General features: G+C 49.2%; 3 protein-coding genes across 3 annotated transcripts; 1 reads left to right on the top strand and 2 right to left on the bottom strand.

Annotated features, from left to right (window-relative positions):
- Positions 1-31,735: 31,735 nt before the first annotated feature.
- Positions 31,736-91,559, bottom strand: LRRC74A (leucine rich repeat containing 74A; the record flags this gene model as incomplete). Its single annotated transcript, XM_079699192.1, is given in 17 exon segments — positions 31,736-31,933; positions 32,041-32,221; positions 45,562-45,644; positions 46,548-46,655; positions 50,835-50,981; positions 53,462-53,557; positions 56,717-56,911; positions 57,278-57,363; positions 62,043-62,124; positions 62,475-62,524; positions 67,075-67,171; positions 68,184-68,291; positions 70,548-70,720; positions 73,714-73,842; positions 75,684-75,735; positions 75,739-75,786; positions 91,419-91,559. Coding segments are annotated over 17 exon segments (1,974 nt in total).
- Positions 91,558-114,265, top strand: ANGEL1 (angel homolog 1; the record flags this gene model as incomplete). Its single annotated transcript, XM_079699512.1, has 10 exons — positions 91,558-91,621; positions 94,709-95,284; positions 96,417-96,643; positions 97,104-97,173; positions 97,779-98,212; positions 100,504-100,630; positions 100,939-101,049; positions 112,377-112,446; positions 112,972-113,135; positions 114,105-114,265. The coding sequence occupies 10 exons, from the start codon at positions 91,558-91,560 to the stop codon at positions 114,263-114,265; spliced, it is 2,004 nt and encodes a 667-aa protein (XP_079555638.1).
- A 9,373-nt stretch (positions 114,266-123,638) lies between these two features.
- Positions 123,639-140,600, bottom strand: VASH1 (vasohibin 1; the record flags this gene model as incomplete). Its single annotated transcript, XM_079701049.1, has 8 exons — positions 140,489-140,600; positions 138,686-139,072; positions 132,522-132,610; positions 131,239-131,295; positions 129,646-129,720; positions 126,566-126,947; positions 124,649-124,761; positions 123,639-123,711 (listed from the first exon to the last, which is right to left on the bottom strand). Exons 2-8 carry the CDS (start codon positions 138,986-138,988, stop codon positions 123,639-123,641), a joined length of 1,092 nt encoding a protein of 363 aa, XP_079557175.1. The 5' UTR covers positions 138,989-139,072; positions 140,489-140,600.
- Between the last annotated feature and the right edge of the window lie 2,680 nt (positions 140,601-143,280).

Genomic DNA, 143,280 nt, shown 5'->3' with positions numbered 1-143,280 from the left:
CGGCCAGTAACTCAGGCAGTGGGGAAGCCGCCAGTGTCTGGGCCAGCTTTCATCTGAAGGAGTTTTCAGGTTGCCTTGAACACATTCTTGGCCTCTGTCCCTCCTCCCCTCCCTGGGTTTCTTGGTTGCCTTCATTCTGCTGTAATGACCTAATCTTCCCTTCTCCCTCTGCCTGCCAGGATTTTGACGTCTGCTGTTCCAGGCACTCAGCTGGCAGCTGGAATGCTCCAGAGCTGGATTCCTGGCCTGGACCTTGATGCCCCAGGGAGCTCCTGGGGGTCCCCAGTGACTCTTTTACCCCAGGAGAGAGGGGACCACAGTGAGGACTGCTGGATGGAACGCGCTGGGTCTTTTCTCTGGGCTCTGCTGCTGACAGGAATCCAGGCAATGTTCTTTCCTGCTCTGTGCCAGGCCCAGAGCCTTGGCTGGAGTGGCCCCATGGCTCAGGGGTCAGCCTGAAGCCCTGGATGCCCTGCCTCTGGTTGCCAGCACTGTGTGTGAGCTTGGTCACATTGGGCTCTCGCTGCCTTGGTTTCCCCACCCGCTGGGCTGAAATTGGACTCCTTGCAGAGTCTGCCAGGGTTTTACTGCGACAGGGCTTGGCAGGCGCTCGGGCACCAGGCAAGGCTGTTTGTCACGGGTTCTTGCAGGGGTGGAGGGGCGGGCGGCCCCGTGCCAGCGCGGAGCCCACGCGCTTCCTCTCGCCAGCTCTGCCCGGCTCAGGCTCAAGTGTGGCTTCTTTACAGGGACCCACCCTGGGGGCCAGATCCCACGAGCGAGTGCTCTCTGCCGAGATTCAGGGGCGGTTGCTAAGGAAGGCCTGGTACCCGGCCTAGAGGGTTGAGCTGTGGCCAGCCTGGATTCGGCAGGCTTGGCGAGGCTCCCACCAGCCACAGGAAAAATATTCTCGTCTGAGCTCAGGGTCCTCTGTCCTAAAATGAAGACAAGGCCGGCTCCATGGTTCCTGCTGAGTTTGACATATGATGATGCAGGGCAGGGGTGGAAATGAAGAGAGTAAAGCAAATGATAAAAGTTAAAAGGAGCTGCATCAGTCTGTTGCCTAGTGCTGCTGGCCAGCAGGATTCCAGCAAGCCCACCTCGGCCGGAGACCGCTGCTGGGACCCAGAGTTTACCCTCTGAGCTTCCCAGCTCATGAGCTTCCTTTTTCATTGATTTACCCTGTAATTCCCAAACCTGACAACACAGATAGAAGCTCTAGCCTCCTCCTGGTGAAAGTAAGGCAGGTTGAAAGCAGGCAGGTTGAGGGGTGCCGGCTTTGTCCCATGGCTGGAGTCGGGGGCATGGGCGGGCTATTTTCCAGATAAGGAAACGGAGGTGCAGAGATGTTAAGAAGCATCTAGTAAGTAATAGGGCCAGGATTCCAGCCACAGAAGTTTGTCTCCAGAGCCTGGCCCTTAACCACGTTCCTTCATTGTCTCCCCATGACTGTCGTGTCCCAGGTTGGCACAGCGACACCACGTGTCCCCACCTTCCCCTCTGTCATAGGCCGTAGGGGAAACAAGTGTTCCCGTAGTCCACTTCCAACACCGCTTCCACCTCTGCCCTCCAGTGAGCCCACGTGTCAGCCTTACATGAGATAAGCTTCATGGCCAATTTTATTACCTTGTTCACTGCTGAGTGACCCGAGGCATATGATTTAGCCCCTTGGACTTTTCTCCTCCCCTTCTGTGTAGTGAGAGGCCTATGGGACCCCTGCGTTCCTTTGCTGCTCTGACATGCAACAATTCTTAGAAACTCCTTCATCTAGGACTCCCAAGCACAAAGCTACAGATGCTACTGATATGCCTGGTCTCACACATGCAAACACACATACACACACACACACATGCACAGACATATATAGGTGCAAAATCTTGAGCAGACGCTGGAAATCAGGCAGGGCTTCTGAGAGTCTTGTATGTTTGTTGTATTTTTTATGCTAGGAATGATCAGGGAGCAGCCATGAGCAAATATTTAATAGCTGGGGTCTCACACACTTGTACAGTTATCACGAGCTTTCTCAGCCAGTGTTGCATGCTATGCACACACACACAAGTGTTCTTGTTCTTAAGTCTTGTCTTCCTGCCTAGACCTAGACTGTAACGCATGTGGGAACAGGATGCTTCTGGTGTCTCCCTTATATTGCCTGGCACAGTGCAGCCTCCAGTGGGTGATCAGTTTGTATTTGTGCTTTGACGCATAAAGGAAGGACAGTGGGTGATTTATGCTAACAGAATTTTTTAGTTAGATGCACCCACCACCCCCGTGATACCTTCAGTAGCCATTACCCAGACCAAACCCCTCAACCCCCTATCTCAGGCGGGTCCTCACTTGGCTGTTCCACTGCTGCCTCCCAACACCTGCAGAGGGTGCATCCTGCATCCCCTGCTTTTCTTGGGCCTCTTCCCATCCCCTACCTTCCTTTTCCATCTCACCCGTGGGGCTCTGAGTCACTCACAGAGCTACTGCCTTCTTCCCCTCCTCAACCCCTTTGATTTTCCTTTCCAGGGAAGAGCTAGGTGGTGGCCTCTGCGTGGCTGTCAGAGACAGAAGGGCTTGGAGCTGGAGGGGCTGAGCCTCAGGCCTGTGGGGGACACCCACCCGTCTTCATTTTGACATTCCCTCCCTTGAGGCCCACCTGGGGAACCAGAAGTGCCAGAACTGTAACTCGACCTCTGGGAGCTGCAGAGTGAGCCCGCAGCTGTCCTCAGGTGGGTGGAGCCTGAGGAAATTAAAATGCTCCAAGTCCTTCCACTGCAATACCCAGGGCCTCCAGTGCGTGGAGCCTCAGGATTTAGAGGCTGGAATAGGTGAGGACATCTCCCTCCCCCGTCTCCCTCCATGACCGGAGGAGGATGGGACGGAAGCCAGTGTCGGGGCCTGCTGGCTTCTGGGTGACAAGCCTTTGGGGGTCTGAGTCTCCCAGCCCTGCCTGACTTCGAACCAGCTTTGCTTGGGGGTGAGATCAGGGGCTCTGCTCTCTGGCACCGAAGAGATGCATGCAGTCTACATGGCTCACTGGCCCCTGTGGGTGGGGGCTGGAGTAGCCCCAGGCAGGGCCCCAGGAAGCTGAGGGGAGCTCCTGGAGCGGGTGGGAGGGCACCTCCAGTCCCAGGGCGGGCTTGCTGGGATGGGGAAACGTGGCCTGGCAGACAGATCGGAAATTGCTCTCCCACCTCCGCCTTATCTCATTTCAGGCCTTGGACGGAGACCTCTGCTGTCCCCAGGCTCACGGATCACGACATGTGTCTTCGAAGGGGGTGCTTCCGCTGGCCTGCAGGCCGGAGGACAGGGCCACCGCTCTGCTCCACCCGGGCCTCCTGCCTTTGCTTCCCCAATCCCTAGTGTCGGTGGTGGAGAAAATCCTCCCGCCATCACCCTTCATCGCGCCGGCTACACAGCGACACCTGGTGGATCTTGGGCGCCATTACAGGGAGACCCCAGAGGTCCTTTATGGGCGAGTTCCTGGTTCCAGCATCCCACAGGGCATCTGAGCACGGGGGTGGCGTCTGAGTCCATTCCTACAAGGGGTTGCAACCCACCATTTTACACCATCCCAGGGTCCCAGGCACTGGGGACCACTGGAGACAAGGAGATGAGTCTTGGAAGGATTCCATGCCCCATCACACAAGGATTTTTGGGGGCCTGGCCAGGTCGTGATGTCGTGGCACTTGGCCACTAGGGTTGGATGAGGCTTCCAGAAAGGTCTCAGAGGGAGTGGGCCTGGGGTAAGCCCTCAGCTCCAGCGCTTGGGGATGTTTGGGGGCAAAGCAGATTCTGCTACCCTCAGGGGTGAGTTGGAATCCGTGCCAGGCCCTGAGCCAGAATTAACAGACCCCAGTGGGGACATGCTGGGTGATCTGATTCCATACAGTTTCTCTGGCAGCACCCCCCCATGCCAAGGGGCTGCGCCTGTGTGCTTTTAGAACCACAGAATGAATGGGAAGGGCTTTGAGCATCCTGTTGTCTACCTCCTATTTTTCACATGACTTAGGCTAGGTCACAGGGCTACTGAATGGAGAATGGACCTTATGGCACCTCCCTGGAGGGCACGCAGTGGCAGGTCACGTCCTGTGGACTATGCCAAGCTGGGAACCAAGTTTGTTCTCCCACCCACACAGCACTGTCCGGTGTCTGAATGCAGGGCCTTCCATTTCTGCTGATTCTCTCAGGTGGTCGTGGGCAGTCTTGCCTTTCTCTCCTTCCTCAGTTTCTCAGGGTTGAGGAGTGCTGGATTTAGATTGCCGGGTTAGAATCCAGTTTTACAGTATTACCTTGTGACCTTGTTTCCCAAACCTCTCTGTGCCTCAGTTGCCTCATCTGTATAATGGTTATACAGGTATCTCCCACTTTTTGAAAGTTTGCTTTATGCCACTTTGCGTTTACAAAAGACCTACATTAGTACCTGTTTTCGCTAACTGAAATCCAAAGAGGATTTTTGCTTTTATGAAGAAAAGGCGTAAAGTGAAGATAGAGTTCAGCGTTAGTGTTTTTGTTTGTTTGTTTGCAGTACATGGGTCTCTCACTGTTGTGGCCCCTCCCATTGTGGAGTACAGGCTCCAGACGCGCAGGCTCAGCGGCATGGCTCACAGACCCAGCCGCTCCACGGCATATGGGATCTTCCCGTACCGGGTCACGAACCCATGTCCCCTGCATCGGCCGGCGGACTCTCAACCACTGCACCACCAGGGAAGCCCTGAGCGTTAGTTTTGCAGCAAGCATTATAGAGGCAGCGTGCACCCCAAGCAGTGAGGGTGGCGCACCAAGCTCCTTCCCAGGAATTACAGTCAGCATCTCAGCATCAAGTTACCATAGCGTTGAACTGTGTCTGAGCATCTGTGCTTCATCTCCTAAGGTAAATCCTTTGCTTATGCCATTTCAGCTTACAAAAGCTTTCATAGGAACTCTCTGCTTTCAGATATCAGGGGAAACCTGTAATGTTGCCTATTTCACAGTATTGTTATGAGGACTCAGTGAGTTAAGGTATGAAAGCGCTTAGAACAGCCTGGCATGTGGTAACTGCTGAGAACACTTGGCTAAGAATTATGTCTTCATCACCGCATGGGGCCTTCTGGTGGGGGTGGGGAGGAGTGTGCCTCAGTCAGCTCTGGCTGTCATAACAAAATACCATAGACTGAGTGGCTTAAACAGCAGACATTTATTTTCTCACTGTTCTGGAGGCTGCAAGTCTGAGATTAGGGCTCCAGCATGGTCAGGTTCTGGTGAGGGCCCTCTTCCTTGTGAGCAGACGGCTGCCTGCTAGCTTTGTGCTCATGTGGCCTTTCCTTGGAGCCCGTGCTTGCAGAGAGATTTATCTTTTCCTCTTCTTAAAAGGACACCAAGTCTATTGGTCAGGACCCCACCTGTATCATCCCATTTAATCTTAATTGCTTCCTAAAAGCCTTGTCTCCAAATATAGTCATATTGGGGGTTAGGGCTTCAGCATACGAATTTTGAGAGGAAACAGTTCAGTCCATAGCAAAGCTGTGCATTACAGATTCCACTTGCCTGTCTTCCTGGGTGCTATGTGACTTGAGGTAAGGGCATCCTTTTTCAAAGCTGCTATCAAGCCTTGGGCTTGAAAAACATGCGTGATGGCACTGGGTCATGGGTTAGGTTAGAAGAATGCCCCTCCATAAGGCTGAAGCTAAGGGACTGTCAAAGCACATGGCAGGAGAGATTTGTGGGGTGGTTCTGAGGTGTGTTGCCTTGGGCTGGAGGTATAAGCTGGCAGATTCTACCCCTCCATATACTCAATACCCCCTCGCATAGCCCTACTGCTGAAGGGCTGTATTAGTTAGGACTGGTTCAGCTGTGAGTTACAGAAACCTAAATTAAACTAGCTTAAGCAAAAAGAGAATTAACTCACAACTGGGCATCACTGTCAGGCACAGTTTGATCCAGGGATTCAAACAATGTCATCAAGGCTTTATCTGTCTCTTGGGCTCTCAGCTTTGTTGTGCTCTGTATCCTGGCTTTATTCTATAGATGAGCTTTCTTCTTGTGTCAGGAAGATGACAGCTGGTAGCCTTAGACTCACACCTTTCTAGCCTATTAAGTCCCTTTAAACATTATTTCTGTCTTCCATATCCCAGGGAAGAGTCTTAAGTGGCTCACACAGGAGCATGTCCATTAATGAACCAATCAACACAGGGAGGGTCCTCTGCCTGGACACTCACCCACCCTTACACTCTTGGAATAAGGTAGGGCATCATATTGACAGCCGCATCAGTACCACCTGGGGAAGGAGCGAGGCTCTCAGGGAAACTAGAGGAAGAAGGAGGGGAAGTGAGTTGGGTATGCAAAGCCATGGCTGCCACACTCTTCCAAGGGGGACTTGCCTAGGCTTTCATCTTCAAAGCAGAATGTCAGTGCAAGAGTGTTAAAAATTACCAAGTCCACCCCAGTTCACTAGACAAAGAAGAGAGCTGAGGCCACAATGAGTGCCTCGCTCAAAGTCATCCTCTAGTCTCCCGCAGAGGCATGACATCATTCCTGGCTCCAGATCTAATTATTCCAGTCAAGAGCCAAGTGTAGTGGCCAAAGGGTTGTCTGAGAATCGCCTCTTCCCCCAGAGGGACTCAGCTGAGAGCCAAGAGGTGAAGGGGGTTTTGCAGGGGGGTCCTCACTGAGCAGCCCAAGGCGTTTGTCTCCCTTGCTCCTTGCCCTTCTCAGGGTTACAGGCCAGGAGCCCCCCGCACGCCCCCCCTTCTCAGCCTGCCTGCCAAGGAGACTGCAGATGGCTCTCAGGGCCCAAGAAGGTGTGGCTGGGATACTGGCTAAGAATGAGGGGAGGTTACAAAACAGGGAGATGGATCTCCACGTGTGGGAGTGATTCATCTGAGGGTCAGTAAGTCATGCAAACCTTTAGAGGGGGATGCGGTGGGCTTGGAAAAGCCAAGTAAATTCTGATCAATGTGGGATTCTCAACCAAAATTATTTTCCGGTGCTGTCTTCATCAGGGGTCCTCTCCCAGGGCAGGATGTGAAGTCAGGAGAGGACTGCCCCTCCTTCTGGCCACATGATCTCAATTTTTCTCTTTATCTCTGTGCACACGGCCACCCAGACTCGCTTTCCCATGTCCTCCATACAACCACCCACTCCTGCCATACCCGTGTCATTCCCATCCCTCCCCCAGGGCATTGCCCCGCTTTTCTCTAGTTCCAGAAATTCTCCCGTATCTGCAGACCTGGCTCAGGTTGTGCCTCCTCTAGACTCTGCCTTGATTCTCTAACCCAGTAGCTCTCTAACTATGTCTGGCGACATTTTGGTCATTGCCGATGCAGGGGGTGTAATGGCATCTGACGGGTGGAAGCCAGGGATGCTGCTAAACATCTCACTCTGCCCAGGACAGCCCCCGCGACAAAGAGTTATCTAGCCCGTAATATGAATTGTGCCGAGGTTGAGAAATACTGCAGCTCAAAGGGCCTGGGGCCATGCTCCTCAGATTTGACCCAGTTCCCTCAGGCTGAGCCTCCTCCCCCAGGAAAGCCAGTTTGCCTGGGTTCAAATCCCAGCTCCCCGGCTCGCTTGCTGTGCAACCTTGGGCAAGTAACTCAACCTCTCTGGGCCTCTGTTTCTCATCTGTAAAATGGGGCTTATAAGAGCATCTACCTCATAGTGTTGTGAAGATTAGATGACTTTATATATATATATATATATATATATATATATATATATATATATATATATATATAGAGAGAGAGAGAGAGAGAGAGAGAGAGAGAGAGAGAGAGAGAGAGAGAGAGCCTGGCTCTGAGAAAGCATTCACTATACACCAGGGATGATTACTCTAATCAGTGGTCCTCTGGCTTGAATCTCCCCCAGGGAGAGTTTTGGAAATCTGCGTGTGCCTTTGGTGGCGGTGGAGCTGAGGGGATGCTGTCTTGTACTGTATAGTCTTGCCTGAGCATTTACATATTGAAATACTTGTTGTTTTATGAGAAACTATTTCTTTCCTTTCTAATACAGTTTGGGCATCAGATTGACTGACAATATATATTATGCCTGTAGGTAGGTTATATTATCAACAAATTTACTTTCAGGTTATTAAAGTATTATAAAATATTTGTAAATGTTTTCAGGCTTGTCGTTGGGTCTCAGAAGTTTGAGAGCCACGGTTCCAGAGGACTGAGCTCACACGGCCACTCGTGACTTGTGAGCGAGCCCCCTGCCGCCCCTGAACTGAAGACTTGGCAAAAAGGCACGCATTTAAGCAAGTCTCCCCGGCTCTCCCCACGACGCACACCTAGGATAAACCCAGTCCAACGCTGCCCTCTCCTCACGCCCACCTGCCCTGAGAGTACAGGCCCAAAGGGGTGGAACTCAATCACGGGTGCACGCAGAGCCAGGCCGGGCTTCCCCTAGCAGAGGCAGGCACCCAACTCTGCCAGCTGCCTGACCCAGAAAAAGTCCAAGTGTTCTAAGGAGGGTGTTGCTTCCTACCACACCCTCCGGTCCATTCAGCCCTGGAATCCAGCCCCTCCCTTCACACCCCACAAAACACAACCTGGGCTCCTTCTGTCAGGTTTGTCCTTGTTACAAAATGATCCTTGTAAGAAAAAATGGATGAAGACATAGAGTAGAAATCACACCTACTCCTGTTATCCAGAGATAGTCTCTGCTAATATTTTGATTTTTTTAATTGGAAATCACACCTCTGTATTTTATTTTTTAACAACCCATTTGCACATGCTGTTTTGTAACCTGCTTTTTTCCCCACTCAACTGTATATCTTGAACATCTTTCCAGGTCATTAAATATTCTTCTACCAAGAAATGTCAATGGCTGCTTAGTATTCCATAAATAAACCATTATTTATTTAACGAGTCTATTGATTGCTGGACATTCTGTGCCTCATTCTTGACCTTGCTTGAATGCTGGCTCTGCTCTTAATGGCTGTGTGATATCAGGAAAATCATCTCTTTCTGAGCCTCGGTTTGCTCATCTGTCCATTGAATCGTCTAGCGCCCCAGTGCCCTTGGGCTTTGCTTTGAAGATCCCCGAGCTGGTATATGATGCAGCACTTGGCAAGGTGCCTGGGACACATCCCCCAAAGTGTGTCCTCAGTGTGAATCCTCATCCTTTTCTCTGCTGTACCTCCTGTTGCTTATTCTGGAACTCCCAGTTCATCTTGGCCACCCTGAAGGATTGTCCCAGGGTCTTCCTGCAACTGTCATTCTCAGTGTCTCTGGCTCCTGGCTGCAGGAACAAGAGTTTGTCACGGACCCTGCACTGGAAACTAGCACCCAGTGGGGACTGGACTCATGACCAGGCCAACTTCTTCCATGGCTAACCCTGGATTTCAGATCAGATCTCTTAGGACAGAGCCGTTGGGAACTCCCATGATGCAAATTTCCCTGCCCCTCGACCTCTTCCAAGGTGATTGTAAAGATCTGCTCAGGTCCTGGGGCCCATGCCAGGCTGTGTGCGTCAACCTTGACGTCCAGCAATGTGACCCTCCTGTCCAGTGGCTATGGTCCAGGAGCCTTGTATGCCTGCCATGGGCCATTCTTTCCTGGACTGTCCCTGACGAAAGTCTGACGGTGTGGCCCTGTACCAGCTCGGAGGGAGCCTTGGCTCTCCAGCCCGGCCTCCCCACTGTCCAGTCACTGGCATGACTAACAGTAGCACCCGTTTCTAGTGCAGAAGGAAACGCCCAGGCCCAGGCCGCTGGGATGAAAGAGGCCTCCAGCTGAGGTATTGGGCTGGCCAAAAAGTACCTTCGGTTTTTAAGTAAAAATAAAAGACACATTTTTCATTTTCACCAAGAACTTTATCGAACAATGTATTCAGCCTTTGGTTCCAATACCTTCTGCCATTTTTCAGGCAACTTCATAATTCCATCTTCCCAAAACTTATCTTTTTGAGCAAAGAACTGTTCCAGGTGCCTTTTACAGTCTTCCAGGGAATTGAAACTTTTTCCATTAAGAGAATTTTGTAAAAACCGAATTAAATGGAAATCCGAAGGTGCAATGTCTGGTGAATACAGCAGATGAATCAGAACTTCCCAGCCAAGCTCTAACAGCTTTTGCCTGGTCATCAAAGAAACATGCAGTCTTGCGTTATCCTGATGGAAGATTATGTGTTTTCTAACACATATGTGTTGACTAATTCCGGACGATTTTCGACGAGTGCTGCTTCCAGTGGGTCTAATTGGGAGCAGTGCTTGTTGGAATTAATCGTTTGGTTTTCCGGAAGGAGCTCATAATAGAGGACTCTCTTCCAATCCCACCATATACACAACATCACCTTCTTTGGATGAAGACCGGCCTTTGGGGTGGTTGGTGGTGCTTCATTTCTCTTGCCCCACGATCTCTTCCGTTCCATATTATTGTACAGTATCCACAATTTGTTTTAAAAACGGAATGTTTTCATTACGTTTAAGGAGAGAATCGCATGCGGAAATACGGTCAAGAAGGTTTTTTTCGCTTATGTGGAACCCAAACATCAAAGCGATTGACACATCCAAGCTGGTGCAAATGATTTTCAATGCTTGATTTGGATATTTTGAGTATGTTGGCTATCTCCCACGTGGTGTAACGTTGATTGTTCTCAATTAATGTCTCGATTTGATCGCTATCAACTTCAACTGGTCTACCCGACCATGGAGCATCGTCCAGTGAGAAATCTCCAGCACGAAACTTCGCAAACCCCTTTTGACATGTTCGCTCAGTCCCAGCACCTTCTCCATACGCTGCACAAATCTTTTTTTGCATTTTGGTCGCGTTTTTACCTTTCTTGAAACAATAAAGCATAATATGCCGAAAATGTTGCTTTTTTTCTTCCATATTAAAATGGCTACACAAAAATTCACCAATTTTGATGAGTCATTTTTTAAATGCAGGCTGATATGACAGCTGTCACATACAAACTAACAAAACTGTTTTGAATGAAGTTAAAGATAACTAAGTGCTACTAGAGTCATCTTACCGAAAAAACTGAAAGAACCTTTTGGCCAACCCGATACCTGCTTCCAGCAACCGAATCCAGGCCCTGAATAACCTGAAGCTGAAACCTTGTGTTCAGGCCCTGCAAGCGCATGCGCACACGTGAACATCATCCCACCTCCTCCCTCCCTCTCCCAAGCATGCCCACAGTCACCCACACATTTTCACACACATGTGTGCACACACAACCATCCTGTTCAGGGGCCAGACAGCAGTTAATCCGATTCAGCTCAGGTTTTTGACGTTCTGAAGGAAAAGAGGAGACTAGGATTTGAGAGACCCCAGATGTCGACCGCAGCACCTCTTTATACATCAAGACTCCGTGGGCCAGCTCTCAATGCTCCACACCCCTTGAGGGGAGGGAGAAGGGGCCTGCGCTGCCCACCTCGAACACCCCATGTATCTGACTGTCTGCACCACAGCAGGGCTCTGACTGGGCTAAGAGCCTCTTACCTCCTCTTGACTTACATGATAAGCATGGGGCAGGGTGGAGGTGGGGCTGGGGCGGTGGGGTGATGGCGGGGAGGTCAAGGTTCTGGGAGAGGTGGGAAGGGTCATGGGAGAGAGGCCCCAGGGCAGGGAGGCAGAATTGCAGATGGGCCTCCAAGTATTGAGAGGATCTCGGCCTCCAACGAGTCCCAAAACAATATGGAGTCAGTGTAGAAACCTTTAAAATTGCATTGAACTCAACTCAACTTAGTGAGGGTCTGCTACGTGCCAGCCACTGTCAAAGGATGCTAAAGAGAGGGAAAAAAAATTCCCATTGTTCCATCCTCCCCAGGGAAGTGCTGCCACCCTCAGGGAGCACATTTCTCCCCACTTCCTTTCTGAGAAGGGGCCTTCTTAAATGTGACGGCCAGCACAACTCTGCCACTTTGGCGGGATTTCCATCAGCCTGATAGAGGGGCAGGAGAGCCAGCCAGGGAAGCTCTGGGTCAGTGGAAAGCGTGGTGTGACTCTGCCATAAACGACTCAGCCGTGAGGGCCAGGGATTGATGCTGGGCTTTGCCCCTCTAACTAACTGGCCTGGGCTGTTGCAGTTTTGTTGCTGTTCTTGTGAATATTTTAAAACTGTTTGTCACTCTCTTCTTATAGCACAGTCGTTCTCCACCTGGCATGATTTTGTCCTTCAGGGACTTGTGGCAATGCTGGGGACATTTTTGTTTGACACGAATAGAGGGAGTGCTACTGGCATCTAGTGGGCAGGATGCTGGTAAACACTGTGCAGTGCACAGGACGGCTCCCTGCAGCAAAGAGTTAACTGACCCCAAATGTCATTTGTGCTGAGGTGGAGAAGCCCTGTGGTGGCTTATCAGTTCCCGCCACTATCCCTGTGATTCCTCTAATAGCACCTCTCCCCATTTCTAATGTGGGATTTCCAATCCATCGTGGGCTGGGAAACTGGTTAATCAAGCTTGCTAAGACTGCTTCCCAAATAAGAGTGAAGAAGTGTGGAATCCAGCTCCATGGACTCCTCATGGAACCAGTGCATGAGCTTTGTGAGCCTGACTTAAGCTTGACCGGGCCTCAGGAACTGGCCTCAGGACTCAGTGGCTCTAGCAAAGATGGGAGGTGCCAGTGACAATGGTCCTGGCCTTCAAGAGGGGTGTCCATTCACAGAGAACATTCATCAGGGGTCTCTGGTGCCCAAAGGGTGGCTTCCTCCCACCTGCTTGGACCCTGGCCCACTCCTCTTCGCTTTCTGTCTACTCTATTTGACCACTGGATCCTGGCATCTTTGGCTTCTGCTCCCAAAGCTCCAATCCATGTCCATCTCCTGATCTTCACTCTGCTCTATGATTTGTCTCCTCCTGGCCTTGCCCTGCAGTCAGGCAGATAGAACAAGAGGCACTCTTTCTTCCTTCTGGGTTTTCCATAGCGTTCTGCGCGGGCAAGGGGACACACTCATGACCTCTGGGTAAGTGAGGCTTTACCATATTTGGTTTGGGAATGTACCATATATATGACGCGCCAACACTCTGTTCACTCCATTCCAAATTTTTTAGGACTGCTTTCGTTGTGAGGGATGGAAATGAACTCTAGCTGAGCTAAGCAAAACAGGAAATCTATTGGAAAGACCCCAAAGGTATCTCAAGAATTCCCGGGTAGGCCTGCTGTTAGGCCTCAGGGATGCACTGAAACCAGGGATGGGGCAGTGTGGAAGCACAGAAGGTCTTTCCTCCCCTCTCTGCCCTCTGCTTCCTGCTTCTCCCTCCCCATCTGTACAGAACTTGGGAGGAGAAAATTTCCAATGAAAACAATGGCAGCTGGGTTAACAAGTCCTCTATTCAAAGGAGCAACCGGTCTGGTCTGGAACCTCTTGGTTCTGATTCAAAACTCCTGGGGAAGGACTTGGATTGTAGGTATGCAAATAAAACACTAGGTATCCATGGTAACGTTTATATTGATGCCAGGACAGGACACTGAAAGAGAGCTTGTCAAAGATGCAGAGGGAGTGCTCCTATTTGGGGTGATGAGCTGTGAATGGCTGGGTTGGGTCGAAATGAAAGCAGAGACACTCAATACTGCAAGTCTGGGTTGGGGAGGGCGTGGCTTAATTCTACTCAATCCAATATGCTTTTAGGAGAAATTACTATAGCTTCAATCCCCAAGGAGCTCCCCCTCTGATGAGAAAGTCAGACAGACACACAGACAGAAAACTACATACCGAGTTGCGATGTCCAGAACAGCGGTGAAGACAGAGTGCCCTGTGTGTGCTAGAGACCACCTGCATTCCTTGGCTGTGGCCCCTTCCTCCATCTTCAAATCACATCACTCCAACCCCTCCAGGTCAGGTTAGCCAGGAAAAGCTCCACAAGGGAACGACCTTTGAACCGAGGCTTGAAGGATGAAGGAAGCATCTGGTTGGCAGACGCAGTGAAGAAACCCATGACTGAGCTTGTGGAAAGCCTTGGAGTCCTGGGTGATTCCCAATGCTCCTTTTCTTACAGTCCTCTCTCTTTCAGTCCCCATATTACTGACCAGGGGTCTTGGCCTTCCCCAATCAATAGAAACTGATCAGAGGCCAGACAAGAAATTCAGGTAAGGCTTTATTGGGGCCCCTCCTGAAGCAGGGGGGAGCTAGAACAAAAAACAGGTTCCCTTGCTTGCTCGCTGAGGGGGGCAAGCTTGTTCCTTATATGGGGTGGGGGTAGGGGTGTGTCTAGAGGTCAGGCCGGAGGGGTAGCTTAGGGGTTTTGCCCACCCCTCTGTTGGTGTTGAGTGCAGGGGGCATACCCAGTACCCTGCTTTTGCTCCTGACACCCAGTTTTTGCTCCAGGCTCTTCAAAAGTGGCAGTTGGGTTTTTGGTCTCTTGGTATCTTTTGGGTCCAGAATTTGCCCCAACTGTGTGCAGGCACACGGTTATTTTTAGTCCCATACATTTTCTTTGTATTTTGTAGCTCGAGGAGAAGAGAGGTATGACCAGGTGCCAGCACTGCAGCAAAGGGTCCCAGGTCCCAGCCTGTCTCACCCATAGTAATTTTCTATCACTTCTGTAACAAATTACCACCGACTTCGTGGCTTAACACAACACAAACGTATTCTCTTAATTTTCTGGAGTCCAGCAGTCTGAAATGAGTTTTCAGAGGCTAAAGTCAAGAGGAAGAATCCATTTGGCCAAGGGAGAATCAGTGTCCTTGCCTTTTCCAGCTTCTAGAGACCACCTGCATTCCTTGGCTCACGGCCCCTTCCTCTGTCTTCAAGGTACATCCTTCCAACCTCTGCTTCCATCATCCCATCTCTGTCTTCAGCCTTTGACCTTCTTTTTTTTTTTTTTTTGCGGTACGCGGGCCTCTCACTGTTGTGGCCTCTCCCATTGCAGAGCACAGGCTCCGGACGCGCAGGCTTACCGGCCATGGCTCACGGGCCCAGCCGCTCCGCGGCATGTGGGATCTTCCCAGACCGGGTCACGAACCCGCGTCCCTTGAATTGGCAGGCGGACTCTCAACCACTGCGCCACCGGGGAAGCCCTGACCTTCTTGACTTCCTCTTAGAAGGACCCTTGTGATTACGTAGGGCCTGCTTGAATCATCCAGGATAATCTTCTCATCTCAAGATCCTTAATCACACCAGCAGAATCCCTTTTGCTACATAAGGTAACCTATTCACAGGTTCCAAGGATTAGGATATGGACACCTTTGGGGAGGCCATTACTTGGCCTACCACAGCTTCCTTCCCCACCCTTCTCACTCTCCTCCAATGTGATTGGGTAGTCTGGGGAGGGCATGACACTGCTGGGCTGGGCAGAGGTCAGCTGTGGTGCGGGAGCAGCTCTAGTTTGGGCTGCATTGGATTAAGCAGACCGAGCAGGCCTTCTTCCGTGGCCAGGCCCAGCCAGGCCCTTGCTCCCTGGGTTCCAGTTTCTCTGGCTGTGACTGGAGGTTTCATCAGGATTGTGTAGGGTCTAGATTTGAGGAGGGGAGTTGGAGGTCCTGCCGATTCTGCACCCAGCTGTGCATTAATAAAGCTGAGTGCAGGTCCCTGCTTAGCTCCTTCCAGTCTGTTCTTGATGGGCCAAGAGCCCAAGGGGAGGAGAAGTGAATGTAGAGCTCTCCAGGCCTGCTGTTATCATGTGCTCATGAGAACCCCAAAGACGCTGGGTGGTGTGAGAAAGAAGTATGATGCCCAGAGCAAGGAGGGTAAACGTCCCCATTGTCCTCCACGATGTGGGGACACAGTGGAGTTTTGTGTTCCATATGGGGACTGTATTTCGAAAAAGACATTAGAGCAGATCCTGGGAGCATGTCCAGGAGGAAAGGATTAGAAACATGTCACATGATGAGCAATTATAGGAAGTAGGAGAATTACCGTTTGTTGAGTGTCTCATTGTTAAGATATTTTGCATGGAGATGCTCTAATCACTCCAGAAACCCTTGAGAAAACACATTTATCCTCTTTAAGAAACAAGCAAACAGGAACTTAGATTATTTAAGAATATCCCCTAGAATCACACAGGAAAGGAAGGGGTGGGGTTGGACTTGGAGTTGGGGGTCTAACTGACCCCCCCTCCCTCAAGTCAGGGTGTCAGCCTTGCTCCATTGTTGCTTCTCTATAAAAGAATTTTGTCTGGAGAAAGCTTTTGAAGCAACTGCTAGTTGCCTATCCAATGCCCATTCTCGCTTTTTTTTTTTTTTTTTTTTACCAATAGCACCATCATTTTACCTGAGGCAGCAGCAAGTCCAGATTTCAACAGATAAACAAAAGATATCCTATACTTCTTCACAACTAGCGTAGTCCATGCAACACAATTTTGGCCGATGTGACAAAAGCAGAAGTCTGCTAGGTATTTCTGGGAAAGTTTTGTTTTCTTGTTGCTTTCCTTTTTTTTCCTTCCTGCTTGGAATGTGGATTGGGGTCTGGAGATGGAGCAGGCATCTTGCAACTCTGAGGCAACCGCGAAGATGAAAGCTACTTATTAGGGGTGGCGAGGTAGAGGGATAGAATGGGGACACGGAGAACCTCACAGAGTTGTTACACCAGCTCTGAGCTGCCCAGCCCTACTGTAATGTGAAGAAATATCTATCTCTGCATTTGGTTAAGCCGCTATAGTCTGGTTTCTGTTTCAGGCAGTTGAACTCAATCCCTGTTAGTAAAACGCTCACTGCAGCTCTCCTTACATGCCTGAAGGACTGCCTTTGGAAGTGGGTTTGGACTTTCCCTGCGTTGCTAGGGACTGTGGAAGGTTCAGAGAAACAGAAACTGGCTCAGTAAGATGGAGAAAGAATCTTCGAGCTATGCTGTTTGTTCTTGGCCTCAGTGGAAAAGTTGACAGGGAGACGGGGCAGTCCTCACCCTTGGGAGTTTCAGAAGAAACTGGATGGCCCTAAGCTGGGCCGACTGAAGGAACAATGTTTTGATCAGATAAGGTCTGAACTAGATGAGGTCTGCATATCTGAGCATGTGAGACGCTCAGATATACCATCACATGACCCTCCTAATTATGAGTCTTTGCAGGATTGTGTAGTGGGCCTTTTGCCACATGCACAGGTAAGGGAATAAGCCTCCCTTGATAAAACAACTCGCAGCACTGGGTTAGCCTTGGAAGGAGAATTACAGAGGTTGGCTGTGATTAGATGGCTGGATTAGATAATCTGGTTATGCTGACTTTGTGTTTTACCTTTCCCTCCAGGTCTCCCACTTCACATCATGTTGTCTCTGGAGAGGTGTATCACTCAGAAGTTTCTCAGTTGTAAGTGGCATAAAGTCCCAAAAAGGGAATTTCTTTTCTTTCTTTTTTTTTTTTTTTTTTTTTTGCGGTACTTGGGCCTCTCATTGTTGTGGCCTCTCCCGTTGCGGAGCACAGGCTCCGGACGCGCAGGCTCAGCGGCCATGGCTCACGGGCCTAGCCGCTCCGCGGCATGTGGGATCTTCCCGGACCGGGGCACGAACCCGTGTCCCCTGCATCGGCAGGCGGACTCCCAACCACTGCGCGACCAGGGAAGCCCAAGGGAATTTCTTGACTCAATTAACTAAAAGTCTTAGGGGTTGCTGTTTCAGGTGTGACTGGATCAGGCGCACAGATGATGATATCAGGAGCCTGTTCCTTCCTTCTCTCCCTGCTGCTTATCCCTGAGCAGGCTTCATTCTCAAGCAGTTTTTGCCTGGTGGTAGCCAGATAGTTATCAGCAACATCAGACTTATATCATAGCAACCCATGCAGTGAGATAGTACTATTTCTCCAGTCAGCAAAAATGCTGAGGAGGTCTGTCATTGGCCCAGCTTAGGTCACATGCCCACTTCTGACCAATCATGGTGGTCAAGGACACTCAGTGCCCTCATTGGTTAGCCCTGAGTCATGTGCTCCCCCATGGAGCCTGGCTGACCACTCAGTCTTTCATGAACTGAAAGAGGGGGTGCAGCTCCACCAGGAAGAATTAGATGCTGGACTGGCTAAAACAACAGACACTCTCTACTTTAGGGGTGCTGCTCCCCGTTTCACTCTCTGGCTGAAGAGAGTGCCCATTTACATGGCCAAAACCATCTAAGTCTTTCCAAGACTGTTCTATGTCTAAGGGAGAAAAGGGGGACCTTTTTAGGACTCCTGAGAAAGCATAAACTCAGTTTGGCTTACCAAGTAAAAGTTTATGACTTCAGTATTCAATTCAACTGGGATTGGCTACTGCTTTGCAAGATCCTTACCTGGCTTCCTTTGCTCTTATTCGTCACCTGCTGCTACCTAGAGGGCACTGATCCAAAATAAAGGGGCTAGAACTTGTGCCATCTGGATTTGTTGTGACTCAGCCAAGAAGGCTTCTAACACTGCCATCCACTTCAAGCCCACTCACCAGGCTCTGGAGACCACTACCTCTCTATTCCCTTCATGGAGAAGGACAGAGTTATCTATATATGCTAGCTCGACTTCCCTCACCAACTAGCCATTCTGTTTTTATTTACTAACTTTTATTGTTTTAATCAAACTAATAGGTGTATGTGTCTTAAAAAATCAAATATACTAGAAGGCTTATAATGTAACTTCTCTACCCCAATTTCTCTTCCCCAGAGGCAACTGCATTTAACTTTTTAAGCTAATTACCTCCAGATTTCTAAGTATTAGAAATTTTATCATACGTATATAATTTTAGATATTATCAAGTGGTTTCCTATTAGTGGAATCTTGGGATTTAGCTCTCTAACCACATCCCCTATTCCTCATCCAAACACATTTCCTATACACCTGTCCATTTTTGGTTAAACCATTATTTAGTGTTTAGATTATTATGTGTATGTAAAACTTGTTCCTAGATGAGCCCTATAGTGTACTATGGTTACATTTCCTCTCTTATACTACTTGGAGTTACTAATTTTCCCTCCCTCCCTCCCTCCCTCTTCCTTCCCTCCCTCCCTCCCTTCCTTCTTTCCTTCCTTCCTCCCTCTCCCTCCCTCCCTCCTTCTTTCTCCCTCTCTCTCTTTCCATCCTTCCTTCCATTCTTTCTCCCTGCCTTCCTTCCTTTCTTTCTTTCTTTGTTTGTTTCTATCTCTTTTTCTTTCTTTTTTTTAAACATCTTTATTAGAGTATAATTGCTTTACAATGGTGCATCAGTTTCTGCTTTATAACAAAGTGAATCCGTTATACATATACATATGTCCCCATATCTCTTCCCTCTTGCATCTCCCTCCCTCCCACCCTCCCTATCCCACCCCTCTAGGTGGTCACAAAGCACCGAGCTGATCTCCCTGTGCTATGTGGCTGCTTCCCGCTAGCTATCTATTTTACGTTTGCTAGTGTATATATGTCCATGTCATTCTCTCACTTTGTCCCAGCTTACCCTTCCCCCTCCCCGTATCCTCAAGTCCATTCTATAGTAGGTCTGCATCTTTATTTCCGTCTTGCCCCTAGGTTCTTCTGACCATTTTCTTTTTCTTTTTCTTTTTTTAGATTCCATATATATGTGTTAGCATATGGTATTTGTTTTTCTCTTTCTAACTTACTTCACTCTGTATGACAGTCTCTAGGTCCATCCACCTCACTACAAATAACTCAGTTTCATTCCTTTTTATGGCTGAGTAATGTTGCATTGTATGTATGTGCCACATCTTCTTTATCCACTCATCTGTTGACGGACGCTTAGGTCGCTTCCATGTCCTGGCTATTGTAAATAGAGCTGCAATGAACATTTTGGTACATGTCTCTTTTTGAATTATGGTTTTCTCAGGGTATATGCCCAGTAGTGGTATTGCTGGATCATATGGTAGTTCTATTTTTAATTTTCTAAGGAACCTCCATACTGTTCTCCATAGTGGCTGTATCAATCCATATTCCCACCAACAGTGCAAGAGGTTTCCCTTTTTTCCACACCCTCACCAGCATTTATTGTTTGTAGATTTTTTGATGTTGGCCATTCTGACCAGTGTGAGGTGATACCTCATTGTGGTTTTGATTTGCATTTCTCTAATGATTAATGATGTTGAACATTCTTTCATGTGTTTGTTGGCAATCTGTATATCTTCTTTGGAGAAATGTCTGTTTAGGTCTTCTGCCCATTTTTGGATTGGGTTGTTTGTTTTTTTAATATTGAGCTGCATGAGTTGCTTGTATGTTTTGGAGATTAATCCTTTGTCAGTTGTTTCATTTGCAAATATTTCCTCCCATTCTGAGGGTTGTCTTTTCATCTTGTTTATGGTTTCCTTTGCTGTGCAAAAGCTTTGAAGTTTCATTAGGTCCCATTTGTTTATTTTTGTTTTTATTTCCCTTACTCTAGGAGGTGGGTCAAAAAGGATCTTGCTGTGATTTATGTCATAGAGTGTTCTGCCTATGTTTTCCTCTAAGAGTTTGATGGTGTTTGGCCTTACATTTAAGTCTTTAATCCATTTTGAGCTTATTTTTGTGTATGGTGTTAGGGAGTGTTCTAATTTCATTCTTTTACATGTAGCTGTCCAGTTTTCCAAGCACCACTTATTGAAGAGGCTGTCTTTTCTCCACTGTATATTCTTGCCTCATTTATCAAAAATAAGGTGACTGGGGCTTCCCTCGTGGTGCAGTGGTTGAGAGTCCGCCTGCCAATGCAGGGGGGCAGGGGTTCGTGCCCCGGTCCGGGAAGATCCCACATGCTGCAGAGCGGCTGGGCCCGTGAGCCACGGCCGCTGAGTCTGCATGTCTGGAACCTGTGCTCCACAACAGGAGAGGCCACCACAGTGAGAGGCCCGTGTACCGCAAAAAAAAAAAAAAAAAAAAAAAAAAATTAAAAAAATAAGGTGACCATATGTGTGTGGGTTTATCTCTGGGCTTTCTATCCTGTTCCATTGATCTATATTTCTGTTTTTGTGCCAGTACCATACTGTCTTGATTACTGTAGCTTTGTAGTATAGTCTGAAGCCAGGGAGCCTGATTCTTCAAGCTCTGTTTTTCTTTCTCAAGATTTCTTTTGCTATTCAGGGTCTTTTGTGTTTCCATACAAATTGTGAAATTTTTTGTTCTAGTTCTGTGAAAAATGCCAGTGGTAGTCTTCCTTCCTTCCTTCCTTTCTTTCTATCTTTCTTTCTTTCTTTCTTTCTTTCTCTCTTTCTCTCTCTCTTTCTCTCTTTCCCTCTTTCTCTCTCTCTCTTTCTTCTTTCCTTTCCTTTCTTGCCTGTCTCCTGGAGCCCTGTCCTGCTTCTGCTTCAAAGTGAACTTGTGTCTCCAGTGTCATCTTGGAGTCTTACTTCCCTCCACTATCCTGGGAATTCTTTCTTTCTTTCTCTCTCTCTTTTTGGTGGCACAAACCTTCCATATCTTCCTGAGAAAGTGTGCATTAGAAATAAAGATTTTTGAGGCCTTGCTTGTCTGAAACATTTGCATTCTCTCCACATACTGATTGATAGTTTGGCTGGATATAGAATTCAGGTTGGACATAATTTTCTTTCAGAACTTTGAAAGCATTGCTTCTTTGTCTTCTAGCTTCCAGAAGACACTGTGTCACTGTTGAGAAGTCTGATGCCATTTAAATTCCTCATATTTCTCTGCAGGGCCTAGCAGAATGCCTGGGACATGGTGACATTCAGCAAACTTTGTTGAATGAACACATGTTTGTCACATCCAAGATGGTTGGTAAAGTTGTAGTACTTGACATACTGACTCAGAGCCTGTTGCTCTGCCATTATCATTGTCCACCTATGGTTTCTATCTTCTATAAGGGGTGGGGGTGCTCTCATCCTAATCTTATTCTGGAGGGATAGATTCAAAAGACTCTCACCACCGGGCTCCAGGAAGCTATCAGCCTGGTTAGTGCTGATTCCATCCCTCAAGCTGCTACAGAAAACTACTACCATCCAAACACTCTTGGAGGTTGTTAGTTCCCGCCACTCTTCCTATTTGCAGGTGGAGGCCATTCAAGCTGTCCAGGGCTCTGGTGTTCAAGGGGCTGTGCTCCACAGGCTGGCTCCTCACCCATCACGGTTCCCCACGCTACATAAGCTATCTCTGTAAGTTGCCCCCTCCTCTCCATCCCTGCTGCTTCTGCCTCGGTTCAGACCTTGATGTTTCTCTCCTGGAATACTCTTGTAGTCTCCTAACTTGTCTCTCTCCCTATAGGCTAACCAACCACGTACGGCAGTTTTAAAACATGTCCACAAATCTTTGACGTTCCTCCTTCCAAAAGGTGGAGGCTAATTGTTCCACCCCCACCCCCACCCCTTGAGTGTAGGCTGGCCTTTACTGACTCACTTCTAACAAATAGAATATGGTGGAAGTGACTCATGGGATTAAGTCCCTGTGGCTTCCTTTTCATCGTCTCTTGGGTGTCTGGCTCTGATGTTGGCTGCCACGTTGTGAGTAGCCCCAAGGAGAGGCCCGTGTGGGGAGGAACTGAGGCCTTCTGCCAAAAGCATGTGAGTGAGCCATCTTGAAGCAAATCTTCCAGCCCCAGTCAAGCCTTCAGACAGCTTGACTATAACCTCAGGAGAGACCCTGATCCAAGAACTGCCACTTAGGCTGCTCCCAGATTCCTGACCCTCAGAAACCATGTCAGATAATAAATGTTCTTTGTTTTAAGCTGCTAAGTTTTACAGTAACATATTATGCGGCAGTAAATAACTAATACACCACTTCCCAAATTACCCTCTAAACCACTGTCAAAGTAATCTTTCAAAAATGAAAATCTGATCAAATAATTTTCCTTTTAAAATCCTTCTGTGGCTACCCACAACTTTCAAGGTGAAGCCCTAACTCCTGTGCTTAGTGCTCAAGGCCCTCCACATCACTGTGGTCTCTCTGCCCAGCTCCCGGGCTTCATTGCCAACAATCCTCCTCACCCTCCTGCATATAGCACTCCTCCTCATACAGTACTCCCTTAACCAGGCCATGTTCTCTTTAGCCGTAGTCCATGTTGTTCTCTCTGCCTGGGTTGCCCCCAATTTTTCTCTTTCTTTATCTAGCTAACTAACTAACCAACCAACCAATTAACTAGCAAGAATGGCTTAGGCACTTGTGGATCCTGAGTCCTGCCAGCCCTTTGGGTCTGTGGCAGATGGACTCTAGTTGGCCCTGTTGACCTTCACCTCCCAGTATTTTAGCCAAGAGAATATGGCCAAGTCGGGGGTTGGGGGTAGTGAGGGTACCTAGAAATGAATTCCTGCTCAGAAACCATTTATGACTTGTTCCCCAGATAACCAAGAGCTTCCGGCTGGTTTTGGCATGCTGACACATCCCTCTGCAATTGCTCTCAAGTCAGCTCATGACTGTGCATCTTATTTCCATAATACAAGCTCCATGGAGATACCTATTTATTTTATCTCTTCCTCCTCCGCATGCCCACTCCACCCCTTCCTCCCTGAGGGTGCCTGGTGCCCACTGTGTGCTCACCCAATGAATGACAGGGAGGGCTGAGTGAGCGGGAGGGCTGGGTGGTTTGCTGGCTCAGGCAGGAGAGCCCTTGTGTCTGTTCCCCCACCTGTTACACACAGCCTTGCTCCCCCACTATTTTAGGTCAGATTGCCTAGAAGCAGAGCCTGAGGCAGGGATTCCTGTGCAAGTGAGGTTTCGAAGGAGGGCTGTCAGGTGAAATTGTAAGGGAATGAGAGAAGCAGGAGGGGGCAGGGAGGATGCTTGGCAAACAGGTGGGTTCAGCAGAGGTCTCGCTTCAGCTGGTCCCATGAGGAGCTCTGGAATATGAATGGTACTGCAAAGTTTGTCCCTTCCTGAAACACGGAGATTGGCTTATTGTACCCCAGTATCATTTGATTGTTGCTTCTGTCTGGAAACAACCAGCATTTCCAGCCAGGCATCTCCAATAGGCTGGGGCAATTCTCAGAGAAGGAGTCAGCTGAGAGCAACTCACACTAACAGCAGCTAGGGGTGGGTACCTGGCACAGGGAAGCTGGGGCACTATGCCCAGCAACTTGGATGTGCAGCTCCTGGCCTGAAGCTGCCCCTCTGGGTCCACTGGCCCCAAGGTTTAAGGCTGCCTGAAACCTCTGAGGCTGGGGCTTGGGAGCCCAAAGCAGCCCTCCAGTCCGCCTATGGAGCTGTTTATGAGGAAGGTTTGTAGTGGGTTGAATAACCACCTGCCCCACTCATGTCCATCTGGAACCTGAGAATGTGACCTTATTTGGAAATAAGGTCTTTGCAGATGCAGTAAGTTGAGGATCTCAAGGTATAATTATCCTAGATTTAGGGTGGACCCTAAATCCAATGATTAGTGTCCTTATAAGAGGAGGACAGGACACAGAGACACACAGAGCAGAAGGCCATGTGTTGACAGAGGCAGAGATAGGAGGGATGTGTCTACAAGGCAAGGAACACCAGGAGCCTCCAGCAGCTGGAAGAGGCAAGGAAAGATTCTCCCCTGGAGGCTTTGGAAGGAGTGGGGCCCTGTGGGCACCTTGATTACAGACTTCTGGCTTCCTGCACTTGGGGAGAATAAATTTCTGTTGTCTTAAGCCACCCAGTTTGTGGTAATTAGTTAGGGTAGTCCTTGGAAACTAAGATCTGGTGCAGTGGGAAATGCACCACCCTGCCAACCTCAGGCTAGGAGTTTCCCTGACACTCACTTCTTGTGCGACCTTGGCAATTGTTTTCCCTCCCTGAGCCTCAGTTTCCTCACTTGTAACTAGAGAGCAGTAAACAACCTGCCAGGGCACAAGGCTCACCTGAGATTACCAAGCTGAATTTATTCAATTTATTTAAAGAAATACGGATTCCCAGGTGCCCTCCCACGGACTCCTGCCAAGGTGTGGTCACATGTCAGGTAACTCTGACCCAGCAGGCAGGCACCCGCACCTGAGTCCCCATTTGGGCATCCCTGGAAGAGCAGGTTTCCGAGGAAACTTCCAGCTCTGGATCTTTGAGAAAGAAGAATCTGAGAGAAGTCCATGAGGGTGGGTGGCTGCCTGCAGATCTGCTGTTGAAACAGAAGAGGCTAAGTGCCAAAGGGGTTTGTGATGCGTTCTCACAGACGTGAAAACGATGGCAGAGAGGGACACAAAATACCCGCAGATGCACAGACATCTTCAAAGGGAGGGGAGGAGTGGTTGTCTCCAAAGTGGAGTGGGGGTGGGGTTTCCTAGGGGTCTGGTGGGTGGCACACACCCTATCTGATGTCTACTGTCTGTAGGTTTCACATTTTTTTTACCTTGTGAACGTATGACTTAAAAAAGAATCAAGTATGTTTTAAAACAAAAAGAAAAAAACCCTGGTGCTTGGAAATAAATGTTGAAGAAAGAGAAAGGCGTTCCTTTGCTCCTCCCTTTCCCCACTCACTGCCAGCTCCCCGGCAGCAGTTCTGCCACTGGGTCTATTTGTGTATTTGTCTATTTGTGTATTTGTCTGTTTGTTTGTCTGCCGCCTCGGTGCCCTGTGTCCAGCGGGGCCGGGGGTGTCCCAGGAGGTTGGGCTTGCTGCCCGGGATCCTCAAAGCTAGGAGTGGAGGATTCCACACACAACGGTCAAGTGTCTGCAGCAGAGGCTGAAAAGTAGCCCCAAGAGACAACACAATGGAGGTGCACATTTAATGTGACAGCACAAAGCCTTGCACGCAATTAGTATTATTATTTTTATTAGCTAAAGTGCCAAATGAGTGGTGGAGACAGAAAGTTCTATGGATTCCAGGAGAGGAGAGAGAGCTGTGAACTGGATGGCAGGGAGGGCTTGATGGAGGAGGGAGTTTCCAAGCTGGACCGCTAAGGTCGGGGAGCTGACCAGGGAAGGGGGCGTTTGGCGCCTCCTGTGCATGGTCTTTCTAAGCGGCACATTTTAATGTAATATGTTGATGTGATGGTTGCGAAGACCAAGATGAAAAGACATCTGGAGCAAAGCTTCTCCAGCTCTTTGTGGTCAAGAGCCAATCGTTTTCTTTGTAATTTCTAATCAACGATGGGCCCCTATCAGAATGGCCATCCTTTAAAAGTCTACATATAATAAATGCTGGAGAGGGTGTGGAGAAAAGGGAACCCTCCTACACTGCTGGTGGGAATGTAAATTGGTGCAGCCACTGTGGAAAACAGTATGGGGGTTCCTCAAAAAACTAAAAATAGAGTTCCCATAGGATCCAGCAATTGTACTCCTGTGCATATACCCAGACAAAACTATAATTCAAAAAGATACAGGCACCCCTATGTCCATAGCAGCACTATTTATAATAGCCAAGACGTGGAAACAACCTAAATGTCCATCGACAGATGAATGCATAAAGATGTGGTATATATACACAGTGGAATAATACTTAGCCGTAAAAAAGAATGAAATAATGCCATTTGCAGAAACATGGATGGACCTGGAGATTATGATGCTAAGTGAAGTAAGAAAGAGAAAGACAAATATCATGTGATATCACTTATATGTGGAATCTAAAATATGACACAAATGAACATATCTACGAAACAAAAACAGACACCGATATAGAGAACAGACTAGTGGTTGCCAAGGGGGAGAGGGTGGGGGAGGGAAGGACTGGGAGTGTGGGATTAGCAGATGCAAACTAGTATATATAGGATGGATAAACAACAAGATCCTACTGTATAGCTCAGGGAACTATGTTCAGTATCCTGTGATAAACCATAATGGAAAGAATATGAAAAAGAATATATATGTGTATAACTGTGTCATTTTGCTGTACAGCAGAAATTAACACAACATTGTAAATCAACTATACTTCAATAAAAGTTTTTAAAAATGACGGCTGTCTTCTTTGTAAAATATAACACGAAAGAATTGCTGAAAAAAATGAAATGAACAAGAAATACAATTTTTAAAAATTGGATTCAACTGACATAAATTGACAGTCGACTTGCTAGGAAAGTATCTAAATGCTTGCAGACACTTTCTGTACTTGTCCCTGGATCTGAGCAAGCGGTTTGCAGAAGGGCCCCCGACGGCACTTTGAGCAGCCCTGCTCCAGAGAGGGTCTCACAGGGTAAGAGGGGGAAACCTGCAGAGAAGATGGCCACAGGGTGGGACCCGGAAGACATGGCTTCCCAGCCCCCATCCTGCCCCTCCCACTTCCGGGCTTCTCCCCCAACATTTTGTTTTTTATTTTTGCGGTACGCGGGCCTCTCACTGCCGTGGCCCCTCCCGTTGCGGAGCACAGGCTCCGGACGCGCAGGCCCAGCGGCCATGGCTCACGGACCCAGCCGCTCCGCGGCATGTGTGATCCTCCCGGACCGGGGCATGAACCCGCGTCCCACTGCGCCACCAGGGAAGCCCTCCCCCAACTGACTACACTTCTGCTGGAAGCAGCCCCTGGGGAGACAGGAGGCCCAGGCAGGGCTGTGTGGCATCCCGGCCTGTTAATAATTCAGAGTGCCTTCACACTGTGTTATTTAAATAGTTTTGACGTTAGTCTGAAGGAGAGGCGGAGCCCTGAGTGGCGGGTGCAGGGTAGAGGAGGGGAAGCTGGCGGCAGCCTGTTTCTCCTTTACTCTCCGGGGAAATTCAGCCCTGCCCCGAGTTGCTGACCCCTCTCCACCAACAAACATTCTGCCAGTCACCAGCCCGTCCTCTTTGGAAGGTGCTTTAGTAAACAGCTCTTGTATTGAGCATATTCCTTGGCGAGGGTCTCTCTCCAGCCCCCAAGCAGCTTGTCAAAGTGGGTCCTCTTACTGGGAAGTGCTGGAGAGCACAGCTATCCAGTCCAGTTATAGGACCAGTGATGTTATAACACCCAGCATTTGAGTCTCCTCCTGGGTTAGTACCTGGACAGCTGCCCAACAGGCCTCCCTTAACTGGCTCTGTTAGGGAACAGTTTATTACCTTGTTTCCCTGCTATGATGGGGACAATGACAGTAAGAATAAAAATAACTACCCTCTCTTGACTCTGAACCAGGCACTGAGCTCAGCACTCGACACCCATCCTCTTATCTAATTCTCACAACCCTTGGAAGGAAGAGTATTATTCCCATTGTACAGACAAGCAAGCTGAGGCCCAAAGTTTTAAGTGGCCTGCTGAAGTCACACAGGTGGTCCGCGGTAGAGGCAGGTAAAGCCAGTTCTACCCGACTCTAAGCTCCCCTTCTGGACCAGGGCGTGGAGGCCTGGAGTGAGCAGGGAGGAGGAAGAGCCAGAGCAGAGGCTGCATGTGAGCTTCTCTGAAAGGGGCTGGGCCAGGGACAGTGAAGAAAGCCAGGCTGCTGGGCAGCTGGGCAGCTCTTTCTGGTCTATGGGGAGAAGTTGGGGCTGAGAGCAATCAGCATCTGCTCTGTTTCCTTGGAAGAGGAAGGAGGCATCTCTCAGGCTCTCCCGTCCTCAGCTCTGGGCCCCAGCTCGCAGCAGAGGACACTGAAGGTTATGACCTCAGCACTGGCTCCTGGGGGAGGGTTTTACACTCCACTCTCTCCCTGGGGCCGTGAGACAACAGTCAAGCACTAGCTGACCAATGAGCCCTAGGACACTCCTCAGCATTCGAGCTGCAAGATGATGAATATCGACGCAGGCTTGAAGCTTTTACATTGTTCTAAAGGTTAAAGATGGGACATATGATCAGGTGAGACTAATTACCGCCTTCCTTTGCCCCCTTTTCCCATCAAACCCCAGGACAGAGAAGGTCACTGGGTCAGGGAGGAAGAAGGCTGGGTACGAGGTGGGGAACTTGGTGTGGATCTTCTCACCTCCCCGTTGGCTGGGCTGAATCATTGGGGGCCAGACACTAGAAGCCCCAGTTATGTTTGAACAACTAAGAGTATAGGGACCAACACCCTGCTTTCTGGCTGTAGCTCTGGGAAGGCAGACAGTGTCAGAAATTTAGAGATGGTTCCATGGGGTCCTGTGCAGCCCCACTGGGAGTCCCCAGACCCCTCCATGGGATGCACCCCTAGGTCTTTCTGCAGGAGCAAGGATGATGCACAGGTGAGGCTAAGGGCTGGTGGAGCCTGACATGGGAGGCAGGCCAAAGGACAGAGTGTGGACCGCACAGGGTAGATCAAAATTGATCCATGGACCCCAACACACCCATCCTGGGAAACTGCCTGGACCCCCAGCATTAGAACCAGCCCTGGAGAGGATAAGGATAAGGAGGGATATCCTGATTTAATGGAGTTTAAGCATGAAACAATTTGGAAACCACTGCAGTGACTGGAAGTTTATCTGGAAGTTACGGAATTAAATTCTACGTTATCTGAGATGATAGGTGAATGTGACTTATGATAAAAATGAAGCTTAGTAATAGGAAAAAGAAAATTTACATGTTTGTGTGTCAGAGTATAAGGAATGTGGAATAATGTTCTTGGAAAACTGAGTCCAGCCTTCCCCTGGAATTTCTGCGCTAAGGATCCCGGGAGGCTCAGCCTTCCTGCCCACCCCAGGATGACCACCCTGGGATCTTCACGGATCTCCTGAAGCAAAGGGACCTTACGGGGTGACAATCTAAGATTCACCTTCGTGGTTCTTCCCTGCTAAGTACAGGGTGTTCTTTCTGGCTCCTTCTGGGGGATGGAGAGAGAGACAAGCCCATGGGGGATGTATGTCCTCATGGCACCCGGTGCAGGGAAACCTAACACATATCGAACATCTGCTATGTTTCCGAACCTTGTTAGACACGCACCCGTCAGCTCAATTCCGCATGAAGAATAGATAGCACGTGCACATAAAAGTGATGAAGCGTAATTGACAACTGACCATGCTTGAACCCGCTGGCGCTCAAGGACTTCACACGGCACTCACTCCTTACCGCAGCCTGTGAGGTGTGATTGTTCCCAGTTTACAGAGGAAGAAACGAATGCCAGTGAGGTCAAGGTCATGGACCAGATGAGTTGAGATTTACCCTGTTGGTCTGACACCAAACACCCTGCCCTCTTTCCTCAGCTCTCATTCAGGGTCAGAGTTCCCCACCCAGTCAGTCCCCCTGTGCTCTCATCCTTAGGGCCGTAGACTCACCCCACTCCGAGGCGCCTGCACTCAGCTAATCACAGAGCCAGGAGGGACCCCGGAGCTCGGAGGCTGAGCTGGTCCCCCCTCCCCCCAGCCTCCGGGAGACCCTGCAGAGCCAGGGAAGCGAGGAACCAGCGCGGGGTCACTCTGTACCCTCCAGCAGCCAAGTGTGAATGCTGTGACCCCCGGGGGGGATGATGACCCCCATTTCTTAAATATTCTTTATTTATTTTCTTTATTTTTTCGTCTGCGTCGGGTCTTAGTTGCGCTATGCAGGGTCTTCCTTGAAGCCTGTGGGCTTCTCTCTAGTTGCGGCACGTGGGTTCCAGAGGGCGTGGGCTCTGTAGTTGCGGCACGCGGACTCTCTAGTTGAGGTGCGAGCTCAGTAGTTGTGACGCGTGGGCTTAGTTGCCCTGCGGCATGTGGGATCTTAGTTCCCCAACCAGGGATCGAACCTGGGTCCCCTGCATTGGGAGGTGGATTCTTTACCACCGGACCACTAGGGCAGTCCCGGCAACACCCATTTTCATCAGCTGTTTCTAAGCTTAACACACAAGGAGACTAGCACTGGCTGGTGTCAGGGAGACCAGGTGACAGGTGGGAGTGATCAGCAGTCAAAGGTGTAGAGCTCATAGCTGAAGGTCTGGGGCCAAGAGTCAGGCCTCAGGCAGGAACAGAGGTCAAGATAGGAGGGGAGTACAGTTGCGGGGAGGCTGTGCTCAGGGAAAACTGAGTCAGGAGTTTCTGAGAAGCAGGCAAGGGGGGGGCAGTGGGGGGCGGAGTGCCGTCTGGTCAGGCAGGAGTGGCTGGCAGAGTCGCCCTCCAGGGAAGGCAGAGAGGACTGTGCTTGGCTTTCAGACTTTAAAGGCCCTGTGGACGTAGAGGCCCTTCTGGGAGACCCTCTTAGTCTTCAAGGAGATGAGGAATGAAGACTGGTGTTCTGCAGGTTTGTACACTTGGTAAACCTGGAGGTGGGTCAGGGTATTCCTGGACTCTTTTGACAACGTTAGGCACCTGGAATCAGGGTCCTTCAGCGAAGGTTCACCTGGCCTCTGGGAATGTGGTGAAGACATGGTACCGAGAAAGCCGAGGGAAGAAGGCTGGTTCCACCGTGCTGGGGGCCTGGGGAGCTCTTCCCAGGACACGTCCACATGCAGCTTGCTAACACCCCGAGTCTGAGAACCAGGCCTGGAATTGCTGCTGGGCCGTGGGAACGTGGGGGAATGCAGCTCGGGCCAGGGGTGGGCAGAGTTACCGCCGTGGAAAAGGGCACAGTCGGCATCGGGAGTGCATCCTTGCAGCCAGGCGTGGCGCCAAGCCCCTCAGAGTCCCTGGGGACGACCGCGTTCACAGCGACCCTGGGAGGGGGCGATCAGCTCCCCGTTTACATGTCACGTTCTGACCAGGGTCCTGCAGCCAGTCAGGGGCAAGCTTTGCTCTTGCAAAGAGCAAGAGCAAGAGCAAGGGCTCTGACTCCGGACCCGCTTTGCGCCGTTGGCTCCCTGTCCGGGATGGGCCTCGCAGAGCTGGAGGCCCTGGTAGCAAAGCCCACCCGGGACGTGGTTTTGAAACTGTCCTGTGAGCAGAGTTCACCTACCCTTTTTGCCCCCTTCCTCCCTCCCCTGCAGGAGCGAGTCTTGCTGCCAGCAGTTTGACCGAATTCCCTCCCTCGCCCTTTTCTCTGGGTTTTACTTGAGGTCAGCTGGCCACAGCTTCCCACAGATGTGAAAAATGAAAGGCTGCCATGAGTCCCAGCCTCTCCCGGCCTCCGAGAAAATTTGCATCTTAATGGAGAGGGGATTAGCGGCCTGGGATCCTGGGAGGTGCCGGGGAAGGAGTCTCTGGTGGCCCAGTTCTCAGCCTCGGGGACAGAAGATGGGGGTGCTGGGGCAGGCCCTGCCCGGGGCTCCTGGCTCATGCCCGGCCGACTCTGCCAGGGAGGGCAGACTCCGCTGGGCTGGCTTCTGAGAACTGGGCCAGGCTCCAGGCTGGGCCTCAGCAGATCCCCAAGGCTCAAGCCTCGCCGCTTCCCCCATGACACACACAGGGCGGGGCCTCCTCTCCACCCTCTTCCGTGGAGCCTGGCCCTGGCCGGGGACCCACGGCCAGCTCCCCTCCTGCTAGCTCATTTCCCGGCACCATCTGCCCCTGGACCAGCTGGGAGCGAGGAGGCTCTGTGTGTGTGTGGGTGCAGGAGCGGCTGGCCAGCCTCTAGGAGGTGGAAACCAGGCGTCGGCGGCCCCGGCAGGCTGGCTCAGGCTGGGACAGAGAGGCAAGCAGGCGGGGCAGCATTCTGGAGGAATTTCTGAATTACCTACTGGCTGGAGCCCAGAGGCCAGAGCGGGCCTGGGCTGGCCCAGCTGGCCGAGGCCCCTGTAGAGTCTTCTTCCTGGCTCCGAGGCCTCACCGCCTCCCGCCAGCGTCTCTGCTCGCCTGCCTCCGAACCGCGGCGTGAGAACTCCAACCCGCAGGGGGGGTCCGTGCTCCCCCTCCCCTCTCCTGGGGAGACAACCAGGGCCTAAGGGGGAGGGACGTGTCCTTCCCTGACCCCTGCCCTCACCTGCAAGCTTTTGAGGTCAGGGCTGTTCTTCATCCCTCCTTTCTTCCAGAATCACAGATTCCATCTGGCCAAAGTCAAGAGGAGGCCTCTAGTCTCACCTCCACTGGAGCTGCTGCTGGGAGGTGATGGGTTGGCTGCTGCAGCTCCCCCCAGTTCTGTCCCCCAGACAGGAAGGCCCTTTGTGTGTAAATGTCCTCTCCCTCCGACAGGATGGGCCACACAGTCCGTGGGGTTTTTGTTAAAAAGTTGTTAAGAATTTTAAGAGAGTGACAGCAGAGCATGAAACCAAGCCCCAGGCCCTTCTAAGTCTGGCCCTGTGTGACTGCACAGGCTGCACCCCTAACACCAGCCCTGCCCCCAGAAAATCCTTGGCCCTCCTCAGCCCCACCCCATCTCTCTCCTGGACCACGTCTTTGAGAACTTGGCTGGAAGGCAGGTCTGAGCAGACATCCGCCAGTTCTGCTACTTCACGTCTGACACTGTCCTCAGTGGCCATGTCTGATGCCCCACCCTGACCTTCTTCCCAGGGAAACTGGGGCAGCAGGAAGGCCTGGGGACTCACCATCCTGTGTCCTGCCACCCATCCCAGACGACTGGGGAGGGACGGTGGTGGCGGCTGAGTCCGGGGCTCCCCTGAGCGGCCCATGGTGTGCCAACCCCAGGGCTCTGGGTGGGGCTCGAGAAGCTCCCCCCCTGGCCTTCTGTTCCCATCAGTGCCATCCTCCCCGAGGGGCGGGCGGGCGTGGGGACATTCAGGGCTGCTTTGCCGGCTCCAGACCAGGCGTCGGCACAGCCAAGCCCCGTTGCTTTGTCCTTTGTCTCCACCGCACAGCGGCTGGCTCAGCCATCACCTGGCAGGGTGACTGCCTTGGGGGACAGTGGGGCCTGGGTCCAGGAGTGTCCTGCTTGGGAACTGCGCTGGGCTCTGCTAGCAGCAGCCAGGCTGAGGTCAGGGAGAAGAGGCAGTCGCGGGGAAAGGCCAGGTCCAGAGGGACCACGGCTCTGCCCTGGCAGCCCCTCAGCCCACAGCCTGGGCGAGACACTCCTGCCTGCAGCCTCATCCCCAGGCTCCCACCAGTCTCAGGGACGAGAAAGCCCACCACCCTGCAGTTAGGGTGCACTTAGGGCTTGGCGAGGGGCCCAAGCAGTCGGTGTGCTGGTTCCCATGGATTCTCACAAAAGCCATAGGAGGTAGGTGCTATTATTATAAGTGAGAGTCGGATTAGCTGAGAAGCGGGTTCCCGGCCACAGGGCTGCCCCGTTTTCCCCCGCGCTGCCCTTCCTTTGCGGAAGTCATCGTGGTGGCAACGTCTGGGTGTCTGTCTGTTCAACGTGCGCCTCCCTGATCGGGCTTAAGCTCCACGTCACTGAGTAGCGCTGCCCTTTGAATTCACATGTGGCCCATGGCACACACAGGGCCTGGCACATAGTAAGACCCCCATAAAGAACAAGGGAAGGAAGGAAGCAGGGGGTTGAGTCAGGACTGCAACACAGGTTGGCCTGACGTCCAGCCCACACCCCTACCACGTGGCTGCACTGCCTCCGTCTAACCCGCTCTCCCTTGACATACTTCTGCTGGGCCAGAGTAGGGCCGGAAGGGGCCCTGCATCCTCCCAGGCTGGGAAGGGGGCGGGACTGAGTTTGGCTCCGTGAAAGGAGTCACCCTGTCCACGACCCATCAGGGGTCCTTACCACTGAGGCTCTGGGGAGGCTCTCCTTCATGGGAGACCCCACTGGGCTGGCTGGTTCCTGACAGATTTACTGCCTCCCCAGCCCTGTGAGGCTGGGTGGCAGGGAGTGTGTCACCAGGGAGGCCTCTTCTGGAAGAAACACCTGTGTTGATCTCCCAGTGAGCAATCCAGTCCTCAGCTTTCCCGGTGCCCTTGGAACACCATAGGGTTCTTTCTGATTCCAGAGTTTGGCTGGAGCCGCAGCCTCGGGGCCAGTACTCCTGCCGTCTGGAGCATCTATGGGTATTCACCGTAGACGTGTTTGCAGTGGGCGCTGCCAGGCTGCCGGGCGGTGTGTCTGCTGGAACCGTTCTCGGGAAACCCCACGGCTGGGCTGCTGAGAGCAAGGATCTGTTCACTCTTTCTCCCATCCTTTGACTGGATCCACTCAATATCTCTGAGGTCCCCCCCCAACTCTGCCCCAGGCACGGTGCTAAGCATGGAGAGCCATGCGTGGACAGCTCAGCCCAGACTCCAGGGGCTGACAGTCCAGTTGGGGAGGGCCATGTGTCACCAGTGGACCTGCAGAGTGATGGCGAGCGCAGGGAATCTGGGGAGGGTGGCCGGTACCTCCCAGGAGGCTTTGGGTTGCACGTACCTCAGAGGGTGGAGCCCTGCTGAGAGGTTGGATATTTAGTAGCCACGCCCCCATCCCTTTCTTCTGTCACCTTTGCCCTCAGCCCACCTGTGCTCCCCTGGTCCCGCCCACCTCCACACACTGTTCTCGGGAAAGGCTTGGGGGTGAGTCTTTTTGGCTTGGCCACTTTCCTCAACTGCCTTCCAGAAACCCCCATTCTGGGGCCCCCTCTTCCTCACCGGTCTCTCCCCCTTGGTCCCCTCTGCTGGCTCTTCTTCTCACAGACCTCGCTAAGGATTCTGGAGCCCCCCAGGACTCAGGCCTTTGTCCCTTCACTTCCCTCTGCACTCAGACCCTCAGGGACCTCATCTGGTCTTGTGACGTTCAATATTATCTATATAACGTCCAGGACCTGCAAACACACCCCCGTCCAGACCCCTCCTCCAAGTCCAGGCTTGGACTCCAACACCGGCTCCACTCCCCTCTGCAATGTCTAATAGACATCCCTAAACTAACTCCCAGTTTTCTCTCTCTCCACCCCCGACACCCAAATCTACTCCAGCAGAGTTCCCCTCGGCCAGCTCAGTGATGAGACTTCATTCCTCCAGCTGCTGGGGGCCTGAGCCTGGGGGCCACGTGATGCCTCTCTTTCTCGCACAGCCAGTGCCCCACCTGATGGGGAGCATGGTTGGTGCCACCTTTAGACACATCCAGGGTCCGCCCACACCCATCACCCCACCACTTCCTCCTTCAGCTCTTGCCTCCATCATTGCAATAGTCTCCCAGTGGATTTTCCTGATCCCGCCTTTCAATCCCTAAAGCCTATTCTTTTTTTTTTTTTTTTTTTCAATTTGTGGTGGTTTTTTTTGGTTTTTGTTTTAATTAATTATTTATTTATTTTTGGCTGCATTGGGTCTTTGCTGCTGTGCGCTGGGGGGGCTACTCTTCATTGTGGTGCTCTGGCTTCTCATTGTGGTGGCTTCTCTTGTTGCAGAACACAGGCTCTAGGCACACAGGCTTCAGTAGTCGTGGCATGCACACTCAGTAGTTGCGGCGCATGGGCTTAGCCGCTCCACGGCATGTGGGATCTTCCCAGACCAGGGATCGAACCTGTGTCCCCTGCATCGTCAGACGGATTCCCAACCACTGCGCCACCAGGGAAGTCCCACCTAAAGCCTATTCTTAACACAGCAGCCAGAACACCCTTTTCAAAGATGTCGGAGTCTGGCCCTCCTCTGCCCCAAACCCTGCAAGGGCCCATCTCACTCACACCCACGTTGCCCACAGGCCTCAAGGCCCCACTTGATCGGGCCCTGCTCCAACCTCACCTCCCGCCATGCTCTCCTTCCCTCTCTGTTCCAGCCTTGGGCTGCCTTACCGACCCTAAGATGCCCCAGGCTGGCTCCTGTCCTGGGGCCTGTGCTCAGCCTGAAGAGCTCTTCCCCCAGATCCACATGGCTCTCCCTCACTGCCTTCATGCTGTTGCTCAGATACCACCCCTCACCCGTTTAAAATCATAACTTCCCCCACCCCTAGCAATGACCCTCCTGAACCACCATACGCCGCTCTATTTTTTCGCCCATAGTACTATTATCTTCTAACACTGTATATGATTCACTTATTTATTATATTTATTACTTGTGGGCAGTCTCTTCCTGCTAGAATGTAAACGCTGTGTAAAGGATGGGTTTTATCGTTTTTATTCATTGATGTATCCCAAACATACCCACAACAGCACCAGACACATAGTAAGCCCTTAATAAATGTTTATTGAATTTAATTGAAGTCACTTACACTTTAGAGTAAATAAATGTACATGTTTTCCCTCCCCCTTACATTGTAAGTTTTCCCCCACTAATTCAAGAAGGGTTTTTCCCCTGCATCACAGTGCTCTTGGGAAAAGTATTTGTCGGGGGCAGGGGGGCTGTGAGTTTTATGGTCTTGAAATAACACTGAGTGGATGGAGGACCCACGGTGGAGCCAGGACTCATGGAAGGAGAAGCTGGGAGAGCTGCCTGCTACCTCCCAAAAGGCAGGGTGTGGAGGTGGCAGCCTCTTGGGTGTGACAGAGAAAAGCGACAGCGCCTCACACGTGTTCACGGTGTGACTACAAGTGATTGCTCCAAGGACAGCGGTGAGGAGGGAGGTGCAGAGAACCAGACAAGGGCGGGTCCTCGGGGTTGAGTCCTCCAGCCCGTTTTCATGGCCAGATGGGCCCAGGAAGCAAACTGGACTCTGCATCAGCAAGGTGTCTGTTCTCTGCGGGACGACCTGCAGAAGCTACTCAGCGGGGCCCCCTTGCAAGGCCACGGGGTGGATTTGATGTTTATGCCATTGTCAGCTTTTTAAAATGTATCATTTATTGTGATTTTTTCTTCATTCTAAATATACATCCACTTTCTATACCTAACATTATATTTGTAAATTTGTGTATATATATATATATATATATATATATATATATATATATATATATATATATATATATTTTTTTTTTTTTAAAGAGGGTCCCCAGATTGTATAAGCTCAGGCTCCAAGAACCTGCATCTTCCCCTGAGGGGGCAGATTGAGGGTTCTGGCCCGGGCTCCCCTGGTGTCGCTGAAGCCAGCTGCATTGCTGCCTTTTTCAGGTACCTAATAAGAGTTCGATTTCCCTGAGCCAGTTTGGAGTCCTGTTTTCTTAGAGCTGAAGCCGCTGTGCGGAGTCAGAGGACTTGTGGGATTGGAGCGCCCTCTGCTGGAAAAATCGAGGTACAGCCGGGAGAGCGGTACACGCCAGGAGTGGCTGTATTGAAACCCCACTGTTAGGATTCTGGCAAGAAAGCAGGCGAGTCTGGGGGTTAGTACGCAGGTAAGCCCCTCCTGTTGGGCATGGACACATTCAAGTACACACACCGTGTCCTGTAATTCAAATGTGAGCATACTTCTGTGTACACGTGTTCCATTTCCACACCTGGGCTAACACCACCTGGGATCGGCTGCAGTGCCATCCTGACCCTAACTTCCCGGAGGCAGCATCTGACTCCACAGGTTAAGGGCTCGGTCCCCCACAGACTGCTCCCACTTTGCTGCCAGCTACAAGTGGGGTTCCCCCAGGACACCTGCACTCCTGACTAGCCAGCTACAAAGTAGGGGGTTCCCATCAAACTCCTTAGGTTTGGTAATTCACTGCAATGACTCACAGATCTCACTGAAAGTGCTATACTGCTGCTGGCAGTTTTATTATAAAGGTTATGACTCAGGAGCAGCCACATGAAGAGACATACAGGGCAAGATCTGGGAGGGAGGCAGAGCTTCTGTGCCCTCTGCCTGTGGAGTCGAGGCAAGTCACCTCCCAGGAAGCTCCCCTGGGCCCTGGTGTCCAGCGTTTTCATTGGGGTTTCATTACTTTTCATTACGCAGGCATGACTGATTGAACACTGGCTAGGGAGTGAGCTCAATCTCCAGCTCCCTGTCCTTCTATTGGCTGAAAGTCCCAACATCTGCTTACATGGTTGGTGTTTCCAGGAAGCTGTCTAGGTAGGGGTCCACCCTGGGTCACCTCGTTAGCATCACGAAGACACTCCTGTCACTCAGGAAATCCTGAGGGTTTTGAGGCGCATGCCAGGAACTGGGAAAAAGACCTGTTATGCTCTTGATTATACGGTAGCACGTGGACGCAGGCACAAGGGCTAGTCTCATTCAGCCTGGGCACACAGAAACAAGTCAGTCCCACCCCAGCTCATCCATAGACCCCCTAAGAGGTGGCAAAACAACACAGCAGCCCCCCCCAGGGGTCACACCACTGTCCCTTCTTAAAAGGCCCTGCTGAGCCCCAGAGAAGCCCCCTCCATCCCACACCACCCTCGGTCTCCCTTCCCCTCCAGGATGTCTGCTTCCTGGAGGAGAGCTGTTCCTTTCCTCTAGTTCAAGGCCACTGGTTGGCAGCCAGTGTTTAGGACACGGGCTTGCCTCGCCAATCATTGTTTTCTTTTGTTTAGAACCAAACCAAGCGAAACCAATCCCAAGCCCCTGCTTGGCAAGGCAGCCTGGTCCCCTGAGGACACTGCAGCTGCCACTGCAGCCACATACCAGAGGCTGCAGCGTGCAATGATGACCTGCAGGCCTGGCAACCAGAACCACGCCCACCAACGTCACCGCTGCCACTGCTCAGGGACTCCATCCAGCTGCAAAGCCACAGCTGCTGGAGGGAGTTCTCCGTGGTCCTTGCTTCTTTGGAGGCTGGCTCCTGAACCGAGCCCAGAGACTGCGTGTCTGGTGTAGGCATGAGCCTACATCCCAGCTGCAAGTCCCAGCTGCCCCTCTCAGGACCTGTAAGCTGGGGCACTCCCAGCCCAGGAAGGGGATTCAGACCTCAGGAGCCAAGAAAAAGGCCAGATGTCCACTGCACCCCCGGCATTGCCCACACAGTGCTGCTGGACCCTGGCCCTCCCACCTCCCTCCGATTTTTAAGATTCTGGGCAAATTCTTTAGATTTCATGCAAGTTTTAAGCCAAAGCCCAAGGTTGGAATGCCTCCCACAGTGTTTCAAAGACCCAGTAGTTGGGTGTTTCAAAGATGGCTGCTCAGGGCTTCCCTGGTGGCGCAGTGGTTGAGAGTCCGCCTGCCGATGCAGGGGACACGGGTTCGTGCCCCGGTCCCGGAGGATCCCACATGCTGCGGAGCGGCTGGGCCCGTGAGCCATGGCCGCTGAGCCTGCGCGTCCGGAGCCTGTGCTCCGCAACGGGAGAGGCCACAGCAGTGAGAGGCCCGCGTACCGCAAAAAAAAAAAAAAAAAAAAAAAAGATGGCTGCTCAGTTTGGCCCCTAACGCCTTCCTGGACCTCAATCTCCCCGCACGTCTCCCTCACAGGAGAGGAACTCCACTGGCGTGAGGTCATGCTTACATTAAGCACTTACTGTGTGCCAGGCCTGGGGCTCAGTGTTTCACATGCAACTCTGCGGGGGCAGATAAGGAGATTCAGGGAGACTGAGTGACTAGCTCAAGGTCACAGAGCTGATCACTGGTGAAGCCAGACAGAATTCAAACCGAGAACTGTCGAATGACAGAATTTGCATGCTCAACCACTTTATGGTTCTGGCACACAGAGATATTCCACACTCTTCCTTCTCATCTCCCATCTCACCTCCCCTGGCTCAATTTCTGAGCAACATAGGGGGCAGGGAGGGCACACCAACCTGACCTTGAGAATTCAGTCACATAGAGCATCATCAAGTCTGCCTTCGCTTCCCTCCCCACTGGCCAGTCCAGCCTGGCCTGGAGCTCATGCTTGCTTATGAATTATTTTTCTGTTTCTTACAGAAACGATGTAAACAGAGAAAGTGCATTTAAACTTCTCCCTGTAGATACAAAACTGCGCAGAAGCCACAGAGGGGCAGGGGAGCACAGTGGTTAAGAGCTCAGGGAACCAGGGTCGTATTGCCTGGGTCTGCATCTCAGCCTTGCTGCTTACTAGCAGAAGACTTTGGGCGAGATGCTTAACTTCTCCATGCCTGCGTTTCCCCAGCTGTAAAATGGGGATGATTACATACCTCACTGTATAGGGTCCCTGTGAGGATGCATAGAGTTAGTGCACATATATCAGGAGAAAACCGTAATTTGAAAAGATACATGCACCCCAGTGTTCATTGCAGCACTATTTACAATAGTCAAGACATGGAAGCAACCTAAATATCCATTGACAGACACATGGAAGCAACCTAAATATCCATTGACAGAGGAATGGATAAAGAAGATGTGGTATATATATATACATAATGGAATATTACTCAGCCATAAAAAAGAATAAAATATTGCCATTTGCAGCAACTTGGATGGATCTAGAGATTGTCATACTAAGTGAAGTAAGTCAGACAAAGAAAAACAAATAACATATGATATCACTTGTGTGTGGAATCTTAAAAAAATGGTACAAATGAACTTATTTACAAAACAGAAATAGACTCACAGATGTAGAAAACCAGGGGAGAAAGGGAGGGGAGAGGGATAAGTTGGGAGATTGGGATTGACATATACACACTACTATATATAAAATAGGTAACTCATAAGGACCTACCGTATAGCACAGGGAACTCTACTCAGTACTCTGTAATGACCTGTATGGGAAAAGAATCTAAAAAAGAGTGGATATATGTATATGTGGATATGTATATGTATATATGTAACAGATACACTCTGCTGTACACCTGAAACTAACACAACACTGTAAATCAACTAAACTCCAATAAGAATTAAAACAAAACAAAGAGTTAGTGCACAAAGCCAAACTGAGCTGGGCATGGAAGGAGGGCATGCCCAGGGTACCATTCCCCTGCACTGCAGCTGACCCCCTTTGGTGCTGGGCTCATGGGCCAGCACCTCTGGGCCATCTTTGACCTGACAGCCCCTCCTACTCCTGCAAGGCCCCTCTCCCTCCGCCTTGGTCTTCAGCTCCTGCTGGGGTCCTCCTGCCTGCAGCCTCCTGACATGGCAAGCTGATAAAGCACGACTCAGCCCATTGTCAGGGGGCGTGTTCCTTGTGCAGTACCCTCACCCAATGGAGCAAGCCTCCTCTATAGTCTTGCCCAGCCCCAGGGTGGGCTGGCTGAGGGAGGGGACTGAATGTTTATGGAGCTTGTGCTAAGCACCGGAGTGCGGTGTAGCTGTGAGTAACTTTGATTCATAATGAGGACACCAAGCCTTGGACAGGTCTGCCCAGTTGTCAGGCTGCTAGACCCTTTGGGGCTCTGATTTCATGTCAGGCTCTGTGGGGGCAGAAGTTTGGGAGATCAGGGAAAGGGCACAGGAAGGACTGCAAAGCAGTCTGATGGGAGCACAACCTTCAGGTGGATTTTGGAGCTGATGTGACACCTAGTGGCCACAAGTAGAAACTACTCCACAGTTGGGCAGGTTCCAGGGCAACCCACAGACAGGCAGGGTTTTGGCTGGGCCTGTGTGATTGCGGGTGGGCCTGGAGGGTCGGGGATGGTGGCTTCCCCATATCTCCATCATTCCCCCAAAGCTACCCAAACAAAAAATAACATTTGATGAGAAAATGTGCTGCTTTTTCTATTTTCTATTAAAGATGAATAAAAGCATCTTGAGAAAACTGCTGTTTTTATTGATCCCTAATCTATAGTCCATAATAAATTTTGATACTTCATAGCCTAATAATCTTCAGGGTTCCACCCAGATACCAGTAATTATTGAATGCTCAGTTACAGGCATGGACTTGATGGAGAATTTTATAGATTATAATAAACTTAAAAGACAGGCTCCCTGACTTCAAGGGGATTTGATTTATTTGGGGAGTCAGAGCAAAGACATCTACATACCCTGATGAGTGGGGTGGGCGTGAGTTTCAGCTCACAAACTCTTTATTGCATTTCTTTATTTTTTTTTCATCATCCTAATTTTGACTGAGTCCATACAACCATCCAATGAAAATTCAACTTCAAGTTAAGACTTTGAATAAGGGAAGGGAGGGGAAATATGCTGTGGGGAGGGGGACACAGATTATTTCAAATAATGATTCTGCCAGGAGTGAGAAGTCTTAGCATCACCTCCACCCTCGATGAAGAAACAAAATGAAACCTGAGGGCTGGTGCCTTGATTCCCAGATGCCATTCCAGCACTTCACTGGTGTTCCAAAGTGTGGGTTCCTGGGCACCCCCCCAAACTCTCCCAGCTTTCCACTTGCCCAAGACAATTGCCAAGTGAATGAGGTTTTTCATTTCACAGGTATTTTTTATTGAGCACTTACTATGAGCAGGCACTGTGCAGGTGCAAAGGAGGCGCACAAGACCGTTCCTGCCCTTGTCCATCCCAAGGATGACTGGAGAGGTTAATCAAAATCCTTGAAGGTACCCATTCCCCCCACCTGCTCATCATATGCTGTTCTTGGCTAAACCTTCTCATCTTTTGCTAAGCTCCTCATGCCTCCCCAGTTTTCCAAGGAATTTTACAAAGAAATGCAGAATGGCAGATCCCTAGAACAGATGGGGATCCCTTTTTTCAGCTGTCCCACTATTCGGGTGGAACCATGAGGCTCCAAGTTCAGGTGGCCAGCTCATGCTGGGCCACAGCTAGATGCCAGTTCTCTCTTGCCCTGAGCTCTCTCCACGTGACCCCCTGGCATTTGCTTCTAAAGGCCCCTGTCCTCATTTCCTGAGCATCTGTTCCCTCTGCCACTGCCTCCTGAATCTCAGCAATCTCCGCTTGACACCGTTTACGAGCACTGTGATGACTGCTTTTGTGCACTGACCTTCTCCCCACTGATCTCTTCCACCACCTAGCAACCCCACGCTCTCCCAATTTGTTCTTTTGGCGCTTAACGAGGCCACCAAGGACGTGCCCCCTAAAACAGGAGGGTGCTCCCTGGGGGGAAGGGCATGCCACCAGCAGCCCGGAGACCCAAGCTAGACTTTATTGCCTCGCTCACAGCCTTGGTGTCTTTCCGCCGAGGTTTCAGCCAGCTCTCCGCCTCGTCCCAGCCACCAGCCAATGTGCCAGGAGTTCTCTGTCACTGAGACTTCTTTCCAGACCAGACGCGTTGCTATGGCTTCGTCATTTTCAAGAAACTGGTTTGAAAGGTAAGGGGATAATGCTGAGCACCAACGTAGCCTCGTGGCTCATCGACAAGAGTGTTTGGACAGGCTCGAGCCCAAGCGAGACCATGTGTAAACCCATCTCTCATCTCGGCAGAGTGTTGAACGTGGAGAGGTTCGGCGTGGGCACAGGGATGGGGATGGGTTTACGCTGTCGGCAGGGCTTCGGTAGCAGATTTAAGTTTAGAATGTGCACACGCTCATCCTGGGTCTGAGCCACCCAGCCCATGTTAGAGAAACACATGTGTGCAAACACAACATGCAAAAGAATGTTGGTGACTGATGATGATGTGTACTAGCAAAATACTGGCAATCACTTAAATGTCCATAAAAGGAGAGTCTCTTTCTGCACTATGAAGTACCATGTAGCAGTTAAAAAGGCTGAGATAGATCTAAACATGCCAACATGGACAGTTCACCAAGACACATTGTAAGGCAAAGCAAGTTCAGAGGAATGTGACAGTATGATTCTATTTCTGATAAATAAGAAGCTGTGTGTGTGTGTGCACACGTGTGTGTATGAGGGTAAAATGATATAATAGTAAAACACATGTGTACTCTGAGCCTACCACCTGCCAGGTAGTGTTCTAAGGGCATCATAGGCATTAACTCATTTAATCCTTAAAAGCTCCCAGCACCATAGGTACTATTATTAGCCCCATATACAGATGGGTAAACTGAGGCACAGGGAGGTTGGGTAAATTGCCCAAGGTTCCACAGGAGTGGAGCTGAGATTGGAACTCAGGTGGCCTGGTCCTAGAGTCCCTGTTTTTAACACTTAGAGAACACTCACTCATACACACACACACACACACACACACACACACACACACACACACACACACACTTGATTGCAAGTACGTGGGAAAAGCTATGGAAACGTGCACCTGGGATTGTTCACGAGCGCCCTCTGGGAGGCAGCAGGGGCTGTGGGGGCAGGTAAAAGAGGCCCTTCACTTTCTCCCTAGTATACTTCTGTGGATTTAGAATTTTTACAGGTAGATATTATTTGTACCAAAAAATGACAATGAAAAAATCATGCAACAGTAAAAATGACCACCCTGCTCTTCAACTGGAACCAACAGAGCTGCAGTGTGTGACCTGAGGGGAACTTGAGGTGCCCACAAGAGCTCCCCACTTGGGTCCTGAGACCCCAGTTCTGCCTCTCCATGGCCACGTGCCCTCATCTGCAAAGCTGGAGGGTTGCTGGACCTGGACCCGGTCTCCTGACCTCTGCCTTGTGCTCTTCCCCACCAGCGTCCCAAGGAACAGGAGGCCGTACTTCAGGGAGGGCAGGCGGGGAGGTCCAGGACACAGGCACAGAGTAGGGGGGCCTGGGGTGGAGTGCATGCCTGAGCCACCCTGCGGGTGTCCGGGGTGCTTGCCGGATGATGGTGTCGTTCCTGGATGACAGCATCATGTGCCAGCCCCTTATGTGCGTTGTCTCCACTTGATTCTTTTGAAACTCTCTCGGGTGCTGTGGTTATCACCCCATTCTAAAGACTTGGAGACTGAGAGCTCTGTGCACGGCCCCACTCTTACTAGCTAGAGCAGGGTTGCAGCTGGGTCAGTCTGTGTGGTGGCTTCTCCACACATGAGAGATGCTGATGGGGGCAAGGACGGAGGTAGTGGGAGAAGGCTGTGGGGCAGGACCAGATGGGGGCCTCCTCTGACAGACTCCTTAGGGATTCCATGAGACAACAAGCCGCAGGGCCTTATGGACCAACCTGCAGACCAGCAGGGTCCTGCAGCCTCGGCGAGGAGGAGTGGGTCCTGGGACCACTCAGACCGGGGTGTTAAGGTCACAGCTGCCCCTTTCTGGCCACAAGCACTGGCTCTGTGTTTTCCTTCTCTAAAGCTCCGATCCTTATTCACAGCATGGGCGTGATGCTAGTGCCCGTTGGGCGCTGTGAGAATTCAGGCACCCGTCTGGTGACCGGCGGAGCACTTGGCACATGGTAAGGGCTCATGGATGTTGGTTGCTGTTATGACCATTATCATGGTCCTTTCTGATCTCTTCAAGGAGTTCAGCCTAAGTCACAACCTGCCTGGTTGCCTAAACTCCAGCAGCGTTGAAAGACCTGCAGTTCCTCAGTGCACCCTGTTGGCCCACACTTCGAGCTTGGTACTTGCCGTCCTCTGTCCTCTTGTCTGTCTGTGTGACACCCCTTTCCCTCCAGTGATACCTCCTCTTTGGGCCACTGTGATACCTGTACACGCCCCCAACTGCCCCTCTCACCTCACCAGGGCCTAACCATTTGCTGCTTGTGTCACCTCCTATCTGCTCCAGGGCGGCCCCAGGAGCCAGGATGCCTTAGAGGGAACCGGGGGCCTGCCCAGGGCAGAAGGGTAGCCCAGATAGGGCCGGACGGCGGGGCTGGGCTGACCTGAAGTCCACCATATCTGTCTTCTCACCCAGCTTCTTTATCAGCTCCCTGACTTGGTACCGGTTTATGGGGACCTTGTTCTGCTGAGGAAGCAGATAGAACAAGCAAGGTCAGTGGAGTTCTCTGCTCCCCCCAGACCTCTCCCGTCACACACACACACACACACACACACACACCCCACAATGCCTCACTGCCCTTGGGACCACGGCTGGCAACAGTTTCCTCAGTTCAGAAGAAACTGAACCCACACCATGCAGGGCAGGAATAAGCATCCCCGCCCATGTCCGTGGGTCACTGCCCAGACTCCAGAGCCTCTCTTTTCTCTGGGGAGCCATAGGGGTGAAGGAGATGGGGATCCAGCTGGAGTAGGCGGCGACTTTGCAGCATGGGAAGTTCATCCTTATCTCCCTGCTACCGAGTCTGGCCGGCCCTCTTCACCACGGGCCTGGCACCGAGGGTCTTATCCCCCCACCTGGGCTCCCATGAAGTCCTATTCTTGCAGGGCCTGTCCTTCCTAGGGCTGCCCTGGTGACAGACCTTTTCATGCTTGCATTTCAGGGGGCCCTCAGCACCTCCATCATACCCCACAGGTGAAGGTGTGGGATTTCAGGCAAGATGATAGGGCCAAAGGCGAAATACTGCGGTTTCTGGTTGTGGTCTCTTCTCTCGCTCCCTTTTAAAATCTGCCCAGTAGCCACATGCAATGGGAGAAGGACCTAAAAGATAAAGAATGTGTGTCTTCAGGCAGCATCTTGGGTCACCAGTGGCACCCAGATGTGCAGTACAGAGACTGACTTCAGCAGGCAGTGGAAGGAGGCCTTAGGTGTCCCTCTGGGTCTAGATAAAGCAGTGGGTAAGTTGGCTTCTCACAGCCAATCCCAAATAGCTCTTTGAGGTGCTCATGCTGTGTCCTGTCTGTCTCTCTCTCACACACACACCCCTGCGCGTGCACACATAGTGCCTGCGCCCACTAGGAATCCACACACCTGTATCATAGCTTTCCGGAACTCGCCCACAGGCATCGTTGTCTCTCCACTAGGGTTCAAGCTCCTGAAGAAGTCCAGGACTGAGATTTTGTGTTGGTCTGCATAGCTCTGAGAGAAGCAGGAGACACCAGGAGCCTTGTAATATCTATACCAACTCCCCCCACCCCCACCCCCCACCCCTGCTTCCCACCCCTGCCCACCCAGACCGAGGTCTGAGGTCAGGCAGAGCCACACGCCATGATGCTTCTGTGTTGGCCCCACCTACACTGAGCAGGCTCTCCTGCCATTCCACGTTCCACAGGTGGAAGGACTGGAGTCGACACTGCTGAGCGAACTGTGGGAACGGTTTGAAGGGAATAGGGCGGTGATCATGTTTACATATATTATTTAGTTTTGAAGTTGTCCTGCTAAGACTAGCAAAGATGGTGCTCTATGTACGTGGGTGGGCTGTTGTTAACTCAGAGACCAAAAGACTGAACCGCAGCCAGGTAGTGGGACAGGCTCCTGGTGTTCACAGAATTCTCATCGTCTTATACAAATACTTATATGGAGACGTACTGTGTTAGAGTATTTAAAAATAATATTTCACTGTTTTCAGTTCAAAGGTATTACCTACTCACATTTTAAGGAAAGTATAGATTCATAGAAAGAAGAAAATTAAAAATAACCCATAAATCCAGTCCCACCATCCAGAGGTAACACCTTGATGTATATTTTTTCATCTACCTGTCTATCTATCTACCTACCTATCTATCTATGTATCTATCCATCTATCTACCTATCTACTAAACATACTGTTTTATAAAATGCACTGTATTAATATATTGTGAACTTTCCAATACCATTAAAATATTCTTTTGGGTCCTTTTTTAGTATCTTTTTGTTTCTTTTCCCCTCCGACTCTCAAAAGGCCATAGGCAAGGCCCAGCTTTCTCGATAGATATTTCTGCAGACACCCTGCTCACAGAGGAATTCCTTGGGGATCAGTCCCTGGTCCCTGCTCTCCTCTCCCCACACTTCCCTCTCTAGTGTGCGCTGCCTACACCAGCCCACCCCGGGGTGAATCCCACCTACGCTTCCAGTTCTGCGTCCCCAGCAGCTGCTCGCAAGTCCATGCTGAACCCCATCGACACCTCAATCCTACACGTCTAAAGCAAACCTCAGTTAGCTGAATTCTGCAATCTGTTACTGAGCGCTGCGGCAGATACCATGGGCGGGCTCTCAACACCCACTCCGCTTCCTTCACAGCCCGCCTCTCTATAACACAGAGGCTGGAAAACTAAAAACCAGCATTCCCCAAGCCCCCTTGAAGCTACGGGTCAGAATGGGATGGGTTTCGCCAAGCCCTTGGGTGATGCGTATGTGTGACCCATGTGATCTGGAGAGAGCAGGCTGCCGGCAGCCATGGGGGTGGCTTCCCAATTCAGTGGGCGATTCCTGATTGGGCGGCTTCCTGACCTAGGCAGAAGCAGCAGCCATCCTGGCTAGCCAGTTGGGGTGTCTGGCGAGCCATTTCTGGAATCTAAACGTAGAGTCTTTCTTCAGCCCTCCTAATGTCTCTGGGGTCTATCGCTGGTAATAGATCCCTCTTTGCTTAACCTAGCGGAGTGGATTCTGTGGTCAGCAACTAAGAGCCTTGATGGGCATAAGGGCCTGTACGTTGGTAGGTGCTTTTGATAAGACCCAACGTAGCTCCTGCCCTGGAGGAGTTCAGAGTCTTGCGGTGAAAGGGTGAAGGAGAGGGCTGCAGGAGTGTGTGGCAAGGGTATATACTCTGGACCAGGAAACCTGAGAAGGGTTGCCTGAGGACGTGACACTCCGGTACAGACCTAGAGAGTGAGGAGGAGTGAGTGAGACACAGAGGAAGGGTGTTTAGGCAGAGGGACTCAGAGTTAACGTCAAGAGAGAACTGATGCAAAAAGGAATGGGGAGGGACTTCCCCGGTGGCGCAGTGGTTAAGAATTCGCCTGCCGATGCAGGAGACACGGGTTCGAGCCCTGGCCTGGGAAGATCCCACATGCTGCGGAGCAACTAAGCCTGTGCACCACAACTACTGAGCCTGCACTCTAGAGCCCACGAGCCACAACTACTGAGCCCACGTCCCACAACTACTAAAGCCTGCACGCCTAGAGCCCGTGCTCCGCAACAAGAGAAGCCACCACAATGAGAAGCCCGCGCACCGCAAGGGAGAGTAGCCCCCGCTCGCCGCAACTAGAGAAAGCCTGTGCGCGGCAACGAAGACCCAATGCAGTCAAAAAAATAAAAAAATTAAAAAAAAAAAAAAGGAATGGGGAGAAATCCAGTGGGGCTGAAATGTAGAGGAGGCGGGGAGGATGGGAGGGATGAGGCCAGAGTGGGAGGCAGGGCCAGGGGGCGGTCCCTTTTCCCCACAGGACTTCCCTATTGCTGGCAATGTTACCATTGTTCTTTTAGTCCACTGGGCTTAAAAATTGGGGGTTATCTTTGGCTCTCTCCTCTCCCCACACACCTCCCTTCTCCCAACACACACACACACACACACACACACACACACACACACACACACACATACATACACACCACTCACCAAGTCCTGGAGATGCTCCATAAAGATATCTCCTACATCTGTACCTCCACTCTCACTGTCATTTTCAGCCAAGTTACCGTTCTAGATCTGGAATACTACACTAGTGCCCTCATTGGTTTTCCCAGTCTCATATTTACCCCCTCAGTTCATTTCCCTCCCCGTTGCCAGAAAAATTACCCCTCAGTCCTGCTGGATTTACATCACAGCCTCTGCTCAACAACTCGCACTGGCTCCCTGCTCCCTGTGGACTCAAACCTCCCCCTGAGCCTAAAATCTGAGGACTGCTGCATCCAGCTCTAGCCTCTCTTTGCAGCCTTGACTCCCAGGCTTCCCTGTGAGACCAGAGCCACACGGTCCAGTTCCCACGCCCCAGACACACTGCAAGCGACTCCCACTCTGCTCCTTTGCTGGTTGGCATCCTCTTCCCTCCCTCTCTCTGTTGCTCACCTGCATCTTTTCCGCTTGCCAAGGCCCTTGCCCAGCCCCACCTCTGCCAGGAAGCACCCTTTGCTGTTTGCCTGCAGTGAACTCTAGTTTGGATTGTATTTGCTACCTTTGTCACTTGTTCATTATTTATCATATGACACTTTCTATTAGAAACGACTGTATCTGTCCCATCTTCCCAACCCGATTGTCGGGCCCCGAGGGGAAGGACTGTGGTTTACATTGTATGTATTGAGGCTCTCCTCTGGGATCCCTTTTCTACACTGTTTTAAAACAAGGAGCAAGCTCCCACTTTGCATCGGATAACTCTATTCCCCCTCTTCTTGCAAAACAGGTTTCCCCTCAGTTACACCTGACATCATCTTACTTGAAAAGATATAAAGATACTTGATACCGCTTTGCCTTCTAGAACTTTTCATACAATGATAGTTTTCATGCCAGAGCTCTCCTCTTTGGTTCTGGAAACTAAGGCACAGAGCAGACCAACCAGGGGCAGGAAGCAGCCCCAGTGACAAACACCATGAAGAACCGTGTTTACAGGACACCTTCCAGCTCCTGCTGCCTCAGGTGGTAATGGCCCTGCACCCAGCAGCAGGTGAGAGCTGGTGGTAGAAACACCAGGCCTGGGCAGTCACTGCTCTGTGAGGCTGTCTGACCAGAGGAGCTATAACATCCCTTCCAGCTCTAACATTCTCTGAGTTTTTATTTCCACTGTTACATCTGCCTCCTGTGACTGCCAGACACAATCTAAGACTTGAGCCAGGGGCAAGGTGACCATTAGGTATAAAACACTTGAGGGTTCCTTGTTAGCTGAAGCCACCAAATAGCCATCCTGACCACAGGGTCAGGATGTCTTGGCATCCTTACCAGCTATTGGGAAGAGGCTGCATGAATTGTGGGCTTATTGCCTGCCAAGCATTGTTCTAGGTCATGTGTAGTGTAGAATTTAATCTTCACAGCAGCCCTGCTGGGGTGGGTGCTATAATCAGGCCCATTTTACAGGTGAAGAGACTGAAGTACAGAGCACCTCAGTCACTTGTCTTTGGTTGCAGTGGAGGAGCCTGGCTGGTAGAAACCATCCTATTGCAAGGCCCTCCCACTTCAGCCAGTTCTCAGTCCTTCCTCTGGGAGCCAAGAGGAATATTCCACAGCTGAGATGTTCCTTGTCAGCCAGGACTGTGCAGACGCTCTGCGGGAGGAGAAACTCTAGGAAGCTGAGCCAAAGGTCAGCTCTTTCCAGGGGTCCCTGGGGGCTCTTAGAGGAAAGCAGGGCTCACCTGGATCAGTTTCACAGGGCTCGTCCACGTGAAGAGGTTTTTCTTGTTAGAGTCGCCTTGCACTGCTTTGTACATCACGTCCAGCTGGGGGTGGACAGCACACACTCCATCCAATATTTTCACAAACTGCTCTGACACCAGCACATTCTGAAGCAGGGAGAGAGGGGACCCGTCAGGGGGAGGGCACTGCCATCGTGCCATCTCCCAGACCAGCGGACTCTCCCAAGCAAAGTCAGTGTGTTGTCTTTTCTAGTTGGTTCTGCAGTACTGCTCCTAGGCTGGGACGGTTCACCTTTTTAGAGCCTGTGGTTTGACTTGTAAGTTTCCCACGCGATTTTGATCAGATGTCCTAGTTGGGTGCTGGTGGCCTGTCACACTGTCAATTCACTCTGCTCTCAGAAGGTGAGCATTAGTGTCTGTGTGTGACAGATAAGACACAGCCGTGGGGTTACGAGACTGGTCCCCAAACAAAGGCCCTGAAAAGCCCATTTCTACACCAGTGTTGGCCTTCAGAGCAGGTGCCGTGGCAGAGAGCACCCCTCATTCCAACCATCCCGTCATGGCTCAAAACGCACTGGGAACGCCCCCCTGTGGAAGTGGCCTCTGAGCCGGGTCGGAGGCCGCAGGAGAACATGTGGTCTGTGAAACGGTGTTCGATCAAACCTGGCCTCCCTCAGTGTGACTGACCTGCTTCATTCCTCAGATGTGGTTCTCAGTATCTTTTGCCATTTCAAAGAATTAGATCCATGCTTAAGGGCTGAAGACTTACTCCCTCCCCTTTAGAGACATTCTAGAGAAAGTTCTAGAAGCATCTACAATGAAGGGATTCTAACACCACTTAGAGTTATGGCGTCATCATTGACAAAAGGGAAGGAAAAGTCCAATTGAAACCTATTTGTTCTGGAAGGCTGGTGGAGTGGCAGTGAGATCCCAGCTCATGGGTTTCTATGCCGTCTTGGGGCGTCAACAGCACCATTTCTAACGTTTCCGCAGACAGGCAGCGCTGGGGTTCATACCTTCCAACCTGCACTGCGGGGGGCGGGGGGGCGGGGCCAAATGCTAACAAACTGGGGACCTGTGGTTGAGATTCAGAGGCGGTTTCACGGGGTGCAGGTCACAGCTGTAGGATGAAGGTGGAGAGAACCTCTGAAGAGGAAGACCCTTGAGCGCAGGAAGGAGCCTGGGGTGGGGAGGAAGGGGCGAGGGAACAGCGTGAAAAGAAAAGCAGGTATGTTTTTGTAATGTTTTATAATCGGTGGCAAATTTTACTTATTATTCAGTTCCAAAACGCTTGGGTTTCAAATTCAAAACATCATCACTGATAGAATTGTAAGTTATTAAAATCTTAACAAAACATCACATTAGTGTGGCATTAAACAAATGTAAAAGGACTTTAACACTGTACCTTTACAGAACTCTAGAATAGGAGGCAGAAGCCCTGCGTTGACTCCTTGCTGTGTTTCTCACTTGCTGTGTGGTCCTGGGCAAGTTACCTAACCTCTCTGTTTCAGTTTCCTTACGTGTAAAATGGGAAATTGAGAAAATGTACTTGTTATGGGTTGAATTGTATCCCCCCACAAAAAAAATGTTGAAATTCTAACCTCCAGTACCTGTGAATGTGACCTTATTGGGAAATAGGGTCTTGGCAGGTGATCAAGTTAAAATGAGGTCATTAGGGTGCGCCCTAATCTGATATGACTGGTGTCCTTATAAAAAAGGGAACACTGGGATATGGAGACAGACACGCCTACAGGGAGAAGCCACTGAGGCTGAAGACAGAGATTAGGGTGATATTTTTACAAGCCAAGGGACAGCAAAGATTGCCAGTAAACTACCAGAAGCTAGGAGAGAAGCAGGAATAGATTCTTCCTCACAGCCCTCTGGAGGAACCAACCCTACCAACACCTTGATCTTGGACTCCTAGCCTCCAGAACTGTGAGACAATAAATTTCAGCCACTTGGTTTGTGTACTTTGCCATGGCGGCCTTAGGTCATGGATACACTCTACCTACCTCCCAGGGTAGGAGTAAATGAAAAAATGAAAATGAAAAAAAGAGTATAGAATGGTAGACAAGTATAGGATATTGTTGGCACCAGCTCCCACCTCTAGGATGATTCCGGCGAGAGTAGCTGGCAGAGTGGAGTCACCTCCTCAGGCTTCCCTCTTCCATCAAGGTTTTTTTACACTCAAATACTACTCTGGGTAGGTTGAGTCATGAAATGAAAACACAGGTCTGCACATGTTTTAATACTCAGAGTCTAAAAATCCTGTGATTCTGGAAGCATTCTAAGGCCCAAAGCCATCCATCGACAAAGCTGACGGTAGACAAGTCTGTTCTGGGGGTCCCCCTGCCTTTGCTTCTGGTGTTCCTCCTCTCTGCCCTCAGGCCCACTGTTGGGGGTGCAGGTCCTGGGTTCCCAGGATCTGGTAAATAATGTCACACCATGATGTTTTTGACCGGATGGCTACTCCTACGGAAAGGACCTCTGGAGGGGGCAGAGTTGTTCTCTAAAAGGAGTAGCCTTTTCATGGAGCAGTTCTCTGAGGGCCCTGAGGGCTAGAGCTGGCACAGTGGCCATGGTAACTGGCTTGCTCCCAAGTGCAAGCAAACAATTTGATCACTTACGGAAATGTCAATATCCTCCATCTTGGATTTGGGGTTCCTCTTGATGGACAGGATAAGTAAAACAGCCCCATCCATACTTAGAGGGTTCAGGTAAAGCTGTGGGAGGAAGGGCGAGGCAGAAGGAGGCAGAGATGAGGACAGGAGAGGCTGGCTCAGAGCACGGTTTCCATTTCCTCCCATCAAATCCCAATCTCTGTCTTCCTCCCAGACTTCTCTGTAAGCACCCATCTCCCTGTCTATTTGTCACCCATTCACTTGTCCATCTCACTGCTCATCCATCCATCCATCCATCCATCTATCCATCCATTCACCTGTCCATCTCACTGCTCATCCATCCATCCATCCATCCATCCATCCATCATCCATCCATCCATCCAAATATCCATCCAACAAACATCCACGTGCTAGTCACTGGGTTAAGTGCTGAGGGATGCACAGGCAAACATGACAAGATCTCTGCCCTCAGGTAGCTTACACTCTAGAGGGGGACACAGGCAAACAAGCAAATGACATCTGAAGTGCGATGATGGCAATGACAGAGGTACCCACTGGTACCGTAGAAAACGAGGAAAGGGGCATCCAGTATGGTGGAGGGGACACTTGAGCTAAGCCTTGCAGAGCTAATGGGGATTAGCTAGGGATGAAGAAGGCAGACAGGACCAGAGGAGGGAATAAGGTGCACCAAAGAAGACAAGGGAAGGCAAGTGCAAAGGTGCAGAGGTGTGTGGGGAAAAGTAAACGTTTCATGAGCAGGAGCAGAGAGCGTGAGGCCACAGAGCTGTGATGGGTCAGATTGCACAGGACCTTGGGGGCTTAGCTAAGTACTCAGGGCTTTATCTCCACAGTACTGTGAGCCACTGCAGTGTGGTATGGAGGTTAACAGCAGGGTGCACGGAGCCCATTGGCTCTGCTTACTAGTTTTCTGGTCTTGTGTTAGTTCCCTGACTACTGTGTACCTATGGCCTAGGGCTGCACAGAGGAGTCAATACATAACTTCAGGTAAAGCATTCAAAAGAGTGCATGGTACATAGTAAGCAGCCAATGAATGTTACTTATTATTATTGAAGGCTTTCAGCTGATGGTTTCCTGATGAGGCTGACCAAAACTCTATGTCAGGGGGTTCCCAGGCTCTTTCAGTACTCCAGTGAGAAAAGACAGCCTGGAGCCCTGCCCTCATAGGGCTTAGCATCCAGAATCTTTGGTTTGACTCACGTGCAGGGGGAATTCCTTATTCTTCCAAGATTAAGAAAAGGAGGGCTGGGGCTGGCTGTGGAGAGCAACAGATAATTCCTGTGGCAAAACTGATGTGGCCTCCACATACGACCAAACTAAAAGGTATATTTTAAGCTTTTTTTCTTTCGCTTTTAAAACAATTTAAAAAATTAAAATAAAATATTTGGTCACCGTAGAAAAAATTTAAAAAGCAGTAGAAAAAAAAGTTAAAATTGCCTATATCCCACTAACCAGAGAAAATCCCTGTTGTCATTTTGCTGAGGCAGCATTTTAGTCTTAAAATTCAGATTCTCTGCACGTTCCTTGGCTTCATTGGCCACCGACCGAGGCTCAGTCCTCTGCAGGCTGGGTCAGTCTCTCTTCTCTGAGTCACACTTGGTGCCCCTCCAGCCAGGCCAGCCTCTGAGCTCCCCCCGTCACTAGACGGCCACCTGGTCTGGTCTGCAGTCACCACGCTCCCTCCACAGGTTGGAATCTGACTCCCTGTTGTCACCTCAGCAGCTCTAAGGTGGCTGTCCTCTCAGATGGTGGCTCATCTTCACTGATTCCTAACTCCCATTCTTCTTCCACCAGCACCCCCATGTCTTTGGTCCCCCCGAGTCACCTCCACATCTTGCGGGAGTTGGAGCTGCAGTGGAAAGCCAGGTAGAGCTGACATCTCTCTGCCTCTTGCTAGCTGCACGGCCTGACAAGTCACACAGCCTCAGTCTTCTCATCTGACAAATGGGGCTACTGGAGCCTGCTTGGTACGGCTGGGCCATGAAGAAGGAGGCAAAGCACTTGATATAGAACCTGGCTTGTGGTAGGAGTCCCAGAAAGGGGACCTATTAATAGAAGTCCACATCTTACATCAGTTCCCAACTTCCCATGAGCTTCTATGTTATGAATTAGCATCTATGAGCAAATTGATTTAAAATGAAATATGTATTCATTCATTCACTTAATAAATATTCAATGGGTATCTACTCTATGCCCAGGACCCTGCTAGGTACGGGGGATATAGTAATGGGCAAAGCCAAACATGTCTTTGTCCTCAGGAAACTTTCGAACTAGTGGTGACAGTCAAATAGTCACTCAAATGAGAGTATAAGGAAAAACTCTGGTGAGTTCTGCGTGAAGGGGCAAACAGGATCTGAGTGTTCCTGCAGGGTCCCTGGGGGAATTGCTGCTTCAGCTGTGCTCTGAGGCAGACCAGCAATTGAGGCCAGTGGAGGGAGCACTACAGGCCCTGCAGGAAGGGAGATGAAAAAAGACCCTGAGGCCATGGCTGGAGTGCGGGGGAGAGTGGGGGGTAAACTGAGGCTGGAGAAGCACACAGGGTGAGAGAACGGGATTTGAGCAACGGAGGCCATGGTCGGGGGGGCCTAAGTGGGAGGAGAGTAGGTATGGGTGGGGATGGAAGTCAGATTTATGCTCAGAATGCACACTCTTGCCGCAGTGTAGAGAAAACCTGGAGGAGGGAATTCCCTGGTGGTCCAGTGGTTAGGACTCGGTGCTTTCACTGACAGGGCCGGGGTTCAATCCCTGGTCTGGGAACTAAGATCTCGCAGGCCTATCAGCAAAGAAAAACAAAGAAACTGGAGGAGACCCAGATGGGAGCAAGCAAGACCCAACCCTGTGCCAGGTGAGAGCAGAGGGTGACACTGGGTTTGCAGCAGAGAGACAGCCAAGAACGTACACACATATGAAGCACAGGGTAGATTTTCTCTCCAGCAACATCCAGCTCCATCATCCTGCTGCCCCCACGCCAATACACGCAGACACACACGTGCATGCACACACATGGACACACGGACACATACACAGATGCACACACATGGAAGCATGGACACACACATGAATGCACGGACACATACATACACGTGCACACATACATGGGTGCAGAGACACACAGATGCACAGGTATACGCACATGGATGCACACACATGGAAGCATGGACACACACATGAATGCACGGACACACACACACACACACAAGTGCAGGCACAAGATGTCAGGTTCCCAGCTCGGGTGAAGACTACCTTCAGAACTTTGAGGCTTTCGTTCAACTCCAATCCTTTGCTGATTTTGGACAGCCCTTCATTGCTGATGTTGTTGCTGCTGAGGTCTAGGTAGGCCAGGGAGTTGTTGACTCTGAGGACCTCCCCTAAGGCTGCAGCCCCCTTGTTCCCAAAGCTGTTCATGGAGAGATCCAGTTTCTTCAGGGACACATTAGCCTGCAGGGAGAAGGGAGAACAGCACCAGCATGAAGACTGCATGCAACTCATCCAGCCAACGGGCCCCGATTTTTGTCCCCTGCTGTCATCCAGACAGGGTGCTCAGTGGTCCCCAGGAGGGAGATCAGCCAGATCTTTCCAGATCCCTCCCAGCTGGGCTCAGAGTCTCAAGTACTCTTGAGGCTCATTCCCTTTGGGCTGAGGTCATTCCCTACCCCCTAGTTAAACTGCTGCCGTGAAGTACCCCCAAAGATGCCAGCTAGGTTTCAGCAGGATGGATTTACCCATGGGGAAGGGTTCAAGGTGGCTGACTCAGGGCTTGGCCGTCCTCACTGGGGCTTAACATACCACTCCTGGAGGGCTTACCCGGAGACCGCTGCACAAGGCCACCGCTCCCTGGATGTAGAGGTGGTTCCAGCTCAGGTCCAGCGACTGGAGCCCCACGTTGAGGGCTGTGGGAGGGAAGGAGTCATCTCAGCATCCACCACACCACAGAGAACCCAGTCTCAGGGTTGGCAGAGGTCCATCACATTGGGAATAAGGACCGCTCAATCCTCATGCAAAGCAAAACACGGAGGTAATAATTCGTCAGTTATTCATTTAAACACAAAATTCTAAGATGATTCCCAAGGCTGGCAACAACGTAGTAAAATACTCATACATTGCAGGTGGCAAGCAAATGGTATGCTCTATTTGGCAAATACTATCTGGTCACAGACATTTTCCTGTTAAAATCTGTTTACTCTATCTCACAGCAATATCACCCCTGAGACTCTTCCTAAGGAGACAGTACAGGATTTAAGAAGAGCAACATGCTTGTAGATGTTTTCCCTGGCATCACTTATAAAAGTAAGGTTTGTGACTCACAGGGGAAGGGTAAAGCATAACATAAATATCCATCTGGTGGAAAGTTACACAACCATTAAAACAGATGGAGAGAGCACGGCAAACCTTGTATTTACATAGGGACACTATGATGGGCATTGCGTGTGGTATCGTGTGATGGATGTCTTTTTCATGGAGACCTACGGGAGCAGTGGAGGCCCCAGAATTTCCATCCAGGAGAGCTTTAGGGATACAGCCAGGTGGAAGTGTGGGGGCATCAGGCTTGTCTAGAAGTTGGGTTTGCACAGAAATTGCACATTTTTTTAACTTAAAGTTGCTTTTGCTAATGTGCTACATAGGGCTGGGAAAGCATCCTATTTAAACACTTCATCATTGTTATTTTTATCTGGGGAGGGTGGATGTGCCGAGGACACCATTGGAAGGAGAGAATAAAGTGCTCTTGAAGGATTACTGAGTGGAAGGAATCGCCTTCAGGCCCAGGAAAAATGTGTTATTCTGTTTTATTTATTTTATTATATTTAAAAAAAATTTTTGGCTGCATTGGGTTTTCGTTGTTGAAAGCGGGCTTTTCTCTAGTTGCAGCGAGCGGGGGCTACTCTTCGTTGCTATGCGCGGGCTTCTCATTGCAGTGGCTTCTCTTGTTGCAGAGCACGGGCTCTAGGCACACGGGCTTCAGTAGTTGTGGCTTGCGGGCTCTAGAGCGCAGACTCAGTAGCTGTGGCGCACGGGCTTAGTTACTCCGCAGCATGTGGGATCTTCCCGGACCAGGGCTCGAACCTGTGTCCCCTGCATTGGCAGGCGGATTGTTAACCACTGCGCCACCAGGGAAGCCCCTGTTTTATTTTTTATGGACAGAGCACTCTGTACTGATCGCGTCTTTCTCTTGTGTCAACCACCAGGACAGACTTTCAGGAAGTGCACAATACCTTCTATTATATCGAGAACAAACTTTTGTCCTGCCTTCATTCTCTCTCCCTGCCTGTCTCCCTCATCCTAGTCTTATTTTTCTCTCCTCTTCTGTGCCAAGTCCCTCACTGAAGTTAAACCTTTTTTTTTTTTTTTTTTTTAAGATTTTGTTTTTGATGTGGACCATTTTTAAAGTCTTTATTGAATTTGTTACAATATTGCTTCTGTTTTGTGTTTTGCTTTTTTGGCCACGAGACATGTGGGATCCTAGCTCCCCGACCAGGGATCGAACCTGCCCCCCTTGCATTGGAAGGCAAAGTCTTAACCACGGGACCACCAGGGAAGTCCCTTAAGTTAAACTTTGCAAGCCTGCCTCTCTTAAATGGCCACAAAATTAAAATTTTAATTCTGTTCTCAACACTTACTAGCTTTGTGACCTTAAACAGGTTACTTATCCTTCCCATCCTTCTGTTTTCTTATCTATAAAATAGAGATGTTAACCTGTACAAGGTTTTTTTGTGAGGATTGATGTAAAAAGCCTAGTATGATGCCTGTCACATAGTAATCATCTTATATTTGGTAGCTTTAATAATAATAAAGATTCTTTTAAAAACTGCATATAGGGCTTCCCTGGTGGTGCAGTGGTTGAGAGTCCGCCTGCCGATGCAGGGGACACGGGTTCGTGCCCCGGTCTGGGAAGATCCCACATGCCACGGAGCGGCTGGGCCCGTGAGCCATGGCCGCTGAGCCTGCGCATCCGAAGCCTGTGCTCCGCAACGGGAGAGGCTACAACAGTGAGAGGCCCGCGTACCGCATAAAAAAAAAAAAAAAAAAACCTTCCTGGACTCTATGCCACCCATCCTTCTGTTCAAACCTTGTCTCAGTGGAACGTTGCTTATGTGGTCATTTCCACTTCTTTGCATCCCATTTTCAACTCAACCCACTCCAGCTGGGTTTCCATACTCACCCACTTCACGAACATGGCACCTGTCAAGGTCACCAATTATCTCCATGTTGCTAAGCCCTGTGGTCACTTTTCTGTTCTTATCTTATTTGACCTCTAAGCATTACTTGACCCAGCTGACCACTTACCCCTTCTTGAAAATACGCCCTCATATGGCTCCTTGGCTCCTGACTTTTCCTATTTGACTCGCGACTCCGTCTCCAGCTCCCCCTCCTCTGCAAACCCTAAAAATGGCGGAGCGGCCCAGGGGCCAGAGGGATGGCCACCTACTCAACTCTATCTGCACTCCTCGTCTGGAGGACCCCATCTTGACACATGGTTTTAAATACGTCCCTGTGCCTATGACTCACAAATATACGTTTCTAGTCCTGACCTGTTCACCAAGCTCTAAACTCACACAGCCTGATACCTCTGTGTAGGCGTCGAATGGGCATCAAAAGTCCTCCGCGGCCAAAACGGAAATCTCGACTCCTAACTCCTGCCGCCCGCCCCCATACTGTTACTCCCTGAGTTTTCCCCTCTAAGTAAATGACACCTGCCTCTAACCAGTAACTGAAACAAAAGAGTCGTGAGTTTATCTCTCCCTTCCCTCCTCCTTCACATCAGCAAGTCCTTTCGGCTTTACTTGCAAAGTATACTCTGAATCCATCCACTGCTCAGGCACTACCTCCTCCCTGAGCTCACGCTGTGGTCCTGTTTTGCCTGCACCCCCACACAAGCCTCCTGACCGGCCTCCCTCTTCCATTGCTGTCCTCGTCAGCTGCGGGCTTCACACGGCACATCTGCCCCTGCACGCCGCACCGTGTCGCCCCACGCTCACATCCTCCACGACTCCTGGTCGTGCGCCGCGTGGATCCCAGGCTCCTCGCGTCCCATGGCTCCCGCGGCCCGACGTCAGGGGCTGCAGGCAACAACCTCTTCTCCTTCCATCCTCCTCCCCTGTCCCCTCTGCTCCAGCCACACTGACCCCCCAGTTCCTCAAACAGGGGACATGCTCCATTCTTTCTGCCTGGAGCCCTGTGTGTCCAGACCCTAGCACGGCTCTTTCTTCTTTGATATTCAGGTTTCAACAAAGAGCCACCTTCCCTGTGGGGCTTCCCTCACCCCTCCATCTAGATGAGCGTCCCATCCCCACTGCTAGGAGTCCTTTCCTTTTCTACTCATTCCCCCAGGAATGAGCATTTAGGTTTTCTTTCCTTTATAACACTTTTGCAGTGAAACCTCCACAGACATCTCTCGCTGTGTATGTGTGAGAACATCTCTGAGACACATATAGAGGGGAACTGCGTCATAGAAAATATATATACTTTTGACGTTAGTAAACACTGTCAAATTGTTCTCCAAAGTGCCTTTACCTAGTAGACTTGTGAGTGTTTCTATTTCTTGCTTGTATTCGCCCTTGATATTCTCTGACGGGAATTTTTTACAGCTGTGCTAGATGACAAGGGAGATCTTTTTGTTGTTTTATTTTGCATGTTTCTAACTACTAAAGAGTGTGGGCACTTGGCTTTCTTTGGTCACTGTCCATATGCTTTGACCATTGTTTTATTGGGAGTATTTATCACTGCCTAATGGAGCTATAGGAACTTTTATCAATATTCTGAAGAGTACTCTTCTATATTATACAAATGCTGCACATTTCTACTCCTTAACTATTGCTTGTTTTCTATCATTGCCCCACAATGTCTTTTTTTTCTTTTTTTTTTTTTTGTGGTATGCGGGCCTCTTACTGTTGTGGCCTCTCCCGTTGCGGAGCACAGGCTCCGGATGTGCAGGCTCAGCGGCCATGGCTCATGGCATGCGGCAGAAGCGCCGGGATTTGAAATTAAACCCCTCCTGGAGGCACCATAGTTGTTTTTTTTTTTTTGGCCGTACGCGGGCCTCTCACCGTTGTGGCCTCTCCCGTTGCGGAGCACAGACTCCAGACGCGCAGGCTCAGCGGCCATGGCTCACGGGCCCAGCCGCTCCGCGGCATGTGGGATCTTCCCGGACCGGGGCACGAACCCGTGTCCCCTGCATCGGCAGGCGGACTCTCAACCACTGCGCCACCAGGGAAGCCCCCACAATGTCTTTTATCACAAGCAAGTTTTAAACTTACTGTTTTCAAATATATGAATCGTTTCTGTTACAGTTTCTGCCACTATTTTGTTACAGTTTCTGCCCATTTCTGTTTAATAATCCGTAGTCTCCCTGAAGTCAGCAAGTTACTTCTCTCTACGTTCTTCTAATCATTTTAAAGTTTACTTCCCACATTCAGGTGTCTGCACCATTCAAAGTGTACTTCGGGTGTGGTGTGCATCACTTTTTATAATCAGAACGTTCAATAACAATAAGAAACCAGAGATGCAGCTCTGACAAGCCATCATACCCCATGTCCCCCTCCTTTGCTGGATCCTCCCTCCGTGGAAGACTCACCTAGCATCTTCCCCAGGTACTCTCCTGCCTTATCAGAGAATTGGTTGTGACTGAGATCCAGCGACTTAATTCTGTAATTGGTCTAGAGAAAGAAACAGTGCAGAGAGAGGTAATTTTTGTCTTCTTTGTGACTGCAAATGCCTCTCTTAGAACAGTGTGGGCCCCCATATGCCAAAAATTAAGTAGACTAGTGTTCTTAGACTGAGGACAATTTCTTGTTCATTTCCTGCTGAACTGTTGATGACTGCTGCTAGAATTTAGCACCATCCAAACAGTCCTACCACTTGCTGAGGTTTTTGATAGGATTGGCGGAGTCTAAATACTCGCCAGCTCCCTAAATCAGGCAAGTAGCCTCACCTCCCTGTGCTCAGAGCCACCCATCTCCCGGGGCATCTCTCACATGGCTGGCTGCACCCACCCCTTGCTTCTTACCGACAGGGCTTGGCAAAACAGCTCTGCAGATTCTTCCTCGAAGTTATTTCCTGTAGTGAAGGGGGGCATTAGCAATGTTCTTCAGACTAAGGCTCCCTTACTCTCCATATCCTAGCCCTGCTAGTCTCTTGCCTTTGGAACAATCAGACATAGAAAAGGTGGCAAGTACTTAAAGCAAATGTTTGGGCATAGGCGAACACAGGGGAAAAAAGACAACCAGTCACCATCTCTTTAACAGTCCTTCTCTTCTCTCTCTGCCATGACTGTCCAGGGAGTTCCAGGGGTTGGTACACCATACCCTGTGCATCCATTGACAGCATCAACCCCTAACCTAGCACCTAAAATGTGTAACATTATAAAAATGCTAATCCAAGTCTGAGCAGCAGGGTTGGGACTAGAGGGATGAATGAGGCACTTGAAAATCTCAGTAATCACGATGGGTAATATCTTAATATTTTAAAATCCAAATCAATGCAGAAACATCTATGATGAACCAAATTTTAAATAAAAGCAGGATCTGACCCTGTACTTGCATGGCCAGGCCTCACTCACTTCACCCCAATCTGTCCCTGTGGGATCCTGTTTTTTATTTAAAGTGTTGATTTTTTTTTTCATCATGGATTTGTTTTTGCATTAATTTTCACTTTCAAAAATGTTGCATTATGATATTACTTACTTGGTTACTGAGTTTTTTTGTTGCCTCTTAAGTTTTGTGGCTGAGGTGAGTGCCTCCCTTATCTTACCCTAGCCCTAGATTGCTAAGCAATCTAAAACATTGGTGATTTCCGGAGAATAAATGACACAAACCCTTACCCCCAAATTTCTCCTTTGAAACCTTAATAAGCTCTATGTCTCTAGCACCTAAAAAGTGCTTGGCACATAACAGGTGCTCAGTAAATCCTTACTGAATGAATGAACAAATGAATGAACCCACTGAAACACAAGTACTTCTTTGGCTGTTTCTGGTACCAGTGCAATAAAATGAGATAATAATCTGGTCAATGTATAAAATTAGGCAATCTATTATTCAAATTGTGTTTATTCCATTGGTTACCAACAGTGCATTGGCTGTAAGAAATCATTTGGGAAGCTTGATAAAATACAGATTCTTAGATCCCTCTCCCTAAAGATTCTGATTCAGCAGCCTGGGATAGGGCTGGGAAATTTGTAGTTTTGCAAAGAGCTTTCTGTATTAATGTTATAGTAGAGGTCTTAGCCAATACAACCAGAAACCTCTCTATGAGCTACAAATATTGGAAAGAAGAGACAAAAACTTCCATTGTTTGCAGACATGATCACCTACCTAAATAATCCAAGAAAATTAACAAAATGTTAGACCTAGTAAGATAATTCAATCAAGTGACTGGTAATAGGCTCAGTGTACAAAAATTAATAGCTCTCAAACATACCAATAGTAAGTATTGCTAATTAGAAAATGCGATAGAAAAACATTCTATTCTCATAAGAATAAAATGATAAAAGACCTAGACATAAAGCTAATATGAAATATGCATGACTTATAATGATGTAAAACTATAAAATTTATTGAAGAACATAAAAAAGACCTAAAGAAACCATGTTCTTAAATGAAGGTATTCAATATTTTAAATATGTCAATTCTTTCCTGAATTTACCTAGAATATTAAATATAACCCCAACCAAAATCCCAGTAAATTTTCTTTTTAATGGAACTTGACAAAATGATTCTAAAATTCAACTGGAGGAGAAACCACTCAAGAATAGCCAAGATTACTTTGAAAAAGGTCAGACTTTGTCCACTCAAATATAAAAAATATTATAGCGTATCATATAATTATAAAACGAATATATTGAATATTACATACTTGATATATCATTTTAATTACAACTAATTATTATATTATATAGCATATTACAATTTTAACATTCTAAGCATACTAAAACAGTACAGTGTTGGCATAGAAATAGATTAATGAGGTGGGATAGAGACTCTAGAAAGGAACTTATATTTATATGGGAATTTAATAGACGATGACATTCAAATTAGTTAAGGGTAGATTATTCAACTAATGATGCTGGGGCACCTGGCTGTGAGTTTTGGAAATAGAATGTTTGACTCCTACCTAATGCCATGAACAAAAATAAGTTCTAGGTATATTGAAGATTTATGTGGAAAAAAACAAAATTACAAAAATATTTGAAGAAAGTAAAGAAAAATATTTTTAAATCTGAAGTAGGAAACCGTTTTTTAAGCAAGACTACAAAAATTAAATCCATAAAAGAAAAGACTGATGAACTTGACAACAGTAAGTACACAAACTTTCATGTAAGAAAACACCATGAAGAAAGCCATATGTAACATTCAAGTATGAGTATCTGTAGTATATAGAGTGCCTAACACTTAAGAATACAAACAACCCCATATAACAATGGCCATTTCTTAGAAGAAGAAATTAAAATGAAAATAAGCATCGGAAAAGATGTTCTATTTCAATAATAATGTGGGACTGTAATAAAGATAATAATAGTGGTGAACAGTTATTGAATACTTGCATCCTATGTACTGTTCTAGGTGATTCAGATTTTAATTAATGTAATCCTCACAATCACTGCCTGAGATAGGTAATATTTGTCCCTAGTTTATAAATGAGAAAATTGAGTCACAGAAGGGTTAAATAAATTGCCTAGTGTCAAAGCTGGGATCTGAACCCAAGTACTGTGACTTCAACACACTTAACTGTCTGGTTCACAAACAGCTTGGTAATAACTCTTCTGGTGGAGATATAGGGGAAATAGACATTACACTGGTGGAATTATAACCTGGTATAGTCTTCTTAAGGGAAATTTGGAAATTAATTTTTAACTTCACTAAAACGGGTACACCTTACATTGAATAATTCTGCTCCTGGGTGTCTGTAGAAATACTAGAACATGTGCTCAAAAGATGCATGGATAAGAAAATACTTTAAAAATTATCTGGAAGATTGAAAAACTAGAAATGACTTAAATGCACTTCCCTTCAAAAAGGGGGATATTAGATAAATTATGCTATAATCATACCATGAAAAACTACCCAAGAGTTCAAAACAATGAGATAAATCTATCGGTTCTGCCATAGAAAGAAATCCAAGATATATTTAGAGGGGAATAAAGGAAAATTGGAGAATAATATCTAATATGTAGTAAAATTTATATTAAAAAATACACAACCTCTGTTTCTGTATTTTCTCTCTGGATACTTTTAAGATCTTTTTATCTTAGGTGCTTTTACTATGATATACTCAGGTGTGGATTTCTTTTTACTTTACTGTACTTAGGACTCACTAGGATTCCTGTATCTGAGAATTCATCAGTTCAGGAAACATGTCAGCTATTATTTGCTCATATATTGTTGTTCACCCATTCACTTCTTCTGGACCGCCTATTAGCTATATTGAGTCTATTCATTCCTTTATATTTTTATCTTTTATATTCTCTATATCTTTATCTTTCTATATTGCAAAGATAGATAAAAATATCCTTTTATCTATTTTCCAGGTCACTAATTTTATTCACTGTATCTAATTTGCTGTTGAATTTATCCATTGAGTCTTTAATTTCAATAATTATATATTTTTCATTTGTAGAAGTTCTATTTTGGGGGGGATCTATTAAAAAATAGTGATTTGTTCTTGTATGTTTTGTGTTCTTAATCATATCAAATTTGATTTAGAGTTGGGTGCAAGGTATCTATTTATTAGAAGTTTCAGTTAATTGATAGTGCTCCTGTGCAGTTTGATGGATAAATTTTATGGTCACTCAGTTTACAGTCTATATAGGATAATGTTATTTCCTGAAGTTCTCGAGGGTCCCATGCTATTACTTGTTGAGTCTGACAGCTCTCATGGTGTTTCCTTGTTTTGCAATTTTGGACTGTGAGCCCATCTTTAGCAGAGCTTTATCTGTGGGAATCCCCAACGGCCTGGAGCCTGTCAGAGGTTTGTTTCTGTTGGGTGCCCCAAGGTATTACCAACATAAGACCACTTTGCATGTTCATTTCCTGCCATAGGGATTCCAGGACCCTGCAGATAGTATAAATGCAAACCATAAACCTGAGTGAGGGCAGGTCTGTGGGTAATAAGAGTTCTCAAGTGACTTTTTTTTTTCTGTGAGTGAGACTGATAATAAACTAATTAAAAATTAGTTATACTACAGGGGGTCAGGTAGTAATAAGTGCTGTTAAGAAAAACCAGGAAGAGAAACAGGTTAGAGAGTGATGGTGATGGAGAGGTGCTGCTTTGATAGGTCAGAGAAGTCCCCTTAAGGAGATGACCTGTGAGCGGAGGCAGGAATGAAGTGGGAGCGGGAGCTGTGCAGGTATCTGGGGTAGAGACTTTCCAGGAGAGGTGGGAATATTGCAAAGGGAATCAGAAGTCGCTTGTCCAGGACAGCCGTGAACCCAGTGTGGTTGTGGAGAGGGGACGAGAATGGTTGGAAGAATCTAGCAGGGTGTAGATGCAGTGTTCTGGTCTCTGAAATCAGCAGGACCTGGTCTGGCTCAGTTAGACCCTGGATCTCTCTGCTCTGACCCTTCTCTCCATTACATTCCCAATGTCCTCCCCATTCTCCTTCATAGGCTCACCTGAAAGCTGAAGACTAAAGAGCGAAGAGGTGTTTTTCTGGAGGAACTCAGAGAGGATTCTGGCCCCCTCCACACCAAGATCATTGTCGGAAATATTCTAAAAGGCAAGAGAACACTTAAGTATGTGACATTCCCACCAAAGGGCCCTCATTAACAAATGATGGGGGTGGGGGCTTACTTGAGGCCTACACTGAGGGAGTAGGGGTGGGGTGGGGAGAGCAGGGCTGGGGTGAAAGGATGGGAAGGGTTAGGGCGGTGCAAAGGGGAAGAGGAGGAGGAGAGGAACCCTGGCTTTTCTGATGCTTCACCGTGAAGCTCTCAGGCTGATCTCAGTTCTCTGAAGTTGACCTCAGTGACTCCCCACCTTCCCAGTTTAGCCCTGGTATTTTAGATAAGCACATTGTATTATTTTTTTTTGAAACCTAAGACAACTTTATTTGGAGGGTTTGGCATGAAACAATTGAAAAATGAATTTAGAGTAAGCGATCATTGTAATTCCCTTCATTGGTTCACGAGCATGAATCACTATGCTCAGAAGTAGTAGGGGTATAAACGGACATAGTCCTTTCAGGCAAGTGGGAGGGACTTTATATAAGCCAGCCATTATCATCTCAATTGTCTTTCCCCTTCTTTTTTTAATTTTTAAAATTGTGGTAAAATAGACGTAACACAACATTTACCATCCTAACCGTTTTTAAGTATACAATTCAATGGGCTGAAGTATGTTCACATTGTTGTGCAACCATCACCACCATCTGTCGCCAGGGAACACTGTATTTTATGAAATTATTTCATGGCTTTATTTTCTTTAAGAAAGTTTACATTAAGGCCACTCTAAAGAAGTAAGTTTGTCCATTTAGGGGCTTATGAGATCCAGACGGAAATGGTTTCTCAGGGTTTCCTACGGCCACAGGGAACACAGTGTCCCTGGCCAGGCTCTCATGTGCGGAACCTCCTCTGAGAAGTCACTTCCAGGGGAGGGGAGGCCCCAGACTGACTGCAGAAAGCCTGGAGGCTGGCCTGGGCTTGGGCAGGGGACTCTGGCTTCTCTAAGTGGGTTCTGAGACTCTAAGCATGGTTGTAGGAACTGGTAGAACAGGGCACAGTACCATCTCCTGCAGGTAGTAGTTCTCCTGTAGCATCTCCACCAGGCTCAAGATGCCCTCCTCTGTGATACCATTGTCTGCCAGCTCCAGCCTGAGAACAGTCGTGTTGGACTTCAGCCACCACAAGGGGAGGGGGAGAGAGACAGAGGTGGTTGGTGACCTAGTCAGTTCCCTGCCCTTGCCCAGAGCCCATCACCCCTCTCGAACATCCCAGCCACGTCAGAGGGTACAGAGAGGCAGGCTAGCAATTCTGGAGGAGTGGCTAGGAACAGGAGAATAGCGCAGGGGACAAGCCATCCCAGTGAGTTTTGCTAGGATGACATGCTTATTCTGAGCACCTCCCTCCCCAAAAGGGGTACCAAGGGGGATTTAGAAAAGGGACGTTAAAATAAAGTCCTGAAAAAGATGAGGCACAAGGGAGAGCTGGACAGATTTTAACTATTTAGCTTTAAGGAGAGAGGCCTGTGACCTACTCCAAGTTTAAGGAGAATGTGCTATTATTTAAGCATAACGCCTTTACTGTGCCTGCTTCCTTCAGAGGCCTTTCCTCTAGTTTAGGCTTAAGGGTTGTCTGGTACTCTCTGATAGTCAGGATGTTGCCTCAAGGCTGTTTAGAAGGAGCTGGAACTTAAATCTTAAATAAATATCTACATCCAAGTTAGTCTGCATTCCCACAGGGAGCAAGACAAGTGGAAATGACTGGCCTTGCAGCATGAGGGACTGGGGTTAGCTCTAACCAGAACTTTTGCCCTTCCCTTCCCCACCTCGTTCCCTGTGCAGAAAGGCACAGAGAACAGGCATGTCTTTGAATTTGAGCGATTTCAAAGCACACAAAGCAGTGAGAGAAGTAGCTCTCCTTTCAGGCAAAGGGAAAGTGTGATAGTGTGAATTACTGCGAGGCAGAATGGCCCCCCAGGGCCTTCATGAAGTGTCTTCTGGCCTCCGCTCTCTTGCCGGGGTGGGAAAATTCAGTCGTGCTCAAAGGCAAGCGAGATGGCTCCCAGTCTAGGTGTCATTTAGCAGAAATGGGGGCTGAAGGACCACTTTCAGAGTCATCCTGGGGACCAGCACAGTATGTGGTGTAGCAGGTGGCCTGATCACCAAATCCATTCACATTCATTTCACACGGGTGAGTATCTATTTGTCACCCTCTGTGCTAACTGCCGAGGAAAACAGGGATGAACAGAGACCATTCCTCCTCTCGAGGGGCTCATAGCCCACCAAGTCCAATGGCATGGAGATAGATGGAGGAGGGACACACCCAGAGAAGTATGAAAATGAGCCCTATCGGAATACTCTTCCTCTAAGCCAGGGAAACACAACATGTGAGAAGTTCAACAGTACCAAAGATAAATAAAAGTAAATAAAAGTTCAGTCCATTGGAATGTCACAAGGATTGTCAAATGGATGATACAAAGAATCAGAGAAGAAAAACTCCCCCTAAACAGCAACTGCTGTTACTGAGAGACAAGTGGCCCAAGTCCTGAATGGATTTTGTTATTATTTCCATGAAGCTCATGAGGTAATGGTGAATTCCTAACACTTCATTAATCAGCCTTTCAACGCTCCATAAATTTCAAGATGGCTTTGTTCTTTCTCTGCCCTTCCTCCCTTCCCTCCCCCTCCCCGGAGAGCAGCACAATCTCACGTCATGTGACTTCTTAATGGGCATGCGCTAAGTGCGAATGCAGTTATGGTTCCAACAATGGGTGCTTTTTTTAAAAATTGCAATTTTTCTTTACTGTCCTAAGTGAACAAACAGTGTTGTGCTGACATACACCTGTTACATTTTCTGTTTTCCTGGGATGGAGTCAGTTTTGTATATAATCAATTATAATTATAGAAAGCTATGATGAGTTCAAGGACAAGTCTTATCATTCAAGCCAAGCCGGGAGAGAACATTCTTCCTGTGGGAAAACATGATCCACTCTACAGTGTGGTCTTGAAGATTTACATAAAATATTGCAAAAGGCAGACATCAAATGGAATGGCTCAGTAGTGAACTCATTTAAGGCAAAGGTGAGCTTTGGAATTGAGATCTGGCTGACATTTTGCATTGTGTTCTCACATTAGCGTTTGGGCCCAAGCCCAGACCAGTTGCTTTTCCAGGGCCCACAGGCTGGTGCCTTTGCTTTCTGAATAGGAAACAGCATAGATTTCCAAGGCCCAGGTCTCTAGCAGCCTCCTTCCCAGGAGCTATTGGGCATCCATGCCTTTTGGGGAAAGCAACTGTAGTCATGCAGAGTCTAGGGCAAGGCGGGCATAGAGGTTGCAATGCAGGGTCCCAAGGTGGGGCTCTCTTGGGCCTACCACCCTGTCAAGTCCCCACTTCCGCCAGCCTTCACGTGCCCACACTGGTACACTCACCACCAGGGCTATAGCAATAGCCTTGGTACCCCTGGGGCCCAGTCCATAGTGGTTGAGGTTCACATAGGACTCCTCCATGTTCCGGATGAAGTAGGAGACGGGCACTACGCCCACAAGTCTGCAGGCCTCCAGGTACAGCTCTCTTTGTCCGGTGGTGAAAAATTTCTCCGTATCTGCAGAAAAAGATGCAAGTGAATGAAGTAGAGTTTCTCTTCTACCTTTGCCTTATCTCCCTGTTGACCCAGACCACATTCGATTCTGACTGGCGTCCCCTCTTGTCTGAGGCTCTGTCCCTATGGGTGTATGTTCCAGCTCCAACTGGAAAGTCAGCCAGTGATGGGAGACCCTAAATCCAGAAAGCCCTATGTGGACATCTCCCTTTGGGTAAGAGACAAGGCCCCTGGTTTTAGGTTCCACGCTACCTAGGAGAAACAATATGCTCCGTCCCCACCTTCCCAGGTTGACTGCATCTAGTGACTGAGCACAAGGATGTGTGAGCGCATCCTTGCCCACCTCAGGACAGCTTTGAAAGGCCAACCAGACAAAAAGCTGGTGATTTGTGATGGTTGAGGGAGTCTCCATTGCAGTTTTAGTTTCACTACCACTGTAAAAATGTGAGCCACAAACAAAGTTTTACTAAAGATTTAGAGAAGTACCAACTAGAAAAAGCCCAAGTAGGACAGTGGGCTTCTGAAGGTGGCAGATCAGTGCAAGATGGAGAGACCCCCAAATCCGTGGGAAACAAACTTGCATTTGAGTGGGTTTGCTTCTTTCAAAGACTTGCATGTCATTTTTCCTCACAAAAAGGACTGTCACCTACTTTACCAATGACAGATCTAGCCCCAAATCACACACAGCTGATAAGTGCTTAAACCAGCGAACAGAATGGGGGCCGCTCCTCTCCATTCTAACCTCTTGGGGGCTTTTGTTCCTTGGGCTTTAGACCATCCTGACTCGTGGTCGGTGGGCAGAGGGCCTCCCTGGGTTCAGGATGCCCCACAGCCCTGTCCTCATTAAGCAAGCTCTGTTGACACAGGGTTTTCCATGGCCAGTGGGGGTCTAAGCCAGCATCTGTTTTTTCCCTTCAGATCTCAAGAGTCTTTGGCCAACCCACCCCAGACATTTCTAAGATGGACAATGAAAGCTTTGTTGGTGAAAGGACAAGGTCTTTGCAAGGAAGTTGGTTTTGCAGGCACAGCTACAAATTGGCCTTCTTTTCCCGGTGGTTGCAGACCAGGATTTTTCAGCCTCAGCACTAAGGACATTTGGAGTTGGATAATTCTCTGCTGTGAGGGGCTGTTCCACGCAGTGTAAGATATTTGGCAGGATTCTTGGCCTCTGCCCATGAGATTCTAGTGGCATCCCCCCACCCCCAGTTTGCCAAGTGTCCCCTGGGGTGCAAAACCGCCTGTTGTACAGGAAGAGCAGCACGTGGTGGGCGAGCAACTTCCCCTCTTCCGTAGCCTCACCACCAGCTTGCTATTCCCCCCTGGCTCATGTCTCAGTTCATCCCAGGAAGCCCTTCCTGCCCCATTCCCAGCATCTCAGCACCAGCTGTAGGGGCACCAGAAGCTGGAGGAGCTGAGCCCTGAGTGCCTGTCCGGCACAGAATAGTTGGTGCCAGATTCAGTTGTTAGAGGCTCCTGTTTGCTAAAGCAGAGTAGGTAACCCCCAGCTTTGTCCTTGGCACTCACTCTGCTCCGGTTGATTCTGTGGACGCCTTCTAGCTGTATTCCCTAGGTTACGTTTTTGTTTGTTTGTTTGTTTGTTTTTTTTGCGGTACGCGGGCCTCTCACTATTGTGGCCTCTCCCGTTGCGGAGCACAGTCTCTGGACGCGCAGGCTCAGCGGCCATGGCTCACAGGCCCAGCCATTCCGCGGCATGTGGGATCTTCCGGGACCGGGGCACGAACCTGTGTCCCCTGCATTGGCAGGCGGACTCTCAACCACTGCACCACCAGGGAAGCCCCCTAGGTTACGTTTTAGAGGCAGCTTGCAACAATGTTATCACTTGGGGGAGTGGCGGTGGGGAGGGGCAATGAGCTAGAAGCTGGAGTCTGGGACAAAACATCCAGTGTTTCCATCTGCCACCCTGCCAACCAGGTAAAATTCAGTGTCTCAGCAGCAGCCTTGAAGTGGAAAAGAAGTTAGGAAGGCAACAACAGGCTCCCCGGGCAGTGGCAGGGAGGAGGTCTGTGTTGAGGGTGAAGTTGTATGTGGACCCTGGGGGCGCGGTGACCATGGAGACGAGCGACACAACTGAATTTGGCAGAGCAGCCTCCCCTGCATCTCTGCTGCCACTGATCACAGCCTACCGCCTAGCGCCGGGACACGGGAGGGAAAGGGCCACTGGGCCAGCTGGCCTCAGCCCGGGAAGTTTGGGGCCAGCCCATCAGGTGGAGCCAGCACTGTTCTGGCCCTGCTTCCCAAGTGTCCTTTTTGGCAGACACTTCCTTCCTTGGGGAAACTGGAAAGGAGAAGAGGGTGGAGGTGTTGTTTGCAATAACAGAGTCTTTGCTCCAACTCAACTTGCACCCCTCCCCATAGCCAGACACGCTTGGATTTGTTGGAGGGAACAAACACGGGGAGGGAAAACACGGGGCTCTCAAGCTGGGGAAGCAAGAACTCTAATGTGAGTAGAGGAACGTCGCCAGGATGCAAGATGGGCCATAAATCCTCCAGGGGCCCCTGGAATATGGAATAGGGAAGGTAGATCGACAAGGTGGGGGGAACATGGGGTTGGCAGACATTGGCAAACTCTCGGTGGCCTTGGGCAACTCACACAATCCTTCTAAACCTCAGTTCCCCCCTCTGTAAAGGGCAGGTAATAATGCCTACCTCCCGGGACTATTGCAAAGGTGACATAAGATGCCACATGTGGAAACGTTCAGAAAACCAGAAGCCCCCGTTCACTTATTGCTCCAGCTTTCAGCAAGCTGATGGGACCCCTCTGCTCATGAGTACAGTCATGAGCATGGGGCAGCAGAGACTGCTGGGCCAGCCTTAGGGAGGTCGTGGCATAAAACTGAGCACAGGTGTTTCTGGCCCGTTCCCTGTGCAGCACGTCCCACCGGGCAGAGCCTTGGCCAACTGGGAAACCGATTTCTCCAGCTTCTGAGGAAGGAGGCAAGCCACCCCTCACCCACCAAGGGCCCATGCTCGCTCACCTTCAATCTCAAGGTCTCTTTCTGAGCTCTCCCGGGCTGGTTTCTCTTTTTTGACAGCCATGGGGGCTTCAGCCTCACAGTAGAGTGTTTCATCACTGCTCTGCCGTGCCGACCCGGTGTCACTGTCATCTGGAAGAGAAACTCATCTCCTTGATTCTGGAAACGAAACCCGCTGGCCTTTCAGATGGAGCTCACCACTGGCCACCCTGTGCCTCTGTTTCTCTCATCTGCAACCCGAGTCCTGGCTGCAGCCTTTGTCCCTCAGCCTCGCGTGGCTCAAGGTGCCAAGGGACTACAGCCGGCCTTCAGCCCTGCCAGGGGGGCTCCCCTCTACGAGCCCTCTTTCCCTGACACAGAGCTGCCTCCTGGCTGAATCGTCTGTGCTAAACGCCCTTCTTGTTCTCTGGAGGCCTCGCTCCTGTCCCACCCCCTGTGTTGGGCCAGCCTTAGACGTTGGCTGCTTGCTCCTTCTTCTTTTTTTTTTTTTTTTTTTTGCGGTACGCGGCCCTCTCACCGCTGTGGCCTCTCCCGTTGCGGAGCACAGGCTCCGGACGTGCAGGCTCAGTGGCCATGGCTCACGGGCCCAGCCACTCCGCGGCATGTGGGATCCTCCCGGACTAGGGCACGAACCCGTGTCCCCTGCATCGGCAGGCGGACTCTCAACCACTGCGCCACCAGGGAAGCCCTGCTTGCTCCTTCTTTTCCTTCTTATTAGCTCGGGTGGGGTTCAGGGTCTGCTTTACTCTTTCAGGGGAAGGACGTGTGCTGATGCCTAGACTTGCTCATTGGCAGGCACAGATGACGCTGGGAGGGCAAGGGGCAGGGCAGGTGACTTGGGTCACGTGTAAAATAACGTGGAACAGAAGCAGTTCCAGAGAGTGAGAGGGGTAACTGGATTCCTAGGATCTGACCTAGCTTCTTCCTTCCAGTCCAAATTTATGACCACGCAGAAGGAAGGGCTTGCAAATCTCCCTGGGATTGAAACTAATTGCTATGATTAAACACAAGTGTCCTGGGCTTCCCTCACACTAGTCCCCTGCACTTGCTAGATGTGATTTTTCTGCCATTGGGCCACTGATCTGGAAGCAGCCCTGGGCTCCTGAAAGCCACACAAAGTCCAGGGCTAGTCCTCCCATGTCAGCAGGATGCAATGGTTTCAGGAAGCCAGGCTGCACCACTGGATGGCCTGTCAGAACTCAACCGGGGCTAGTTCTCCCACATCAGCAGGATGCAATGGTTTCAGGAAGCCAGGCTGCTCCACTGGATGGCCTGTCAGAACTCAACCAACCTCTCTTCGGGTGGGCTGAGCATTCATGGCACGGGTCGCAAGTTTTGACCACCCAGTTTCTAAGATAGTGGAGTTCCTAATGATTCCATGCAGGTTTATGTCCTTCTCAGCCCTTGTCCATAGACCCAAGCTCCAACATTTATTTCCCAGCCTATAAGACAAGGTCTGCATGACAAGGGGTGGAAGTAGCAGTGGTCAGACATTTAGAAGACATACAGCAGCTTAGCCATCAGACGTAGCCCTCAAAAAGTGATGATTTCTTAATTTCCTCTTTAGATAAACCATTTTAGAATTCCATCCAACCAGTGGAATGTTGGTAACTGTTTAACTGGCTCTCCAGAAAAAAAAAAATCCTGCTTTGTAATGTTAGCCAATTCAGGTGGTGTAAATATTCCTAACATGGCTGATTTCCAACTACCAACATGACATCGGCCAGCTCACAGAATGAAAATTAAAGTCAGCCAGAGCTGGTATGAGCCAGTTCCAGCACAGCATTGCATCCAACTTTCTCACTCCCTGGTTGGCAAGCCCCGAAGTCAAGTCAATGTCACACATCACCCCAATTCTAGAGGGTCCCAGGAGAGGAGGGAAGGGGGCTTCTGGGTCTACGTGGTCACTAGGCATTACACTGAGGCAGCCAGAAGGGCCTGAGTGGTGAGAAATGGGATGCATTTTCTTTCACCTTTTGTCTCAGGCTCAAGAGGGTCATCATTGTCCATGGTGCCGGGGCCCTCTCAGGGGCTGCTGCCAGCTTCTTGCCACCTTTCTGCTGCTTCCCTAAGAAGCTACCTGTCGGTTCACCTCTGTCTCAAACTTGGCATACCCTGCCCTCACCTAGACAGATCCTGGGGGTTGGGGGCTGTAGTTATCCTTCCATCCCAGCAAGCCCTGGGGAGAGTGGGTTTTGGCGGGACATGTCTGGATTTGACCCCAACTCTGTCTGGGAGAGGTAGCTACTTCCCCGGATCATCAAGGAGAGAGGTACAGCTCTATTCCTGGGAGCCCTGTTGAAAGGATGCCCACCCACCTGCAAGTTTATGACTTAGGACCCACTTTAATTTCATCTTCAACATTCCATGACCTCATGTGGTCATTGTGATCCACGTGGGTGGACCTAGCAACAGCAAGCCTCCCACCCTCCTGGTGGCTCTGGTAGTCATCTTTTCTCTTATATCCCTGGGGCCAAGCCCAGGCTTGGCTGTGAGTGTGCAGGTGCTGTGCGGGGGGGCCTCTAGGTGGAGTTGTATTTCCCTCTGAGTCAGGACCAAACCCAAGCCCCTTAATCAGGTGACTGCTTTGAGCTGCCACCATGTTCTTCTCTCAAGGTGCTTCAGGTACGAAATATTTCAGTGATGGGTGAGGTCAGTTTTCTTCTTCCCAGTTCTCCTTGCTTTTTTCTTTACCCCTTGGGAGAGTATCCTCAACCTTGGAGCAGCAGATCAAAAGCAAAGCACGACAAACATATGTTCTATCACTACAATTTGTTGCAGCCAAAGCATTGTTCAAACTACCAGGCTGCCAAACTTGGAACCACTCAACCATCATTCCCACCCTTGGCTGTTTTCACGTGTCCTGGAGTTGAAGTTCACTTGCAGTTTACTGTCAAGAGAACCTGGAGGCGTGTTTGTTCCTTCCTGATAAACTATCAGCACATCAACGGGCAGGTCAGTGACTGGAGGGCTTGGGGACATGAAAACCCCTCTTTGCCACTCAGAAGAATGAGGAAGATCTGGGAATTTGTGTAGGAAAAACATAGTTAGAACCTTGGACCAAAAGAAATATGTGAATCTGAGATATTACTCATTCCTCCAGGCATTCATTCTGAAAAATATTTATGGAGCGTCTATTACATACAAGGCACAAAGATAGGCCCCATCGTGGGGAGGGGAATGCAGATATGATTAAGATTTGGACCTTTCAACACATGTATAAAACAAGATAGAAACTGACAGGGCCACGCCTAGGTTGTGAGGGTCCTGGGAAAATAAATACTGTTGGCAGAGCTCCTGTTCAAATAAACAATTTGAGTCATCCTAAATCAGCATGACAACGTCATTCTAGTGGTCCAATCTCATGTGGTTCTGTGAGAGAGATACTGAACAAGCCAGAGGGAGTGATCAACTCCTAGGATGACTCGGTAGGCACAAGTCCTGGAGACCCTTGGTCAATCCCATGCTGGTGCAGAGGATAAGAAAGTGTACTTAAAGGAGAAAAATGGTGACTGGAGAGTATGTAGATCCTGGTCTAAGTTTTGGGTGCTCTTCCTGGACAAAGTACCATGTGGTCTCAGGTACCAAGGGCAAATTAGAAAATTTGGAGGAAGCCACTCCAAATAGCCACTGGGCAGCAACACCACTTGCCTGGGTCTAAGAGCAGTACTGGAAATTGATAAGGGTCATGCTGGGGAGCATTCATGGGCTCACAAAGAGTGATGCTGGATTGGAGTCAGAGGTTTCCATGTAGATTCATGGGTTTGGGTTTTGCTTAATATACATACACAGATAGATGGGTATAGAAATAAATATAGATATGGGTTATGCATGGGTTGTTATACATACATATATTTCCTAGCTTTATCCACTGAAATGGACCAGAAGCAGTGACAACCCAGTGGTGATGAGCATGCCAGTGCCCAGGTCTAGGTTTACATTTTCCTTGGAAAGGTGGTTAATTACTCTGGTGCCAGAAAAGAAGGAAGGGATCAAAAACAAAAATAAAAAAGAGGGGGTGGGGCTTCCCTGGTGGTGCAGTGGTTGAGGGTCCGCCTGCCAAGGCAGGGGACATGGGTTCGTGCCCCGGTCCGGGAAGATCCCACATGCCATGGAGCGGCTGGGTTCGTGAGCTGTGGCCGCTGAGTCTGTGCGTTCAGAGCCTGTGCTCCGCAACGGGAGAGGCCACAACAGTGAGAGGCCCGCATACTGCAAAAAAAAAAAAAAAAAAAAAGAGGGGGCATGTTGAAAAGGCCCAGGAGCCAACTTGAATGAGCTCCCATAGCCAGGGTTGGAACTTGAACAACAAAATAAACAATGGTATTGTACTGTAACCCAAAGAATAAAATAGACATCTAGGAGTCCCTATTATTTGTGGGCTCTGGACAAGTAAGGTGTGGGGAAAAGGCATTTCTGGGAATGTGACAAGTTGTTATTCAAAGCAGCTGTACCATTCTGAATTCCCACTAGGAATATATGAGAGCATCAGTGCTTCACATTCTCACCAATCCTTGATATTGCCAGTTTTGTTTTGGTTTTGCCAGTCTAATAAGTGTGTAGTGGTATCTCATGGTGGTTTTAATTTGAATTTCCCTAATGACTAATGATGTTGAGCATCCTTTCATATGTTTATTGGCCATTCCTATATCTTCTTTGTTGTTTGTTCAGATCTTCTGCCCATTTTAAAATTGGATTGTTTATTTTCCTGCTGAGTTTTGAGAGTTCTTAATGTGTTCTGGAGATAAGTCCTTTGTTAGAAATGTGATTTGCAAATATTTTCTCTCAGTCTATGGTTTAGCTTCTTACTCTTAACAATGTCTTTCACAGAGTACAAATTTTAATTTTGATGACGTCAAATTTTATCAAAATTATCAATTTTTTTCTTTTATGGATCAAGTTTTTGTGTCATGTCTAAACTCTCTGCCTAACCCAAGGTCATGTAGATTTTCTCCTGTTTTATGCTAGAAGTTTTACCGTTTTAGCTTTTACATTTAGGTCTATGATGCATTATCTTTTTTGTCATAATAAAATATGCTAACATAAAATTTACCATTTTAACCCTTTTAAGTGTGCAATCCAATGGCATTAATTATATTTACAATGTTGCACAACCAACACCATTATCCATTTCCAGAACTTTTTCTACGATCCATTTGGAGTTAATTTTTGGATAAGGTGTGAAGTATACAATATACCTATATATGCACGTGGATGTTCACATGATCCAGCACCATTTGTTGAAAAGACTGTCCTTTCTCCATGTATTACCTTTTCACCACTGTCAAAAATATGTATCTTTTTGCAGGGTTAGTATTTCCAAAACCACATAACCAGCATGCGATGGACCATCTAATCAAAATGTACTTTAAACCACTAGTTTGTGAGATAAGCCCCCGTGGTGCTGGGAGGTGGGCCTAAGGCATTTAGAGGTGGGAGGTGGACTGACTACAGGCTATCCACAGAGCAGGGCAAAAGAGACAGTCTCAGGAGAGGAGGGAGCTGTGATTTTGACTGGAAATGAGTCCAAGAGAATGTCACCCAGAGCAAGGTATGGCCAAATACTAAGAGAATGACCATGTTCTTCTTTATTGCCAATATTCTTGTTACAATCTATCTTTTAGTGGGGATCATGGCAGAGGGACCCTTTACTATCCTATAACCATTTATATAGCACTTATAAGTGCAGGCATTGTTCGATGGTCATTACATGTATTAACACATTTAAATTGTCTAACAACTATTATGAGATGCTATTTTTATTCCCATTTTATAGAGGAGAAAACTGAGCACAGAGAGGTTAAGTTACTGGCCCAAGGTCAAACAGTGAGAAAGTGGTAGATCTGCGATATAAGTGAAGTCAGTCTGGCTGCTGCTTTTCTACATTGACCCCTTTGCTATTCCTTGAACATGACAAGGTTGTTCCCCACTCAGGGCAACTGTTGTTCATGGTTCAAAAGGGTCTGTGCTCAGGTTATGTATTTCGGGAGTTGGCAAACTACAGTCTGAGGACCAAGTCGGGTCCATTGCTTGTTTCTGTAATAAAGTTTTGTTGAAACACAGCCAGAATCACTCATTTAGGTATTTCTGTGGCTGCTTTCATGCTACAATGGCAAAGTCAAGCAGTTGCTCCAGAGACGCAATGGCCTGCAAAGCCAAAAACATTTTCTATCTGGTCCTTTGGGAAAAGTTTGTTGTTGTATTTGATGGCCATTAGCATGGGATAATTACGGAAGGCCCGAGTACTCCAAGGGAAGGAATGGAGAGAAAAGAATCAAAGAAAGAAGGCTGGCAGGAGCCATGTGAGGAGGCAGGGTGAGGGAGCACAGCCACAGAAGGAAACAGATGCTTCATTATTAGGTGTAATAATATCCAATTTTATGCAAGGGCTGTTTTTCTTTAAATGGTAACTGTAAATCAAGTCAGATTTCAAATATGCGGGGGACTTTGAAAGAAAAGTACTTTCAGAATTATCTTGTAAAGCAAAAAAATCTTTGGAAAATACAGAGAAGTTCCCATTGTGTGTCCACCTTTGCAAGTCTGGATTTTATTATGCTTGGTTTCCTTATGAAACCAAAGCTCTTCAGAAAGAAGGATTTTTCATTAATTAATTACTAATGAATGAATGAATGAATGAATGTGTTGAATGCCCTGGCACTGGGCTGGGTGATGGGGTTAGAGTGGTGAACCTCATGAAGTATACAACTTACTGAGATACTGATGAGTAAACAGTGACAGTGTTGAGCCCAAAGTAAGCGAGGATGTTTCAGAAGCAAATAGGAGGAGGCTTCTGGCCCAGACTGGGGGTGTGGGCAGTGGTGTGTCTGTGGGTGGGTGGGTGTAGGAGATCTGGGAAAGCTTCCTTGAGGAAGGAATGTCTAGGCTGAGACTTGAAAGTCTGTTAGGCAGTAATTGGGTGAAGGCAGAGGGATGGGGTAGACCTGGTGGGGAAGGAGAGGTATTTGAGGCTGAGAAAAAAGCATATAAATGTCCCAACAGCATGTTAGAGTCTCAGGCAGTTTAGCAGTGTGCTTCTCGCCTCCAGGGAGAGTTGTGATAGGAAGGAAGAGCTAAGAGATGAGATGGGAGGTGAGCAGAGGGCAATAATGAAGGGCCTTCAATGCTATGCTAATGGAGTTTGACTGAATTTTGAAGATAGTGAGGGTTTGCAAAGAGGTTTTTAACCAGCAGTATGAGCCGACGTGATTTGCATGGTAGAAAGACGTGATTTGCATGGTAGAAAGACTGTTCCAGCCGCAGTGTGGAAAGTGGATGGACGGTAGGAGGAGGATCAACAGCAGTTAGGAGTGGCTGCGGGGAGGAAGTGGACTGACTAAATAAATATAAAGAAGGCCAAGCCACCTGGGCTTGGGGATAGATCAGATATGAAAGTAAAAGATGGGGAAAAAGCAGGAAGCCAGGATAACTCGATAGACGATTGTGCCACTCACAAAGAAGAGGACTGAGAAGCTGGGGAAGTGGATTTTTAGCAGATGGTGGGGGAAGGAAATGAGTGCAACTTTGTGTGTTGGGTCTTTGAGGTGCTTCTGAGACGTCTGCTGGAGAAATCTATAGGCAGAAGGATTTATGAGTCTATGGCCCAAGAAAAGGGTTAAAAATGTAGATGTGTGAGTTATCTGTATATGGATGCTATCTGAAGCCACTGGAGTGGTGAAAGTTTCACAAAGAGGCACTTTAAAGGAGAGGGGCCAAGGATGAAATCCTAGAAATACCATCATTGAAAGGATGGAACAGAAATAAAAGGTACTAGGACAAAATGTCCACAGAGTTGGAAGGAAAATGAGAATGTCACGTAACTTGAGGGAAGAGAATCTTCTAAGAAGGGGGAGTTATGCAAATTTACAGAATATTCAAGAAATAATAAAGCTTGGAGAGTGTCTATTGAATTTATCCACAAGGAAGGCATTGGGAACTTTGGTGGGGAGACAGTGGAGTGATGAGGGTGGAAGCTATACCTCAGTGGAAGGAAGATGAATGAGGGGTGAGGAAGGAGACAGAGGAGGAGACAAGTCTTTCAAGAAGCTTGGCTTTGAAGGAGATGTGGGGAGATGGAGGAATGGCTGGAGGGGGACATCGCCTGACTCTCATAATATAGGAGTGATTTGAGCATGATTAAATGTTGATGGGAAGGAGTCAGGGAAGAAAAGGAGAGGGATGAGCAGAAGGGGCACAGTCCCTGAGGAGGAAAGAGTGGGCGATCCCAAGCACGGCGGAGCGGTCAGCCAAGAGGAAAAGGTGGCTACTGATGCTGGCCAGCGTGTTGGTGTGGCAACGGGAAGCAGAGAGTTTTCACTGGGTGGTTCTAGTTTTTCTCTAAAGTTGATCTTCAGAGCAGGAAGGGAGGCAACAGAACAGCAAGTTTGAAAACAATGGTCATTGTGGAAATAGGAGAGAGAGCTAATGAAGAACACAGGATGGCTGGGGAAGGTTGAGGGCTAAAGCGAGGTTGCAGACCAGCACACTAATAGCTCCAATCTGTGCGGCTAGTAATTTTTTCATTGGTGCTCAGCAGCCCAGATGTAAGAGCCAAGAAGGAGAATGGCTTTTACTAACCTAGGCAGGTGTTGTCAGAGAACAGTGGGCAAGAGAGTAGATATTAGGAAGAGAGTGATTTAAAAAATGGCTCATGGGTTCAATGGAGTTAAAGAACAGACGATGCAGGAGTGAAAGTGAGAGAGGCAGAAAGCCATGAGGGGATCCATTAGAGTGGGGGTGTGAGTTTATGATTCTAGAGGTGGAGCAGTACCCTGTAATGACACATCAAGGGTGTCTGAAGCACAGTGGGAATTAGGTCATGAGGAGGTGGTGACAATGAGCTTCTAGGATTTGGGATGGCTTACCCACAATAATGATGTGAGGACTTGAGGTAGGGAAGACTGGGAGTCCAGGGCTAGAGTCTTCAATGAAAGGGGAGGAGTGGACCTGAGGTCAAGATAAGACCAGGGTGAAGCTGGGGTAAATACTGATGAGTGCTTGATAAATCTCTAATGAATACATGAATGCATGAATCGGAAAGAGTGAAAGAATGAATGCATCAACTCACACCAATCCGTCACATTCTTCCCAGAAGAATGTTACTAGGAGTGTATGGTTACTAGGAGTTCCTAGTAACCAATTACTAGGAGTGTATGGGTCTCAGATTATCGTAAAAGTTGAGCATAGGCAATTCTTTTCAGCCTATCCTATCTGACAGGCTGTTTGAGGCCTTTACACCTGCATGGATTCAGTACAGTAGCCACTACCATCTTATAGCTACTGAGCCCTTGAAATGTGGCTAGTATGAATTGAGATGGGCTGTCCACATGAAACACACACTGGATTTCAAAGACTTAGTAGAAAAAAAAGGAAAAATCCCACAAAATATCTCATTTTAAAAAACTGATGACGTGAAAATGCTAAATTTTTTAAGTGTGATTAAATAAAACATTATTAAAATTAATTTCACATGCTTTTTTTTTTTTTTTTTTTTTTGCTGTACGCGGGCTTCTCACTGCTGTGGCCTCTCCCGTTGCGGAGCACAGGCTCCGGATGCGCAGGCTCAGCGGCCATGGCTCACGGGCCTAGCCGCTCCGCAGCATGTGGGATCTTCCCGGACCAGGGCACGAACCCGCGTCCCCTGCATCGGCAGGCGGACTCTCAACCACTGCGCCATCAGGGAAGCCCTCACATGCTTTTTTTCCAACCTTTTATATGAGGCTATTAGAAAATGTTAAAGCACATATGTGGTTGACATGATAATTGTCTTGGGCAGCACTGCTCTAGGCTTTGGTCAGTAGCCTCTGCAATCCTGAAGGAAGCGTTATGCCACCCTGTGTATTGCACAGTTCAACCAATAAATTAATAAAAGCAGCCACCATGTTGAACTTCCTATACATGTCTGTTAGCATAAGTAAAATATGAATAGTTGAGGGCTTATCCTATATACAGGAAATTTCCCTCTAAAAGAACATTTTAAATCCCTGAAAGTATTGAAAAACCTCCCACCTGCCCCATTAGGTAGGTTCTGGCTCCTTGAAAACACTCAGTGGTGGAGGCAGATATTTATCATTGCCTGCGCTGTGGTCACAGTTGGGACGAATTGAGGGGCTCATGTGGTCCCTCTTCTTGGAATATTTCTGACATGATGAGGCTGCAGATTATACTCATAATTTTCCTTTGACTGGGGATTCGTGAGGCTGCACTTCTTCTGAACAAGTTTCCTTGGATCTGCTGTTATGGCTTGCTTAGCAGTGCCACATTACAGTTTGGAAGGCCCTTATTTCTGCCCAGAATTGTGGAAGATGACCCTACATTAGCAGTAGCCAGAGTTGTTTTGGGCCTAAACTTAAAAAATGTCATAGTAAACATTGAGAGCTTACCCTGTGTTGGGCAAGGTCAGGAAACTGAAGCTCCAAGAGGTTAGGTAATTCCTAAGCTAGGAAGTGGCAGAGTCAGGATCTGAACCCAGGTGGTCTAACTCCAAAGCTTGTGATCCTTTCCAGCATAGCTGCTAATGGATCAGGAAACAAAAAGAAGCCAGCCTTGCTTAATTGGCCTCAGGAAAAGGCTCTGAAAGAACATGGCATCAGTCGGCCTGACACATTTTGTCCACATGTTCATTGAACAGCCCAGCTGAGGGTAGGTCCTTTAGTAGAGGACTGTACATCAGGATAACTTGGTGAGTGTTTAAGGGCCCCATCCCTGACCTGTTAAATCAGAACCCTGGGACTAGGGCCTAGGAAGCTGTATTTTAAAAACATTGGCAGCAGAGGGCAGACAGCAGAAGCAAGAAGAACTACAGTCCTGCAGCCTGTGGAACAAAAACCACATTCACAGAAAGATAAACAAGATGAAAAGGCAGAGGGCTATGTACCAGATGAAGGAACAAGATAAAACCCCAGAAAAACGGGCTTCCCTGGTGGCACAGTGGTTAAGAATCCACCTGCCAATGCAGGGGACATGGGTCCAGGCCCTGGTCCGGGAATATCCCACATGCTGCAGAGCAACTAAGCCCGTGTGCCCCAACTACTGAGCCTGCGCTCTAGAGCCCACGAGCCACAACTCCTGAACCTGCGTGCTACAACTACTGAAGCCCACGCTCCTAGAGCCCGTGCTCCACAACAAGAGAAGCCCCTGCAATGAGAAGCCCGTGCACCGCAATGAAGAGTAGCCCCTGCTCGCCACAACTAGAGAAAGCCCACGCACAGCAACGAAGATCTAATGCAGCCAAAAAACAAACAAACAAACAAAAAACAAAACAGAAAAACAACTAAATGAAGTGGAGATAGGCAACCTTCCAGAAAAAGAGTTCAGAATAATGATAGTGAAGATGATCCAGGACCTCAGAAAAAGAATGGAGGCAAAGATTGAGAAGATGCAAGAAATGTTTAACAAAGACCTAGAAGAATTAAAGAACAAACAAACAGAGATGAACAATACAATAACTGAAATGAAAAATACACTAGAAGTAATCAATAGCAGAATAACTGAGGCAGAAGAACGAATAAGTGACCTGTAAAACAGAATGGTGGGATTCACTGCTGTGGAACAGAATAAAGAAAAAAGAATGAAAAGAAATGAAGACAGCCTAAGAGACCTCTGGGACAATATTAAATGCAACAACATTCGCATTATAGGGGTGCCAGAAGGAGAAGAGGGAGAGAAAGGACCCGAGAAAATATTTGAAGTGATTATAGTCGAAAACTTCCCTAACATGGGAAAGGAAATAGCCACCCAAGTCCAGGAAGCACAGAGAGTCCCATACAGGATAAACCCAAGGAGAAACACACCGAGACACATAGTAATCAAATTGGCAAAAATTAAAGACAAAGAAAAATTATTGAAAGCAGCAAGGGAAAAATGACAAATAACACACAAGGAAACTCCCATAAGGTTAACAGCTGATTTCTCAACAGAAACCCTACAAATGAGAAGGGAGTGGTATGATATACTTAAAGTGATGAAAGGGAAGAACATACAACCAAGATTACTCTACCCGGCAAGGATCTCATTTAGATTCAATGGAGAAATCAAAAGCTTTACGGACAAGCAAAAGCTAAGAGAATTCAGCACCACCAAACCAGCTCTACAGCAAATGCTAAAGGAACTTCTCTAAGTGGGAAACACAACAGAAGAAAAGGACCTACAAAAAAAACACAGAACAATTAACAAAATGGTAATAGGAACATACATATCGATAATTACCTTAAATGTAAATGGATTAAATGCTCCAACCAAAAGACATAGATTGGCTGAATGGATACAAAAATAAGACCCGTATATATGCTGTCTACAAGAGACCCACTTCAGATCTAGGGACACATACAGACTGAAATTGAGGGGATGGAAAAAGATGTTCCATGCAAATGGAAATCAAAAGAAAGCTGGAGTAGCAATTCTCATATCAGACAAAATAGATTTTAAAACAAAGACTATTACAAGAGACAAAGAAGGACACTACATAATGATCAAGGGATCAATCCAAGAAGAAGATATAACAATTATAAATACATATGCACCCAACATAGGAGCACCTCAATACATAAGGCAACTGCTAACAGCTATAAAAGAGGAAATTGACAGTAACACAATAATAGTGGGGGACCTTAACATCTCACTTACACCAATGGACAGATCATCCAAACAGAAAATTAATAAGGAAACACAAGCTTTAAATGACACAATAGACCAGATAGATTTAATTGATATTTATAGGACATTCCATCCAAAAACAGCAGATTACAATTTCTTCTCAAGTGTGCACAGGACATTCTCCAGGGTAGATCACATCTTGGGTCACAAATCAAGCCTCAGTAAATTTAAGACAATTGAAATCATATCAAGCATCTTTTCTGACCACAACACTATGAGATTAGAAATCAATTTCAGGGGAAAAAAAAGGAAAAAACACAAACACATGGTGGCTAAACAATATGATACTAAATAACCAAGAGATCACTGAAGAAATCAAAGAGGAAATCAAAAATTACCTAGAGACAAATGACAATGAAAACACGACGATCCAAAACCTATGGGATGCAGCAAAAGCAGTTCTAAGAGGGAAGTTTATAGCTATACAAGCCTACCTCAAGAAACAAGAAAAATCTCAAATAAACAATCTAAACTTACACCTAAAGAAAATAGACAAAGAAGAACAATCAAAACCCAAAGTTAGCAGAAGGAAAGAAATCATAAAGATCAGAGCAGAAATAAATGAAATAGAAACAAAGAAAACAATAGCAAAGATCAATAAAACTAAAAGCTGGTTCTTTGAGAAGATAAACAAAATTGATAAACCATTAGCCAGACTCATCAAGAAAAAGAGGGAGAGGATTCAAATCAACAAAATTAGAAATGAAAAGTTACGACACTGCAGAAATACATAGCATCCTAAAAGACTACTACAAGCAACTCCATGCCAATAAAATGGACAAGGTGGAAGAAATGGACAAATTCTTAGAAAGGTATAACTTTCCAAGACTGAACCAGGAAGAAAGAACAGATCAGGCACAAGTAATGAAATTGAAACTGTCATTAAAAATCTTCCAACAAACAAAAGCCCAGGACCAGATGGCTTCACAGCCGAATTCTATCAAACATTTAGAGAAGAGCTAACACCCATCCTCCTCAAACTCTTCCAAAAAATTGCAGATGAAGGAACACTCCCAAACTCATTCTATGAGGCTACCATCACCTTGATATCAAAACCAGACAAAGATACTACAAAAAAAAAAAAAAAAAAAAAAGAAAATTACAGACCAGTATCACCAATGAATATAGATGCAAAAATCCTCAACAAAATACTACCAGGCAGAATCCAACAACACATTAAAAGGATCACACACCATGATCAAGTGGGATTTATCCCAGGGATGCAAGGATTCTTCAATATATGCAAATCAATATGATACACCATATTAACAAATTGAAGAATAAAAACCATATGATCATCTCAATAGATGCAGAAAAAGCTTTTGCCAAAATTCAACACCCTTTTATGATAAAAACTCTCCAGAAAGTGGGCATAGGAGGAAACTACCTCAACATAATAAGGGCCATATATGACAAACCCACAGCAAACGTCATTCTCAATGGTGAAAAACTGAAAGCATTTCCTCTAAGATCAGAAACAAGACAAGGATGTCCACTCTCACCACTATTATTCAACACAGCTTTGGAAGTCCTAGCCATGGCAATCAGAGAAGAAAAAGAAATAAAAGGAATCCAAATTGGAAAAGAAGAAGTAAAACTGTCACTGTTTGCAGATGACATGATACTATACACAGAGAATCCTAAAGATGCCATCAGAAAACAACTAGAGCTAATCAATGAATTTGGTAAAGTTGCAGGATACAAAATTAATGCACAGAAATATCTTGCATTCCTATACACTAATGATGAAAAATCTGAAAGAGAAATTAAAGAAACACTCCCATTTACCACTGCAACAAAAAGAATAAAATACCTAGGAATAAACCTACCTAGGGAGACAAAAGACCTGTATGCAGAAAACTGTAAGACACTGATGAAAGAAATTAAAGATGATACCAACAGATGGAGAGATATACCATGTTCTTGGATTGGAAGAATCAATATTGTGAAAATGACTATACTACCCAAAGCAATCTACAGACTCAATGCAATCCCTATCAAATTACCAATGTCATTTTTTACAGAACTAGAACAAAAAATCTTAAAATTTGTATGGAGACACAAAAGACCCTGAATAGCCAAAGCAGTCTTGAGGGAAAAAAATGGAGCTGGAGGAATCAGACTCCCTGACTTCAGACTATACTACAAAGCTACAGTAATCAAGACAATATGGTACTGGCACAAAAATAGAAATATAGATAAATGGAACAAGATAGAAAGCCCAGAGATAAACCCATGCACCTATGACAAAGGAGGCAAAGATATACAATGGAGAAAAGACAGTCTCTTCAATAGGTGGTGTTGGGAAAACTGGACAGCTCCATGTAAAAGAATGAAATTAGAACACTCCCTAACAACATACACAAAAATAAACTCAAAACGGATTAGAGACCTAAATGTAAGACCGGACACTATAAAACTCTTAGAGGAAAACATAGGAAGAACACTCTTTGACATAAATCACAGCAAGATCTTTTTTGATCCATCTCCTAGAGTAATGGAAATAAAAACAAAAATAAACAAATGGGACTTAATGAAACTTTAAAGCTTTTGCACAGCAAAGGAAACCATAAACAAGACGAAAAGACAACCCTCAGAATGGGAGAAAATATTTGCAAATGAATCAACGGACAAAGGATTAGTCTCCAAAATATATAAACAGCTCATGCAGCTCAATATTAAAAAAACAAACAACCCAATCCAAAAATGGGCAGAAGACCTAAATAGACATTTCTCCAAAGAAGACATACAGATGGCCAAGAAGCACATGAAAAGCTGCTCAACATCACTAATTATTAGAGAAATGCAAATCAAAACTACAATGAGCTTTCACCTCACACCAGTTAGAATGGGCATCATCCGAAAATCTACAAACAACAAATGCTGGAGAGGGTGTGGAGAAAAGGGAACCCTCTTGCACTGTTGGTGGGAATGTAAATTGATACAGCCACTATGGAGAACAGTATGGAGGTTCCTTAAAAAACTAAAAATAGAATTACCATATGATCCAGCAATCCCACTACTGGGCATATACCCAGAGAAAACCATAATTCAAAAAGACACATGCACCCCAATGTTCATTGCAGCACTATTTACAATAGCCAGGTCACGGAAGCAACCTAAATGCCCATCGACAGATGAATGGATAAAGAAGATGTGGTACATATATACAAAGGAATATTACTCAGCCACAAGAAGGAACAAAATTAGGTCATTTGTGGAGACGTGGATGGATCTATAGACTCTCATACAGAGTGAAGTAAGTCAGAAAGAGAAAAATATTGTATATTAACACATATATGTGGAACGTAGAAAAATGGTACAGATGAACCAGTTTGCAGGGCAGAAAGTGAGACACAGATGTAGAGGACAAACGTATGGACACCAAGGGGGGAAAGCGGCAGGGGGTGGTGGTGGTGGTGTGATGAATTGGGCGATTGGGATTGACATGTATACACTGATATGTATAAAATGGATGACTAATAAGAACCTGCTGTATAAAAAAATTAATTAAATTAAATTAAAAAAATAAGTAAAAATATTTGCAAGTGTTAAGGGAACCATCATTTTACAAAACCTAGTCTCTAGATACGTGCCTTGATTTAGGATCTGATTTGGAACTTGGACTTCTGGGTACTTATTGGGACAACATGGAAGGGCATACAAGGAAGGTTTATTTAAGCCATATCAAGGAAGTGATCTGACTTTGGAGCCTCCTTAGGTAGAGTTAACGTTTGTGTGCTAGTTTCTAAGAGGCTTCCCAACCTTCAGATTGCCCCTGGAACCTCTGCCTCATCTCTGGCAAGGGTAAGAGCGCTGTTGCCTGAAGGCATACACTGCCTCTAGAGCTAAGGGGATAGAGTGGGAAGGCCACAGTACTGACTCTCTCCTTCTTCCTCCCTTCCGCCTTTCAGTGTTATGATGTACTCAGCTGGTCCCGGATCTGGTGACTCCGCAGAGGGCTTCCCCGAACAACCGAGGCTCCAGCCACAAATTGGAAATCACACAACTCATACACTGGGTACTGAAACTGGGAGTATTAAGTGGTCCCTCCTTCTTTACAGCGGCAGAAGACTGAGAGTGGGAAAGGGGAGGAGAGAATTAAAGAGGTCTGGGTAGCACAGCGTTGATGGAAGAACTGGCCTTCTTTTAGTGACATATATTTTGGTCAGTCAACAGAGGTTTATTTGGTCCCTACTATGTGCCTGACACTGTCATAGACACTGGAGAGAAGAGATACCTCAAGGAAAACCAACCAACCAACCAGACTTGGTCCTGTTGCCCCTATGGAGGGTTCACCCCCTCCCGTTTTTGGCCCCCTTATCAATGGGACACCCCTTTTTTCCAGATTAGGGGGAAAAGGGCCCATTTGGAACAGGATGATGAAGGAGATAAAATCTTATGTGCTGAAGCAAGGTGTGGACTCAATGTTTGACCTAAATCTGAGCCGGGGAAGAGAGTCAGGAAAAGGAGAAAAATGGGAAAGAGCTGGCTCTCTCCAGTCTGGGCTAAGCCGGTCAAGATCATAGAAGTCAGAGCTGGGTGAAGCCTTAGACAAGGTCCAGCACCTCATTTTACAGATGAGGGAACTGAGGGGCGGAGAAGTTACGTGGTGGACCCAAGGTGGAGCCGTAGTGAGGCGGCAGAAGCGGGAATAAAACTGTGGGCTTTAAATAATATTATGGGACTTACCTGGTGGCGCAGTGGTTCACAGTCCGCCTGCCGATGCAGGGGACACGGGTTCGTGCCCCGGTCCGGGAAGATCCCACATGCCGCGGAGCGGCTGGGCCCGTGAGCCATGGCCGCTGAGCCTGCGCGTCCGGAGCCTGTGCTCCGCAACGGGAGAGGCCACAACAGTGAGAGGCCCGCGTACGGCCAAAAAAAAAACAACCATGATGCCTCCAGGAGGGGTTTAATTTCAAATCCCGGCGCTTCTGCCGCAGCTAAGAGCCAGGCCCCGCCCGCTCCGCTCCATTGTCTTGGGAACTGGCTTCCCCTCCCAGCGGGAGTCCGCTTGGCCCTGCGCTCCCAATAAAGTTGTTGTTGAAGCGCAGTGGTACCATGTGAGCCGTCCCGGGGGTGGAGCCGGGGGTGGGGCGAGCCGGGGGCGGGGCCGAACGGAGGGAGACCCGGCGGGCGGCGGCAAGGAAGGGAGGCGGGCACTGGAGCGGGCGCGGGAGCGGGCGCAGGCGGCCGGCCATGATCGCGTCGTGCCTGTGTTACCTGCTGCTGCCGGCCGCACGCGTTTTCCGCGCCCTCTCAGGTACCGGCCCCGTGTCCTGACGGGCGGGTGCCAGGCCCGGGCCTGCCTCGGCGGTGCCCCTCGGGGCCTGGGGCGGCGTGCGTCGCGGACGGCCTCACAACCACTTTCCCCCGGCAGTGCCAACATGTGGGGAGGCCGCCCTCGGCCCCGCCGTGCCGTCCTGGACTAAACGAGGCCCGGGCCTGGCCGGCGAGCCTCGTGGGCAGCCCCCTCCTCACGCCTGTGACCTGGAGGTGTCGGGCCACAGTTAACGTGGAGGGGGCTGGGGGAGGGGCCAGAGCTGCTCTTCTCTGGCCCCGGGGTTGCGGAGAGGTTCCGGGTCCCGCTGAGTCACTGCCCTGGGGGTCGGGGAGGGTTGGCCGCTTGGGGCCGAGGCGAATGTCCGAATTCTCTGTGGACAGGGGCCAGTCGGCCCTGGGGGTGGATCTGTGGACTGAAGACCTAGACGTACCTGTTTTTCCCCTGGGTCAACTCCACACCCACCTTTCCCAGCCGCCTCTCAGCGGAGTCTGGTTGAAAAAACGGATGCTCAGAATCCAGAGACACATTGAAACCTCAGCTTTGAAGCAATGTCCCGTGCGTTTAGAGATGTAGTGGGGTGGAGGCAATGCCCAGCGGGTACTTAGAGAAGAGTTATTGTTTAACTTTGCCATGATCTGCCTGCGCTCCCCACTCCTGGTCTTTGACGTTCCCGAGGCTCTTATGAGACCATCAGTTCCTCTGGGAGATCCCACAGAACCCCCAGACTTTTCTCTGGCATTTTAGGGGGCAGGACAGACCAAGAAAGACTTTTATTTTTTTTTTTTTTTTTTTTTATTTTTTGCGGTACGCAGGCCTCTCACTGTTGTGGCCTCACACTGCCATGGCCTTTCCCGTTGCGGAGCACAGGCTCCGGACGTGCAGGCTCAGCGGCCATGGCTCACGGGCCCAGCCGCTCCACGGCATGTGGGATCTTCCCGGACCGGGGCACGAACCCATGTCCCCTGCATCGGCAGGCGGACTCTCAACCACTGGGCCACCAGGGAAGCCCCAAGAAAGACTTTTAGAAATAAGAGGTCCAACTGTGTGCCTTCTTTGCTTTTCCTTTCTGGAACTTTACACAATATGTGTGTGTGTGTGTGTGTGTGTAATTTCTGTTCCTATATATTTCATATAAAACACTTAATGTATGTATGTGTATGTTTGTATCTGCTACTAGAATGCGGGCTCCAGGAGGGCAGGGCCATGTCTGTTTTGCTCACTGTATCTAGTGCTAGCATACTGCCCAGAATGCAGTAGGCACTCAATTCGGGAATGTCTTGTATGTACATACTTCTCAGAAATGAGGAACTCCACAGAAGTTTTCAGAGAACTAATGCATACTCTTCTAACCACGTTGCTGTCATTTCTGGAGCTCTGCCAGTGTCCATAATGGCAGCCTTAGTGACATATACTAGTCCAGAGGTTTCTAGACCAGTAGTCAGAGTTTTAGGTATCTCAGAGGAAGGGCCACCTCCCCCCACTCACTTGCACACACCTATTAAAGTAGTCCCATTTGTATTTGTACATTTGGTTTCTACAGATTTTCTTTTAATAAAAGAATTCTGCTGTTGAAAAACAAACCACCACCACCAACCAAAACCTGCTGAGTTTGAAAACTAATAACCTCACACATATAAATCAAAGAACTTCTGCCATCCGATATACATAGAGGATGTTTCAAAGGGCAGGGAATTAATAAGTTCCTGAGACTAAGGTCAGCAACTCAGCCCATGGGTTTAGAGCAGGGTTTCCCAGTCTCAGTACTGTTGACGTCTGGGCCTGGGTAGTTCGTTGTGGAGGTGTCTCTTGCACTGTAGGATATTCAGCAGTATCTTCATCCTATAACCACTAGATGCCAGTAGCATCCCCACAGTTGTGACAACCACTGTGTCTCCAGACAATGCAGAAATGTTCCCTGAGGGCAAAATCACCCCTGGTTGAAAAACCACTGGTTTGAGGGACGTAAATCCACATAGACCCTAAATAAGATAGTGTCTTTCAACGTTTGAACCATTTTGAAGTTTTTCTTGCCTTTAAAAAAAAAATGGAGCCGCTAAAATAAATCTCTGGTGATTGAGGGTCATCATCATACATGTCACTTGTCCTATGCTATAAATAAGTGACTTAGCGTGTGTTGGTGGGGGGAGGTTTTGTTTGCACCAAAATACTGTGCTTGGATTTTGGGGGCTCCAATTTTATAGTTTTTCCCACCTGCTTTTTCCTGTTGGCTGTCACTGTGGCTGCCGTTAGCAGAGAGGAGGCAGCTGTCTCTTGCTGTCAGTTGTTGGCACCTTCTGATTTACAGCCGCTAGAGTACTATGGAATGGGAAAGATGAAGTTTGGATGGGATAATGAAGTTTGTGAAGATTTATGAGTAGAATAAATAGATTTGAGAAGAGGATCCAGGGCCTTTGCTAAGAGAGAGATTGTACAGATTTTGAGACACCCTTTTTGTCTACTTTAGGCCTTTTTCTTTTAGAATGCATTCATAGATTAGTGGATTTATAGAACTAGAAAAGCTCTTGGGGATTATCTAGTTCAAATTTCCCTTGTCCTCATTTTACAGTCAAGAGTGAGTCCATCTCACTAGGGGCATTGTCCAAGGTCACATAGCTTTGTTAATTTCAGTGCTAGCCCATGACCCACAGTTCTGACTCATGGTCAAGTGCTGGTTCCAGTGTAATGTGGCTCTTAGAACCAGAGAGTTGATGTTAATAGGAGTCTTAACCTCCAGATAAAAGGAGTGTGGTTGTATGTGACCATCTCTGTCCTAGATTATGTGGGATAGCCATTCTTTCATTCACACACTGAATATTTATCAGATCCCTACCATATGAATTAGTTACTACTTGTAAAGCATTTAGAACAGTGCCTGGCACATAGTAAGCACTTCACTCTGGTGATGATGATGTTCCAGGCACTAAAATGGGCAGGCCCAGTGATGGTACAGTGATGAGCAAGGTGGATATGATTCTTGCTTGTATGAGACTTAGTAGAAGTTGGGAGAAGAGCGTGGGTTGGGTGATGCTGTCATCTTATAACATGGTATTTTGGCTTTCTTCTTAGATGCTTTCTTCACATGTCGAAAAAATGCCCTCCTGGCGAAGAGCTCGTCCCCCCGGGTAGACGGCGACTTTGCCATGGCCCCTCGGGGCCCCGACCAGGAGGAGTGTGAGGGCCTGCTGCAGCAGTGGCAAGAAGAAGGGTCAAGCCAGCCACTCTCTACTGTGAGCGAGGGTCTGCTTGTAGATAAGGGAGTAGCCCAGAGCAGCCTGGCGCTCCTGATGGATAATCCTGGAGAACAGGATGCTGCTGCAGAAGACAAGTGGTCCAGCAGGCAGCTGAGTGACCTGTGGGCAGCAGAGAACCTGGAGGAGCCTTTCCCTGAGGTGCTAGGAGAGGAGCCACTGCCAGAGGTCGAGGGCCCAACGTGGGCAGCAGTCCCGGTGCAGACCGGCCCCCAGTATGCAGACTGTGCTGTCCTCCCAGTGGGTGCCCTGGCTGCAGAGCAGTGGGAAGAGGACCCCGCAGTGGTGGCCTGGAGCATAGCACCAGAGCCTGTGCCTCAGGAAGAGGCTCCCATCTGGCCCTTTGAGGGCCTGGGGCAGTTGCAGCCTCCCCCAATGGAAATCCCATATCATGGTGAGTCTGGCAACCGGCTGAGTGAGCCGGGGCAGCAGGTTGTCTCAGATGTGCACACAGTCACTGCTAAAGTTCTCTTGTGTGGAGCTCTGCTGCTGCATTCTGTTTTTCTGAGACTCCTGCAGTGGCAGATCCAGAGGGGCCTTAGAGAGCATTTCATCCAGCCCCGTGGCCTTTCAGATGAAGTGATCACGGCACAGAGAGGTAGCAGGACATGCCTAAAGTCACATAGCTAGGTAGTGGCAGAACTGAAAGCAGACCATAGTTCTGATTCTCTACATTATTGGTTCTCTGGAGGTGACCTGGGGTAGCGGTGGAGAGCTCTCAGGGCTCCACTCTCTGCCTCAACCAGGATAACTCCATTTTTTTTTTTTTTTTGTGGTACGTGGGCCTCTCACTGTTGAGGCCTCTCCCGTTGCGGAGCACAGGTTCCGGACGCGCAGGCTCAGCGGCCATGGCTCATGGGCCCAGCCGCTCCGCGGCATGTGGGATCTTCCCAGACCGGGGCACGAACCCGTGTCCCCTGCATCGGCAGGCGGACTCTCAACCGCTGCGCCACCAGGGAAGCCCAGATAACTCCATTTTTATCTGTGTTACATATCGGGCTTCCATTCAACTTTGGAGAATGAGTGCTGTGGCTCACATAGGTTTGAAATCCACTCTGCAGCTCCCTGCTCGAGGGCACATGGGAGACACATTATGGTTTCTGGCTCTGTAGGCATTTTCAGGGTTAGAGGTCAGAAAACACCCAAGGGTGAGATTACTCTAGAAATGTCTTTAATCTCAGATGACTGTTAAGCACATTCTGAGTGATTCTCCAGAGACCCATGGATTTATCAGAAGTGAGAAATTGTCGACCATATTTAGTGAACTTGTACTAGGTGCCAGGTGCTATGCTAGGTACTAGGGATACGGTGATGAACAGGCCAAGATTATCTTTGGGTTTGTGGAGCTTATTGTCTTGTCTGAGAATGTCCTTAGAGTGTTGTTCAAATCACCACAGAAAGGGATGAATGACAGGGAAAATGAAAAAAGGAACTCGTCACAGTATCATGGAGTCAGGAGTGGAGATGGTGGGCCCTGTGAATAATATGGACTTACCATGGACCTCTTCTTCCCGACACCTTTGCAGAAATCTTGTGGCGAGAATGGGAGGATTTCTCCACTCAGCCAGATGCTCAGGGCCTGGAGGCAGGAGATGGCCCTCAGTTCCAGTTCACTCTGATGTCCTATAACATCCTGGCTCAGGACCTGATGCAGCAGAGCTCAGAGCTCTACCTGCATTGCCATCCAGACATCCTCAGTTGGAACTACCGCTTTGCGAATCTCATGCAGGAATTCCAGCACTGGGATCCCGATGTGAGTGAAGATGGGGAGATGTGCCATCCTGCATTTGCTCTGGACCCTGGCTGTTTCCCAATGCTCTTAGAAAATGAATTGAACCCCATAGTTGTTCATATGATTGGCCTCCTGCCTAGGACTGGTGCTTGTCTTCCTGGTGTAATGAGTTTAGGGCAGATGCTGAGAAGACTGTCCGTGGTGCACGCTTTCTAGCACCTTTGTGCAGGCAGGGAGACGTGAGGGATTCAAGGAGCAGGAAGAGCCAGCACATGTATCTGATCTCAGCGTAACTCTGGGCCTGTTCTTGCTGGTAGTGGCTATCAGGGAAGAGTCAGCACCCAGGGGACGTTTCAGTGTGACCCAGCCTGAGACCCACAGCAGCTTCCCATGTGGCTTCAGTGCCTGCTCCTGGGGTGGGAGTCGTACTCCAGGGCCCTCCATTACTCTGGAGTGATTGGAGTCCTTGTCATTTTCCCAGATCTTGTGTCTCCAGGAAGTCCAGGAAGATCATTACTGGGAGCAGCTGGAGCCCTCTCTGAGAATGATGGGTAATGCCGCTCCCTGGCACATTTGCCAGTCTTTCTTCCTACAGCCCTGTCTGCTCTCTCCTGAAAGCACTGTATCTTTCTTTCATCTCAGTAAACCCTCAGTCTCATCTGCGAGCTAGCTCCTTTGTGTGGGTGAGAAGGAGAGTCCTGAAGTTTTAAAGCAATTCTGACATATATTGCCATTTAATCCTTGAAGTAACCAACCCTGTGAGGCTGAATATTATTATCCCCATTTTACAGTGCGGAAACTGAGGTTCAGAAAATTTGTGTGACTAGCTCAAGGTCACAAAGCTATAAACATACAACTCATAGGTTGTGGAGCCTGGACTCCGGCTTGTCTGACCCTAGAGTCCATGCTTTTCCTGTCAGGTTATTGCTTCATACCCTTCTGTCCCTCCTTCCCCTTCTAGCCACTCAGTCATCTGGTTACAGCTGTAAGGGAGCCTCTGCAGAACCAAGGAATTGGCAAGGGCAAGGACTCCCCTTACTGGACTGCAGGAGCAAGGCATTAGGCACACATGCCTGGGCTACTGCCACTGGGTAGAGGGACCCTAACCCATCTTCAAGGACTCTGACCCATCTCCTTGGTGGGGTGTTCGTTGCAGGCTTTACCTGTTTCTACAAGAGGAGGACCGGGCATAAGACAGATGGCTGTGCTGTCTGCTACAAGCCCACGCGATTCCGTCTGCTCTGCGCCAGCCCTGTGGAGTACTTCCGGCCTGGCTTGGAGCTCCTCAATCGGGACAACGTGGGCTTAGTGTTGCTGCTGCAGCCACTAGTCCCAGAAGGCCTGGGGCAAGTCTCAGTGGCCCCGTTATGTGTGGCAAATACTCACATCCTGTACAACCCACGTCGGGGCGATGTCAAGCTAGCCCAGATGGCCATTTTCTTGGCTGAAGTGGACAAGGTGGCCAGGTTGTCAGATGGCAGCCACTGCCCCATCATCTTGTGTGGGGACCTGAATTCTGTCCCTGGTTCACCTCTTTACAACTTCATCAGGGATGGAGAACTCCACTACCGTGGGATGCCGGCCTGGAAGGTGAAATGGGAGAGGCCACTGCGGGGTTGGCTTAGGGAGAGATTTTGGTGTTGGCACCTGGTGTTGCTTCTGTGGCAGGGACTTCAGTTACACCTGTTCTGGCTTCCTCTGGCTTTTTCTTGTTCTATTGATATCTGGTACCCAAGCCTGGAAGTTAGGAGCTCGTGAGTGCCTTTGGTATATTGGAATCCTTTCAGTTTTTATCATTAATTTATGTTTAGTTTACAGGTACATAAGTATATATGTAAGTGCATGTAAGTACACAGGTACATCCCTTTAAGGATTCAGACATTTTAAAATAAGACCAAAGTCCCCTTTATTACCTACATTTCCCACGTCTCCACTTAGAGTCAAGTAATAACTGTTCAAAGTTTGGTGGTGTTCTTCCAGGTCATTTTCTATGCATTTGCAGTAGTATCTAAGCTGTTGTGATGATGTAATCATAATCTACATTTATTAAGCACTTACTGTGTGCCAGGTGCTATTTTAAGCACTTTACATGTATTAACTCATTAATTTTCACAATTTCTATCATTGCTTCCATTTTATAAATGAAAAAGCTAAGGTGTAGAGAAGTTAGGTAATTTGCTTACTCTAGTTTTTGCAGGTAGTGAGTGGTGGAGCCAGGATTTGTAACCAGGTAGCCTGGCCCCAGAGCTCTTGCCCTCCAATAGTATGCTGTGATTGCTTCTAACAGCTGGTATATAATGTACTGTGTGTATTTATAAATGTGATAGATTATGTATATTTCATTTTGTAGCTTCTTCACTCAACAATGTACATATGTATCTATCTCATTCCTTTTAACTGCTGAATGTTTATAACCTAGGTATCTTATAGTTTTATTGTAGTTTATTTAGCCCTACCGAGGAGCATTCAGCTTGTGCTGATTTTTTTACATGTCACTTAATCTCCTTGTTCCTCTCTTTTGCCCCTGCTGATCCAACTTGTTGCTTAACTTTTGGCAAGGCACAGGGGAGAAAAGACATAAAATGACTGAATTATTGTGGAGCACTTTGGGCTTTTATTTTAATGAGGTTCCTCAAGTGCCAGCGATGTCCTGGTTGCCACATGCGCAGAGAAAGGCATTATCCTGCCAGGAAGCTGCTATAATCAAGGGGCTCAGGGAATGGGAAGAAGAATTTACTCAGTGCCTACCATGTGACAGCTGCTGTTAAGCACAGTGATTAAGAGCACTCCTTTTGAAGCCAGACAGTCCTGTGTTCAGATCCCTGCTCTGCCACCTTGGGCAAGTTACTTCACTTCCGTAAGCCCCATTTGCCTCGTCATACACTGGGGATATAATGGGACCTACTTCAGAGGGTTTTCTTTGGTGGATTACATAAAATAACGCACACAGTGTTTTCCAGTTTCTGCTTCAAAGGAAGCAGTCAGTAATTGGTAGTTACGGTTACCCAGATTCTTAATTGTATGTGGTATTACTATCCCACTCAATAGTAGAGCGTATTGAACCCAAGAGAGTTAACTAACTTGCCCAAAGTCACACAGTTAGTAAATGGCCATTCAATTGAAGGTGTGTTTTACTTCTGATGGCATACTGAAAATGTATGTCCTTTAGGGGCAGAGAGATTGCGTCTATCACTGCTCTCTCCCCAGCACTTAGCTAGTGTTTTGCACATAGTTGGCATTCAAATATTTGTTGTTGTTAAATGAAATAAAGGGGATTTTGCTACACACGTTGGAGATACGCAGATGACTGATGTTGCCGAATGTTTCCCCTACTACGTTCTGTCCGTTCCCAGGCTGCTCATGGGCTTTGACCGAGGATGGTGACGTAGATACGGTAAAGTGCTTTGGTGAATTTCCCATTTGGTTTGACCCCGTGGTTTCCCAGTAATAGGCTTAAGATGCTAGACGTTGATCCAGAAGATCCAAAGATCAGGATAAACCTTTTCCCACTGCAGATTAAAGCCCCTGAAAGTTGACATTCCCTGGGCAGAGTAGTGTAGATTTTTCTGAGCTGAAATTTAGGGGACCCTATGTTCATATAGTTCTGTTCTCTTTGACTCGCATACCTCACTCTTAACCCCTTATTCCTGTCTCATGGACATTTCAGTGTTTCTAGTAAAAAAATAAAATAATGGTTTTAAATAGCTCCTTATTTTTAACTTTCCCCTGAGACGTATGTGTTTTGCTTGTGTTACGTACATAGTATGTGACTCTGTGTGTGTGTGTGTGTGTGTATGTATGTTTGTCTGCATGTCCCAAAACATGGGCTATTTCCTTTTTCCATCTCAGATTCCTTATTCCCATCTGCTCTTTCCTTGTAGGTATCTGGACAGGAAGACTTCTCCCATCAGCTTTATCAGAGGAAGCTGCAGGCCCCACTATGGCCCAGCTCCCTGGGCATCACTGATTGCTGTCAGTATGTCACCTCCTGTCACCCCAAGAGATCAGGTGAGCACATGCCACATTCTTGGTTGGTTGTCCCTCCACACCCATTTTGGGAGAAAGCTGGCACCTCAGTGACAAGAGAAAGTGTAATTCCCTCAATTCTCTTAGCACGTTCCTTTGTTTTTTTCATTGTCCTCCTCATGGTCACCTAATGAAATGGACAACCTTAAGTCATAGCCATTGGAAAATCTCCTTGCCTTCAGAGCCAGACTTCCTCTGTGTCCCTACCTGTAAGCTTCTTGGTATTAAGGAAGTCTCAGCATGTGGCTCCTCTTACTGTCTTTCACTGTATGGCTTTTCCTGGTTTACAGAGAGACGTAAGTATAGCCGAGACTTCCTGCTACGTTTCCGCTTCTGCAGCATCGCCTGTCAGCGACCTGTAGGACTGGTTCTTATGGAAGGAGTGACAGATACTAAGCCAGGTAATGGGAACTAAGCTTGTTCCCTAACTTGTTCCAACTAAGCTTGGTCTTCTTTCCTCTGCACCTCTGATATTTGTCAGTTATGTGGTTTCTTAGTCTTTTCTAGGTATAATTCTTAGAGATCAGCTTCTGGTAATAAGTATGCTTAGGAGGAAGGTCAGTGGAGTTCACTGGCCGTGTGCAGTGTGTTGAGAACATGGACCAGGAATCAAGAGACCTGGGTTCTAACTAGCTCTGAGACCTTGAGTAAGCCACAAGCTTTTTAGTATTAAGTTGCTAATAACTAGCATGTATACGGCATGTTTAAGAGAGAAAATACACTTGATGGGGCTTTGAAAATCATAAGGTGACAGTACTCCTGGTTGTAATAACAAGTTACTCCTACTGAGAACTTCCAGATTGTAAGTCGCAGAGTATGCTTGATGTTCTCCCCTTCTTGTCTCTGAAAACACTCCAAAGCAACAAGGAGAATGAAAAAGAGAAATGCAAACTCCATCTTTGAGAAAGCTAGGAGACCTGAAGATATTTGAAATCATGAACCACAGCACAGGTGGAATGGTTGCAAGAAGCACTGGAGGTCATGCAGGGGTGCTGGAGCAGGTATGGAGAGACTGGTCTGTGGGGCCATATGGATCTCCAGAAGAGCCAGCAGGGTGCCCTTCTCCAAGGTGGGGAGTGTATCCTGAGGCACGAAATCAAAATCCCTTGTTTCGTCGACAAGAATAGGATGCACAGGTTGTGAAAGGATATTGTCTTAACCTCTTTTGGTCCAAAGAGGCAGTAGAGGAAAGACTGATCAAGGAATCAAGCCAAATTTGCACGAAGCAGTCTGTTTAAGTGGTGGGGAGAGGTGTAATACTTAAACTGCATATTCTTTTGGCTAGGGGGAAATAAAGATGAACAGGACTCACACACAGCCCTGTGTCATAAGGAAAAATTCCTGTTACTTGGAATGCGTACCCAGGTCTGCGCTTATATAAGCTTTGTACCAATAGCTTGTACGTAAAAACCTCAACTAATTCCAAGCTGGGCTGCCCAAAAGGAGCCAGCGTGAGATCTGTACTAAAATACTATAAGAAAAAAAGGTGGAAGAACAGGAAAAATAAAAGGCAGATAAAGAATACTTCGGAGATAAAAACTGTTGCCATGGAACATATGAAAATTATGATTATTTCCCCATGAATAAAAAAATTAAGCAATTGTCTTTATAACATAAGAGTGCAAAAATAAAATAATTGCTTTTATAAAATGAGTTCAAGCACGTGGCAAGACATCAGTAGATGAAATGTAAACTGCAGAGCTCAGGAAAGAAGTGGAATAAAAAATTTAAGAATCACATAATGAATACAAAATTAGAAGTAGTCTAAGAGAGAATAGGCACTGCTGAAAACAAGCAAGAGGCAGAGGCCAGGAAGGATAAAAAGCACTAGAAAGAAAATAACAGTAGTGGAAGTTAAAGAGATTCAACATACACATAGTTCGAGTTCACAAAGAAGAAACCCAGTATGATAGCACAAAGGGAATATTTAAAGGGATGCATCAGGGAAGAGTTTCCCAAAATCAAGAGACCTGACTCTCCACATTGAGAAGGATATACCATGTCTCAGTAAAAAATGACACAGGAGAGTCAACAGTAAGACATCCCAGTGAAGTTAACAAAAGTCGAAGATAAAAGAATCCTTTGGGCAGAACCAAAAATATTGGGCTATTTTTAAAGGTAAAAATAATCAGGTAAGCTTCAGATTTCTTAACATTAACATTCGACTCTGGAACACAGGAGAGCAAGGTTTCAAAGAAAGATGGTGTGGTCAAAAATTTTATACTCAACCCAAAGCCTTTCATGAAGAAACTGCTAGAAGAATAACTTAAGACAACCAAGCAATGACTGAAAAAACTATAGTAAAAGGACTGGTGGTAAGCAATGAATTCATTTTTTTCTTGAAGTAATTTAACTTGAATTGGCATTTTGCACAGAGCAGTGAACATTTCAATGGCTTGGTTTTTTTTTTTTTTTAATTGCAAAGCTAATGTATTATTACAGCTGTGGTGATAGCAGTAATAATAGTGGTGGCCACCATGCATAGAGCAACTGGCGTGTGCTAGGAACTGGGATAAGTGCTTGGATCAGTTGGGCTCAGGCAGGGAAGCAGTGGCTCAATGTTTTAAGAATACAAAATCCTAAAGTTAAACAGTAGTAGGATCCCACATAGGTAATTCCATGTTAAGAATAGGTTATTTTTAAAAACTCAGTACTGTACTTGAAACATAACATAAGCATTTCAATTTAATAACAAAATAAGAACCTTTAAAATACACTGACAATCACTTTGTAAGTAGAATCATTATATGGGGGAAAATATCCAGTTCACTAACAGTACCCAATAATAGCAGTATTTTCAAAATTGAGATTAAATTTGGGTAAACACACCCATCCTCCACATACTGTGAACGTACCCTTCCGTTTGCTTAGTATCCCCATCCAGGGCCGAATAGGGTCCTGATGAATCTCTTTTAAGGACTCCAGATCTAAAAACCTACCACCGGTTTTAGACCATGAGTAGAAAGACTTAAGTGCAGTACAAGGAGATCATAGTGTGTGATCTTTTTTTCTAGAGGATTTGTTTAGATGTGCTAACAAATAATATTTCCAGTCCAATACCAGAGTCATCCAACTCAACTGTAGACATTCAAACTTGCCAAGTTGACTGTGACACTGACTTTAATGGGAAGCATCTGAGTTGCCAAAGTAGCTACAGTGCCAGGGAGTGATGGTCTAACTTTCCAACAAGTTGCCGTTGCATTGTGCTGGAGAGTTCTACATCACACAAGGTGTATAATTAAAAAAAATTGTGATTCTCACTCTCCCCAACTCCCTTTGTGAAGGAATAATTCATAAGATGGGAATCTAAATTTTAAGTCCCCCTCATTTTTTTTTTTTTTTTGCGGTACACGGGCCTCTCACTGTTGTGGCCTCTCCCGTTGCAGAGCACAGGCTCCGGACGCGCAGGCTCAGCGGCCATGGCTCACGGGCCCAGCCGCTCCGCGGCAGGTGGGATCTTCCCAGACCGGGGCACGAACCCGTGTCCCCTGCATCGGCAGGCGGACTCTCAACCACTGCACCACCAGGGAAGCCCTAAGTCCCCCTCTTGTAAATATTTTTAATTATTAGTGGTTTATTCTTTCCAGTATCGTTCTTAAAGACACTGAAAGGGGTTACTCTGTTTTCTTTTTCATGAGCACTTGCACATTTCCATTTATCTCCGGAGCTTCAGGTCTTTTAACATGTAAAAATAAACCATGTGCCCAATTAAGTGCATTCTAGGAAAAAACAGTTGCTAATAAATGACTTCCATAAACTATTATTAACAAACCGACCAGATGGCCACAGAGGAAAGGCTATCTGATCAGTTTTTGAACCAGGAAAGTTCTGAATCCAGCTCCTCCACTGGCCCATCCCTGCACAACTTATTATCCTCTTCCCAAGTACTTGCACTTACTTGCTTGGCTGCTGCCATTGCTGAATGGTCCAGGAAGATGTTGCAGCTCAGGTAGAGGCAGTTGTGGCCCATGTGCTCATGTGGCCTGGTGGGACAGGCAGAGGCCTTGAGTCCCATGTAACTGCTGGAGCAGTGCTGCTTGTACATAGTGCTGCATGGGTAGAACCTGGTGTTGAGAGAAGCAGTCTTCTTTCTTTTTTGTTTTTCTTTTCATGTACTAAAAAAAGACTTGATTTTTTTTATCCTCACACCAATATGAAAATTTGCGAAGTGTAAATGTCTAGTTTGGAAATCAGTCCATTGTCTTGCAGGTTCCAGCATTGCTAATGAGAAGTCTGCTGCCATTTTGATTCTTGATCCTTTCTTTGTATATCACCTATTTTGCCTCTCTGAGGCTTTCTGGTTCTTATCTCTAATCTCTTGATTTCTGAAATCTCATGATGGTTTACCCTACTCAGGGTGTTGGTTTCATTCATTGTTTTGGATACCCCACGGCCCTTTCAAATGGAAACTAATTTATTTCGAGTCACATAATTTTGCTGGTAATATTTCTTCAATAATTTCCTACCTTCTGCTTTCTCTTTTTGGAATTACTGTTAATTGTATATTAGAATCTACCATCTGTGAGATGCTCTCAGCTTGTTCATTCCTTCTAGTGATTTTAAATTTCTGCCATTATATTTATTTATTTATTTATTTATTTATTTATTTATTTTTGGCTGTGTTGGGTCTTCATTTCTGTGCGAGGGCTTTCTCTAGTTGCAGCAAGCGGGGGCCACTCTTCATCGCAGTGCGCGGATCTCTCACTGTCGCGGCCTCTCTTGTTGCGGAGGACAAGCTCCAGACGCACAGTCTCAGTAGTGTGGCTCACAGGCCTAGTTGCTCCGTGGCATAGTGGGACCTTCCTAGACCAGGGCTCGAACCCGTGTCCCCTGCATTGGCAGGCAGATTCTCAACCACTGTGCCACCAGGGAAGCCCTGCCATTATATATATATATATATATATATATATATATATATATATATATATATATATATATATATTTTTTTTTTTTTTGCGGTACGCGGGCCTCTCACTGTTGTGGTCTCTCCTGTTGCGGAGCACAGGCTCCGGACGCACAGGCTCAGCGGCCATGGCTCACGGGTCCAGCCGCTCCGCGGCATGTGGGATCTTCCCGGACCGGGGCACGAACCTGTGTCCCCTGCATCGGCAGGCGGACTCTCAACCACTGCACCACCAGGGAAGCCCTGCCATTATATTTTTAATTTCCAAATCTCTTTTTTAAAGTTCCTTCTTTTTTATACCATTTTTTTTTTTAATGAATGCAATATTGCCTTTCTACTACTGAGGATGATAATTTTTAAAATTCCATCTGTTCCTTCCAAGGTTCTTTTAATTAAGAGTTAGTTTCTTCCTACCCCACTGTTTGTTCCCAAAGATTCCATCAGGTGTCCATTCACATTTAGGAATGAGACATGAAAACGTAATGGCTCTGTAAGGGATGGTTCTAATTGACTGGTGAGTTCATTGTGACAGTTTTGATTTTCACCTCCCACCTCTTTTCTGGAGTAATGGTACCTCTGATTCCTGACCTCTTACGTGATTCAGAAGCCTAAATTCGCTTGCCTCTTGCTGAAGAGAAAACCATTTTCAATATCCTGCTGGTCACTGTGATTTTTCTGATTCAAAATGAAGATATTAGTGTTAGGAACATTTATGTTCCAAATAACATCACATCAGTCATCACAAAGTGAAACTGCAGTATTTAACAAGGAATAATAGTCAGAAAATAACTAATGGTTGAAGGTTTTAATTCATCTTTCTCAGTTCACAATAGTTCAAGTAGATAAAAAATAACTGAGAATACAGAAGACTTAAATAACATGTTGTATGGTAAATCTGATGGATACATATCAAACTCTGAACACTGAAAGCAGAGCAAAGACATCTTTTAAAATATCCACAGGAAATTCCTGAGAATTGGCCATATATTAGACTACCACAAAAATAATCAGTAAATTTCAAACAGTAGAAATAGTATAGCCAACTTTCCGTGATCACACATGCATTAAAAATAGAAGTTAAAAGAATGCTATCATCTGGACATTTAAAAAATTTCAAACAACTTTTGGGTCAAAGATGAAATTTAAACTGAAACTGCAGAGTGTGTAGAAAATAACAATAATGAAAATACCATATATTTGTGGTATATAGCTAAAATAGCTTTCAGTGAAAAATTCATAGAATTATATAGAATATCTTGAATCAGAGAATTATATTGATAAGAAAAGATTAAAGTAAGTAAATTAAGTATCCCCCAAGTTAGAAAAGAGAACAAGCTGAAAGAAAGCAGAAGATGAAAATGAAAATAATTTAGAGAACAGAAAAACAGTAGGACTAGTAAGCTCTAAAAATCAGTTGGTTTTTTGAGTGAAAAACAGCTGTCAGATTAGCTAACCTATTTAAGGGGGCAGGGGAGGAGCAGGTAAAAGTATTCAGATGCAGAAGAATTAAGAGGATTATAAGGGGGTCCTTTTCTCAACCGAGTGCAGAAGAAATTGAAAACTTTGATGGCCTATGTTAATTTTAGAAAATGTAATTTACTAAAACTGATTGTGAAAGAGAGACATAACATAGATTACCACAGGGTGAAAAAGTAGCGAAAGTTCTGAGATACAGTCCCACAAAAACACCATGTTCATGTTGATAGGAGAACATCATCAAACCTTTAAAGAACTTGTAATTCCATTACTGTTTAAATTGTTAAAGAGCACAGCAGAAGGGGGCCAAGTTATTTTTACAAAAGAAGTATTTGACACCAACACCTGACAACAGTTACACAGGAAAAGAAAACTACAGACCTTAATATTCTCCACTTATGAATATTGATGCAAAAAATGTACATAGACCATCAGGAAACAGAATCTAACATCACACTGAAAGAGCAATATACTATGGCCAAATGGAGTTTATCAGAAATATGAAGGTAGTTCAATATTGGGAAATCTATTAATGTATTTATCATGCTAATAAATATATGAAATCTATTAAAATATAGAAATGCATGTCATCCTGTAGAGGTCAGAGACATTTGTTAAAATTCAACATCTATTCCAGATTCTTTTAAAAAGAACCTTCTTAAGGAAAAAATAGATAATCCCTTATACCCTTAAAATACATTTATCTTGGTCAGTCAGTGCTTTGGTGCACCATGGAGGAAGGGGCGTGGAGCCACCAGGTGCCTGAAAAAGAAAAAAAAAAAAAAAGCATTTATCTCAATCCAAAAATGAGCATCTTGCTTAAAGAAGACAATCTAGTGGCATTCCTGTCAAAGTTGGGAAAAAGATAGGGATGACTACTGTCATTCAACTGTGAGAGACACCAGCCACAGATTTAGAAATAGAACATAGAAATATAGACAAGAAAATAGAAGTAAACAATGGAAAGGAGGGGGTAAACTATTACTAGCTGTTAATATGGTTATATAACTGGTTATCCAAGAGAGTCAACTAACAGCTATTATTAGCGTTAATTCTGGAAAGTATCTGGGTAGAATATTAATATGCAGAAATCAATAGTATTCATATAATAAAATAATGATATATTTGTTAAAAGATGTAATTTTAAGAAGACCCTATTTATAATAGCAACAAAAAGAGAAAACAATTTAACAGGGAAAATGTAGGAATATTTCATTTCATATAAATTAACAAATTTATTGGCATGAAGTTGGCCATAACATTCTCTTACCTTTTTTAAGAAATAACTTTATTGAGGTGGAATTCACATACCATAAAATTCACCCATTTAAAGTGTACAAATCAGTGGCTTTTAGTATATTCAGAGTTGCGGAACCATCATCACAATCTAATTTTACAACATTTTCATCACCCCCAAAAGGAATCCCATATTCATTAGCAGTTATTTTCCCTTTATCCCTCCCCTTGTAAAAAATCAACAGTGGACGTATGGGTTTCTGGACTCTCAGTTCTATTCCATTCATCTATATGCCTATCCTTACGCCAGTACCACTCTGCCTTGATTATTTTAGCTTTGTATAAGTTTGAAATAGAGAAGTGTAAATCTTGTAACTTCATTGTTGTTTTTCAAGATTATTTTGGCTATTCTGGGTCTCTCATACATTTCTATGTGGATTTTAGGATCACCATGTCAATTTGTGCAAAAAAGTTCGTTGGGATTTTGGTAGGGATTTACAGATCTGTAGATCAGTTTGGGAAATGTTGCCATTTTAACAGTATTAGCTTATGATTAGTGAACATGGAAGTTTTCCCATTTATTTAGATCTTTAATTTCTTTCCATGTTTTATAGCTTTCAGTGTGTCTTATACTTCTTTTGTTAAATTTATTTGTAACTATTTAAAATTCCTTTTGTTACTTTTATAAATGGAAATATTTTCTGAATTTCATTTTTGGATTATTCATTGCTAGTGTATAGAGATGCAGTTTTTGTATATCAGTCTTGTATCTTGCAATCTTTCAAACTCAATTTTTTAATATAAATTTATTTATTTATTTATTTATTTATTTATTTATTTATTTATTTATTTTTGGCTGCGTTGGGTCTCCATTGCTGTGTGTGGGCTTTCTCTAGTTGCGATGAGTGGGGATTACTCTTCGTTGCGGTGCACGGACTTCTCATTGCGGTGGCTTCTCTTGTTGTGGAGCAGGGGCTCTAGGCGCATGGGCTTCAGTAGTTGTGGCTCGCGGGCTCAGTAGTTGTGGCACGTGGGCTCAGTAGTTGCAGCACGTGGGCTCAGTAGTTGCAGCTCTCGGGCTGTAGAGCGCAGGCTCAGTAGTTGTGGCGCACGGGCTTAGTTGCTCCGCAGCATGTGGGATCTTCCCCGACCAGGGCTCGAACCCACGTCCCCTGCATTGGCAGGCAGATTCTTAACCACTGCACCACCAGGGAAGTCCCTCAAACTCATTTATTAGTTCTAGTAGTTTTTTAGTACATTTCTTAGGATTTTCTATATATAAGATCATGTCATCTTGCAAATAGAAATAGTATTACTTTTTTCCATTCCAATTTGGATGCGTTTTATTTCTTCCATAATTGTCCTGGTTAGAACTCTCATTGCAGTGTTGAGTGGTGACAGCAAATATTCTTGTCTTATTCCTGATCTTAGGGGTAAAGTTTTCAGTCTTTTAGCATTGAGTATGATGTTAGCCATGAGGTTTTTTTGTTTGTTTTTTGTTTGTTTGTGTTTTGTGGATTCCCTTCACCAGATTGAGGAAGTTCTCTTTTATTCCTTATTTTTTAAGTGTTGTGGGTTTGTTTTTTGTCATAAAGGAGTGGATTTTGTCAGAAATTTTTTCTGTGACTATTCAGATAATCATGTGGTTTTTGTTCTTCAGTATTCTATTAATATGATGTATTATATTAATTGATTTTCAGATGTTAAACCAACCTTACATTTTTAGGATAAATCGTATTTGGTCATAGTATATAGTCATTTTTCTATTTTGCTGGATTTAGTTTGCCAGTATATTGTTCTGAGACTCGTTTTCCAACATGGGGGAGGAGGAGTTTCCCCCAACGCCAACAAACAATTCAACTCAATTCTGACACTGTCTCCCCAGCGATAGCATCAGATTCCACAGGTTAAGGGCTCAGTTCTACAAGACCCACCCCTCCAATACTTCAGGTGCCTGTCAAAAGACCAGGTTGTTCCCTGTGCTTCTTCTGACCAACTGGCTATAAATCAGAGGTTCCCACTATCCCCTCCTTCCTTGGGTTAGATTAATTTGCTAGAGTGGTTCACAGAACTTAGAGAAACATTTCACTTGCTAGATCATTGGTTTATTATAAAAGGATGTAACTCAGGAACAGCTGTACAGAAGAGATGCATAGGGCAAGGTATGTAGGAAGGGATGTGGAGCTTCCATGCCCTCTCTGGGTGCACCATTCTCCCTCGAATCTCCATAAGTTCACCAACCTGGAAGCTTTCCAAACCCTGTCCTTTTTGGGTTTTATGAAGGCTTCATTACATGGGCATGATTTATTAAATCCTTAGTCATTGGTGACTGATTCCACCTCCAACCTCTCTCTGCTCCCCAGAGGTCATAGGGTGGGACTGCAAGTTCCTCTCATCACATGGTTGGTTCCATTGGCAACCAGCCCCCAACCTTAGGTATTTTCCAAAATTGCCTCATGAACATAACAAAAGGCACCTTGCTCACTCTCAACACTCAGGAAATTCTAAGGGTTTGGAGAGCTTTGAACCAGCAACTGTGGACTAAGACTGTATATGAAGACTGACTATATATGAGATATATATATTTGGTCATCTGAATGACCAAATATACATTTTTTATAAATCACAGAACTGTAATTGTTGAGGCATTTTGCATCTACATTCATAGGCGATACTAGTCTGTAGTTTTCATTCTTTGTGATGTTTTTGTCTACTTTTGATATCAGAGTAATACCTCGTAGCATGAGTTGGGAAGTGTCCCCTCTTTTATATTTTGGAAGTATTTGTGAAGGATTCCTATTACTTTTTTTTTTAATGTTTAGCAGAATTCACTAGTAAAGCTATGTGAGCCTGGGCTTTTCTTTGTGAGAATTTTTAAATTGCTAATTCAGTCTCTTTAATTGTTATAGAACTATTCAGATTTTCTTTTTTTTTAGTCAGTTTGTGTAGTTTTTGTCTTTTTAGGAATTTGTCCATTTTACCTAAGTCATCTAATTTGTTGGTATACAATTGTTTATTGTATCCCTATAATTTTTTTATTTCTTAAGGTTGGTGGTGATGGCCCCCTCTTTCATTCCTGGTTTTAGCAATTTGAGTTTTCTCTTTTTTTCTTGGTCAGTCTAGCTAAGGGTTTGTCAATTTTGTTGATCCTTGTTATCCTTTTTCTTAGTTTGGGTTGTTATAACAAAACACCACAGCCTGAGTAGTTTATAAACAACAGAAATTTATTTCTCACAGTTCTGGAGGCTGGAAGTTCGAGGTCAGGGTGCCAGCATGGTCCAGTTTCGGTGAGGACCCTCCTCTGGGTTGCTGATTGCCAACTTACTGTTGCATCCATACATGGCAGAAAGGACAGCTCTCTGGGATCCCTTTTATAAGGGCATTAATCCTGTTCATGAGGGCTTCACCCTCAAGGCCAAATTACCTCCTAAAGGCCCCACCTCCTAATGCCATCACACTGGGGGTTAAGATTTCAACATAATTTTGGGGAGAGACAAACATTCAGTTCATAATACCTATGAATGTCAGTAAGATCTGTAATAATATTCCCTCTTTCTCTCCTGATATTGGTAATGTGTGTCTTTTTTCTTTGTGTATGTGTGCGTACATGTATAGGTGTGTATAAGTATGGACACGTATGTGTGCATACATATGTATACACATACATACACAGATACATATATGCACACAATGGATGGTGGGTGATAGAATATCTATGGAGGAATACACCAGGAATTTGTTAACATTGGTTGCCTCTGGAGAGAGGAATTGAGTGGCAAGGTCCCAGAGTGGGAGGGAGCCTTTTCACTGATATTTTTCTCTACATTTTGATTTTTGTACCATGTGACTGTATTACCTATTCTAAAGAATGAATTTAAATTTTTTAAAAAGTTGCTGAGCCAGGGAAGAGATGTCTGTGTTAGAGACCTCTGTCTGCTTCCTGAGGTTCTTGACTTTGGTCCATTGTTTTCTTCCTCTCCTCACCTTTTCTCTTTCCCTTTTCCCTTCTGGAACAATCTAGTCAAGGATTTGAGTGGGATTTCAGGGTGCAAGGTTCTAACCCTGCTTCACTGTCTGTGAGTGATAAAACCCTTTCTCTCTGGTCTTCTACAGAGCGACCTCCTGGCTGGGCCGAGTCTGTCATTGAGGAAGACATATCTGAGCCTGAGCCTGACTTCCCCAGGTAATCTTCTTCCAGTTCCCTTCTGCTTGCATTCCAGCCCCATCGAGGTGTATTCGAGAGATTCCTGTTGGCTTTCCTGGGGCTGATTTGGGGGAACACATTTTGCTGAGCTCTCTCTTCCCCTTGTGTGTGCTAAGTTTATGGAGGAACAAACTGGTGTGCAAAGGCCAGAGGTGACCCACCTAGGTTCTTGCAGATGAAAAGCCCCTGCCCTTTTCCTTTGGGAGTAAGGCCTCACAGAAGAGCTTGCTGACCCATGGACAAGGGTACATTAGGTATACTTCACCAGGTAGCAAGAGGAGAGTGGGGGGTGAGAAATGTCAGCAGGACTGTATATAAATGTGTCTGTTTCTAGGCTAATTTTAGCTAAGACTCTCAGCCTCTTAATTAGCATGGGAAGGCATTTGCTGAGGTTGAGTTATTTGGGATCATCCCTTAAAAAACTTGATAAAACCCACAGAGAAGTGACCTTGGGAAAAGTTCAGTGATGTTTGTTGACTGACATCTTCCCCTCCATCCCCGAAGGACTGTAGGCACCATCCAGCACTGCCTCCACCTGACCTCGGTATATACTCATTTCCTGCCCCAGCATGGCCGCCCAGAGGTCACCACAATGCCCTTGGGTCTTGGAATGACAGTAGATTACATCTTCTTCTCAGCTGAGTCCTGCGAGAATGGGAACAGAACTGGTAAGCTTGGTGGATCCTGGATTCCTAGAAGCCACCCCCAAGAGTCCCTGGGAACTGATGGTAGGTCAGGCATTTGATCACATGGCTTGGGCTGCTGGGACCTGACCAGCAAAGGAGCAGATCTCATACCTACCTGACACTGGTCATCCTCATCATACTTCCCTTAGGCCATTTGCCCGCCTTCTCTTTTTATCCTTGTAGCATTAGAGAGATGTGGGCAGAACAAGCCGTCCCTCCGTTTTTTTTGTTTTTTTTGTTTTTTTTTGCAGTACGCGGGCCTCTCACTGTTGTGGCCTCTCCCGTTGCGGAGCACAGGCTCCGGACGCGCAGGCTCAGCAGCCATGGCTCACAGGCCCAGCCGCTCCGTGGCATGTGGGGTCTTCCCGGACCGGGGCATGAACCCGTGTCCCCTGCATCGGCAGGCAGACTCTCAACCACTGTGCCACCAGGGAAGCCCCGTCCCTCCGTTTTAAAGATGAGAATAGAGCACCAGGAGGTGCTCTATTGGATTTGTTCAGTGGCAGCTGGTTAGTAAGGGACTTGGTTAGGTTAGAAACCCCATTTCCTGTCTTCTCACCCCTCACAATAGTCACAGTATAGCAGTCTATCAGCCCCATGCCTGTTTTGTTTAAAGCATGTCTTTTAAAATGTTTAGATTTTCTGTTGAGAAATCAAATTTTATATAGCAAATCTGGACTTCGGCTTCTCTTGGAAAATCAAAAGATCTTGTAATGCTGGGCTTGGACGTGCACTCTAGTTTGCCGCAGTCCCACTGAAGCCACCCGGCTTCATTCATTGACATATGGCATATCTGAGAAAATGAGGCCTCCTCCAGAGGCGGCAGGAGGTGAGGGAGGATAGGGCCGTCGAGGAGACGCAGGCTGCTAAGGTGTAGCTCCCACGGGCCCCCCCACCCCGTGCAGTGTGGCTGCGGCTGCCTTACCCACCGGCCTCTGCTTTGTGCTCCAGATCGCAGACTTTGTCGGGATGGAACTCTCAAGCTCCTGGGCCGGCTCTCCCTCCTCTCTGAAGAGATTCTCTGGGCTGCCAATGGCTTACCCAACCCCTTCTGCTCTTCAGACCACCTCTGCCTACTGGCCAGCTTTGAGATGGAAGTCACTGCCCTATGACGGTCTCCCAGGGGAAGAGAACTTCTCTTCCAGAAGAGCCACCTGGATCAGAGACTGTGGAAATATCCCATGCTTCTGGAAACTTAGATCCAAGAAACTTACGTCCCCTCCCCTCCCCTCCCCGTTCCCTTTCTCCCATGGCTACATTTCCTCCAGGCCTGTCCACATTCTCTGCCTGTGGTCCCTGCCCCGCCCCAGCCTCTTCCTAAACCTGTGCCACATACTGGGTAGCCCTGGGAGAGGCAGAAGGGGGGGTTCCCCCTTCCTTCCATGTATCCAGTGCTCTCCCTTGATTTTAATTACCAGGGTTGCAGGAGCTATTGATCTCATTGGTTATTTGTTTTCAGGCCGTTTCATGGTGGGTGCCTTCTGACCTGACCTTCTCCCTGCCTGAGACCCCTGGGCCCAGCCCTCTTGCCAGACACACACACGTGAGATGTGTGTTGTGTGTGCATCCTCTCGGGGTGGGACTGCTCTGCATAGCCATGCCTGTCTCTGACTATCCCACTTTCCACACTGGGGCTGTCAGCCTAGGGGCAGGTGGAGGGCGTGACCGGGTAGCTGTGTGCTGCCAGGCACATGGGCACCTGGCTGCCAGTGGCAGGAGCGTGGGCCCGTCTCCCTTTATCATCTGTGTTTCGTTAGGTGTCCATCCTGCCAACCAGGGCACCCTCATTGTCCGGGCTCTGGTAACAAGTGGGCCCCACGAGCTGGAGCAGCGGATTCAGGGATGCCCTCGACCCAGAGCTCCCCACAGGCCTGGCATGTTTCCTCTAGGGCTCATCCCTTTCCCCAGGCTGCCCTGTGGGAGGCCAAAGTTTGAACCCCTGTGCGGGGTCAGTGGGCAGGGGTAGTGGATTGAGGTGCCAAACTCTTTAAGCATGAGGAGGAAGAACTGTCAGGAAACTCCTATCTCACTGGAGGACTGCGGCGAGGGTGCGAGTCCCAGGGGGAGAGAGCCGGCAGGTTCTGCAGCTGCCTCAGCTGGGACGCAAGACCTCAGGGACTTGTTCCTTTCCCTCTGCACAGCTAAGCTGCAGTTCTCTGTTCCTCTCCTCCCACTGCTTTTTACTCTTTGCTGCCTCCCCCATCCCCTTCCTTTTTTCCCCTAGAAAAGCCTGGTATTTAGCTCAGGTCAGAACTTCTCAGCAGAAAGGTGGCCCTGGGCAAAACTGGCCCAAGAACTGGAGGTGGTGGCTCATGGCCTCTGCTTTCCCTCTCCTGGTGCAGGGGCACCCTGACCCCTTCAGGGGGTGCTCCCTTGCCCACATGAGTCACCTGCATGCCTGAATCCTGCATTGCTGGGTGTAGCTGCTGGCCCTGCAGACTTGACTTGCTGTTGGCCCACTTGGCCTCCAGAATGGGACTGGAGGATATAGCTGAGAGGCTGGAGTTCGGGACAGTTAGCTAGAGGTTAATGCTTTCTCCTTTTTTTTTTTTTTTTGAGAGCCAAAGACCCAGCTTGAATAATTCTGCTGCTGCGTTCATGGTTATAAGCTTTCCATGCCTGGGTTCTGGGGAATTTATCTATTCATGTATATTTTTAAACATTATTTCCTGGGTACTGGGCATGTGCCTGTCTGAGCCCCAGGCGTATCTGTCCACACTCCACCATCCACCCTGTCTCTCCCTGGGCATCTCCTGAGATGGTCTCAAGACAGTGCCCTATTGGTTTGTAGGACTAGGGCCCATCACTGTTTTTTTCTGCCAGGAAATGTAGTTTAAAAATGGCTAAAGATGGCAGAGGGCAGGAGCTTGATAGATGATCTTTTCCTTGTTTTCTTATTTGTTTCTGTTTTGGAAATGAAAGGGGGTTTTAAATGGTCATTTTAACTCTCTTTTCCAAATAAAGGTTTACCTTTCCCCCCTACTGGTGGTTATTTTATTAGGATCCTGAAAGGCATGGGGGAGGGAAGGCCTGGGGAATGAGGTGGGCAGAGAGGAAGAGACTGATCCTGGGGTGGGGCCTCAAACCTGAGATCTAGACCAGAGAAAAGCGTTATCATCTCCCTCTGGTAACTGAGCAGATGCCCACTACTCTGAGGCCTGGGAGGAACGGCTTGGGCACAGCCTCCTGCCTGGACTTTCGTGGGGTGCAGCTCTCTTGTCCGTCCTCGCCAAGCTAGAGGAGAATACTGCTTTCAGCTGCTCTCATTCTTATTCCATCTGCTGCCCCTGTACCTCCCGTACCTCCGCCTAGTCCAAGAAGAGGAGGATCTGTCGCGAAAGGATGAGAAGTGTTTTCCTGGTCAAAGCTATGGCAGCTGCATGAGGCATGATGCATGTGGCAGATGCCTCTTGCCGTGCTTCTATTTTTGATCATCTCTTCTGTGTTCAGGAGCCAGGGCTGAGCTGTGAGCCACCTGTTGCTGGCAAGGTTTCTCATCTTTCCTGGGCCTCACTGTGCTGGGACTTCGTCTTCCTCCGGCCTTCCTGTGCAGCAGGTCCACCAGCCCCTGTGCCCGTGGGAAGAAGCCCTGAGACAGGTGTGGTTTTCTGCCTTACCTGAACAGAATCCCAGACCCCACACCTCTGAATCAGTACCTGAGAATCTGGGTTATTTCAAGCTACCTGGGTACCAGTTGAACCACCTGGGTTGGGATTTAGCCAGGGATTAGGAACACCACTTGTCATCTTGGCCTGGTCACTTGGTGACTGTGGGTAAGTGAACCCCTCCCTATGTTGCACATATCTTGGTGAAATAGAAATTAAAGTAATATTCTTTTCCATGTGTGAGGAATTTTCAGATCTGAAATTACGTTATTTGAAGGGATGCTAAAAATCCCAGAGTATTATTGGTAATTACAATAATTGGTAATTACTGGTTACAATTGGAATTGAGGGTGGGTAGTTCTCCCTAGTCAGCCTGGACAATTGGCCCCGGGGGCTTGGAATTATTTTATAGCTCCTAAGCGTTGAGGTATGTCCCCAGAGACCCCTTTCCTGGCCTGGAGGGCTTCCCCCTGGTGAGGTGAGTCATGTAGCATCTGCACGGCACTTTGATTCACAGTCTCCAGAGTGCTTCCACTTCCATGATCCGTAGACAGCTGCACTACAAGGTGGCAGTTCAGGTGTGCATATCTTACCTTTATATCCAAGGAAACAGAGATCCCAAAGAGGTAAACTGAGAATCTCCTTTATTTCTTGCCACCCAACTCCTCAGAACACAGCCTTTCCTGGGAGGAGAAGAGACAGGTTGTCTTGTAAGGCAGATACATGGGGCTGCGGCTGGGAGAAGGGAAATGACCAGCCAGCCCTCTGCTGGCTTGTTTTTAAACCCTGTTTTTTCTCCCCAGTTCTTGCCCTGGTGTAGCTACTGGACTAGAGGATTGTTTTCTGATTGGTTACATAAGGCAAAGCATGGCTTCCCGTCTTCTGGGAGCAGGAGGGGCCCACCTCCTCTAGTTTCCACCCGGGGAGAGAGAGCAAAACAAAACTGTCCCAGGCAAGGGCCAGCCAGCCAGACGAGAACCTGGTAGGGTGATCTCTCCCAGGTTAGGAGAATGTGACCTTAATTGGGAACTCTGCCTTCTGCCCACCCCTAGTCAGTTCCTGTGCCCATAAGGCCAGAGGCCTCACACAGCTGCGGAGAGGAGAGTGGAATCTCCACACTTAACATTCTTGGAGGTTTTGTCTTTCCCGTGACCAAGTCCTTTCTGGCTGGGGGTTGGAGGGAGTGCACATTCCCATGTGGGCTGCTCAGAGCGCTGTCCCTCAGCCCACCTGAGGTGGCCCATCTCCAACCACCTGCCAGGCCTCAGCAGGCCCCTCACCCCGTTGGCGAACACTATAAGGGTTACCAGGCAGCCTGCATGTGGCCCAGTCGGCTTGGTCTTTGGTATGACCAGCACTTCCTGTCACCACTGCCCTCCACGGTCGTGGTCAAGATGTCAGATCCTGGCAGATGTGGGTGCAGAGCTTCAATCTCTTCATGTCCAGGGCTCTGAGAAGTGCCACCTGCATTTAAAGGTCCGACCCACTTTAGTCATGTGCCTAAACTAGGCAGGCACATGCTGTGAGCTGGAAAGAAAGGGAGCAGAAGGAAATACGGTAATCCCCCCAGCAAGTTGGGTTCTGGTCCTCTTGGGAGTCCACAGTTGGCACTTAGCTCTGCGTCAATTCTAAGAAAGTGGCCAGGCAGTGTCCATGGTGAGCCTGGTTGACTCATACAGACTCACTGCACTTAACCCAGCCCTCCTTTCACGAGGGCACTCCAGGGGCCTACTGTGTATGAGCCCACCTCATTGAAGTCCACCCACAAGGCCCTTTACTTGGTACTTTAGCTGGACTTGAATGTGTAAATTTCAACACTGCCTTTGTGTAAAGGTGTATAATCCAAGTTATTCACAAACTCTAGTTTATTGAAAGGCTCCTTTTCGTTATCGTTTAAGCTGGATTTAAATGAACCTGTAATTAACATAACTGCCTCTTTTTAATGGCGTACAGTCTAAGACGTTCATGGATTCCAACGGACCACCCCTCCTCTTCCCAGTGGCCATGCCTCACCACCACGCTACTGAAAGTGAGGGACTCTTGCTGTGCTAAGCGACACTTCTAGTTAGGACCTTATGGGGATTGGCTGGGATAAGAAGTAGGAAATATACTCCCTCCTCTTATAAGTCTGGGTTTTACTCCCAAGCTGAATGAAAGGAGACCAGAGAAACAGGGAGGAAGGGTTAAAGGTGAAAAATGCTGTGGGGTCTAAAAGATATTTCTATGCAGGTCTGGTTGTAATTGTTTGGACTTGCCTTAAAGCATTGGGAAGAGGTCCAGAGCTGGAGGGACAGTGTAGAGGACGAAGGGTGGAACCAGCGGTGTTTTCCAAAGCTGTGGCTTTAACCACCATAGATTCTGCACTGGCAACTGTGATGAGAAGAGACTGCAGATCCCTGTTGCTATGGTTTCCTGAAATAGCCTCATCTCCCAGGAGAACACCCAGCCTTCCTCTTCTGTTCCCGATGGACTGCTGGGGACTAGGACAGGAAGAGCAGGGCTCTGGAATGCATCCTGCACCTCTGGGGGCTGAACTGGCTGTGTGAGGGAGAAGGGGTTCATTTACAGACAGCAGGAAAGATCTCCCAGATTAGGATTAGCAAGAGCTGAGTGGCTTCAGCAGGCTGAGGGTGACAGTCTGGGACCCCAGAAGTTTTATCTTAACTGCAGGGGCTGTGAGGTGTCCTGTTGGCTTGTTTGGGGCTCTGCTCACCTCCGGGCAGGTTCTCTCGGAGCTGCGAAGGCTGACACTGGTGGGTGGGGCAGCTCCAGCCTCAGCTCCCGGAGGGAAGAAGACAAGGTTTACAAACTGGGGCTTCCTCCCAGCCCACACAGCTGAGCTGGGGAGACTTTATTCATTTCAAGGAAAAAGTGAGAACAGGAATGAGACGCAGTGTAAAAGTCAAAGGGGGAGGGGCAACACTGATATGAGAAGAAGAGGGGGAACAAAGTCCAGTACAACATGGCAGCCAACACAGAGCTCGAGGGAGGGGCCGTCCACCATCACTAGGCCCCAGGCCAAGCGCACCCGATTTCTTCTCTCATCCGACTTGAAGAAAAAGGGAAACTTGGGACTCTGGAGCACCAAGATGGGGCGAGCAGGTCAATACCGATGGACTTGGAGCTAGCACCGCGGCAGCGCTGCCTGGCCGGGGGCAGACCTCCCCTCCCACCCCACGCTCCCCCAGAGGACCTCCCTGCCCTTCACACTGGTTTCTCAGTGGAGCAAGGGAAGTGGGGATTTCAACACAGCCCGCTTCTGGCACACACAACGCGGTCGATACGCCGGGCCCAGCTCACACCTCCCTGTACTCGGAGGCCAGGGGACGGTGCCTGGGGAAGCCGCTGTAGCTAAGCCGGAAACCACCCAGGCAGGAGACCGAGGCACGCATGGGCACACAGGCCTCTGGGTGCCACCAGCCAGAATTAGACCCCGTCCCTGGGCCGGGAAGTCCAGTCCGAGCTGGAAGCGGTGGGGGGCATGAGATGACAGAGCGGGCCAGAAACCAGATACGGTCAACCTCCAGGCTCCTTCTGCTGCTCAGAACCCTGGCCCTAGGCTTCATCATGGCACCTGGGGGCCGGGGGCGCCGCTCTCCCCACTTGGCCACGCCTAGGAAGGATGGGGTGGCTGGCGAGATGGGCAAAGGGGCCATGACTGTAATGAGGCCACGGGAGGGAGGACTGGCAGGTAGGTGGGTGGGAAGGCTTGAAACCCAGTGTTCCGACCCAGCACCCAGCACAGAGCAGAGGCAGCCAGGCCTTGGGGAGCAATCACTGCCCGCCCTTGCTGACCCCCCTTCATCAAGCAGCTTTCTCTGCCCTCCCCTTGACCCCTCCCCAGCCAGCAGCCCCTACCCCCGAGGAACCCACGCTGAGAGCTGGAAGGCAGTCCTGAGTCGGGAGGAGCTAGGCCCGGTCCCTCACAGGAATTGAGATGAGGTGATACTGAGGATGGTGACTAAGGCCCTGAAGTCCCTGCCTCTGCCTCCCCAGAAACTCTGCAGCCAGGCCAGGCCTGGGGAGCAGAGCCTGTGTAAACGCGCCCAGGAGGGGAGGAGGGGTTGCTACATCTGTGAAACTGTTAAATTAAAAAGCACCGCTGTATCCTGTGGGTGCCCACAGGCCCGAGGTCTGAGCGAGGAAGGGAGAGTGCTAGGGGGTTATCAGCTGTGGGTGGTCGGCTCCCTCCCTGGAAGACAGCAGTAGGGGTTGGGGCTTCGTCCTGCTTCCTTCTCCCCAAAGGGCTCGGGAAGGAGCCAGAGGGTCAGAGCACCCTGCTGGGCTCCCATGCCAGAAGCGGCTCCCTCACGTCTCACCCTCAAGCCCTGTGGTCCACAGGGGCATCTGGGGTGTCTGCCGATGAGCGGCCTGCACAAGGCACCCACATCCAGACCCACAAAAGGCCTCACTTTCAGCCTCACGCATCCCAAACGGATCCATCTCTGCCTCAGGCGAATGTGTGAACGTGGGGACCCACCACCCCTCTCCCTGAAAACTGGGATGGGATGGGATAGTGAGTTAAGAGCTCACAGTGGCCCTCCGATTGGTCTGGCTGGGGTGTAGCCCAGGGGACAGGTTAGGCACCTCCCCAGGGCCCAGTGACCCATGAGAAACCCAGGGGACTGAGCAGCCGGCTTCCCTGTTGGGCCTGGCTCTGGGCCAAGAGCTGCTGGTGTGAAGAGCTGCTAGCCTGGTGCCTTCCCTGGCGGGCACTTGCGTCAGCAAACACATCCTGTCTCCCTCTCTCCCTTTCTTTGCTTCTCAGGCACAATCCATCTCCCTGGCAGGCTGAGAATTGCACTATTTCTATTCCACTCCACCCCCCCTGGTGTCTCAGCAACTGCAGGGAGTTCCTCGTGTGTCTCTGGTCAGCAGGGAGAGCGAACATGAACATGGGGTAGCTGCCCTCTCTGAGCAGCATCAGCAGCAAGCACACTGCCCTGGCCCGGCCTGCTCTGGGAGGCCTACAACTTTCCACGCTTTCCACCTCAAAGTACCTTGGTGGACCTCTCCCCAGCCCAAGCCCTCTCTACTTCAGAGATTACAGACCAGCATTCTTTTTCACGTTGGGCTTTACAATTTTCTGAACTGACTGCCAACATTTAAAAATCAGCATATTTCACATAAAAACTCAAGAGTTCTGGCCTCTCAACAAAAAAAAACCAGGCAATCTGATACTGCAGGGCCTGCGCTCAGAATGGCTGAGCAACAGCGGCTGCTTTAATGGGGTATGTCTTCTTTAATTTGCCACAATCCCCACCCAGCCCTGCAGCCCTCCTTTTAGTCATCTGCCTGGCCCCGCAGGCATTTGAGTTTACAACTCTGGCTCTGGTCCTCCCTCTTCCAGGCCCCCAGCCCCGCTGTAGCCTTACTGCCAGCTGCCCCTGGCTGAATCATAGCCTCTCAGTATTAAGAAACCTTAATGGTCATCTCATCCAGTTATCCTTCCGTAACCTAAATCCTTTCTATAGCTTTCAAGGTGACAAGCAGCCATCTAGTCTTTGCTTGAATACCTCCAGCAATAGGGGACTCACTACTCCCCAAGGCCGCCTGATTCTACACTCTCGCCCACATTCTTTTCTCACTTACATTCCCCAGTTCTCGGGCCCTGCCTCTCCTTAGTGGCCGCACTGCCCCCTTGACCTACACCTCTTTGTTACTTGGGCCTCCAGAACCTTCCCGCAGGCCCTCCAACCTCTCTCCACAACCTCTCACTTGCCCGCCAGGTATCTCACACCTGCCAGGCAGGCTGTGCAGACTCCAGCAGCTCAGGTTCTTCCCTGATGAGCTGCCTCACACAACAGGCCTGATCATCACTGGGCCCTTCACACCTACCCAGGCTGCTGAGTGAGGGGAGGTAGGGCTGGGACACAGGCAGCCTGATCTGGTCTTCATTTCCCCAGCAAGGGCTAAGGTAATAGGAAGGGGGAGCAGTCCCTGGGGACTACCTACCAGGGGGACAGACCTGGGCCTGAGTGTCCCACCCCATCCCCAGCCATGGTTCCTGGACCCACCAGGTCTATTCAGTCCCCACAGTCATGCTGAGCCCAGTGCATATCTGGGCCCTTGGCAGAGCCCAGCCCCTCTGCAGGGAGGCCCCGGCTTCAGCAACAGGCAGAGCTGGGCTGAGCAAGGAGGCCAGGTAGGGGTCCGGGAACCCTTCCCCCAGTGGTTCTCTCCTGGGCTCTCGTCCAAGCCCTTGCCAGCACGGGCCCTGCCATGAGGCAATGTCAGCCCACAAAGCACTGTTCATGGGGCTGCAAGGGCCCGAGGACCCTCCTGAGCCACAGGCTCTGGCTCTTGGGGCAGATGTGGCCTGTGCTAAGCTCCTGATATGGGCCATACAGCCCTTTCTCAGGGTGGTTCCTACCCTGCTTTCCTTTCCCTGGGTGAAGATTCTGCCAGGGCAGACAGGACTGGAGAAACATCCCTCCCCCCGTCCTGCCACAGGCCTAGCAGAGCTGGGAGGTTTCCCATAGATGGAATGGACCCAAATCCCAGAGAAACCTTGGGGCAGGGGTACCGGCAGAGCCAGCAACCCCTCCTCACCCAGCCCTGTGGCGCTTAGATCCTCTGAGCACTGGCCTTCCAGCCACTGGCAGACCCATTAGTTTTAAGTTTTTTCCCAAATACCTTAAATTTCAGTTGTTGAGTTAAAAACTCAAAATTAAACTCTTCACTGCCTCGTGGTCCAAAGTTAGGGGGCTTGGCCCAGCGGGAGGGGCAGCATCTTGGGTGGCTGAGCTGGGACACGCTCTTCCCGCTGGCCCCTCACCCTGCCCCATCATCAGCCCCACCTTCCCCAGGAGCGAGGCCGGTTCTGGCAGGCAGATGCTGGCCCCCAGAAGTGGGTGCGGCTGGGGCACTGCCGCCTGCCTCACACCCGGATCTGGTACCCATTGAGGTCTGGCATGGCTTTGGGCTCCGAAGGCTTCTTCTCACCAGAAGGCCTGCAGGGAGGAGAGAGCAGAGGAGGGGGAAGGGGTGAGTGGCCCGTCAGGGAGGTGCGGGAGCAGGGAGCAAGGGGTGGCTGCCCCTGCTGGCTGCCCCCCACCCCCCAGTCTCCAAGGTGTCCCAAAGGAATCGATAGAGCCCCTGCGGAAGTGTGCTTCTGGAGTGCCCACACGCCTTGCTGTCCTGAGTGTGGTCCCTGCGCTCTCTTGCAGAGTACTGCTTTTCCCGGAGGTCAGCAATTCCAGCTGCAGTTAAGTAAGAAAGTAATAGTGTAATGCGTTGGTGTCTGTGAGGGGGATCTGTTCTCTCTGAAAGCCTCCTAGGTCAAAGTGAAGGATGCTGGATATTGGAGGTCAGCTTGGCGCCCCTTACACCAGAGAGGTGCTTCCAGAATGATGACATTTAAAGCAAGAGCCAGGCCGATGTGTAGGAGACAAATCTGATGAGGCAGCCTGGTGTCTTAACGGGATGTTTCTGCCATCTAGTTACAGGCAGAAACCACAGACTCACAGGGGCAAAAGTTTCGTCCAAAGCCAGCCACCAGCTGCCATCTGACGTCAGACCTTTTCCAGTGATATTCCCGGAAGGACTCACTGTAGGCAGGGCCCCGCCCCTTCTACCCTCCCTCCCACAGAGCCCATTCTGCCGCTGGCCTCCAGCCTTCCCTGTGGGTCTCCGGCTTGGCATCTGGGCCCTGCATAGGATGACCAGTGGGCCAGCAATGTCTTCTCTCGAGAAATGGGATTGCATTGCCGCCATATCAACACACAAACAAACACACCATCCCAAGTTCCCTCCAGCAGAGGCAAAAAAGAGAAAGGTGAGAAAGAGAAGAGGTGGGGGAAGAACAGAGGGATCTGGAAGATGAGAGGGAAGGAAAACGCCTTTTGCTGTCTCCCCAGCCCCCCACCCAAGGCGAAACCCTTTTCTCACCGCCTTTCACTGCGGCTGTTCCTGCGGTGGGGGCTAGACTGGCCCCGCTGTGGGGAGGACACATCCTTCTTGCGGTCCTTGGTGGGGGAGGGAGGGCCGGTCCCTTTGCCAATCTTGGTGGGAAGGAAGAAACAAACACTCATTCCAGGACTGCCCCAGAGCCCGTCCTGCCCGGCAGGAGCCACAAGCCCCAAAGCTGCCCTGGGCGGGGCCCAGGAAGCCTCAAGCCATGCTCTGCCGTCTCAGGGTCTTCCCAAACCTGTTTCCCAGGCACTAAAACTGCCAGGGCAGTGGTTCCACAGCAGGGCTGCCTAATCTCTGTTGGCCCCTGAAATAGTAAGGATATGGGTGGAAGTTACTGAGGGTTCATGGTGGCCCTTGAGAAAAGGGCTATTTACCCATGCCAGGTAGATGTGCTGGCTGGGGAAACAGCCCATGTCTGAGCTTTGGGCTGGGATCCTACCAGCCCCAAGGATGACACTGGTTATCTCGAGTCAATCAAAGTTCAGACTAGCAGCTATATCTCTGATTAAGAAAAAAATGAGAAAAGCGAGTGAATTTATGCAGCACTGTCCATTTGACCTGAATTTTCAAAACCTGGGGTAGACGGGAGGGGTACTGGAAGGGGGCAAATAACATGGGAAGTGCACAGCACCAAACAGATTGGGAAACACAGCACAAAAAACTAAGGTAATAGTGCCTCCAACCCTAGATCCAACCTGTTCCCCTGAAGATGCAGTAACACTCCAGCAGCTGGGCACCCAGAGCTCTGCAGGAGAAGACCAGGGGAGGACCAGCTCAGGAGGGGAAGAGGGCAGCCCCTGAAAGTGGCAGGGTCAACTATAGCCCGCTTCTGCCCTGGGGAAGGCACTGTTGCCCCACGGTCTTGGCCTAGGGGCTGGCTGTCGGGGGCAGGGCAGCCTTATCTCTGCCGCATCCCCGCTGGGACACCAGAAAGCACCTGTGATATGCCTGGGTTCCCCATCTGGAGACTGAGCCCCAGTCCCATCTGCCTCCCACAGCCTGCGAGCAAGTCTCTAGGCTGCCCACACCTCACTTCCTTACCCTGAAAAGGGAGCACCCACCGCTGCCCTCCAGGCGTTTTGGGGAGCAGCAGTGGATGCAAAAGTGCCACAGTCATGGCTGCGGCCCCAGGCTACCCGGAGGGGCAGCGCACAGGGCTGCATGACTGGGCAATGGGGACAGGCTGGCAGGCCCCAGGGGAGGCACCCCCATACATGAGAAACCAGGGAGAGGCCAAGATTTTGCTCACCTGTACGGCTCTGGGGGCCAACTCCTCCGCAGCTCAGCCCGACTACTTCTGGGTAGAGCAGCCCCTCCCCCTCCTGCAAGACCCCTGCTCAGTGGGTGTGGGAAAGCGGGAGAAGGGACCACCCCTCCTTGTGTCCTCACAGTCTGAACCTCCTCCTTTTTCTGACTTCCTCCTAGCCCTTCACTGGGGCTAGGGGTCAAGAGTCAGGATACACGGGGGTGATGGCAGCTGCTGCCCACCCCACACTACCATTCCCTCCAGACAGGCCATGATTTCCCTCCAGTCCTGACGCACAGCCCCCTCCACCTGGCCTGTGGCACCCCTGCCCTCCTCCAAGTGCTCAAACCCGGCTCGTCTGCTGCCCCCTCCAGAGCCTCCCCTGGCCTGCTCACCGGAGGGGACTGTCTCATGGATAACGACCTTTGAGCAAAGCCCGGAAACTTCTCCCCCTCATCTCCCTTAATCCTGGCACCACCTCTGCTGGGGCGGGGGCGGGGGGACAGGGGAGGAGGGAGGGGGCTTCCCTGGAAGAGCGACCCCCTAGGAAGCGGCAGCCCCTCCGTCTCCACCCCTGCCGGCCCCTGGATGCTCACGCCCCTGGACGCCCCTGGACGCTCGCGGGCGGGGCGGCCGCACACACGGACCTTGAGCCGCATGTCGCGGGCGTGCCGCTCCAGCTCCTTGCGGAAGTCCTCGCGGCCCAGCCTCTCCACGTCCAGGATCGAGTGCTTCCACTCGATCTGCTCCACGCTGTGCGGGTCGTGGGACACGCACTGGCCCAGCTTCACCTTCTTCAACACGTGCCAGCAGCGGCTGTAGGCGGCCTCGTAGTCCAGCACGAGCTCGCTGAGCGTGCGGAAGGCCGGCGGCTTGTACATCAGGTCCTCGCGCCGGCTCATGCCCAGCGCCCCATAGCGGCCGCCGAAGTTCACCCCCAGCACGATGTGGCGGAAGTAGTTCCCTGAGAAGTAGGTCTTGAAGCTGATGGGGAAGCGTTCCAGGGTAGGCATGCTGTTGGTGAGGTAACTGGCCGCGCCGCCCCAGCTAAGGAAACAGCCAGGGAGAGAGGCCCGAGGGCCAGCGCGCAGGGGCGGGACGGGGACGGCCTCCACCCCAACCTGGGAGAGGCTAAGTGAGCGGCCCTGCACCCCAGCTCCTGGGTGCTGGCAACAGGTCTTGCTCATCTCCACTTCCTGTCATCAGGGTTGGGCCTGGCATAAGTAGGTGCTCAATAAACTCAATCTCTATGGGTCAGGGCACTCAGTGATTACCGGCTGCTGCTATGACGTCAAGCAGGGCTCACCAAATAACACCTTAAGAGTGAGGCCGGCACTCCGAACCGCAGGGCCCTCCGGAGTCCTGGGCTGAAGGAAGGGTAAGAGGGTCCTCTACCCATCACCCCGTCTCCCTCTCTCCTCCCGTCAGTCACACAGCCCTCCTCACCTCTACCTTGCCTCTCACACTGTCTTCCTCTCACACACACTTCCTCACAGGTGCACTGACAATCCCGTTCCCTCTCTCTCCACCCCCCACGCACAGACATACTGCCTGTTGCTCTTCAAATAAAACCAAGCTTGCCCCCGTGGCCTGGGAGGCCGAGAGCCTGGTCCAGCGGCCCGCTGCAACTTCCACGGGGGACCTTCTGCGCCAGCTCTTTCCTCTAGCTGTCCCCTCCACCCCCCGCTGCAGCTGCCAGCTCCTCCTCAGGCCTCAGGCTTGGCCAGCACCGCTGACCTCCCTTTCTAAAGCAAGTCTGCTCTACGTATTTTCCCCACAGCACCTCACCACAATCTGTAATTATTTTTCTTACTTCTTGGTTTACTTGCTTATTTTTTGTCTCCCCGACTAGAATGTAATCTTCTGAGAATGGGGACCTTGTCTGTCACGTTCCTTGCTGTATCTCTGGGGCCCAGCACAGAGGTGGGCACATAACAGTCACTCAAAACTCTGCTTGAACAAACGGGTAGAATGAGATAAACAGGATAAAAGCTTGGAGGAGAGACCACGGAGACACTGCATCCAGCGTCCTACATGCACCCGCTCATTCAACTGTCCTGACAAACTTGCGGGATGGGACTGCCATCGTCCCCTTCTGCAGAGGACTCCGAGGCTCAGAGACGTTAAGGAACTTGCTCGGCGTCACACAGTGAGGATGCGGCAGAGCCAGGATTCAGGTCCGGTTGGCCTGACCCCGAAGTCTGTTCTCTCAGTCACTGCGATGCTTATGGAGCCCGACTCCTTGCAAGCGAGTGACTGGGGACACAGATGAGCAAGGCGCAGGCTCAGTGTGCAGCGAGGTTGAGGCCCAGGGACAAACCCAATACAGCGCTCACCGCGGGTGTAGGGAGGGCCCGTGGTGGTCCTGTGGGGACAGCGGGGAGGGGTCCCCCCAGATGGGGGCTGCTCCTGGTTTCTTCCCGCCTACATATGAGCCAGCAGGTAACCCCTGAAAAGCCTGCAGGACCACGTGATCCCGTCTGGACCAGCTTCTCTGTGTGCTCAGGGGGAGGGGAACTGAGTCTCCCTCTTACGATGGGGTGGGAACCTCCACGTTGGTGTGTGGCTCTGAAGGGGTTGCTGGCAGCAGCCTGGAGTTCTTGGGCTGGCCTCACACTCGTCCCAGCAAAGAACCCTTTGGACAGGGCCATGCTCGTGGGGCTCTTTGGTCCACAGAGGACTGCCACAGTAGGGTTAGCTCTGAGGACCCCTCAGGGAGGGGGACCGGGGGGCACCCCTTCAGTGTCTTCACATAGTTTAAGGTAGGTATGCCTACGGGGGTGGGGAGTGTCCCCCTCAGACCACAGTCCTCCTCAAAGAAGCTGTGGTCCTGGCCTTTGACTGGCGTCTTCTCCTCCATGACCTGCCCTAGTGAGTGGACTCCTCCGTCCCATTAGGCACCTGCCGCCTTGCCCTGCTCAGCACAGAGCCAGGTGCCTGCACCAGGAGTGGCAAACAGAATATTTAAAAGCCTTGGTAGGTACAGGAAAGAGGGTGATATGAGGGGTGGGCAGAGATGGATCGAGATTGGCCTTCAATTGGTAAAACTGAGTAATGGGCACATGGGTTCCATTACATTAATTAATTACATTCCACTACATTAATCTATGTTTATACCAGGTTAAGATTTTCTGCAACAAAACAAAACAGGGTAGGGCTCAGGCAGGGTCCACTTATGACAGAGAACTGGCCATAAACACCTGTCTCTTTGCTTTGCTCTAACTAGGGATATTGGGGGGCTTATAGCTGGTAACCCAGCTATAGGTCCCAGTTCTACCCTTTGGGTGGGGGAGACTGAGAAACCCTGTTTGCTTTTTTTTTTAATAGGCAGTTTTATATCAAAGATCCCATCCATCATCTCCACAAATTAACATGTCCTGGAAATGCCAACATTTGGGCATCCAACCTGCTTCTTCCAGACTCTGGTTCTGGGAAATAGCACAACAGCCTTATGAAACAATGTGCCCTGATTTGTGGTTTGGAGAACAGGGTCACCGCGGCCACGACTCAAAAAAGCTGCCCAGTAAGCCTCGGAAGTTAGCAACGGAGGTGCAAGGGACTGAGTCCCCCTCGAGCTCGTTCACTTTGGGCCAAGTTCATGACTGCTGGGAGAGGGAGCTGGGAGGGCCCTGGAGCTCACTCAGCCCTCCCCTTCCAGAGGACGAAGCTGGCCCAGAGGTGCTGAGCACGTGCCTACCCCCACCCAGGCCTCTCAGAGGAAGGATACATTCCCAGGATCACGGCTTCCAGGCATTTGATTGGCAGAGCCTCTTTGGTCATTTCCTTGGCCAGGTCCATCAGCCTGGGGGGAAGGGAGGCAGAGTCATAAGGACAGAGGCTCCTTCCGGTCCCCTCCCTTCCAAGCTGCCTCAGCTCAGGCCCAGCACCTCCCTCTCCTTCCCCTCACATCCTTCCTGAGCCTAAGCGGGTGGGAGAAGAGGCAACCGCTGAAGATAAGGAAAGAGGCCTCTTCCCCCTCCCCTCAGGCTCTGCTCCAAGACCTCTGGAGGGGAGGGTGAATGGGGGGCATGCAGCGGTAGGCAGATCTTTGACAGCCACTGGGCTAGGGGCCCTCTGTGAAGATGGTGTTTGGGGGGCCCATGGGAAAGCATGCCAAGGATGCTGGAGACCTTGGCCTTGACCTTGATCTTGTCTCTTCCACAGCACAGTGGACACCCCTGACCCAACTATGACTTCTCTGAAGAGTTTGTAATTGATTGTAACTGCTACCCCACAGCTGGCCAGCTGCCTGGGGCCTGGACATGGGATCTCAGGAAGTTAGCTGCCCAGTGACTCCCCTGCCTGCTTCTTGAACTTGGAATTCAGGCCACTTTAACATAGACTATCCCTGAAGCCTGGTTCCTCCCTCCTCAACGAATGCTGCCCTCTGGGCCTCGGAATGCAGCCTGGCCACTGGCTTTGCTGGGGAGGGTGCTGGACTCCTCCATCCCATGAGGCTGGAGCTGGGCCCACACACACAGCGGCCACAGGACAACAAGAGCAAAGCTTTGGGGTTAGGAAGCCTGCATTCCACCCTGGGGCTTGGAAAGGGGGTAATTAAGTAATTAGCTAATAAACCATTTAAAGCATTTTTTACAAGGCAGTGAACATGGACAGATTATATGTGGAGCAAGACATAAAATTCACATTAATTTTAAAAGCACAGGGTTTTAGACGCCTGGACAGCTTTGGGCTGGGCCCCCAGACCAAGCTGTGGCATTCAGTCTCCACTCTGATCTGCCCTAAGGGTTTCTTCGGGGTGGATCCAGTCAGGGGTCAACACTTGGGGTGTAGAATGGGAAGTGAGAGATGCAGTGTTCTCTCCAGTGGGGTCCCTGTTGCTCAGACACTGGGCCTTGTACTAAATGACCAGGAGAGAGTCCAGTAAGGCCACTGGGGTGAGACGCAGGTCCCTGCCGTGGGGAGCGCACAGGCAGCTCCAGGGAATGGAGAGAAGGCGGAGGGCTCTCTCCTGCGAGGCCTACCTCTCTTAAAAAGAAGACGAGGCTCACACCCAGACATCTACCTGGGACTGTCCTCTGTCATCACCAAGCTGGGGGGCTGCCATCACCCTCCTGGCTCAGCGTGGATATCAGGGTTCCTCATCCTCAAGGGAGCCCCGGCTGCCCGTCTTGGCCAGAGTCCCCTCTTTAGGATGTCCTAAGGAGGGTCCCACGGTGGTACTTGCCCTGCTGGCGGGCTCCCCTGGGAAGAGTCCCTGCCTGCCTCATAAGCTTCCACCCACAGGTGCCCGAGGGGCTCCAACTGGACCAGGCGCTGTTACCTTGGTGCAGAGGGACGAGGCACTCCCCACACTTACCCTGTCAGAGGTCTGCTCTTCTTAATTTCAAAGAACTGCGTCCCTGTGTGATTGTACCTGTGGGTGCCGGTTAAGGGCTTCCTGGCTTGACCTGGAACAGGCGTGTCCCTCTGCCCTCATCCAGACCCTGGGGGTCCAGCACTCGCAGGGGTGCAGGCTGGGTAAGGACCCCACAAAATGCTTCTGTAAGGCAGCTGGGAGGATGCTCAAGACCTGACTGCCTGAAGGGAGAAGGGGACGCAGCACGCTGCTTCTCCTGGCCCCACAGGGCCCCTCTGCGTCCTTCCCTCTCATCCTCTGCTCCCACCCTTGCTCTCCTAGGGAGGGAGCCGTGGGGCAGGCAGCCAGGCAGGCCAGGGCTGGGAAAGAGGCTGAGCCCTGGACAGCTCTCTGCAGCACCTCATAGTCCAACCAGTGAGAAGCAGCACGAACTGAGAGAAGGCTGGGGTGGGATTCCTGCACGACTGCGTTGCTGAGTGCTGCTCCCAAGCCAACCGCCTCCCTCTCGGGGCCCCAACGCCCCCCCGCCCCACCACTGCAAAGGAAGGGCTGGACCCAGTTTTCAGTCACCAGCCTGGCTTTTCTTCTGCTCAGGACCCGCGCCTGGTGCCTGGTCCTGCCATCTCTGACCAAATCTGCAGCTAGGAGGGCGGGGGAGAGCCTAGGTTGCGTAGCTCCAGGCAGGGCACAGGGGTGGAGGGGCCCAACTCAGGGACACTGGGGAATCCTGGGCTCAGGGGAGGCTCTTCCCATGCTGGGCAACTGGCCTCCTGCCAGGGAAGAAAAAGGTGAAGAAATGGGAGAAACTTCCAAGATGGGGAAGTTACCTCCCGAACCATAAAATCCTTTTTCTCCTCCATCTACCTGCCGCCCTCCCACCACACACCCATTTTAGACCAGTTTTTAAACAGCCCCAAGGGAAATTCCCCTCTCTCCCTCTGCTGGCGCTGGATGGTCGGCACAGGAGGTCTGGCCTGGTGGACCTGGACTAGGCTTCCACCGGCAGGTCGCTCAGGAGACATATACCCCATCACACAGAGGAGGAAGCAGGTGGCAGAGAGGCTGGAGTGGGTCTGGCATTCATCAAACTACCTCCAACCCCCCCGGGCGGACACAGGCTGCGCTTACACGACTCTGGGGCACAGAGATGCCATGGGAACGGCGCCCCTGGACTTGTGGAGTGAGGCTGCTCTGCGAGCCCTCTCTGGCCCTGTCCGAAAACAAGCCCCGCTTGGCCTTTGGACCAGCCAGACGGTGGCCGTGACCCTGACCGGGGAGGATACTGCAGCTCCCTGATGTAGCGCTGCACGGCTTCCAGGCGCTCAGGGACAGGCGTAGAGGGCTGGAACGTAGGCACACTCGGTATGGGAATCTGGGGACGGAGAAAGAGCTCTGGTCACGGAGGGACGCTCACCGAGGAGCTTCCAGCCCACCCGACACTCAGCTTAGCCCCCGGAGAAGCCACATCCCATGGAGGGCCACCCCGGTTCCCTCCTCGGCCGAGCCTCTCTCCTCGGCAGCCCCTTCCAGAGGCTCCCGTCAGGCCCCCGCCACAGCCCTTCCTCTCCCTCCTGGCACTGGACAGCATTTCTAATTTGGAGCTTACGTCCATGTGCCAATTTTATGCTTCTTTAATGATTTCAGAAAAACACAGTTTGACTCACCTGACTCACAGGTGTTTGAATTTTAAATTTCATTAACTTCAAGCCTTGACAGGAATGTCAGTATTGGGGTGGCGTTCACTCTGGGTTCAAGGGCCGGATCAAAATCAGTTTATCAGGTGTCCCTGCCCTGGGCTGGGGGAGCGGTCCGTGAGAGGCGGACACACCCTCGGCAGGTGGTGTCACCGCCACCCTCCCATATCACAGCACAGCGACCAGGCCTTCCAGCTCCAAGCTGAGCCGTCCAGGAGTTAAGCGCAGGGGACACGTGGTTTGGGACAGGTCTTGCCATGAAGCAGCCACTTTGAAGGGGTTCCACGGCAGCACAGGAACTCCGGTTCCCCCTTCAACAGCCCCCTGTCCTACCAGCTCCACACCTGTAATCAGCACAGGTAACCAGGGAACTGGACAGTCCTCCTCACCAGAAGAGACTTTCCAGAGCCAGACCCAGGAAGGGGAGAGGTGGGGTGTCGGGCAGGGGCCTCCTGAGGGCTGGGAACCGCCAGCCTGGGCTGCCCGGATGCTGGGAGTCAGATTAGGAGCTGTGGACCCCCAGGGCTGTCCCTCAGCAACCAAGCCATTGCCAGGAAAGAGGCCACCACCAGGTGTGCACCCCCAGGCCACCCTCTCCGGCCAGGGGAGCCCGAAGGCTGGAGGTTTGGCTGCAACAAGTCAGTGAGGCCTCAGAAGCCAAGGGAAGCATCAACCGGGTCGTCGGGGTTACGGAACGGCCTTCACTGGGTAGAAGAACCAGATTTCCAGGGCCAAGGCCCACCCCTCTGGGGTCCCCCTTGGCTACAAGCACTGCCAGCTGTGAGGTGGCCTCAGGCTCCTCACACAAAAAGGTCCCACGCTCTTCCCCCCAGGCTGGGCCTCTGCCCAGCCCTCCAGCAGGCAGGGGCTGCTGAGAGTGTCAGTGTGCACAGGTAGGGAAGGGAAGGGGTAAAGCAGGGGCCCACAGGCAGGGCTGGGCTGGGGGAGGTGCTCCCTGTGGTGTGGTGAAGGCACAGCCTTTTAAATAATGTGGCTACAGCGGCTGAGGCTCTGACATGAAGGGAAGTGACACACCAGTGATCACAGATGGCAGGGGGACACAGCACAGCCTCTAACAGACACCTACTTGCCCCAAGGGGCCGAGGCACAGAGGGAAGGCCCAGTCCAGGAGGCAGCTCTGCGTGAACTTCCTCCCCGCTCCCTGCCTGACCCCTCCTCCAGTCTGAGCAGTCCCAAGCCCATGACACCTCATCTGAAGGAAGCTACTTTCCCTTTCACACCGCCCCCTGCTGCCCAAACTGTCGCCACCACTTACAATCAGCAGGGGGATAAAAGCCCCGGACGGTGGGCTCTCCCGCTGCCTGCCTGACCACCCTGTGCCAGACGGGCTCCAGAACTCTCTGAGGGCCTGGCTGGCCTCCCCGTGACAAGGATATGGGGTGGGAGAGGAATTACTGCACAATTTACTATAAACAGCATGGCACGTGGCTTCTTCAGGTGGAAGATCCATCCCAGGCACGTCATTCCCACTTCCCGTGAGGGCATCCAGTGACTTTGAGGAGCTTGGGTAGGGACTGTAAGTACACCCTCCCGGGAGACACTCCAAACAAGGAGGGCACTGTGGCCCAAGAGTCCTTTGACTAAGCTCACAGGAGCCAGCCCTGGTCCAGGGCCGGGCGGTACCCACGAGGGCATCCCCTGCCATCCAGACAGAGGACCCAGGAACTGGCGTCTCTGCAAAAACTAAACGGCTCCAAAAAAGTTAAAAAAGACCTGGGATCCATGATCAGGGGCTTAAAGGCCACCATCACTGAGGCTTAGCTGGAGGGAGCTGTCCAGCAGCTCAGTGACACATTAACTCACGTTAACCATTGCCAACAGGCCGGCACCTTTCTTCTGAATGTTCACACAAGCATACACTCATTCACTCAAAACAAACAGGCAAGATTCTGTACATCCAAATGATCAGGCCTAGAGGGGGGCTGGCAGCCTGGGTTTGCCCACAGCCCCCAACCCCAAACCAGAAGCCAGGAAATGTGCCCTCACTGTTGAGTAGTGGGGTTAAGTGGGGTCACAGTGGAGGTAAGTGATATTGGCCCAGATCAATTCAGGGATGACTCCTCCTCCACTACCAAGGCCAAGGGTTACCTTTGCTCCAGGAACCCCCTAAAGTCCTGAGTTCTATTAAGACATTTTCCCCCGGCAGAGTCTAGAACAGAAAGGAGGCTTGGCGGAGGTGGGGCAGCCCACAGCTGAGTGTGTGGACAAGAAGTACGATAGCCTAAAGGCTGATAGAGCTGGATCTAGAACCGGTCCATTTCTGTCTAAATCCCAAGCCTGCCGTTCACTGCCTGGCAGCAAGATCCTAGTGGGTGCCATAACAGAACCAACCTCAGAGCCTAGATGAGACACTGCGGGTCCACGTCCAGGCCTTAGGACAGGGCAATCTGCCTGCCAATGCAGGGGACATGGGTTCGAGTCCTGGTCCGGGAAGATCCCACATGCTGCGGAGCAACTAAGCCCACGCGCCACAACTACTGAGCCTGTGCTCTAGAGCCCGTGAGCCACGACTCCTGAAGTCCGTGTGCCTAGAGCCTGTGATCCGCAACAAGAGAAGCCATGGCAATGAGAAGCCCGCGCACCGCAATGGAGAGTAGCCCCTGATCACCACAACCACAGAAAGCCCACACGCGGCAATGAAGACCCAATGCAGCCAAAGATAAATAAATGAAATAAATAAATTTATTAAAAAAAAAAAAGGTGGCAGCAGCTTGAAACATCAAGGAGACGTTCATACAACGGGGCACAAACTACTCCTGGATCTGTGATCCTTTTAGAAACTGCTGCCCTTTAACATACTGGCATCATCCTTTTAAAGGACGTTTCCCCAAAGCGCCTGTGGGGTGGTCTGCTGCACCCTCACCTCCTTGCTCCATTTGCTGGGTACGTATTACATGCTCACCCATTTCACATGCTTTACTTCATCAGTTCCTCCCAATAACCCCTCAAAAGTGGGTATTGCTATTATGCCCATTTTATATTTCACAGCTGAGGAAACTGAGGCACAAGGAGTTTGCATACCTTCCACCTACAAGTAGTTACGGGAGAACCAGGATTTGAACATGGTGGATGTGATGTTTTATCACACTACACTGCAGGGGCCCCAGGCTCAACCACCTGCAGGGGCCGTACAGGTAACCACAGGAAAGCAGGCTGAGAGTGAGTGGTGGGGAACCGTGGCCACCTGGGGGAGTGGAACCAGCCCTCACCTCCAGCTGCCTGCTGCCATGTGGGATCACAGATTCTCTGTTCCCAGATCTTCTCATTTTCTGAAAAGATGCCAAAAATCTGGAGTTTGAATGTGAAATCTCCCTATTTTAAATTTTGGCTCAAGTGGTCTTTTAAAACATTATGCCAGGGCTTCCCTGGTGGCACAGTGGTTGAGAATCCGCCTGCCAATGCAGGGGACATGGGTTTGATCCCTGGTCCGGGAAGATCCCACATGCCGTGGAGCAACTAAGCCCATGCGCCACAACTACTAAGCCTGCACTTTAGAGCCTGAGAGCCACAACTACTGAGCCTGCGTGCCGCAACTACTGAAGCCCGCTCACCTAGAGCCCATGCTCTGCAACAAGAGAAGCCACTGCGATGAGAAGCCCGCGCAACGCACGGAAGAGTAGCTCCTGCTCGCCGCAACTAGAGAAAGCCAGTGCGCAGCAATGAAGACCCAATGCAGCCAAAAAAACAAAACAAACCAAACCAAACCAAAACCCATTATGCCATCCCCAAACTCTTAGTCTCACCACAGTGTAACCTCTTCTGTGAATGCCTCTGTGTCAACTCCAAGGGCATGACCACTCAGGGAGGGGCCAGCCCAGCACTGGGTGCATACTGCTGGCACTCTGGGACCTGACCCCGATGCCTCCGGGCCTCCTCCACCCTGCCCAGACTCTGGGGCTCCTTCCTACTCTGGGCCGAGGTGGAGGAGGAACCCCACACACACTTTTCCTGTGGTGTGAGGAGGAGAAGTTTCAATTTTCCCAATCCTCTCACAAAATTCCTTCAGGACCTGCACACTCCTGTCAGTCATGACACACACCCCCGACACACAGACAATAGCTTCATTCCTTCATCAGTATCTTTCCTATGCACGAAGCTTGAAGATGACAAGATGACATTACCGAACCAGTTGCTAATGAGGTTGTCAATTTTTTTTTTCCAGCCCCCAGGAGTTGTGACAGTTCTGCAGGGGTCCATTCACACTCTCTCTTAGCCTGACTTAGACATCAGCAGGATGGCTAGATAGCCATCTGCTAATCCCCAACTTGCTCACGTGGGAGAAGCATGTGGCTCTAGCTTCACTGGAACAAATGCTGAGTGAGATCTAGCCTCCTCTCCTGACGAAGGATGTGAACAGAGGTAATGAACATCCAGTAACCAGTACTGGTTTGAGGTTTTACAGTTTCTTAAATGCTTTAAAACATATTCTCTCATTTAAGCTTCACTACAGTCAACCCCATTCTACAGATGAGAAAACTGTGGCTCAAACAGGTTGAAGGGGCCTGCTTGAGTTCATAGCTAGGTGGGTGATCAGAACAGATGTCCATATCCTTTGACGCCACACATCCTTTTCCAGGCATTTATCCCGAGGAAATGATCAGAGATGGACTCCCAAATTCATGTTTTAGAATGTGCAACAGTGTTCACTTTTAGAATAAATTATCGGAAACAATGTCCAGACACAGGGAATTAGCTAAATTCTAAATTAGTACAGAAGGCGATTAGGTAGCCATTCAAAATCAAACTACATTTGATTTCCCCTGCAAATATAAGGCAGTTGCTCAACCTTCAACCTCTGAATTCAGCCTGTCCCAGAAGATAGTCTCTGATGGTTCTACCAATAACTTGGTAAAAAGAAAACAAAATAGGCCACCTGTCTCCATGTCTAATCCACATTAACTGCTGCTCCCCCGGCCCCCTCCTCTCACCTGAGCAGGCAGGACCTGAGCCTGGGGCTCTGACCTCTGTCCAATTGGCTTTTCTTGGGGGATTTCAGGACTCTGCATTTGGGAGGGTGCTTCCTTAGTCTTAAACATAACGTTGGGAGAAAAAAAAAAATCAGGCACGTTTTTCCACCTAGCACTATAGGCACAGAAAGTCTCAAGAACCCTTTCGTTCAGCAAACACTTACAAGTGCCTGTTCTGTACCAAGCACACAGGAGGTCTTGGAAAGACAAAGATGAATGAGACAGCCTCAGCCTCCACGGTGACACAACTGAAGGAAAGCCGTCATGGAGAAGTTCCAGCCGTACACAGATAAATGACTGACATTTGCCCCTCTCCACAGGCCCTCTTCTAACTGCCCTTGAACCTCGTGTCCCCCCAAGCAAAGGCCCTGGAACCGGACGACCTGGGGGTGAGACCCAAGCTCTGCCACTTACTGGCTGTGGGGCCCCTAGTTCCTACTTGAGTTTTCAGCATTCTTGTCTGTAAAATGGGTCCCCAAACTGCACTTAATGCACAAGGCTGTTGGAGAATTCAGCGAAACAACACATGAAAATATTTTCTCAACATCTTAAACCCTGGAGCCTCCTTAGTCATTCATTCTCTCTCTGCCCACAGTTCTCTGGCTTAGCAAATAAGATGTCAGGCCACTTCAGTGTACTTGTTAGTTAATCTGCTGCTCTGCCCACAAAACATGGGCTTTTTAGAAGAGATAGAGGAGGGCCTCCTGGAAACAGGGCATGTGGACCTCACAGAACCACCTCCCTTCCCACACACAAACCCCTCACCTTGGGCAGGTCCATGGCCCCACGGATCCGCTGAGCCACCTTCTCTCCATCGGGGTGGATCTTAGCCACGTGCTTCCACATCCTCTCCCAGGTGGCCTCATCCACAGGCAGCCCACCCCGGTTGATAAAGAAGGGGATGCCTCCATCTCGAAGGTCCTCTTCCCCTTCTTCTTCTGGCTCATCATCTCTCTGGGCTGAGGCTCCTTCGCTGGTCTCCAAACGCCTGGCCCCAGAGGGGACAGCAGCGGCAGTGGGGGCAGCACCGCTGCTGCCGCCCCCGACCACCTTCTTCCCCCCTGGCATCCCCAAATCCTTGACGGGGGTGGGAGGATGTCGCAGCGGACAGGGGTAAGAAAGGCGGCTCACAGGAGGCCTCCCACACACCAGCTGCAGAGATAACACATGGCCAAACAGTGCAAGGCGCCTTTAAGAAACCAGGGCGTGGCTCCCGTACAATAAAATACTACTTGATGGGGGGAAAAAAAAATCCGTGCCTCAACGTGAAGTGCGGGGCCGAGGGGGTTGGTTGTCCCGGATGAGCCTTAGAGGCCTTGTTCTTTATGAAAAACGGGATCTAGAGAATACATCCCAACTTGGCAGCTTTCACAAAGCACCCCCATTTGACGGCGAGAACAATAACGGACAGCAGTCTGGGCTGGCAGAGGAAAGTCGGACGGAAACTGAGGCCAGGCTGCTCAGATCTGCGGCCACGAAAGGGTCAAGGCACGAGTGCCCACGCCGACTGGGCGCCCCAGCTCCCAGTTTTGAAGGCAAGCAAATTCCTCTACAAAATATCGCACTCTCACACCTGCGCGCGCTCCGGGGTGGGGGACCGACCCGACTCCAGGCCGCGTCAGCTCCGAGCCGGGACCCCCGGACCGGAGGGCGGTGAGGGGGCGCGATTTCTCCGACGCGACGGGACTGGGAGCCAAGACTCGCAGCTGGCGGGGCGCGGGGAGGGGGCGCGCGCCGACGCGCACATTCCACGCCCGCAGCCAACTCCCCGCACAAAGTGGGCTTTGTCTCGGCCCCCTGTGCCCTCGCCCCCGGGAAGGAGCGGCGGAGCCCCCAGAAGGGGGAAGGGCGCTGCGGGGAGAAGAAGCGGGGAGCGCCAAGGCCCCGTTGGTACCCAGCCGGGCGCGTCTCAGCGGGCGGATGGTGGGCACCCGGCGCCAACCTGCGCCAGCCGAGCCATCACGGGGCACAGGTCCCGCTCCCGGGCCCGGGGCTCAGCGGGGAAGGCTCGGGCGGGGCGCAGGGTCACCGAGCGGCGGGCTGCGGCCACAGGGTCGCCGCCCTGTACTGGCTGCAGCATGGGCGGTGGCGCGGCCGGGACGGGCGAAGGATACTCCGCGGCTGTTAGCTCGGGCTCCAGCTGCGTACCCCACGCCCCCAGCTAAGGGCTGGAGGCAGGACAGCTGGGCGGGGAGAGCAAGCCCGGAGGCTCGCGCAGCCACGGCCGCGGATGAAGCTAGAGGCGAGTGACAAAGCCCCGGCGAGCGCGGGCTGCGCTAGTCCCTGGAGAGCAGCCCGCCGAGCGCGGGGTCCACGCGCAGGTCGCTGCTCCGAGGCTCGGCGTAAGAGCAGGCCACCGCCACCCCCGCCGCCTCAAGACCCAGCAGCTGCCGGCAGGGTCCAGTGCCGGCCCGCCGCCCACCCGGCTCGACTCCGGCCCGCGCCGCGCATGCGCTCCGTCCCCCCCTTAAAGGGCCAGTGCGTTCCCGCCGGGGCCTCCGTCTCCTCAGCCATTCCTCTTCCCCCAGTTACCTCTAGGAGGCCGGTGGGCTTGCGCTCCCCTCTCACCCCTCTCTCAGGACGCCGCGAAGCCGGTGCAGAGCTGCGGGCGAAGTTCGCAACGTGCCAAACCGAGCGCAAACTCCACGGAGATTCCGGGCTCGGAAGGCCCGCGGTCGGGAATTTCCTAAGGGGACTGCCTGCCTGAATTTCCCTCAGAGTGTAGAAACCAGACTATGGTTTGAAAATCCAGGGTTCTAGATCGTGTGGGACATGCAACAGATCACTGCCTTCTATGGGCCTCGGTTTCCCCATCTGTCAGCCGAGGTCTTCACACTGGGTGAGCACAGAGATCTCCCGGCGCGCGTATTCCTTAAAGGAGGCTATCAAGGGGTCAGGGTCACTACCCCTTGAAAATGAAAGGGTTAAAAGTCACCCTTTTCCACCCCGTAACCTGCACCAGTGATAGCGGGGTGTGCTGACTTCGCCCCTGTGGGCCTCCCAGGACCCGGCTCTGGGCGCCGGGCGAACACGGCAGGGGGATGCTCCGCCCGAGTCTTAGGACCATGACCCACGCGAGGCGATGGCTGGGGAGGGTCAGCCGGCCCAGAAAAAGGCGAAAGTACGGCTCACTGTTGTATGCGGGGCCCAGGACTGCGGAGACCCAAGGCACCCTCCCCGTCCCCCTTTCACAGAGTGGTGGTGCGGAAAAGCCTCGAACTGGGAGCAAAAGCAAGGAACTTGACTAAAATGAGACAGCCGGAGCTGTCTTTAAGACTTTAAGCTTTAAGACTTTAAGCTTTAAGACTCCTCCCCTCCCGCCAGCAGCAGTTAGTGTGAAAAAGTAAATGCAGATCCCTGGGCCCTGGCAGGCAGATTCAGATTCCTCAGGTCTGTGACTGCTGCGTTTCTCACCTCTCCTGGGCTGGGACTGAGAAGACCTTGGAGAATCCCGAGGTCCTCAGTGGTTCAACATCTGTTCCTTAAAGTTGCCCCTGGTGTCTGAATCCTAGGTCCCCTAGCTCCAGTAGCAAACTCTTGCTGCCTCCACTGTCAGAAACCAAGGGTGATCAATGATGGCAAGGGTCAGTGGATGTCAAGATAGTTACGAGGGAATCCTTTTAAGATGACTGAGGCAAGAAGACTCCAAGCATGTAGATACCACCAGGGACCAATAACTGCAACCTACTGATTGTTTACATAGGGAAACCCAGTCTCAGAGAGTCATTTCCTCACGTTCACACAGCTAATAATTTGACCTGAATTCCTACTTCTTCAGACACTTAGCTTTCACCATGCATTTTGCCTCTTGTGCTAGCTAAATGGTTGTAATGGTTTTAAAATATGTTTGCAAGTTCTTTACCACTTCTCTCAAAAGATGGAGTCTAATCCCCTTCCTTTTTAATGTGGGCTGGACTTAGTGTCTGGCTTCTAATGAATAGAAGGTGGTGGAAGCGATGGGATGTACCTCTCAAACCTAGGTCATAAAAAGGAGACATTCCTTCTGTCTCTTTCTTACTCTCTCAGGACATCCACCCTTGGAACGCAGCCACCATGTTGTGAGGAAGCCCAAGCCACATGGGAGAGATGACATGAAGTGGTCTGGCCGATATCTCCAGCTAGGCTCTCAGGCAACAGCCGGCCTCAACCACCAGCTAGGTGGTGAACTGAGACAATTCCGGCCCCCAGCCTTTGAGTCTTTCAGCCAATGTTCCAGATATAAAGCAGAGACAAGCCAACCCCACTGTGCCCTGTCTGAATCTCTCTCCCACAGAAATTGGGAGATAAGAAGTGATCATTGTTGTTTTTAAGCCGGTAGGTTTTGAGATACTTTGTTATACAGCATTAGATAATAAATACTGTGGGTTTCCTGAAATGATAAATAATAAAATAGATTTGGGGTATTCATTCAAACAGTAAGTACTTACTGAGCACCTTTTATGTGCCTGACCCTGTACTAGGCACTGGGGATACAGTGGTGAATAAGAGGGACATGGTCTTTGCCCTAGTAGGGCTATGGTCTACTAGTAGAGATGCTTAAACATGTTTCCAGTAAAGTGCTTTGCCAGATGCTTAGTACAGGAAGGTACCCGAGTGCTTACCCCAGGCAACTTTCTGGTCAGGTGGGCTATCGGGGAAAGAAGAAATGAGTTGGCCACAAGGCCAGCATGGTCTTGGCTAGAGAGTTTTCTGGGGGATGTTCTTAGAAGTGGGAAGGGATAGGTGTCAGTCCAGGTGGGAGGTGCATGCAAATAAGTTAGAAAATGGAGAAACTGGAAAGGGAGGTGTCTAACTCAATCTCATTTTAACTGAAAGCCCAGAAAGGACAAGTGTCTTGCCTGGTGTCACACAGCTTGTGAAATGGGCCTAGATACTGTGTCCTGCATCAAATCCTCTCATGATTCCCCCACACTAATACCCAGAGAGCAAAACCTTGGGTAACTCCTTATTTGGCTCAAAGCTGTTATGGACCTGATCTGTCTTCACAAAAACGCTGGAAGAGGTTAGGAGGAGTTAATTCCCATTTTACAGACGAAGAAATGATGCACAGGGAAGCTAGGCAACCTAAGTACTTAGTTCAGAAGCTGGCACATCAGATCTTCTAGGTACCAGGGACTTTGATGATGACAAGGATGATGATGATAATGATGCCTAGCCCATCTCATATATCACTGTTGTGATCATCACACTCTGGACTAATGTTCTGGAAACTAATACACGGATGCCTGGCTCACATCATATATCATTGTTGTGATCGTCAAACTCTGGGCTAATGTTCTGGAAACCGATACACAGTGTCTTAATGCCACTACTAACATTGGTATTTATCTACTCCAACTCATTATCTATTCTTGTGACAC

This window comes from Hyperoodon ampullatus (assembly GCF_949752795.1).
Source record: "Hyperoodon ampullatus genome assembly, chromosome: 3".
Lineage (NCBI taxonomy): Eukaryota > Metazoa > Chordata > Mammalia > Artiodactyla > Ziphiidae > Hyperoodon > Hyperoodon ampullatus.
Note: the sequence above shows the minus strand (reverse complement) of the source record. Positions and strands in the feature narration are given on the sequence as shown.